This window comes from Podarcis erhardii, assembly GCF_964252035.2.
Source record: "Podarcis erhardii genome assembly, chromosome: 3".
Taxonomy (NCBI): domain Eukaryota; kingdom Metazoa; phylum Chordata; class Lepidosauria; order Squamata; family Lacertidae; genus Podarcis; species Podarcis erhardii.
In genome coordinates, this window is record NC_138507.1 from 97,233,019 (window position 1) to 97,354,991 (window position 121,973).

Genomic DNA, 121,973 nt, shown 5'->3' on the forward strand with positions numbered 1-121,973 from the left:
TCCCACAGTGTCCAGTGAGATGCTTATGGGAAGTTCCCATAGAAGTTTATACTCTTTGGCGACAATGAAGTAAGTCCTGCTTCTTGCAGAAGCCAGTCTGGCCTCCAAATACAGTGGTACCTCAGCTTAAGAACCTAATTCGTTCCGGAGGTCCATATTTAACCTGAAACTGTTCTTAACCTGAAGCACCACTTTAGCTAATGGGGCCTCCTGCTGCTGCCGCGCCGCAGCACGATTTCTGTTCTCATCCTGAAGCAAAGTTCTTAACCTGAAGCACTATTTCTGGGTTAGCGGAGTCTGTAACCTGAAGCATATGTAACCCGAGGTACCACTGTACAATGGAACCTAAATCAGAGGCAGATTTATGCAAACGTGACCAGGAATGCTGAAACTATTACGTAGAATGGAAGGTGAGAGCGGGGGGAGGGGATTTTGAGGTCCTAAAGTCCACCACGGCCTAAGTCAGGACCTCAACTGATTTCATACTGTAGGGAAATTCTTATGGGAGCATTTGCTCCCACAGATATCCACTGGCCAGAGCATTTAGGGTGTTTAAAAATGGATACCACAGACAGCATGTATGAGTTGCACAGGCAACAGTATATGTGATGCAATGGTGGATGTATTTTTGCCCTCAACTCATCTCATACTAAGCAACAGTTACATCCCCAATGTTTTCCGATCTGTAAAATTCCTGAATAGAGTTGACATGGGCTTGAAAGTTTTCAATGTGGTGTATCTGAGATGCTTGTAGCAGATCCTTCAAATGTCCCTGTTTTCCAGGGATGTCCCTGATTTAGAGAAGACGCCCAGGTTTCTGATTTGATCCTAGAATGTCCCACTTTTCCTTAGGATGTCCTTAGTTTCATTGGGAAAATGTTGGAGGGTATGATGCTGTTATAGCAAATTGAAGGCAGATTGGTTTTGTCTAGATACTCTACAAACCACTTCATCTGCCAATGTCTTATATTCTCTTATTGTGCTTAAAGTCTCCTCACTAGATTCTCTGTATTCCAGTATTTCCAGCAATCCTCTATATATTCTTTCATGTCCATCACATCTAACCTCACAGACTGCAGAGTTTGGGAGACTGGCTCATTAATCAAAGAATATTTGATCACAAGACAAGCAATAAAAGCTGAAGGCAGTTGTTCAATGCCAGAAGTATCCACTGTTCCAACTTCTAAGACTGAGAATCTCATGGAAGCCTTAGCCTTCCCAACAACATATTCCCTCAAAATTTGGTTGCACAGCCTTGTTAACCCATTGGGCACTCTTAAATATGCATGCTTAGCATTTCCTGCCTGTGTCATTTTTTAAAAAATAATACAAAATTCATCCCCTGCCTCAAATAAAAGGTCTTCCTACGATACTGGTCTCACCACGAAGATCAAGGTCATGTGACCCACAATGCAAAATAGTTGATATTGTAGGGTACAGTTTCTGTTAATTTTCCTCCATAGCTCTTGTATATGACCTATTAAGTTGCTGTTGACACACTTTACCAATATGATAGGTCTCAGAGCTCACTCTAAAACTCTTGCTGACTAGATGGATGTGTGTGTCTGTGACTGTGTGCATCAAAATAGATATATTTAGGATTGGGGTGCAAACATCCCACTTCCCGCCACCACCCCTGCTCCATGGAACCCCATGCTCTTCAGGCAATTAGATCAGGACCTGAGAATTCCATTTTCACCTAGTCCCAAATTAATTTGAAGCCTGATTCTGCTTTGGAACCAGGGCTCAGCTTTGAAACATGCAGAGCACATTTTTCTCAAGAAAGAAAAGATGAGTACGTAAGTGAAAATGAGATTCTCTCTTCCTTCAGCTTAGACTGGTGTTACTCCTTTAGGAAAACCTGAGTTTTCCTGGAAATACCTGTGTGTTAAATTAATGCAGATCTATTGTTTCTGTTGAGATTCCCTGCAATGGAGGTACAGAAGTTTACCAACCTTTCAGCTAAAAAGATAGTTGCACTGCAACTTGCAGAAAATTCCTGCTAATCCAGTTCAAACACAGCAATTAACAGGATGAATCAGTTTCAGCCACATAAGATCAAAGAAACCTCCCATCCGCTGACTAGTGAAAATGATTCCAGAAAGAAGCCACTTAATCCCTAGCAATAAAGTAGACAGTCTCTTGATTCCAACAGGGTTACATGAATTCTTAATTTTCTTGTCAAAAATATCTGCTGCCCCTATTGAAATGTTTGATTTTTCGTTATGCATGACATACCTTCCTTTAGATAAAAACTTTTCAGTGATGGCTCAAGTGATTCCTTGAGGTGATCACGACCAAAACAGATAATCTATATTTTATTTATTTTACAAAATTATTGAGAATTATAATTATTTACATGGATTAAACAGGAAAAAACCCAATGAACAAATAAATTTCTGGGCCAGAGAAAAGGTATCACAATTATAATGGCCCAACAGCTGAGCTAATTTAATATTATTTCTCATAATGGGTCTAATATAGAAGAAAATAATCATATTCGTCAGAGTGACTTAAGACATTATAAACAACATTAACAGATGCTAATTCCCCAGAAACTTGAATCCTTAATGATTTTTTCAAAATTGTCACATAATGGGCTGAAAATGTTATTAGTGTTATTTGTATGAAAAATAAATGTACTCCATTCTGCTAAAAAGGCATCCTGTTTTGTTTGTCTCTTGATGACATGGTTTTAATGCGTAAGCTTCCCTGCAATGGCAAATTTCCAAAGCGTACTGTACTAGAAATCCATGGCAAGAGTCCTATTGTTCTTCTACACTTGTGTTATCGTAAGTCTGGCAGCAACTAACATGAATCTAATAAAATCCTTATTACGACCCACCACTGAGTCAAACAGTGAACGTAGCATTTATTTTGTTTGGTGTTTTAGCAATTCTTTACCCAAAAAATATGCCAAAATTTGGCACACGCCCCCCCCCCCATCCCTCTTGCCTTCCATTCTACTCAGTTCAGTACATCATAGTTGTGATTCCTTAAATCTGCCTCTGTTCTGGGGGGCATAGAAACTGACAGCAGTTGTTTAACTTTCCAGATGCTATCCCACTGACAAAGAGGGTTTTCTTCCCCTGTATGTCTGTACTAAACTCCCCACGGCCTTTTCTGTAAGCCAGTGTGGTGTAGTGGTTAAGAGCGGTAGACTTGTAATCTGGTGAACCGGGTTCGTGCCTCCGCTCCTCCACATGCAGCTGCTGGGTGACCTTGGGCCAGTCACACTTCTCTGAAGTCTCTCAGCCCCACTCACCTCACAGAGTGTTTGTTGTGGGGGAGGAAAGGAAAGGAGAATGTTAGCCGCTTTGAGACTCCTCAGGGTAGTGATAAAGCGGGATATCAAATCCAAACTCTTCTTCTTCATCATCTTCTATTATAATGCAGAAGAGTTTGAAACCAGGCTCTTTGATTCTTCTGTCACACCCAAACCAAGCTCTCAATAGGTACAAAACTCCTGGTAGTTTCCTCCTGAATCTTGCTGCTGGGAATAAAATAACCAATTGGTTGGCTTGACTTGGATATCTGCCTCTCAGTTGTACAAGCCAGCACAGTCCCTTCCCTTCCCAAACTCTTGAGTTGTGTCTCTCTGTCCACACTGTAGGAGGATGGATAATTTAATATGAGAGGCCCAGTATACCTGAAGGAACATCTCCACCCCGATCGTTCAGCCCGGACCATAGCTGTCAACTTTTCCCTTTTCTTGCGAGGAATCCTATTTGGAATAAGGGAATTTCCCTTTAAAAAAGGGAAACGTTGACAGCTATGGCCCGGACACTGAGGTCCAGCACTGAGGGCCTTCTGGTGGTTCCCTCACTGTGAGAAGTGAGGTCACAGGGAACCAGGCAGAGGGCTTTCTCAGTGGTGGCGCCCACCCTGTGGAATGTCCTCCCATCAGATGTCAAGGAAATAAACAACTATCTGACTTTTAGAAGACATCTGAAGGCAGCCCAGTTCAGCGAAGTTTTTAATGTTTGATGCTTTATTCTGTTCAATATTCAGTTGGGAGCCGCCCAGAGTGGCTGGGGAAAGCCAGCCAGATGGGCTGGGTATAAATATTATTATTATTATTATTATTATTATTATTATTGGTTGTCAAATTTTGCAGAGCAAAAAAGAGGACACATTTGCCGACTTCTGCTTTTAATTATGGATTGCTATGACAACTCTCATTTCACCGTACCCATGTAAAAGAGGACATGTCCTGGAAAAAGAGGACATATGGCAACCCATGGGGAGAAAGACAGGGATGCAGAGAGCTGAGTTCGGGCTTTGTAAGCCCCTTACAGTGCTGGCTGCCTCCCTAGAGATCCAGTGTGGAAGAACCAAATTTGGGCCTATCTGTTAAAGAGTATTTAAGCTGTTCACCTCCATCTATGATCAACCTGTACATTTGTAAAGAAATGCAAATATTGCAAAATGCCAATAAGCCACCAAATGTGAGTAGGCACTGCACCCCCGGAACTTCTCACGGCTTGGAAAACTGGAGTACATGTAACAGTATGAGTCACTGAGTTAAAGAAGTAACAACAGAGAGCCTTAAAGCGTACTGGTAATATTTTTAAGAGCTCTCCTACTGACATTCCGCCGAGGAAGTGTATATTTCCAATAAACCCATCCCTCTTCATTCTTGCATTTGGTTAATGCTACAGTGCTTTTGGAGTAAAGAAAAGCAGTAACTGCACAGCAACATTAGAAAGAGACACTACATAAATTCTCTTCTTGGCTGCCATCTGTTGCTGTAGCTGCCATTTGTTTAAATGGCATTGCAGAAGTGCAATCGGTTTGCTCCATTAGCTTTTGTGATTTAACCTTCACTATTTGGTTTTGGTCTAGTAGCCTATAGCAAGAGACAAAATTAAATTGTAAAGTAAGGGGAGATACGAAACGCTAGGCTGATGTAGCAATTATATGAAATGTCCTTGCCTAGCAAATGCATTCATTAATGAGTTTATTTATAGGTTGCCAACTTTCCAACACATGAATAAGAAATATCAAGAACTGCTGTTTTTAGTCAAGAGTATTACATTATTCAATTATGAAGCAATTCATAAATGCAATTAATTAACTGAAGATTCACATTCCCAAACTTTCCATATATGGTTATATATCCTATAACACATTGATTGATATCTGTATGATTTATAGATGTTCCAGCAAATATCCAAAGTCTGATAAATGTCAGCACTCATGTGAATCACAGACTTTTTGTAGGCCTGAAGAATTCATTGATACGTCATTATATCAGTGTTTTTCAACCTTTTTTGGGCAATGGCACACTTGTTTCATGAAAAAAATCACGAGGCACACCACCATTAGAAAATGTTAAAAAAATTAACTCTGTGCCTATATTGACTATATATAAAGTAATTCTCTTGAATAGGAATCAAATAAACACAAAGAAAGTATTTTATAATTACTTTATTATGAAATAGTAAGTAAACAGAAATATGAAAAATTATAAAATACTTTATTTTTAAATCTTTCAAATTTTTCAATTTTTCCCACGGCACACCAGGCAACATCTCGCGGCACACTAGTGTGCCGCGGAACAGTGGTTGAAAAACACTGCATTATATATTAAGAGTCAACTAAATGTGATTGGAAAATACAGAAGTGAATATTCTTTCTTTTCTTTTTTTATTAAAGATTTTCTTGTTTTACAGCAGTAAGTGTAATGTCTCGTATTTTTTCCGTGTAACATTTTTATAAATCTGTTTCATTTGTTGAGACATTAGGGGGAGAAGAAAAAAAGGGGGTGGAGGAAGGGAAGATGGGTGGGGTTGGGGTTGGGTGGCGATGTTTCTATTATGCTTAATGTATGTAGGGTTTGGTGTCAGCGTTGCTTGTGCTGTTTACTTGTGTTCCTTTGGTGGTGAGAGAGGTTGGGTTTGGCCTAGGGTGTGGTTGTTTGTTTGTGACTGGCTGTGGTGATCTTTGTTTTCATGTGTGAGTGGGGTGGGTGTTTTGGATCAGGTTAGCCATATTGATTTGTATGCTGTTGGTGGATTATTGTCGTTGTCTTGTGTATGTGATAAAGGGGAGCCATACTGGGGTGAAGGCGTCTTCCTCTATTTGTCCCCACACCAGTTTCAGTTCATTGGTTAATTTTTCTAGTAAGGCTGTTTCCCATACTATTTGGTACCATTGGTCCATGCTTACTCCTGACAGGTCTCTCCGGTGTCTGGTTATGGTGTTTCTGGCTGCTGAAAGTAGGTGGGTTATGAGTTCTTTGTGGTGTAAATGGGCATTGTTGTCTTGGAAGATGTTTAGTAGGGCCAATTCTGGGGTGATGTCTAATACTTGCTTAGTTATTTTACATATTTCTCGTATGGCTGTTGTCCAGAATAGTTGGATTTTGGGACACTGCCACCACATGTTCCTGGGCGTATTAGTGCTAGTTTTCTTGGTGTTAGGTACCACCTGTAGGTGAGTTTCAGAGTGAGTTCTTTTCTTTTCGCTGATATGGATTTAAAGGGGGGGTTTAGACCACATTCTGGTCCATTGAGTGGGGTTAATCTCATAGCCTATGTCATTCTCCCATTGTTTTTTGATACAGAAGTGAATATTGACAAAGGGTGGAGAAATACATGTTTATTTTCAGACAATCAGCTAAACTCTTCAGGAAGATCAGCATTTGCACATGAATGTCAACAGAAACATTCGCCACAATGTGGATGTTCACTTTAATATTGCTAGGTGTAACAGAACTATGAAGTGCATTTATTTTTAAATGAGATTCTTCTCTTCGATTTTCAGCTGTGGTATTGTACCTTTCAGATACTGTCTTCTTTGCTTAAAACTCCTGTTTGGTTTTCTCAAAAGCTGTGATGCTCAATCTCTGCAATGCTTTTCCCAAGCAGATGCTCTTATGTGCACCTGACATTTTCCCCCAGGCTTTTAAAAAAAAATCTGTTAGAAAGATCTGATTTTGGGTACTCTTGTTGTTGACTGCTTTAATGTTATATCTGCTGCTATAATGTTATGCTGTTATATAATGTTATATATGCTGTTATTTCTCTTTTAATTTCTGGGGAACACCTAGATGACATTGTTTGCAGACAGTATCTAAATGACAATAATAGAATAGAATAAAATATACCAGTATGCACAGCTCAACACAGGAGACTTACTTCAAAGTAAATATGCACAGGACTGTGCTGCAAGGGTCATTATGAACAGTTTTCAGGTAACGTGAAAAAGACTTGCAGAGCTTCTTGCTGTTATCATCCTGGCTGCATGCCAGACACCTGACTGCCCTCTCTGAGGGAGAAGCAAGGCTATGTTTTTCAGCATGAAAACCTGACTTTTCAGATATTGTAAATTAAGGTAAATGTGCCCTGGTATGCACTGTGCCATCTGGCAGGGTTGTTTAAAAGGTTTGTTTTTATGATTGCTTGGCTTGGCTTTGTATGCTATGATTATATTCCCCGTTTCTTTCCCCGTTTTGTTTTGTTTTTTAGGTTTTAATTCATTTTGCCTTGGGATACTTACCTCTTAGGACTGCTTTGCCTAATGGTCTTCATTAATTAAATGCAGAAAATGCTTTTCAATACTTCATTTTTTTGTGTCTGTCTCGGGAGACAATGAAGGAGTGCGCCTTCGGGGGTGAAGTCAAACCATTGGAGAGTTACATTGCCTGCTTTGGCTGTAGAAACCAATATGGGAGAGACATGCTTTGCTGCAGCTGGGGCAGATGAAGGCGTCCAATTGTGCTGCTGCAGAAGTATCGTGGCGTTTCTTTTTACTGTGCTGCTCCCAGCGGTTATTCCTCCTCTGGTCACTGTTGTGAATACACAACCTGACTGAGTGTCTCCAGGTGTTGCAATCATCTGCAAGACATTCCCACACAAAGGGGTTGATTTTGCCAGCCTTCATGCCATGTTGCAGACATCTTTGTAACACTGAGATGATATTCCAACAGTTTTGGGGGGCCTGAAGCTAGCTCCTCATAGAGCTCGTCCTTGGGGATCCTGCCATCTTCCTTTCTGTGGACATGACTGTGGTGATCACACAGGGTCCCTGGACGTTTGACGGTCTATTGATCCCTGTGCCACCACTGTGCTCGCTTCCCCGCTGCCACCAACCCATTTCTCTCGGGTACACACAGAGTCCAGACAGTTGTTAACATTAAATCAAATAAGCAAGTTTATTTTATAAGCATTAACAAGGTTATGGTTTCAGATAATTTTTCTTGTCAGTTTCTTAATCTTAGTTTCTTTACCGGCCTATACCTTCCTAATAACTTCTAACTGATTATCCCAACTGTCTATCTGACTCCTCCTAACTGTTTCTCTCACTCTCTCACATCAAAACTAGACCAACCCACAGACTTATCCTCCATCTTCCTTCTCCAACTCCCAACTGACTTCCCAACAACTCCAACTCTAACTCTAACTCCTCCCCTTGGGTTCCCACTGGCCAATCACTTCACACTCATTTAACCCTTTCCTTATGACCCAAACGCCACAATGACCAAGCCAGTGTAGACGTCGTTTAGACAGAAGTGTGAACGTGCTGGGAATGTGAGCTTGGGAGAGCACATATTTGTTTGAGACCGTGTCCTGCCATGTGATGACTCAAATCTTCCTGACGCAGCGCATGTGGAAGGTGTCGAAGTGTTGCTCCTGGCAGTGGTTAGTTGCCCGCAACTCACTACCATAAAACAGCATGCTCAACCGCAAGCCTGGCAGACCTTCATGTTGGTATTGGTCGCTAACATCTCATTCTGCCATACCCTTTTGAAGAGGCGAGCCATTGCCGAAGCAGCCTTGCCAATACACTTGTCCAGCTCAGCATTGATGGAGCGGTTGTGGGTTGGTTTTATTGCTATTTTAAAAGAATATTTTATAACATCTTGCATAAACCCCTCAGAGATTGATTGATTGATTGATTGATTAAGTGGCATACAGATTTTGCTAAATAAATACCGTTAGGTTGATGGGCAGAGCAAATCTAACTTTCTCCAGCGGACTGAAGAGGCAGAACCGCCATGGCTGTGGGTTTTGCTGCACCAGGTCCAGATCAGACTCTTTTCTAGGAACTGGCTTGACTTAGGATCCAGCAGGTCCTTCAGCTCTGCCTCTGGCCCACTCTCCAGACACCAGTGGGGTAGCATTGCAAGTGTATACAAGCAATATTCATGAAATTGCTGGGGACTTCTTGTTTATGTATAATTAACAAACACTGATTTTTCTACTCAGAAATACTGTGCAACATATTCAGTTGATCAAGCTTCTTTCCTCTGGAATAAAAAACACAACCCAATGAGATGGTGCCTTATTCCTCTGGAATGTCATGATTTTGATTTTCATGGTGCAACATATGTTTAGTCAAAATGGTTTCCCTTGCAATCCTATAAGAATTAAGGGCCCAGCTATTTGACCAACCATCAAGCTACTTTCCTAATCCTACTCCCATGAAAGTAATTTAAATAATGGACTATAGGAGACCATTTGCCTTAAGAATTTTTCCCAATTGTGTTTAAAAAGAGCACCAGACAGAACAGCTGAGGTTCTCCCAATGGAAACAAATTACAGTGGTACCTCAGGTTACATACGCTTCAGGTGACATACGCTTCAGTTTACAGACTCCGCTAACCCAGAAACAGTGCTTCAGGTTAAGAACTTTGCTTCAGGATGAGAACAGAAATCGTGCTCTGGCGGCGCAGCAGCAGCAGGAGACCCCATTAGCTAAAGTGGTGCTTCAGGTTAAGAACAGTTTTAGGTTAAGAACGGACCTCCAGAATGAATTAAGTACTTAACCCAAGGTACCACTGTATGGCAATGGAGATATAGAACAGTTATTCTGAGTGTTAGTACATGGTAGGCAGGCAGAAAGGAAAGAATAGTTTATTAGGCGGGAGGAATAATATGAGCTAGTTGATCCTTATCTTTCCCCTAAAAAACTATGGGCCAGAACACAGTGCATTCTAGATTGATTAGTGTGTTTTTAAAATTTTCAATTCAGCAGTTTTGCTTGCCTCTTCCCTTTGTTCACCACAAAGGTTTGGAGGTGGGAGAATCAAGAGCTGATATAACAGCTTTGCTGCTTTAAGCAAAATTTTGAGAATCTGATGGTATCCAACAGAGGAGCAAATGATCAAAATATTAAAGGATCTCTAGTCAAAATTTTAGAATGCTCTCTGTATTTAATAGAAAAATCCCCTTTCCCCCACTGTCCTCTCCCTGTCTTGAAGCAGATGAGAATTCCTGTCAGTTATTTTGAACATGCACTGCCAATTCTCTGCAGCATCTTGGGTCTTACAACTTGTCTGTGGACCTGAACCTCCATCTCTCAGCCTAACCTACGAGGGGTGTTCATTAAAGATTTCCCCCGATGTGCTTCCCGTGGACTGAGACAAATGAAACTGGGCACAGTTATTAGTCCTTCTCTACATAGCTACCAGCAAGAGTCAAACATTTCTCCCATTGCTTTATGCAGCTGTGGAGACCTTGTCTGTAGAAGTCGGCAGGTTGCGTCAGAAGCCACGACTTGTCAGACATCAGCATTTCATCGTCTGGAAAAAGCTTGCCCTTCAAAAATAACTTCGTGGTTGGAAAGAGGTGAAAGTCCAATGGTGCAAGGTCAGGAGAATAAGGGGGGTGAGGAAGGATTTCATAGCCACAGGACTGTGCTTCCGTCTGAGTAACATGCAAGTTGTGAATCGAGGCGTTATCCTGCAGGAGGCAGATACCTTTGGTCAGTATACCATGCTTCTCAATTTTGATGGCTTTCCGCAATTTCTGCAGCAGTGAAGCGTAGTATGTCCTGGTAATTGTTCCTTTGCCAGGAAATCCACCAGCACTACTCCGCGCTGGTCCCAAAAGACCACGAGCTTGACCTTGTCCACTGACGGTTGGACACGGACCTACTTTGGAGGTTGTGAGGCAGAGTGCTTCCATTGTTTGGAGTGTGATTTAGTTTCTGAGTCATAATGATGGACCCATGTTTTGTCCTGAGTAATTAGTCTGGCGAAGAGGTCATCATGGTTTTTGTGACACATGGCCAAAAGAGCCCATGAACATGTGACTCATTCCTGCTTCTGGAAAGGTGTCAGCAGCCAGGAAACCCACGGTGCGGACACCTTTCTCATGTGCAAATGGTCATGGATGATTTTTTTCTACAGAGCCCACCCTGATCTTGACATCTGCATCTAGTTGGCAAACGGTTATGCGGCGATCCTCCAAAATGGCGGACATGCCACATGGTGTCTTCATCAATAGTGGACTGTGGTCACCCAGGAATGGGAGCCTTTCCACCAAAGTCCGACCACACTTGAACTGACGATGCCAGTGCTTGACTACGTCATACGATGGGGCATCCTCTCCATAGTCCCTTTCATCTCATTGAACGTTTCCCATGGTGTGCGCCCTTTCAAGTATAGGAACCTGATGACCGCTCTGGATTCAACTGGTTCCATTATCAGACGTTACTCCATGTTAGCACCCGTAACAGAGAAACCATTAGGAACTCAGAGCTACAAATTACCACGTTACCTATGGAGAGAGGTATCATTATACATGTGCAATTTTGCCCTCCTACAATAACCAGAAGTGGGTCAGGGGAAATCTTTAATGAATAACCCTTATAACTCACAGGCTTGTTGCGAGGGGAACAAATGGGAAATTGGGGAGCCATGTACACCACCTCAATCTCTTTGAATAACAACAAAAACCAATTTATGTGTTTATACAGGCAGCACCAGCCCACCCCCAAAAATCCATATTCCCCTCCCATGGGTTGAAAAGCAACTAATAAACCCTTCCTGCATATTGCTGCTACAATCAGTTACCCACTGGTCCATCCCATTGGCCTAGAGAAAACACACACATACCAAGAGATTGGATAGCAACACAATGAACATTTTTCTCAATTCCACTATCCCCTGCTCTACTGTAAAAACAACAGCAACAAAACTTTTGGACAACTTGATATATATGAAAGAGTAGCATCTGTTACTGTATAATCTGTAATACAGCATAGGCCAAAAAAAGAGATGAATAGAGACTAGAAATAAAAAGCTCACAAAACCAGGAAAGAAGACAACTTCCCACCTTCCATGCTTGGATTGCTACACTCCAAGTTAGGGCAGCTTTGCCAACAACTATCCATATTAATCTCTGAGCTATAAAACCCATTTACTAGTAAAGGAAACATTAGTGCATAAGCATCAGATCAAGCGTTAACCTTTTGTTTGCAACGACAGGATCATGGAAGGGAGTCTGCATTTAACAATTATGATGAAATGCTTTTTCCAAAACAGGAAATGAATGGTTCTCGTCTTTTTCATGGCTCTTCTTGAGAGGCTTTTCACATACAGTATTTCCAATAAAATCTTTTCAACAAAACCACAAACGCACACCCTTTCAGGAATGGACAGCTATGAATCTCCCAGACAAATATCAATCTCCTTTGGTAGGACTTTGATTTCTCTGTTCATCTTTTATGCTTGTTTGAGCCCAGGTGCCTTAGAAAATATATTGAGATTTATTTTTCATGGGTTGGGAAACCTCAAGTCCTTTCCCCCATTTCTTTCTGAATATATGATGGGAGTTGTACAGGCATTTGAAAAGACATGGATGGCAGAGGTGGGAACATCATGCTGGATGGGCAAGGAGAAACTAAGTTCACAGCCCTCCATGCAGGCAGCCAGTGGCTGTTGCTTCTCAGTGTCTTGTCTAGGTCCAGTATCAAATATTATTTTCATTCCATTATAGGAGCTTAGGACTAGTTGAGCATGAAAGACATACTACATTTTCAAGAGTTTTTCAGGATGTTGTTAACACAGCTTGGGCACTGCATTATTAAGGGATTTCCTTCTGCTATGTACAAGTTCCTATTAAGATCAGCTAAGTCAGGCCAGCTCCAAATTCTGGCACTGTTAGATCCTTAGGGTCTTGAGATTGGACATCTTTAGCATGGAGTTCTCTAGGCAAGGATGCTCCCTCAGCTTCCAATAGCAGCTTATAACTTTTTCTTTATTTTTTTGAAACCTCTTGTCCAAAATTGAGGGATGCATTTTAAATTACCCCTATTTGTTCTTACACCCACCCACCCACATTCAAAAGGCATGTTTTTACATTTTAGCATTTTAAAAGTGTATAGTCCAAGACACTCTTTCTCTTTCTGTGTGTGTGTGTGTGTGTGTGTGTGTGTGTGTGTGTGTGACACACACACACAGAGAGAGAGAGAGAGAGAGAGAGAGAGAGAGAATGATTTTTCTTAGGTCACATTCCATTGCTTCACTTCATTTCAGTTATGTAGTTTTGGCTGTTTGCAAAAGATGTGACCTTTATGGTTGGTCCTTTCGATTTTTTTACATTTCTACATATTTAGACAAAGATACATTCCTACTTCGGAATACAATGAAAATGAAAATAGGGCAACAGAACAGCAGGAACTTCTCCACTGTAAAAAGGGCAAGGACTAGAGACTTGGTATCGCAGTTATGACTGTATTAAGTTGCCAGATGAACAGTTCACAAAATAACTCTTTTTTGTAAATGATTATTATACTTCATTGTTTGTAGCAGGGCCGGCCCACCAATGAGGCAATGTGAGGCAACCGCCTCAGGTGGCAGGATCCAGAGGGGCAGCAGATCCCTATATAATCTTTATTCCACCCCTTGTTCCTGATGTAGATCTCCACTCACCCCTTCTTCCCTGGCAGGGAGGGGCTGCCATTTTGTGGTTTGCCTCAGGTGCCAAAATGCATTGAGCCAGCCCTGGTACATAGAAAGCAATTTTCTAGAGCTTGGAGGTGGGGAAGGGGTCTGCGGGCAACAACCCATCACTACCTAAAGCCTATTTGGGCCCCCGCAGGCTAGGCCAGAAGTTGGGCAGAGCCTTTTAACAATCTTTCCCCCTTTTTCATTTCACTATTGCGGCCTGTCCCCCCACCCCACCCCCACCCTCTGCTTCTCCCTGGTCCAACTGGTTATTGGGAGCTAAACTAAGTATGCCAGCTCCAGGTTTGGCCTAGTTGTCTCCCATTCTAGGGCCACACCACTCAGTCCAAAACCACCCCTGACACCCTCCCCAAATGCCCTATTTTCACCCCCTCACACTAATCTCAAAGCTCCAAGAATAAGCCAACAAAAATAGTGGAGCTTTCTGTGAACACAAAAGAGAGGCCTCTGCATGTGGACCACCCTGTCTGAATGTAGGGAGGAGGGTATGAACATCCTATGACCCCTAAGACCCTGAGACTGCTCCATTGTGCTCTACCTAAGAGCTGCAGAAAACTCAAGCTGAATAAAATGAAATAACAGCATAGACCACCTCCCCACTTTTTAAATGAAACTACAAATATTAGTAGAATTTATTTTCCAAAAATTCATACTGAACCTCTACCTTTCACCCAAACACAGAACTTTTGCAACATTATTTTATTCATTTTTTGGTTTATAAACCAGCTCCTAAACTCCTAACAATGGGTTACATATTAAAAACAAAATGCACCTGGGAGCAAGTTCTATTGACTCAGCGGCACTTGTTTCTGCTTAATTCATAGGACTGTACTGCAAATTTATTTTCTGTCTGAGTCTTACTTTTTCTAATATCAAGAGTGACAAATACAGTCTTCCCCCCCCCCTTTCCCTCAATCTATTTTTTCTTTTTCTTCTTCTTTCTCTTTCTGCTCTGTGTTTTTATTTAGATTAGTTTTTTTTATCCTTGGTAAAAAGTGATCCAATATTAATCTTTGTACCCCCCCAAAAAAAAAATTCAATAAAATTTATTCAACAAGAGAGAAACATAAATACAATCAAGCTAAAGCCGAGTCACCACTCACTCCTCAACCACAACCACAAATTCCAGTCATGGAACAGAATTCCATGCTTGGTGATCAGGGCCGTCTTTAGCATATGCACAAAGATCGGCCCAGCGCCCCCAAATTTAGTATAGCCGCTCCCAGTTGTTGAGCTTTTTGGGGGAAGGGAGGAAGCCAAAGTTGTTGACCTTTATTGGGGGAGGAAAATTGCTCACCTATAACAACGACACAGTGAAAATAACTGCTTTTGTTTCCTGACTCATCAGGAATATTTGGCGTTACGGAGTAACAGAGCGACGGAGGAGGGGGGTGGGGACGTTTGCTCCATTGCTTTTCACTGCTGTCAATCAAGAGGGACCGGTATACAGTAGGTATACATTTGGCGCCCCCCAGAATACATTTGCTGCCCCCCCCCAGAATTTGGCACCCAGGTGCACCGCACCCCTTGCACCCCCGGGTAAAGACGGCCCTGTTGGGGGTGGCCAGCAGCCCATTATCCCAAAACCAACACCATTCCTACCACTTCTGGTCCTGCCACTCCACATACAAGCAGGCCTTCTTGGGCTGGAGAAGGATGATGCCCTTTTTCTGGGGGGGGGGGGAGATGTCATAATACAAATTCTTAGAAGAATAATTGAAAATCAAAGAGATTCATGTACATGATTTAGTAAAATAAACAGAGCATCAGCAAGTGTGTTTGTGTATGTGTGTGTTTTGTATCCGCAGTGTCAACAATTCGAAATCTGTAGCCTGCAGCGGAGAGGTTTCTCTGCCCTGGCACAGGAACGTTCGGAATCTATCTCAAATGTTATTTTGCTCTTGTAAAAACAGTGTTGTGTAACATGCATTGCAACACTTAGTTGAACCTGGAGTTTCTCAAGTTGGGGGATAATTCGTATAATTCCCCTGTTGATAGGACTATGAGGGTAAAATTGAGGTTTACTAAAATAAGCTGCATGGCAAAAGGTTCATCCCGATTGCTTCACTACCAATCCAGGCCTTTACTCAGCTCCCACAGGACATGCATCACATAGTAAATAAGAGTGTCAAAGCAGTTGCTTCACTATCACATGTACTTTAGCCGTGACTGACTAGGACTGCGTGCTGTTGCAGCAATAATTCTTCTTGCCTTTGTATAATTCAGTGCAATGGTTTAATTACAAATGGTTCAAATTTGCTATGAATTAATTTAGATGCAAAAGTGACCTGACTATTTTTCTTCTGGGTATGGGGCATAGCAGTGCTTAGCAGAACTAGACTTTAAAGATACAGGGGTTTGCTTAGCCTTTTGTTTTGGTTTCTGTGCTAGAATGCAGGCAAAGATGAAATCAGCTGCTGGGTTGGAAATGAAGTAAGCCCTCTTGAAAGGTGAGGCCATGATCATGGTTTTGAATCTATGTCCTACGTGAAAAGATCAAAGCTGAAGAAGGAGAAAGTGTAGAGCCTAGGGATGGATTTCAGTTTCTCATTTTCACAATCTTAAATTCAGTTCTCCACATTTCCACATCGGTCTGCAATTTTTCTTTTAAAGAGTCTTCATGACCATTTATTGGCATTTTGGTGCAAATTTCTCCTAATATACACATTTTTGTATGCAATTGTCCCCGATGTACATAGTTTTGCAAAGCAATATCTCCTGATATAAAACATTTTTGTATGCTATGTTAACTAACATATACACTTTTATGCACATTTTAGTATATTAATTTTTGTACACATTACTTGGCTGGGGAATTGCATTGCAAAATTTGGGAAAGTTCGAATTCTGCATGATGGCTGTGTTTTGGATCACACATTGTTTCAAAAATTATTAATTAGGTGGGTTTGCCTTTAAATGTGAATGGAATCAAATTTCTACTCCATCTTGAACAGTGGTAAATCTAAGGATATGATCTCTATACTGGACATGCACCATGTTTGGGTGGTGCTGAACTCTCAGAAGGTGTGAAGTATTTTCAGTAGTTACAACATGCGGTTTCAGTGTCCTACATAGATCTGTATCTGTACCCTATGACTGAAAGATGCAGAATACAAAATAAACAACTCAAGACTTCTATGTTTGAATTAATTTGTATAATTTATGCAGGTTCCTGAGCTTCTATTAGCACTGAGTATTGATATTCAGCACATATGCAGCATGGGTAATTGAAAGATAATATGTGAATTATGCTAATACTGTCTTTGAATATATTGTCCAACTTGGCTTCCTCTGTCTACTTCAAGCTCACATTGATGCTCTCTGAACAATTGTCATGCTGCTAACCTTATATTTAGATATATACATTGCATAAATAACCCTTCATTTACCTGTAAGCCCAATTAACCCTCTGGTTTCTCAATCTTTTATATGCATTGGGTGAGAAGGAGACAAAATCCAGAAGCAGCTGTGGTCTGAAGACACAGATCAAGGGAGCCATTTAGCTGTCTTGCTCACTTGCAAGTGCTAGCCCTTCTTAGTACAAGCATCTCAGCTGATACCCTGGGACCCTGCAGAACTGAGATGTTTGGCTTTCTGAGCATGAAATAAGAAAATGAATCCACAGTGAAGCAGTTGCCCACATCAAGGCTATCCATGCCAGGATTTTAGGTGATGCAGTGAAGCAACAAGGGGACTTTCCCAATGTCTGCTGAATGCTTATTATAAGTAGCATACCGGGAAAAAGTAGCTCATCATGCCCAAAGGTCCTATGTGTACCATTCTCAGGAACTGCTAGGGATAGAAATAGGAAACCACAGACCTAAATTCTGCTGCCCCACCCAGTGAGTCACTCAGGGCTGTAAAGGGAAAGATTCCCAATCTCTATGAGCAGATCTGCTATATATCTAAAGCACACCTAGCACACATTTAAAGCACATGACTTTCACCCAAGAAGCCCAAGAACTGTAGTCTGTTATGGGTGCTTGTAATTGTAGCTCTGTGAAGGCAGCGGTGTCAGAAGCTGTGGCAGGACGGAGTGTGGAGGGTGAACAAAACCTGCTGTGCCAGCCCAGCTCTTGCTGTCACCGGGCAGGCACGGGGCACAGAGGGTTCATAGGGTCACGCTGTACTACCTGCCTGCCCACCCACGCAAGAGGGAGCCTGGCCGGCCAATGTGCCCCTTGGCGGGTGCACCCCCCCAACACTAGCCAGGTGGTCATTCAGCAAAGGGGCTGGGGTTGCGTCGGCAAGATCAGGCCAGGCTCTGGGGCCCAGAGACCCCCAGCAACAGACAGGGCAGTATGCAGATCCCTGGGGGGGGGGTGCCTGGTTTTCACCCCCTCAAAATTGTACTCCTGGGGCTATGGCGCCCCTGCCATCCACTCTACACCCCTGTGTGAGGGGAAAATTTAGGGGAGGTCATGTGTTTTGGATATGCAAATGCCCCTCCACATGTACCAAATTGTCAGCCCTCCCTTCAGTTCTATATATTTTTTAAAATCACATTTCTCATTAAAAAACAAAGACACTTTAAACTATCACCTTAGATTAACAGGGCTACCCCTCTCAAAAATTTCTCATTAAAACTCTGTCTTGGGTGTTTTAATGCTAAATTTTGAAAGAGGTAGCCCTGTTAGGCTACTTTCCCCTCAGGCAGTCTAGAAAACGTGAAATCATCTATTTCAAGGATTCCCTACAGGGAATTCTGTTTTTATTTCACACTATATTTTCAGAGACCTGTAGTCACTTCATTCTGTAAGGGGCAACCTGTGCCGAGATAAGGTTTGAGTATCAATAAGCTCGTCTTGAAGCACAAGCCAAATCAGATGTTTGGTTTTAAAACTGTTGAACCAGGAGAAGCACCCTCCCTTGTATTGTTTCTACTCCCAGAGATAAGCACTTTTGATAAGGAGAGTTAACAAGCTCCCCTCATTGCAAACTGCAGATTCTGCAGATGTGCTCAGGAAGATCAAACTTCAAAGTAGAAAGAACTAGTGTCAAGGCAGGGAACTCTGGTGGAGGGGAGGGGGTGGGAAATGCCAGAGTGCTATATTTTCTAAGGAAATGTACTTACTCTGTTTTGAAGGGGAAATTCATGGGTGTGATTCTGCCTTCTTTCAGTCTTCCCAAAGGCACTCATTACCGAGCCCATACTGAACAAGGAGGAGAGGTTGGTGTGACTTTACCTTCCTTCCTCTCCTGCCTGCCTGGTTCCCCCCCCCCCCCCCGATGAATAACAACAAGCTAACAGAATTCTTAGCACTGTTGACAAAATACAGCTTCCAGGATTCATTGAGAGAAGCCGCAATGCACACCATTCATTCCTGGACCCACTTACCTGACAGTAATCCCCACTGTAGGAATGTATAGGATTGCACTGTTTCTTCAAATTGGCAAGTCTCATTTGACAACAACTAGTAATTAAATCTTTAGTACAGAGCTTTCCAAACTGTGTGTCATGACATGTTAGTGTGTTGGCTGCAGTGTGTGGATGTGTCGTGTGAATGCTCCCCACGTTCCTTCCAAGGCTGGAAAGTGGTTAGTTTAACCTCCAGTTTCCTAGTAAAACTGAATTAAAGATAAAGGGACCCCTGACCATTAGGCCTAGTCGTGACCGACTCTGGGGTTGTGGCACTCATCTCGCTTTATTGGCCGAGGGAGCCGGTGTACAACTTCTGGGTCATGTGGCCAGCAGGACTAAGCCACTTCTGGCGAACCAGAGCAGCGCACGGAAACACCGTTTACCTTCCCACCAGAGTGGTACCTATTTATCTACTTGCACTTTGATATGCTTTCGAACTGCTAGGTTGGCAGGAGCTGGGACCGAGCAATGGTAGCTCACCCTGTTGTGGGGATTCGAACCGCGACCTTCTGATTGGCAAGTCCTAGGCTCTGTGGTTTAACCCACAATGCCACCTGCGTCCCTAAAGCTGAATCACTATGTTGCAAAATTATGTGTAAAAAGTGTGTCACCAACATGAAAAGTTGGAAAGTTCTGCTTTAGTCTCATCAGCCCTTTACTGTGGAATGTTCTGGCAGTAGAGATTCAGCAGGTGCCTTCTATTTCAACAGGACCAGCCCTCTGCCTGCCATGGCCTGGCTGCATGCTGAGGAATGATGGGAGGCACCATCTGGGGAACCCCCAAGAGAACCCCCAAGGGAAGAAGGCTCAGAATCAGGGTGGTGGGACAGACATCTTGGAAGCTGAAGAGCAACAGGGTTTAGTGAGCAAAAAAAGAGACTGTGGCAGAGGGCAGTCCAGAATCGGAGGCAGAAGTAGAAGCTGGAGAAGAGGGGAGCCAAGAGGCGGAGATGAGTCAGGCTGGTGAAGAAGCCAAGGGGTCTCCTGCTCCTGCTGCAACCAGCTCCCCTCCCCTCTGGGCTCCCAGAGACAGACGAGGTGTGAAGAGGGAGGAGCAAAGACAGACATGATGACTTGGAAAGGAACCCAGGGAGGAGGAGATGGGGAACTTCAGTCCCCGCAACTGCCTCATAGGGGACAAGATCTGCCAGGACGAGTTCCTGTGCTGACTAGGCCTGGCCTCCTGAGCTGACCTTGTTTCCTTTAATAAAGAGCTAACTTCATGCCGTGTGATTTACAGTTGCCCTGCTCATGACACTCCTCAATGCACCTCTTCGCCATCCTCATCCAAGGCACTACCTCTCCACCATTGTGTCATCAGGATGATTGACCAATCCACTGTTATTTGCATATGCCAATCTGGTAGTCCCACCCACCTCTTTGTTGAACTCTGCTGTGACCAAAATACAGTGACTATTTGCATATAGAAGGCAAAGATGAGATTTTTGTTTTTATTTTTTAAATTATCCTAGCCCTGAAACTGAAAAATTCTGGTTTGTATTCCGTCCTAGAACAATGACAATATTTTTAACGCAACTTGCAGTTGAACCGTTTGGTTTACTGGGATACTAAGCTTCTAACACCAGGTCAAGATTAGTTTGACCAGGTGTCCATTCTGCTACATTTGCCAAATAATCAAGGAGAAGATAAATCAGGCCGTGGAAGGGTGCCAGAACGGAACATTGCCTTCTTATTGCTTTGAGTTTCCCATACTTGCCTCACTGTTTTAATCATCTGTTTACTTTCTTTAAACAGAAATTCTTACTCCACTCTTCTGATACATCTACTTCACTCAGAGTGGTTTACAACAGTTAAAATCCTACGTTTGTGATGCATGTAGTTAGTCGTCAGTCTAGCTTAAGTTTCATCTCTTTGAATGGGCACTTATATCAAGCAATTGACCTTTAGTTGTAAGTAACTAAACACATTCCATTGTGGGCTGTGACTTCAAAGACAAAGAACGTTATAGAATCATAGAATCATAGAATCATAGAGTTGGAAGAGACCACAAGGGCCATCGAGTCCAACCCCCTGCCAAGCAGGAAACACCATCAGAGTACTCCTGACATATGGTCGTCAAGCCTCTGCTTAAAGACCTCCAAAGAAGGAGACTCCACCACACTCCTTGGCAGCAAATTCCACTGTCGAACAGCTCTCACTGTCAGGAAGTTCCTCCTAATGTTTAGGTGGAATCTTTTTTCTTGTAGTTATGTATCCCCCCAAAAAAGTTCTGATAAAATATGGGGGACAAAAAAGAAGTTGGTATGAAATGACCCTCACACAATGATATAAAATTCATTGCTATAAAGTATTTTACTGACAGGTGAGGCTGAAGGGAGTCTACAGCTGAAATCCTGTACATACTTGGTGTGCAACACAATCCTGTGCATATCTACCTGGAAGGAAGTCCCACTGAATTCAAAGGATTTACTCCCAAATAAGAGGGCATGTGATTGTATCCCTAAACACGAACAAAAATGCATTCCATATAATGAGTTTGGATTAATTAGTCTAATACATTGGCATTTACATATTATGATATCCAGAGGCTCCAAAACTTAGACATACAAATGTTTCAACTTTTAACAAATAGTGGCTGCAGTCCTAAACACATTTACTCACAAGGAAGTCCCATAGAAATCAGAAGAACTTAGCTGTGAGAAAATAGGCTTAGAAATGCATTGTATGAGGTTCAGCATCAGTTAAGGTTGCATTTTTGTCAACTGAAAATCACAATAATAGAAACATAACAAATTGAGTTGTTGGTTAAGTATTGGCTGGCACATAGGAACAATCAATGTTCAGTAGCTCCAAAGTAGGTTTTATTTATTCTAGTTCAAAATCCCAACTCTGGAGTTCAGACATTCTGAATCACCAACACATCACAATGGTTGTGATAATTGCATTTTGATTTGTAGCAAGGATACTTACAATGGAAGTGATACCGTGCTTGAAGGTTCATCATTTGGTGGTGTAATTAGAAATCAGCATGCTTTTTTCCTTCCTTGGATAAAGTAGTATTGTATTTCCTTCCCATTCCTCCAAAAAGTGATTCACTTTGAGCCATTTCCTTCAAATAGCATGTTTCATTCTTAAGTGCATGCAAATTTTGTGTGCTTGTATTTCCTTTCCTAAACAATCAAGCGATCACCCACAAGTCAATAAGCCATTAGTGGTGTTAAATCTATCACATTTACATGATGATTTACATCTTCCAGCACTTTACAAGGGATGCTTGATTTAACTGCAAAATATTCCTCATGGAGGTGCCTCTGATAAGTGTCCCTTACGACAATGGGGAAAAACACAAATAGGAAATCCTCCAGAGGAGATTAAAAGGCAAGAGCTTGTGCATGAGTTGATCAGAAAAAAATATTTATTTTTACTTCCTACCCAACCATTATTCACGCATAAGGCGTGCCTGTGCTGAATGCAATGCCACTGCTACTGTAATAGTATCCAAAGAGTTGTTAGAGACTCAGCGGGGTTTGGAGTACATAATATTTTCCATTCTTTAAAGGACAACAAGATCTACATGGCCAAAGTTTATTTTTAAGACCCCGTGGTCACTAAATGAAATCACAATGTGATGCGTGTGTCTCTGAAGAACTGCTCCTCTCCTGTTATTCCACACAAATAAAAGCATCTGGACATTTTATTTAAATAGAAATGCCTCGTTAGTTTTAAACTCCAAAACTCGCCATCAGGCACTACCTTTCCTAGACCAATCCAAACAACACAGAATGGTGGCAAACTTTCAAGGCCTCCAGAACTCATCAGGCAAGATTTTATACAACACAGGGGGAGATGGGGGAGAACAAGGAAAAACAAGAAACAAAAAAGTACAAAAACTATATTTGATGTTGTAGTCGTTGTTGGAAGTTCAACAGCTAGGATCAATTAGTTTGTAACTTAAGGGTTAATTACATTATATTAAAGTCAGCTAGCCAAGAGGGGGCTGGCTGGAAATGCAACCAGGCAGAGTGCCATGATCCTCACTGAGGTAACACATGCTCTGATTGGCTGTATAGTTCTGAAGAGTTTTCCTCTGTATGTTTGGTTGTATGTCTCCCTGTAATATACAACACCCAAACTAAGAAAGTCAAAACCTCTCCTCAAATAATACACCGGGATTATTCATTTTGTTCAACAAAGTGTTATCCAAAGTTTTCGCTCTGGTTTCCATTTATGTTAGTTATTTAAGTGAACAAAAACAGTGTGTAATCACACCTAGGATTCTGGAGTAAAGAAGCAATGGCTGTTCCCCATTTTTGAAATTTACCTGATCTGTCACTAGCATCACTGCAGCTTAGGTTAGTGTGGTGCAAACACACTGGGTGAGCCAATCCAGTGCTCTCTCAGTGTGTTTGCACCACATTGCCCTCACTGCCACCTCCACCTCCCAATAAGCTGTTGCAAGACCAGTGGTGGGAGGCCAGCTAAGCGCCCTGCCCTGCCAACCACTTCTGCCCTCTTCATGCCTGAATAGGCACCAGACTGATTTATTGCTGCTTCCATGGGTTTAGAGGATAGAAAAGAGAGGTGGGGTTGCATATCACATGCATACTAGTGATACTTCAGCCCAGAGCTCTAGATAGCAATTTATTGTCTTTTCCTAAAGAGATGAAAATGTTAAGATAATCTATTTTTTCTTTAATTGCCACCTTTGATGCAGTTCTGTAGTCTCCCCTTTTTAATCTTTGCAAATTACATTTATCCCTGTGTTGGGGGAGAGGGGAACTGCTTAAATATATTTGTCAACACTTCCAAATCCACATTTTCCCACTTTACTAAAAGAAATGCCTCCCACAAATGGTTTCTGTCCACCTCTGACTTTTCCTGTTGCCAGCCTCTAAAGAACTATATCAGCTTTGGCTTTTGACTTCGCTGAAGTAGAAATCTATTTATGCAGCTGGATCCATTTGTTTTCATTTAAAGAACAGGGAAAACCCACAGGAACTAAGAAGCATATTTTAGCCTGATTGAAGGGGGAAGAAAAGGTATAGCTTTAGGTATTGACAGGAAATCCCAATTAAGAGAGGTTGAAGAATATACATGAAATTCTAAGCCCACCGAAGTCAATGAGGAAATAAGGTGCCTGGGAGTTAAAGTGGCACCACAGGGAGTTGATTTGCAAGCATACAGATAGAAATTCTTTGTTAAGGAATCGTAGGAGCTAGGGCTTAATCCACAAAAAGTGGTCCCTTAAAGTAGACATTATGATGGGAGGCAGGGTTGCATTATTTAGTACTGTGAGATACAGTGGTACCTCAGGTTAAGAACTTAATTCGTTCTGGAGGTCTGTTCTTAACCTGAAGCACCACTTTAGCTAATGGGGCCTCCTGCTGCCGCCACGCCTCTGCTGCATGATTTCTGTTCTCATCCTGAAGCAAAGTTCTTAACCCGAGGTACTAATTCTGGGTTAGCGGAGTCTGTAACCTGAAGCGTCTGTAACCCGAGGTACCACTGTATTTGGGGGATGCCTTTAAAAAAAGTTTATGCCTCTCTAACATAACTGCCTACCTAAATAAATATGCTTGCTAAATTGTTGAACCCGCCCCCTGCCCCCGGCCCATACTCACATCATGAATTCACCCATCCATTGCCAAAATTCCAAACAGTATCAAACTACAGTGGTACCTCAGGTTAAGTACTTACCGTATTTTTTGCACCATAACACTCACTTTTTTCCTCCTAGAAAGTAAGGGGAAATGTCTGTGCGTGTTATGGAGCGAATGCCTGCAAGGGGGGGGGGATCTGCTGTAGTCGTGAGCAGAGGATCCATGGTTCCCCTTCCTTCCCTCCTCCGTGGTTACAAAGCATGGATCCACATGGATCCTCAGGATTTTTGCATTGGGCTACTCCAAACTCACTGTCAGATCACATGTCTGTGGCCACAGCATGAACCACAAAAATCATATATCCACTATTTCGTTTAGAATATTTTTTTTCTTGTTTTCCTCCTCTAAAAACTACGTGCGTGTTATGGTCTGGTGTGTGTTATAGAGTGAAAAATACGGTAATTCGTTCCGGAGGTCCGTTCTTAATGGGGCCTCCTCCTGCTGCTGCGCCACTGGAACACGATTTCTGTTGTCACCCTGAAGCAAAGTTCTTAACCCGAGGTACTATTTCTGGGTTAGCAGAATCTGTAACCTGAAGCGTATGTAACCCGAGGTACCACTGTATTGCATTCCAGAATTGTCATCGTTGCTCTCCCGCAGTTGTTGTTGTTGTTGTTTTAAAAGGCCTGGTTTGCAGAGATTTTTCTGAACTTGAATGGAATAGCAGCACATGTGGATGGGCTGAACTCTATTGATTAACCTGACTTGCATTTCTGCCATTGCACGCCCTTCACAATTACACGTCCCCATTCCATTTGCAGCCACTCTGGATTGTATGTTGTTACTACTACTACTACAACATAAGAACGGCTCTATCATTAGGCAAAGGGAAACGTCTGTCCCAGGCAGAAGATGCTGGGATGCTGGAGGACATCTACCTGAAACCTCTGAAGTGTCCTGTATTCAGTTTTTTTTAAAAGAATATTTTTTTATTAACCGACCAATCACATCAAATCAAACCAAATTACATAAATTCCAAATTACACAGCCGAATTTTAAATTTTTGTTGGGGGTACCCATATTTCAAGTTCCGAAGGGATCCAATCAATTTCTTGCTTCTTACTGCTGTTTTAATGTCCACACATCTAACCTTATGATGTTCACATTACTATCCAGTCCTTTCTTATTATTTTTCCACATCTCTTGTTGTTATTTTCATATATTTTTCCTTTCTCTTTGTGACCTCTGATAGTCTCCGCAAGCTGGTTAGAACAGTTTGTAATCCTGCGTGGATATTATTTTTTTTATCCAGTAGCCATATCCAGACGTTTTCTATATAACATCACTTCCATACATCAAAACAGTCTTAGCGTCATTAATCTTCACCAATCTGCCTCCTTTCTCAAAACCTCTGAGGAGATTCACTAGGAATGCAGTCTGAAAACAAATCCGTTCTTCCTCCCGGCTATAAATCCTTTGGCAAGATGGCGACTCCGAATTAATTGCTGCGCCATTCCCAAAAGCTCTTATTGCTTCTCGGTCTCCATAAAGCATACTTTTGGTTAAAGTTTATCTCCACACAGACCTTAATCATCCTGCTTGGGTCAGTTCAACCGACGGTTCTAATGAGGAGGGGTTCTTGTAAATCACATAGAAGGAAAGTAAAAAAGTTTCCCCCCCCCCATTCAGCCCCGTTGTCAACATACCCTGCCTTTGGTGTATCTTCATCGTAAAATATTCCTGTTTCTCCAGCCCGTCGTCTTCTTTCGCAGAGGTCACTTAAATTAGCAGACTTCACTCCCCTTCTTCACTTGAAATATGCGCATTTGCTTCTTTTGTAGGTATCTTGTCCTTTGCCTCAGGCAGCAAACTTTCCTGGGCCAGCCCTGAAGCTACTTCATTGTACAGAAGCACAGGTGCAGCAGTATTTTTGTTTAAATCATTTGGATGCTAGAAAAGGGAAAGATGGTAGGAGCTTAACCCTGCAGCTCTGAGCTATGAAGAAGCCTGCAAGCAATGAGAGGTCTTACTGCTTTCTAAGCCTCTCAGAGACCCAACATGAGTGGGGGAGATTTCCTTGTCCTTTTCCCCTCAAGAGCGCAGGAAAGGGGGGATTTCTTCAACTTACATCTTGCTGAGCTGTGGGAAGACATATTTAACTGTTCTATAAGTCTCTCTGCAGTCATACATAAGATCTGAAAGGTTGGGGAAAGGTTGGCAGATTTCCCAAGAATAAAAAATTTACATGACAATGAACTGGGAGTGCATTAAAAAAACAACAACACATCAGCACTATGAACCCCTTCCCATTTTTATACAGATCTATGGTATGACCTGTGGGTCCTAGAAGCTGTCAGCATGCAACAGTGGCCACATCCTGGGAATGTCTTCGATTGGCCATTTAAACCAGCTGAGGGCAGCCAATGGGATCTCAAACCCTTGGTGGGTTGGGGTCTTCCCTGCATGCAAAGTCAGGCTCCAACTGATTGAGCGGACAAGACTGATAGTGAGTCCTATGGTCAAGAAGATGGCTTCTGCACATGCCGTAGAGGGAGGTGAGAGGCAGATGGGCTTGTCAGCCTGGGAAGGTAGCCCATCTAGGAGAAGGAAGAAATCTGATCCTAAACATCCATTGCCTTGCAGGATATCTTCGCAAGAGGCTAAGGAGTAAGAACCCTACACAAATGCAGAGTGCAGTCCCCAAGATGGTTGCATGGTGCCTTGTACACCTCCGTCTGGCAACTCCTGCAGCTAAGCTGGTGCCAAACGTATTGTTCTGCTTTCCTTTGGGCCACATCAGCAAGGCGAGAGGGGGTCTTGTCATCTGGGCAGCCCAGGACGAAAATACACACTGCCCAGGCTTGCACCCCAGGGAATTCACTTCAGTGCTACGAATGCAGCAGTTTAACTTCACCCCCAAGGGCACATTTCATTGTCTCTTGAGACAGATGGATGCCAGAGACTAATGGTATGACCATACTTGGAATACTGTGTACAATTGTTGCTGCATCTCAAAAAGATTATTGCTATATCTTTTGGGGGGAGGCTAGTCTAGATGTCCCAGTAGTGATGTATGGAAGTGAGAGCTGGACCATAAAGAAGGCTGATCGCCGAAGAATTGATGCTTTTGAATTATGGTGCTGGAGGAGACTCTTGAGGGTCCCGTGGACTGCAAAAGGATCAAACCTCTCCATTCTTAAGGAAATCAGCCCTGAGTGCTCACTAGATGGACAGATCGTGAAGTTGAGGCTCCAAAATTTGGCCACCTCATGAGAAGAGAAGACTCCCTGGAAAAGACCCTGATGTTGGGAAAGACTGAGGGCACAAGGAGAAGGGGATGACAGAGGACAAGATGGTTGGATAGTGTTCTCGAAGCCACGAGCATGAGTTTGACCAAACTGCGGGAGGCAGTGGAAGACAGGAGTGCCTGGCATGCTCTGGTCCATGGGGTCACGAAGAGTCGGACACGACTAAACAACAAAAGTCTAGATGTCATCTTTGGGGTTGCCTCCAAACCTATGAGTGCATATCTCTATTTTCCTCAAAGAAAATAGGGCTGTTAAGTTAAGGTTCTAGTCTGCCTCTGTGAAGGAGAAGTTTTGAACTGGGCTGAGAGGAGCCTCTAAGCTGAATCCAAAGCTATGGCCCTCGGCCTCCCTGCTAAAAACCTAAGGTTATGTTTGTGTGCAGATACAAGATATGTTGGGAGTGTTAATGCTGTGTACCTTCCATGGTATGCTCAGCCTGTATATATGTGTAGATAAAACTTACAAGGAAAATGCCATCCACTTCCAGTGACCTTCATTCCAAGGGACACCTAAGATCTCTTACCACTAGGAGATAGGGGTGCACACAGCAATACTGCGCAGCTGGAAAAGAAGCAGGAGTAAGAGGCAAACCAATATGAAACAGGGTTGGAGAAAATAAGGGGTGCTACCAGGGAGATGGCGATGGCTTTCTCATGCTGCTTGCAGACTTCCTAGGGGCATCTCATTCACCAGTGTGAGAAGCAGAAGGCCCTTTGGTCTAACCCAGCAATGTTCTTCTTGTGCTTTGGGGTTCTTTATTTTCTGCTCATTGTGTGTGACTGAGTTCACGCTGAGAAAGCACTAAAAGATTGATGTATTGCTTGGAACTCCAGCAAGTGGAAAATCAAACAAATGAACTTCTCTCTCAGCAAAGATCATAATGCACTGGCTATGAGTAATAAAAGCCAGCGCAGGTCATTACCGAAGAAGCTGAGAACATGATCACTGTTTGTGGCCTGGGGCTGCAGGACAGAGTTTCAAGTCGCAACTTGAAGCAACTCTGACTTTGTACAGGTAGCTGCTTTAAAAGAAGAAGAAGAAGACAAACTACTTCCTGTTCATTGCTTTTCGGGAGACAAACAGTGTAATCCTCTACACATCTTCTCAAGTCTGTTGTAGGAACATAGGAAGGCACCTTATACCGAGTCAGACCCTTGGTCCATCTAGCACAGTATTATTTACTGGCAGCAGGGTGTCAGATGGGTGGGGGGTATGTCTCCTAGCCTCACCTGAAGATGCTGCAGATTGATTCTGGGTCCTTCTGCATTCAAAGGAGAGGTTCAGCCACTGAGCTATGGCCCACTGAGTTGAATCAAGCTTACTCCCAGGTTATGGGATTGTGGCCTAAATAATCATTAGTGACATTATTGAGGCACTCACTTCTAGATGTTTCTGATCAAATTGGGGCAGGTGATTCCAACATCAGGCAAATAAGTTCAGATTCAGTGGTACCTGGCTCACAGGTGGACTTATCAGGTATAGCAACATATACAAGGTAAGCTCAGTTTTAAAAAGAGATTGGCATGCCTAATCTGAGTGATTTCAGTGGGTTAAATCTGCATAGGTACAGTCTGCACAAGAACAGCTGGGGTGCGATGTGGGCAGTTTATTCACGTGACTACTTACACTGACTAAAATGGTTTTGCACTAATATGGTTGATATATAAGATAACTATATTCTGCATGAGGAAGACAGAAGTGCCTGGCGTGCTCTAGTCCATGGGGTCACGAAGAAGAAGAGTTTGGATTTGATATCCCACCTTTCACTCCCCTTCAGGAGTCTCAAAGCGGCTAACATTCTCCTTTCCCTTCCTCCCCCACAACAAACACTCTGTGAGGTGAGTGGGGCTGAGAGACTTCAGAGAAGTGTGACTAGCCAAGGTCACCCAGCAGCTGCATGTGGAGGAGCGGAGACGCGAACCTGGTTCCCCAGATTACGAGACTACTGCTCTTAACCACTACACCACACTGGCTCCCGAAGAGTCGGACACGACTAAACGACTAAACAACAACAACATATTCTGCATGAAAGAGTGAGAAAACGCTACAACAGGCGCACCAACTCAAGGGGGCCGATGTGTCTCCGGCCTCCTCAACGTTACTGCAGTAAAAGTATTTTGCTTTGTTCAGGACAGATGCACCAAAATGGCCAAGGAGTTTCCTTTTGATAGCACTGGGAGTGAGGACGACACAGAAGAGGAGGACTTCAAGAGGTGCAATTGGTGAATTGTTCCCTCCTGCTCATAATACGCTGGTCCTACCTTGCATTGTATTCTTCTCAGCCATCAAACCAACTTTTTACTCAAGTGACATTTTCACTGGGGTCAATGGAAGTTCTGTCTAATTATAACTTCAGGATTTGGCCCATGTGGTAGAATGTTCAACACACTTAAACTCCAGTAATGAAATTTCACACTAGGTAAAAATACGATCTGCTCTCAAGGAGAACAATAACATTTAGCACTATTTCCTGCAAGCACCATCCTTTGAAATGTTTTTTGCTAAGGCAGTTTGTGCACTATTTCCTAGGACGTTCTTCACAAGCTCACTAGAAATGTATCATGTGAGGCAGGTTCTCTGTATCCTTTATGGTAAAAGAGGACACGCTGTTGATTCACCCTGTGCTATTATATTGGGGAAGAAATTAATATATACTTTCGTGTAATCCAACTATTCCTATTTAACAGGGACAGTCTCTGCAGCTTCTGCCATCCCTGCCCATTGGCCATGCTGTCTGGGGCTCATGGGAGTTGGAATCAAACAGCACTTGGAGGCACTGGTGGTTGGTGCCCATTGAGAATGGTAGGACAGGAGGTCAAGAGTAAGGAGAGGCAGAGCCAATGAGAGGTGGAGCCCACCAAATCTAGTTTCGTCCCCATCCTCCTCTCTGCTTAGTTCTACAGTGATTGAGGAGGGATAAGCTGACTTCCAGAACCACGTACTGGACTGGTTGGATGTGAGAAAGAGGGGAGGCAGGTGGAGATTGACTGAAGGCAGACCAAGGTCTCTTTCCTTGGTGGATGTATCCCAAGCAGCCTCAAACTACATCGGGGCATTGATAATCTCTGTTCCTCCCTATGCATCACCCTGCTTGTCCTTGGAGTAAAAGGGGGAGGGAGCTTATCACAATAGACAAGGCAGACTCCTGGGATTCTCCTGCAGCCTCTGCCACACATCTCCTCTGCTTCAGCCTCTCAGTCTGTGCTGCTCCATCACAGGCTATCCTTGCTCACTTAAGCCCAGGTGCACCAACTCCTAGGGGCCGAGGCAGTTTTGGGGCCCCCAAAGTATTTTTAAGGGGGCCAAGCCCCCTCAATATTCAGGGGAAAATCAGCTCCATCCCCTGGCTCCTCACGGCATTGCACACATGAAAAGTGTTGCCCACTCCTTCTCTAATGGCAGGGCCGGCCCAGTGTTGGCCTAAGTGAAACTGTTATTGAGTCCCGAGTTTTGGAAGCTAAGAAGAGTTTGGATTTGATATCCCGCTTTATCACTACCCGAAGGAGTCTCAAAGCGGCTAACATTCTCCTTTCCCTTCCTCCCCCACAACAAACACTCTGTGAGGTGAGTGGGGCTGAGAGACTTCAAAGAAGTGTGATTGGCCCAAGGTCACCCAGCAGCTGCATGTGGAGGAGTGGAGACGCGAACCCGGTTCATCAGATTATGAGACTACCGCTCTTAACCACTACACCACACTGGCTAAGTGTTGTTTAAGCAGCCTGTACTGATTTAATGATGAAGAGGGACTGCTGGCAGGTATAACTTTTCATGCAGGGATGAGAAAAGCTGCAGGTGCAAAATTCCATCTTCTGTACCACTGCTGAAGAGATCTGCATCCTGTCTTGCTTTGCATCTGGTCACTGTGTGCTTGACATATAACAAAGCACTTAAATTAGTAAATTACTTTGCATCCTGAACTTGCCTCTGCTAGTCTTCCTAAAGTCATCAAGCCTATAGGAATAACAAAGTTGCTGCTTAATAACTTAAAAACAGCCAAGAAGCATTGAGCTTTCATGAAATTTCATCTTTCTTTCTTTCTTTTTTTTACTCTTCAGTACGCAAATAAACAACAAGCCTGGCTTAAATGCATTATTAAAGGTTACTAACAGACCAAGGATATTGAATTTGAAAGTCCCAGGGAGCAAATGATAAATGCATAAATAAGATGACAGGATTTGATGCAATTATTATGTCCTGAGATTCTAGAGAAAATGATTTTCAGTAATCATTTCCTTCTCAGAAAGCCTAACCAGGCAAATAAAGGGACAAATGATCCGGAGAACGGGAGGCAGGAACATTGTGGCTTATAACCTTTGTGGGGAAATTCTGTACCATGGTTGGCTCAAACATTCCCTGTGGTCTACTTACCCTACAGAAACAGAAGCATCTGTCTCCGAGAGATGTGCATCATGCTAATTCATAAAACACTCAAGAGTTTTGCAAAAAGAATAGAATTGCAGAACAGGAGTTTTTAATGTCTAGCATTTCCATGAGTTGGAATGCACAAAGCCTTTACCATAAATCAAATATAAGTCCATTGCAAAAACAGATCCATTTCCTGGAAACTATTACCATGATATTTTAAGAAGGGAGGGGATTCCTCTGATGGCAGATGGTGGAGAGGTGGCGGGGGGGGGGCGAGCAATGGGGAAAGCGAATTACCCTGTAGTTTGTAGAGAAGTAAAGGGCTAAAAGAAGAAGAAGAAGAAGAGAAGAAGAATTTGGATTTGATATCCCGCCTTTCACTCCCCTTCAGGAGTCTCAAAGCGGCTAACAATCTCCTTTCCCTTCCTCCCCCACAACAAACACTCTGTGAGGTGAGTGGGGCTGAGAGACTTCAAAGAAGTGTGACTGGCCCAAGGTCACCCAGCAGCTGCATGTGGAGGAGCGGAGACGCGAACCCAGTTCCCCAGATTATGTGACTACCGCTTTTAACCACTACACCACACTGGCTCTCCAGAGAATAATGAAAGAACTAGGAGTTGAAGTTGCAGTCCAAACCCCAGTTCGTTGGGAGTAAATCCCACTGAATTCATTTGGACTTCTGAGTAGACATTGCTAGGTTTGCACTGTTGGTTATTGTTCTAGGAGGGAGGGGGGTCCGTCTGGGTCCCTTCCAAACTTGTGATCCTGGGACTGTGAGGTAACATCTACAAGAGGAAACCTGGTCAGTCTAGTTCTTTTGTTGAGGTAATGGCCTTCGCTGGCCAGTTAAGTGCTCTCAGCGTCTCAAAGAGTGAGCCATGTTGCCATGGTGCTCTCTGAGGACTCGGCAATACCTCCACTCCACCCCTTACCTACCTGGGTGTAAATTCATCCTGGGATGTAGAACAATAGGCCAATGGAAACTGTGTATGTGTGAGTTTTGGCTGTTGCTGGAAGTCGGAGAGACAGAGGCATGTCTTGCTCAGCGCTGGACCCAAAGCTGAGTTTGGAGCTTCTCTGGAAAAATAAAGGAGAGGCAAGATCTATTGGAGTGTTGTTGCTGTCAGCCCTCACATTCTATGCTCAAGCTGTATGTATGTGTAAATAAAACCATGGCAATCTCCACTGCTGCTCAGAGATTCGGGTGCACACAACATTATGTAAGAAAAACCTTGATGTCCAAGAATTTAAGTAGCCTGGACTAGAGATTTGCTTGTGAATCAGATGTTGGGCTTGTTCTTCTTCAGGTTTCTCTCTTGGGAGTAGGGGACACAAGCATACCATGGTGTATTATTCAGATAATTTTCAGTTAATCTTCTATCCAAGTGTATCTTTCAATTCCAGGTTATAGCATGGTGGGCAGGGGGATTATTATTTCTTTACACTGTTTCTCAGCAAGGACTCCAGTCATTTATTGCAATCTTGTCTCAATTCCTTTGTTTCCCATTTTATTCGGCATTTCATTCAGGGAGGGGTGTGTCATGTTCCCGCACTGAGGAGTCAGTGAACCAATTTCAAACTATGATAGTGTCCAGTTATGGCTAGCCAGCCAATTACAAACCGTGGGTTTTCAATCATGCCAAACTGTATTCAAGTTTCTTTAGCCATGGCTTGACGTGATGTCTAAACTGAGGCTATAAAGAAGGCACACAAAGAGTCTGAGATTTGGCTAAAGGATTTCCACTGTAAGCAAGAAAGCTTAATTATTTGGATTGCATCTTGGTAATATCTCCTACAGCAGGGATGGGGATCCTGTAGCCTTATATGTCCAAATGCTGCTCCATTGCAAAAGCAATCCCTTACACTGTTGCTCAGACTGTTAGTTTGTTATGTGGAGAAGCTTTCTACCTTGCAAGGAGGCAGAGAAATGCTTGAAGTCAGCAGTGGTACAGCCCTGGCAGGTTTACTACTTCAGTGGCAACCAGGCCTTAGATATAGGATGGAAGGGGAAGGCACTGAACAAAATATTCCTACAGTAATCCATAAGCTACACCGATGACAGCTTGCACATTGTAAATGAGCTAATTACCCTTTCTTCGTTAATGCCATTTTCCCATAATCAAACTGCACAGCAGCGGATTAAATGCCAGGGATATAGAAAAGTATAATGTCAGCCATTTGACTTTTTAATACCAACCAATAAAGCAGATAACGATATTTCTCAAATGCACTCGTGAATATCTTGAGTACTGCGAGTAGACCTTATTGTTAAGGTTATGCTTCCACTTGTACATGAAATTATCCCTAGTTAGTATTCAGCTGCTGTCAGTTCAGGGTAATGCACTTGGATATATGAACCAAAGACTTGGCCTTGCAATTATTATTTAGGTCAGGAGAACTTTACGGAGAAGAGCAGTTCCCAGCCACTAGGGCAGGCTTCCCAACCTGGTGCCCTCCAGATGTTTTGGACTATAATTCCCTTTTACATCCTAGGGTGGCTGACCAGAAACAGATTTACTTACAGGAAGGTGGAATGCTTTAAATGGCAAGGTGGAAGGGCATTACCAGCACATAAGTTCATTCACATGTAGGTGCTGCAACCTGTGTGTGAAATGGCATTATAGGTCATCTTGCAAACATGTTTACTGACTTGCATCTTGCTATTAGGTTTGAAGCAGGCAAGGTTGAAATTTCGCAAAATCTGCTCAGGCAGGAAAATTAGCACGACTTTCATAGTAACATAGCAACTTTTCCATTACAAAATCAGTAAATTGTGTTAGGTTGCTCAGATACATGAGCCCAAGCCACATGTTGTGGGATGCAGTTATTTAGGAAATTCCTTGGATGCATATCTTAATAAATTTGGGGGTGGAATTTTGGCCACTCTTAATATTTAAAACAAGAGCTAATATATTTTGCCACTGCACTAATATGTAATTGCCTGTTTCTCATTTTGACAAAACAAAATAAACTCCCTTTGGCATAAAGAATGGACCACCAAAGAATAGGAACATGTTCCTTTTTGGATATGGAAGGTGAGGCCCTAAAAGTGCAAAAGGAGCCTGAATTAAACTGGGTTTCCCCCCTTTGCTCCAGTTAAAAAACCTGAATTACCGGTATTTTCAGATATTCTCACAGTGTACTTGCAATTGAACTTCTTATAGTTGCATTTTCTCCAAGGTTCAGATAAATAAATAAATGTCCCTATTCACCAAATGCTGATATTGAGTACCAGTGCTCCTGACACCATTTTCAAGGTAGTGACCTGAATGACAGCATTAGAATTTAGTGGAGAACTAACTCAGTGAATATTTATTTCCCCCAAAAGTTGATTCTCCTGCTGCCTTAGATTTAGAGGCACTCTTTGCACTCATGCAAAATCAATTCACACTGACAAGAATTTGAACCCCTACGAACGACGTGTGTAATTATTTAAAAGTTTGGACATTTAAGAAGGGGTCTGGGGCAATATTAATAAGCTTCCCAGTCTTAGCCTCTGTAACCTAGATGTAACTTTTGTCTGAGCGCTCCACAGTTTCAAAGCTGCAGAATGATAAAGTGCAAATGGAAAGGTCATTTTGCACCTGCCCTCTGTCAAATTACCCTCTCAGCAAATTCATCCCAAGAAGCCATTTTAAGAATGTCTTATCAAAGGTGGATCTAAGTTCAACATCAATCTCCTTTATTACAGAAATCATTGAGGTTTTTCTACTTCTTTTTAAGCCACCAAAAAAGTCCAGTGGAGGAGAACATTTAGAGAAGAGACAATGGGGGAAATTATCCTGGCCTAGCTCCACCTCCAAACCTGAGAAAAGTAACAATTTAACAGATCCACACAAAAAATGCACAAGAAAACACCCAAATCCAAAATACATTTTCAATTTTTGTTTCCCCCGATTTTGATTGAAGCTATAATCCCCAACCTGGTGCTTTGCGGTACAACTCTCATGATTTCTTCCCATTGGCCATGTTGGCTGAGGTTGATGAAACTGTCCTATAACATAGAATTCACTAACACGAGGTCAAGCAATGGACAGCTTTAAAATGAGATAAACCAAATTCATGGACAACGAGGATCTCCGTTGATGTTAACTGTGATGGCTAGACTTCCTACAGTATCAGGGACACTATGCCTCCAAATACCAGTTGCTGGGGAACATGAGTGGGGGCCCTGTTTTTTTAGCTGAGGTCCTGCTTACTGGCTTCCCATGGACATCTGGTTGGTCACTGTGGGTACAGGGTGCTGGACCAGATGTTGGACTAGTATGTGGTCTGATCTAGCAGGGCTCTTGTGTCAGGTTGAGGAAGGCTGAATGGAACAGAAGAATATCTTTATCTGTGACTCTCAATAGACAATGCTTATGGCAGGCCTTCTCCATCTTGAATAGATATGCATGACACAGAAGAGATATTCCTCACCAAGTGCATGCAGTTCTTGATGTTATTGTCATTGTAAAGTTATGCAATATAATTGGATGCTTTGACTTAGCTGGGGATGGATCGTGTAACCTGTGAAAAGTATTTAAGATTGCAAACAGCAAAGAAAAAAGCAAATTAACAAGTAATCGACTCTTCCAAATAGGATAAACCATGATGCACTAAACTGAGTCTCCAGATGAGAAGTCTCCCTCTCATCTCCAGCACCCACTTCCACTAATCTCTCATGTGGCGCTGTCTTTTATCTCTTCCGTAGAACAGGGGATGGGAAGAGAAGAGAAAGTGGACAATTGTAGGAGGGGCACAAACAAATTTAGAGGAGCAGGACCATTTCTCTGCAGTTTGAACCAAGCATATTTCAGCGTGTGACCTTATATTGCAGTTTTCTGCTTTAAAATCTGGAAGGATTGTCTTACGCACATGTCCAAGGTTTTTGTTTGATTTCACAGAATTAGGCAGTTGAGGAATTACTGGAATGAGACAACAGTTCTCTTCCTGCAAGGAAATGAGAAAGGGCCGCTTCCAAAAGTATGACACTTACTGAGCGAAACCTTGTCTCTCCATAAAACTGTCGGGTTCTGCAAAGCGGGCAGTTTCACGCTGTTGATTTGGTATGTGCTTGCTTTGATCAAGGCCACATGGTGTTGAGCCCCTGGCTGTGAGCGGCAGTTCAGCAAACGAAGTGAAGAAAGAGGCAAAATGGACACACAACACACTTTGAACTGAGATGGGAGCTCGCTTGAACCAATAAGATACCTGCTGTTCTGATCAAGGTTTCGAGCTGGATCCTATCTTTAAACTAGATTATGAAAATGTTGGATCCAATCTGGATGCCACTAAACCCAGTAGTGATGTCAGCTGAAAGCAAAATCTAGATTCTTCATGACAGGCAAACAAGTAGTCATTTTTTTGTGGAGTCGAAGTGTGCATGCACACAGAAGCTTATACCCAGAAAAAACTTAGTTGGTCTCTAAGGTACTACTCCAGTAGTGATGTGTGGAAGTGAGAGCTGGACCATAAAGAAGGCTGATCACCGAAGAATTGATGCTTTTGAATTATGGTCTGCTTCTTGGGAGAAAAGCAATGACAAACCTAGACAGCATCTTAAAAAGCAGAGACATCACCTTGCTGACAAAGGTCTGTATAGTTAAAGCTATGGTTTTCCCCTGTAGTGATGTATGGAAGTGAGAGCTGGACTGTAAAGAAGGCTGATCGCCAAAGAATTGATCCTTTTGAATTATGGTGTTGGAGAGTCCCATGGACGGCAAGAAGATCAAACCTATCCATTCTGAAGGAAATCAGCCCTGAGTGCTCACTGAAAGGACAGATCGTGAAGCTGAGGCTCCAATACTTTGGTCACCTCATGAGAAGAGAAGACTCCCTGGAAAAGACCCTGATGCTGGGAAAGATGGAGGGTACAAGGAGAAGGGGACGACAGAGGACGAGATGGTTGGACAGTGTTCTTGAAGCTACAAACATGAGTCTGACCAAACTGCGGGAGGCAGTGGAAGACTGGAGTGCCTGGCGTGCTCTGGTCCATGGGGTCACAAAGAGTCGGTCACGACTAAATGACTAAACAACAACAAGTTGCTACTGGACAATTTATTTTATTTTATTTTATTTATTTCATTTTTAATGTTTCCTGTCCTCGCTACAGGTACTTGTACCTTTCGATTAAGTAGCACCCACTGGCTTCCAGTCACATTAGTAGATTGGGTACCACAATTACTTGATTCTGGCTGCGTACACACTATACTTTTAAAGTTCATTTGAAATGCATTCTTTCCCTCAAAGAATTCTGGGCATTGTAGTTTATCCCTGACATATTCACAGTTCCCAGCAACCCTTAACAAACTACAGTGCCCAGAATTTTTTGAGGGAAGGAATGTGCTTTGAATGTGCTTTAGTGTGTGCTCAGTCTCAGCGTGGTGAGGTAGCTGAAGAATGCATATTTGGACCTTTTTTCAGATGTCACTTTATTTATGAACTGTGTGAGCAACCTGATGAAAATCATTCATATTCTTGGCCCATCATCAACAATAATGCCATATTTTGTGGAGTCGTTATGGACCTGAATAAAATTAAGCAAACAATGGTGAACATGTGCCAATACTTTTATGACGGTCAAGCAAAATGTCACAAAATCATGGCAAGCTTTCAAGTGCCCCAGAATTCTGTTACATAAAGCAGGGAACAGGGAACCTCTCCCTGACCTGAAAAGATGAAGGCATTGGTTTGTGGGTATGCATTTTGTGGGGTGGGGGGAAGGGAAACCCTGCCTCTTGCAAACACCCCCCCCCCCATTTCAGCATTTGACAGCGGTGAGTAAAACAAGAATAAATATATTCTCCATTCATACTGAGGGAAACAAGTCTGACTGGCATTGTGGCACCCATGGCAGTATCAAACAGTCTACACCATTCCTGATTGGTTTTATCATACAGCCAGAATTTTTTAAAAATTGAATTGTACCAAAGCATCTGTTCTCGATTTTAATATTTTTTTATAGCAGATCGTTGAGGGCCATGACATGATTCTCCTCACCCATCTCCCCTTCTCTATGGACCTTGGCCCCATAGTAGAATTAGTGAGGGAAAGTGGGATTATGGAACCTTGAGCAGTGAATATGTTTTCTGTTGTTGTTTGTTTGTCTGTTGTTGTTGTTGTTGTTGTTGTTGTTGTTGTTGTAGATTATTATCTGCCCTTCACCCAAAGGCCCCCAGGATGGGTAAGAACATTAAACAAGTTTAAAATAAATTATTATCAGGAATGTAGCATGCATTCTGAAAATATACACCTCACATGACAATGCCAGAATAGAGAGGTGTGCCTTCAGCATTTGACAAGAACCACACAGTGAAGGTGCTAAGTTCACCTCTGTGGGGAGGGAGTTCTACAACTTAGGGGGTGCTACAGATAATGCCCTTTTCTGGGCTAGCCCCACCCCTGTGTTTCTGGAGGCGGCGATGGCAGAACTATCAGGAGGGGCAGCTCTGCCAGTCTAAAGACCCGGAATGGTCTGTAGGGAGGGAAACAGTCTTTGTGGCCTATGTCATTCAGGGCTTTAAACACTATCATGAGAACCTTACTTTGGCTTGGAAATAAACTGGCAACCAATGGAGCTGTTTTAAAATGGGGGTTATATGAGATCTAAAGGGAACCCCAGCCAGCAATCTGGCTGGTGCATTTGGGACCAACTGAAGTTTCTGAGGCGTATTCAAGGGCAGCCCCACACAGAGCACCTTGAACTGTTATGGTCCTCTGTGATGGATTTAAATTTTCTGTGGTGTGGATTAAGAATACTGCCTTGCAGCAGAGGGTTAGATTAGACAGCCTTCTACCTAGAAACATTAATTCTGTCTATTCTGATGCAGGGGAGACTCCGCTGACACTCTCCTGCTGCAGTGTTTATAGTTCATAGGTTAACACATAATTTCCTGGGGATAGCAAGTAGAGCTGTGAAAATTGAGACAGGATGTATCCCAAGAGGGTCAGGATCACACGGTACAGGACAAATTGTACAACACGCTGGTTGATATTGTCACTGAAATTTACATTAAATATACACGGTCAAGAAGCTATTTGTGGCTTTTCTTTTCGTTCACATCCTTCCTGTTGGTCCAGGTTTCCAGATCATTACTTTAAATTGGTGATTAAAATATTAACAAATTAGACTTCCTGGCTAAAGGCCTGGCCAGTATGTTTTAGTAATTTATTGTGCGAAGAAATTGCAGAATTCCAAGAAGCATGCGGTGCTATTTATATCTGCAGGATGACAGATACAGACAGATATTTTAGATCAAGTGCCAGTCAAAGCTCTTGTTGCTCCAGTAAAAACCTGTGTATGTGTGTCAAATGCAGAAATGATATGAAAGTGAGTGGAGTTGCTTAATCACTTTCAAGTCATCGCTTTTATGCTGTCACCAGTTTATGGCCTATCACTCTGATGGGAATTGTGCGCATGCGGTGAAGGTTTACAGCAGGAATGAAAACCTGTTGGGGGCGAGGAATTTTAAAATAGAAAGTATTTTTATGTCGGGTGCTAGGCACTTCTAATCCCTGGATTCAGCAAGTGTTATAATTGAGTCAAGGTTTAGGGTGTTAAACTGAGTGTCAGACTACTCTAATTCCTGGATCTAGCAAGTGTTAGCAGCTAATTAAGCCAGGCTAGCCTCCTGGTTGTTGGGCCATTAAGGAAACAAAGGATCAAAGGGTTTGTGCTAGACAGGAAATGGTTGCCCCCACCTTAAGCAAGCTGGAGAGAGCAGGGGAGATCAACGGTGGAGATCAAAAGTTTGATGTCTGAATCTAAGGCTGCGGCTATGGGAGAAACAAGACCCTCTTGGGGTGTTAATGCTGAGAACCCCTCCATCGCTGGCTCAGGTTGTATATATGTGTAAATGAACCACGTATCATAAAGGCAACACATAAATGTGCCTCATTCCCAAAAGGGAACACGAACCCTGGGTAAGTGGCAAGTGCCAGGAACTCCTAGAATCTCGTGCTGCTCAGAGATTGGGCTGGCCTGCAACAGCATCTTTTAAAGAGGGCTTTCCATGAAGAGTGACTCAGCCATTTTTTATTGTATGTTATATGTGCTTGAGACCAGGCGCGGAGGAAGGGGGGTTAGGCTGCCCTGGGTGTCACCACTTAGGGGGGTGACAAAATGCCGGGCGGCACTCACCATTGGGCCTGGGAGAGATGCGGTGGCTCTGCACTGCCCAAACGGTCCACCTGCTGCCTCGCCCCCCCCCCCAGCTGTAGGGCGGCTGAGTGGGAGGAGGCAGGCAGACTCCTGAGGCCCTGCAGTGCGTCCCACCATCGCAGGCACCCGAGCAGCTTCCTCCGCCACTGATTGAGACTGGATTTTAGACTGTTATGTGTCGTTAACTTTAACTATGTACAGTCATACCTCAGGTTACAGACACTTCAGGTTGCGGTTTTTTGGGTTACGGACCGTCGAAACCGGAAGTACCAAAACAGGTTACTTCCGGGTTTTGGCAGTGGCACATGCGCAGAAGCACCAAATCGCAACCCGCGCATGCGCAGATGTGCCATTGCGGGTTGCGAACGCTGCGGGTTACAAACGTGCATCCCACACGGACCACGTTCGCAAAACCTGAGCATCCACTGTATGTTGCTGTTTTCAGATTTTTTGTTGTGCACCAATAATGACGATAATAGGGACAGGAATGGGAAGAGGAGCCTCTTCTCCCTAACCTTTGTGAAACCTAGGACACCCTTGATTATTTTATTAAATTCATATATCGCCCTTCGTCTGAAGATCTTGGGGCTGAAAATACAAGATAAAATATACAAGAAAATATACAAGAAAATACAAGATAAAATACAAGCTGAAAATACAAGATAAAAGCACAAATAAATGGTTAGAACCAAAACATACTCAAACAATAACCCCCACCCCTCTTTGTCCTAGTAGAAGTGACTTGTCACGTGGGACACAACCAGCATGCTAGCTCTTCCTGACAGATGGATCAATGTTTCTGACCAAAAGGGAGGAGGGGCAAGGGGGTGGGGAGATTGGCACTGTGCAAACACAGCTGCAGGAGCACTAGATTGGCTTCGCTGGTGTGTTTGCACCACACTGAGGTCACTATCTCACCCACCTTTGTGGAAGGCAGCTGAGCAGCTCTGACCCACCCTAAGTGTTTGGCCAATTCTGCCTCCTAGGTTTATGACACTTGGTGGGAGTTCTGATTGGCTTTGGAATGAACAGTACAGTGGCAGTGTTTATACATTATATTCTTCCATTTCAAATATATTTTCATTTTGGGGTGGGGGAAACTGCTGGCGTGTGTTCGCTTTTTGAAGAAATTTCTTCTCTAAGGTTGCGGGGCAGGGGTGGAGATTATCTTCTTGTTGACTCTCCTTGTGAGAATTCTCTTGAATGTGCCATGTCATCATAGCGCAGGATAACAAACACAGGCAAAACCAAAACTAATAGGTATAAGCTGTGTTCAAAGCTCTGGCTTGCTGTTCTGCTCAAAAGCATTCCTTGGTGTTGATCCTACTTGTGGTTTTAAAAATTAGAAGGGAGGAGGGGGGCAAGAGAACGAAAGCTTATTAATGTTCACCTTTTGGTTTGTTTTTATTTATGAATCACCCAGCAAAGAATTTGCACTAGCTAGTGTCCTGCAGTTCAGCCATGTTTGTACAGCCAGAGAGAGTGCTTCACAGGAAATGCCACTATAGCTAAATTTGACTAGGGACGTGTTTTGCGAAATGCTTAAGGTCTTTAATTCCAAACAGCTGATTGAAAGCATACATTACCTTCCTGAAATTGCACAGAAAATGTTCCCTTGATAAATGGGCAGGGGTGGTCCTTTTGCTTAAATGGATGGGACAGTTGCCTAGGAATCAGCTCCGTAGGGAACATAAAACAAGTCGCTTGCTGAGTTCCTCCTCCTGCAGCACCAGGTGACTCCGTTGCTGCTAGAAAGGGAGGGGTAGATAAGCACAGGATACATATGCTTATTCGAATGCACGCATCATAGCATGGGGCTGCCTGGGAGACAGGCTGAGACCTTGGCTGAGACCTTTCCAGGCAGCCAGATTTTTAAGCGTGGTCTTGGCAAAGGTTGCACACCAAAACAGAGCTTTTGCAAACTCCCCCTGCCCCTGCACTTAGCCATATTAAAATAAAAAGGCAATAATGGCCATAAATAATAGCACTGCCAAAATGTCGCTACAATTATGTTTGATGTGCAGAGCTTTTGTTTTATTTATTTGCCCTACCCTGAAAAATGACTCTTAAGTAGGGAAGGAGCAGAGAAACGGTATTGCAATGTTTGATAGCTGACATTCCACCCTGGGTATATAAATTATAAATTCAATTCAGCTAAAAGTCCTACTCAGAGTAGAGATTGAAATGAATGAACCTAAGTTAGTCAGGTCCATTAACTTCCATGTTACTCTAAGTAGAACTAACATTGACCCCCCCCCCCCCCATTCATAGTAACTAGTGGAGCACATAATGACAAATAAAGGGAGATGGGCTTTTAAAAAAATCAGTGATAGAAGCCGATTACGTACTCCAGTGTCGTCCTCAATGTGAGGGCTATTTCATATTTATGTTCGTTTCCAATCAGTATACAGCACAGTGCAACAAAACACAATATTACAGTTTTAAAGACAGTATAACAGTTAATCAAACAAGCATCCAAACAACCCCAAAATTTAGCAGATCTGTAATCAACAATAAATAGCATAGTAAATAACAGGCCACTTGAAGAAAAAGCCAGCACGTTTCCAAGCACAATTCAAAATGTTGGTGCTGACCTTTAAAACCCTAAACAGCCTTGGCTCTGTATATCTCCACTCCCATCATTCAGCCCAGACACTGAGGTCCTCCTCCAAGGGCCTTCTGGTGGTTCCATGACTGTGAGAAGTGAAGTTACAGGGAAACAGAAAAAGGGCCTTCTTGGTAATGGTGCCCACCCTGTGGAATACCCTCCCATCAGGGGTAGCAATGTATCTTTGTTTGTCATTATGGTATGTATTTTGTGTTTTCATATGGTAAACTGCCCTGTGATACTTGGGTGAAAGGTGGTATAGGAATAATAATAATAATAATAATAATAATAATAATAATAATAAGCATCAGGACACACACACCCCAATTAGGTCTGTCACAGACTTCCATAATGTGGATGGGAGACCATTGCAAAGGAAGGTATGCAAACTCCTTTGCTCCACCCCTTTGCCTCATGCCATCTCAATGCCTCCACGTATGTACTGTGATCCGTGATGTCAGAGCCCTCTTCAGACGCTGCTTTCAAGTTTTAATTCAACTCATGTCGGGGAGGGGCAGTGTTGTGTTACGTTATTGTTTTTTATATGCTGCCTTTCAGCAAAAACAAACCAAAAACCACCTCAAGGTGACTCATGGAGAGCTGCACTCGTGCAAATCCAAATGCGATGCAAACTGTAAAAATTCAAGGCAGCAAAATCTTAACATATGTATAAATGACCCAATGCAGTGATGCTCTGGGCAAAGCCCACAAAAATATATCAGAGAGAGAAGTGAATTCTTAGGTGGCAGCTTCTCCTTAAAAGGGTCCCAGGCTGGGTGGGGGTTGCAAGCCAGTTTTAAAGGCTTGCCCCTGGGGGTTCCAGCAGTCTCTCCCCTATAGCAACCTGCCCCTTGTAGTGGGCCGTACAGTCTACTCACACACGCCCCTCCATCCCTGCCCAAGTCATGAAAACTGAGGGTTCTGCTATGCATGGAGAGTCATTATGAATTCCATTAACACTTTCATCAACTGGATCAAGTGGAGAAGAGATCACACACTGACAGAAGGCCTTTTTGGGCGGGAGTGGGTATGTTCCTTCTCAAGCACAACTTGTTAATCACACATCCCAAGCGCTTTGCGTTTTCTCTCAAACCTGAAAATCCGCATTGATTTCTCCCTCTCTGCGCACACACACACACACACACACACACGGGCATACGCTTCTAATCTTTATTGCAGGAATCTTGAGACTTGGGACTAAAAATAAAAAAGTGTTTCTATAAATAGAGATAATTAAAGCAGCTTTTAAAACTCCCAAATAAACGTGACTGCTTTGAAATAAAAATGCATTTTTTATGAAGAACTCGGTGGGATTACAAAAATCACTTATTTGGAAGAGAATGTCTCCTAAACCAGAGCAAAAACTGTCTTGGGAGTGCCGCCTACAGCGCAGAAATGATGTCACTAAGGTAGTAAGGCAGTTGCTCACGGACAGCTTTACCACCTTGAGTCGGGGATATAGCAACAAATTTTGAAGTATAAAAGTTCATTGTGACAGTTCCTATAGTCATGCTCCCAAGGAGAGTGTACAAAAATGCCAGTCCAAATTTTTTTCTAGGATTGGTTTTACAGTGGTGCCCCGCAAGACGAATGCCTCGCTAAACGAAAAACCCGCAAGACGAAAGGGTTTTCCGATTTTTTAGCGGCTTCGCAAGACGAATTTCCCTATGGGCTTGCTTCGCAAGACGAAAGCCCATAGGGAAATCTCCGGGACAGCGGGGAACCCTCCTCCCACCACAAGCCCCGGGAACAGAGGAGAAGCTGCGTGCCTTCCCCTCTGTTCCCGGACCTGTCCTGAAGGCTTGCGGTGGGAGGTCCGGGAACAGAGGAGAAGGCGCACAGCTTCTCCTCTCTTCCCAGGGCTTGCGGTGGGAGGAGGGTTTTTCCTCCCCACCGCCAACATTCAGAAGGCTGTTCTGAAGGCTGGCGGTGGGAAGAAAAGCCCTTCTCCCGCCTCCAGCCTTCAGAAGAGTTCCCCGCAGGGCTCCCCAAGCTGTGAATGTCTGCCGCGCGCGAGGGGCGCTCTGCTTAAGAGCACCCCTCGTGCGGGGCAGCAGGCTGCTATCCGCAGATTGGAGAGCCCTGCGGGGAAGTCCTGCAGGGCTCCCCAAGCTGCAGATGTCTGCCCCGCGGACCGGGCAGCAGGCTGCTATTCGCAGCCTAGGCAGCCCTGCAGGAACTCTTCTGAAGGCTGGCGGCGGGAGAAGGGCTTTTCTTTCCACCGCCAGCCTTCAGAAGGCTGTTCTGAAGCCTGGCAGTGGGGAGAAAAGTCCTCCCCCCCCCCACCAGCCTTCAGAAGAGGTCCGGGGACAGACTGTCCCCGGACCTGGTCTGAAGGCAGTCTCCCTAGGAACGCATTAATTGATTTTCAATGCATTCCTATGGGAAACCGTGCTTTGCAAGACGAAAAACTCACAAGACGAAAAAACTTGCGAACGAATTAATTTCGTCTTGCGAGGCACCACTGTACTTTCTTCACCCCACCTTTTCCCAAATAATTTCAAAAAAGCCTGCATGCACACCGTACATTTAAAGCACATGTCTGCCTCCCAATAATGTTAGAAACTATAGTTTGCACCTCCCAGAACTACATTTCCCAGGACCGTCAGGATTTTTTCAGTGGGGAAGAGCCATGAGTTTTAAATGTAAAGTGTGTACGGAGCCAAAGTCTTCATTTCCTCACACGTGTGCTCTTGCTCTCCAGAAAAAAACAATTCCACATGGACTTAAAAGCATTTCAGAGCAGAAGCCGGTCTGGCCTAGAATGACCCAAGCTCTGAGGTTTCCAAGTAGAGGCTTGTTTGCCCTGAACTGTTCATTGCTCCCTGGGTGACAGGTTTGTAGTTCCTGTTGTTATGGGAATAATCTCACTGCTCACTAACACCTTCCTATAGCCTTTGCAGACTTCCTGAGAGAACGCTGAGAAACACACTCACTTTCCTTTGCGCCCAGAACGAGACGGTTTTAGCCATTTCAGCAGGGTAAGAAAGGATCTGGGCTTGTTCCTTTCTTTCTTCCCCACTTCCCTCTTTACTAGAAGTCTGTTTGTTCAGTGAGGGAGGGAGTGTGTGTGAGAGAGAATCTTGTTTTTAAAAGCTCGAATTGAAGCATATGTCTCTTCCCTCTCTGTTCTGTTTCCAGTCTTTGCAGTAGCTTTCAAAAAGAACAGGAGATCTGAGGACACCAGGAGTTGAATGGGTTTTTGTTGTTGTTGTTCATAGCACAAAATTAGCAAAATTGGTCTTGCTTCACACACCACACACCCCTTCCCATCAAATGCATTGTATTCTCTTTACATATGGGCTCCAGCCTTCCTTGCATGTCTCAACTGTTCCAGTGTGTCAGCGTGGTGTAGTGGTTAGAGTGTTGGACTAGGATAAAAAGGTAAAGGTAAAGGGACCCCTGACCATTAGGTCCAATCGTGGCCGACTCTGGGGTTGCGGCGCTCATCTCGCTTTATTGGCCTAGGGAGCCGGTGTACAGCTTCCGGGTCATGTGGCCAGCATGACTAAGCCGCTTCTGGCGAACCAGAGCAGCGCACGGAAACGCCCTTTACCTTCCCGCCAGAGCGGTACCTATTTATCTACTTGCATTTTGATGTGTTTTCGAACTGCTAGGTTGGCAGGAGCTGGGACCGAGCAATGGGAGCTCACCCCGTCGTGAGGATTTGAACCACCAACCTTCTGATCAGCAAGTCCTAGGCTCTGTGGTTTAACCCACAGCACCACCCGCGACAAAACTCAGTGGTTGACCTTGGGCCAGTCACTCACACATGTTTAATAGGCATGTAAATATTAGAAAGCACACAAGAAGGAGGTATCAGCAAGCTAGAGGGATGCCCAAGGTTTGCAAAAGTTACCCTCAAAATATTTATTAACTATTTTATGACATTTGCATGTTGTCCCATAACATACAGTTATCTAGGCAGCTGGGGGGTGGTCAGTTTAAATGGAGGGGAAGGAACCCAAGAGAGATTTAAACTATTTTAATCAATTTAAGACCCTCAGTTTACATGAGTTTTAGCTGAGTGAATTGACATAAATCTGGCTACAGCCACTTTTTCCAAAGGCAAGAACTGTATTTTGTTTGTTTTTAGCAGATGCACACATCTTAAAAGGGGCCTTCCTTCTGCATGTGGGAGGAATGAGAATACTTTTTCTTGGACGGTGCTTGTGTTCTGCAGTTTTTATAAACGTGTGCACCGCAGATCATTACAAAAATCTGCCCAATTCATTTACTGTTTTAAAAGTAAGTTAATCATGTGAAAGATCTATTATTCTAACCAATTAATCAACCACACACCCTTGGCAATGCATTGTGTCCCTCCCCAGTGCCAACGAGATCCAACCAGATCCATTCTGGGACTGTAATCATTCTATAAAATGTTATTAAGGTATGAAAAGCAAACTGTTAATGTACCCCATTTGTACTACAAATGTACCCCGTCTATACTACAAATGTACCCCGTTTCAGACGCTGCCGCAGAACAGGCTGCGCAGTGTGACTGAGTGCTGCAGAACAGCAGGCAGAGAAGAACCTTCTGTGATGTGTGATAATTGTAGAGGGAGTTTGTAGGCGGTGATACTTGGTGTCAGAATAGAGGTCTTATATGTGCTTAAGAGTGTCCCCGTTTTCGTCTGCGGAATGTTAGCAGCATATGCTAAAGAGCTCAGAGAACACTGACATGGGGTTATCAAGCAGCCTCTCGTTCCAAGATAGAAGTATATCTGACATTATACTCTGGGCCCGGTATCTCGTTCCAGGTTTGAGAATTTAAGAGTGTAAGAGTGCTCCTGGATCAGACCTAAGGCACATCTCGTCTAGCGTCCTGTTTGCAAATTGGCCAGCCAGGCGCCTCTGAGAAGCCTGCAAGCAGGAGTGCAAGAACGCTCTGCCCACTTGTGAATGCCAGCATTCAAAGGCATGCCACCTCTAGTCCTGGCAGTAATACATAGCCATCATGGCTATTAACTATTGATAACAGCATACAGTGGTACCTCAGGTTAAGTACTTAATTCGTTCTGGAGGTCCGTTCTTAACCTGAAACTGTTCTTAACCTGAAGCACCATTTTAGCTAATGGGCCTCCCGCTGCTGCCGCGCCGCGCCGCTTGCACACGATTTCCGTTCTCATCCTGAAGCAAAGTTCTTAACCTGAGGTACTATTTCTGGGTTAGTGGAGTCTGTAACCTGAAACGCATGTAACCCGAGGTACCACTGTACTGTATAACTTTTCAGTTCACCTTTGAAGTCTGTATATTGCTTTTTAAAAGGCATAACTAGAGCAAGTCAAATACATATTTGTTGTAGCTCGAAGGTTGCATTTTTTTCTTTTTAATAGTGCAAATTACCAAAGGGACCTTAACAGAGGATGAATCACCAACAGCATGGCATCCAGTTTGGCATTCTTGGCCCACCCTCTATAACATTGGCACAGCCCTACTACAGTCTTGTGTGTTTTATTTGCTATTACATTTGTATCTCACTTTACCTTCAAGGAGCTCAAGGTCCCTCTCTGCATTTTGTACTCACAACAGCCCTATAAGGTAGGTGAGGCTAAGAAACAGTGGCTTCATGTCTGAATGGGAATTTGAACCCTGATCTCCTAGCTCCTGATCCAATGTTTTAATTTCTATGCCACACTGGCAAAATGACAGACAGAATAGGATAATGGGCTACTTCAACTGGTAGGGCCTGGGAAACATCATAGCTGTGTTTCCATGAGCCATTTTGCCTGCCTGTTGATTAAAAATGCCCTGAAAAATTAAAAATTGGAATATTTGCATTCCTGATGGCCCTGCAGTCAGGGCAGGACATGGCGCGATTACAGAATCCCCAGCAGTATTAATATAGTCCCGAGAGCAAGGCTCTTGTGGACATGATCCAAAACAAATGGGGGAGAGAAAAATGAGATACAGGTTCTTTGTTGTCTCGTTATTGAACCAGCATCAGGAAGAGTTACTTCTGTTCTCTCCTCCCCTGCAACCATCTCTTTTGTGACTTCTCCTTGTACTGCACAAAAGGCGCCTTTGTTACCTTTGTAAGAGATCAGGCTCGGCACTGCTCACTGCTGGGAAGCAATGGGGATCAGATATGATTGGCTCTATCTGGAGAGGCAGCAGAGCTCCAGACAACACACACACACAACTGCCCTGCATCCGGCCACACTGGTGGATAGAACAGCTGTGATTTAGAATCTGATGGGCAGTCAATTTGTGTCAGGCCTTGACACACAGAGACTTTATTGAGCACCAGCCCATCAGGCAATAATATGCCGCTGTCTCATTGCTTAATAAAATGAGAGTTGCTCTGTAGCTCTTATTAAAAAGTGCTCACTGCTGGTGTTTGTGTGCCCAGGGCTCATTAACACAATATTGGAACGGCAGTGTTGTGATTAAAGCCCGCACCTTCATGTGCTGAAACTTACAGCGGTGGAACAATTAGTAGGAACCTCGGGTGTTAATAGTGGAGCAAATTGTGAAGCAAATATTGCTGATCCATGAAGCTAATCCTTGCTAGTTTCCGGGTTGACATACAGCAAAGGCCAGCAATTAGCAAGTCCATCGAGAGGTGTCCTCAGTCACTGGCCTCTTCCGAAAAAAGACACTCCTCTTTCCTTTTCCCCTATTGGATTCCTGGAAATAGAGCGAACATCCGCACCGAGACAACATAAAATTGTATTGCTATACAATGCAGGGAGCGGGGACACTTTAAGTATGTGAAATGGGAAGGTTGTGTTCCCAATTCTGCAAATCATTTAATGGCAGGCTGTGAAAGTAGCAGGGGCCAAGATTTGCCACTGGTTTAGTTGCTCCAACAGTCATTTTACCACAGAACATCTCTTTGTGTTGCCAAATGGCCATCAGAAGGAAAGGAGAAGAGTGGGGACCACCATGTGTAACCCCTTATATTTTAAAATGTGAGGTTTACGCAATAACTTCTCATCCAGCAGCTAGGAAGAGAGACACTCTAGATTTAGATAGACAGCATGTACCATCTGTAGGATTAATAGGGAACCAGGACATCAATTTGGGAGAGGAAAAGCATAAGGAAACTTTATTTTCCTGGATGCAAACTCTGACCTTCCTGCATCGTGCCACCTACTGGCCCTTGTGCATATGCAACTAACACCACAACATTCACCTAGTCATTTCTTTCTTTCCCTTCTTTTTATAACTATCCCTGTTAATGCCAATACATTGGTAACAGAACAAACTGATTGTTTGGCGGTAACAGGGCTGTTTTTCCAGAGATGAATGCTGTATTATCATTCATTCTTCTTTGGGGGGTTCATTTTAAATAAATTATATTTTTATGGTTTTAAACTCAATATTATATGTTGGAAGCTGCTGTGGGATGGGTTAGCCCCTAAAAGGAGGCCAACAAATAAATACATTTCAGCATTGTATCAAAGAGACCCATGCCTGCAATATACATGGCAGATCCTCCAAGTGTCCCTATTTAGAGAAGCCATCCCAGTTTCTGATTTGATCCCGGAATGTCCCACTCTTCTTTGGGACATCCCCATTTTCATTGGAGAAGTGTTAGGGGTATGGCATGTTGGTATATACTCCCATTCAATAAATTGGGAGTAAGGTAAAGGTAAAGGGACCCCTGACCATTAGGTCCAGTCGTGGCCGACTCTGGGGTTGCGGCGCTCATCTCACTTCATTGGCCGAGGGAGCCGGCGTACAGCTTCTTTGTCATGTGGCCAGCATGACTAAGCCGCTTCTGGTGAACCAGAGCAGCACACGGAAACACCGTTTACCTTCCCGCCAGAGCGGTACCTATTTATCTACTTGCACTTTGATGTGCTTTCAAACTGCTAGGTTGGCAGGAGAAGGGACCGAGCAACGGGAGCTCACTCCGTCGCGGGGATTCAAACCGCGACCTTCTGATCGGCAAGCCCTAGGCTCTGTGGTTTAACCCACAGCGCCACCCACGTCCCTAAAATGGGAGTACCCCCATGCAATAGCAATTGCTGGTGCAGGGACTCCAAATCAGGACCGTAACACTAGGAGACAAAGAGCTAAAACCCTCCTACAGGTTTTCCCAGCCCTCAGCCAGGGTGTGAATCCAGATCGGGTGTTCGCATTGGCTGTTTCTGCCAGGAACATCCTGCAATCAAAGCCTGGTCAGTGTATTGTGTTGTCTGGCGAAAGATCCAGTTTTGCCCATGTAATCATCTGATGCAGCAATAGCTTTTAAATTGAACTTATCTCCAGGACAGAAGACACAGCGAAATTAAGCGGTTAAAAAACCCCATGAAAAATAAAAGTTGTAGCTTCAGATTAGCACAGGTTAAAAAGCAGTAAGATGCAAAATTTAGAAATTCATTCTTTTACTGTCCATCACAGAATTAGCAGTTGTGGGTCAATTACATCAGGATGAAGCAAAAGAGACAATATTTAAGAGAGAACCTACTGAACAAACTTATCACAATTGGAACAGTGAAAGGATAGTCTGTATACGTTTGCATTTTAGTGTGTGAAGTCTTAACCATGTGTTTTAACTGAAGGTTGGTCTTTTTGTTTTGCTTTTTGCCACTGAATCTGTGTGCTGCTAATGGCAGAAGAATAGCCACTTGGCTTTGATTAATTGCTGCTCTATTTTTAAGCTCTAATCAATCCATTAATCGGTTAATCAACTCTATTTACCGGTAAGTGTTTGTAGCTTTTAAAGCAGCAATTGCATCTAAGTACCAGCAAACCCTGAATCTCAACATGAGGTTTGATTGAGAATGCATTAAGATACCTTTTTAGAAAGGGAATAGATAACTGAAGGGAAACAACTGCCTCTATCTTTCCAAAAAGGTCAAGCAACAGTAGTAATATCTGGCAATGAAATTCAAAATTTCCATAAGGCAAATTGTGCTAGCAGATGGCTTAACACCAGGAGCAAATTCTGAATAGCATTGGAAATGTTGGCTTTTAGATTAGTGCTGGGCCAAATTTCTTACTTGAGAACATTCAGCTGGATTTTGGGAGGGTTCACATGTGAAACCATTCAGTTTGCATTTCAAGGTGAGTTTGCCTAATTCGCACTTACTAAACCAGTAAGTGAACTGAATTGTAGCCATTCCTTGAAATTTGAACTTCCCTGAATTTTGCAATGCAATTCTCTAGCCAAGTAACATGCTAGATATTCTAGGGTAAAAATATGCATAAAGCTGTACATATTATTAGTGACGATAACATACAAAGGGAAAACAGCTTTTCAAAAATTTCATTTCGCATTTCATTTTTCATTCACTTTTTAGAGTAAAATGTCTCAAAGAAACCTGGCAAAATTAAAATGCATTGTATTTAAAAACCAGAAAAAAATTAAGACACTAATACAAGATGCATAAAATGCTCATGCAGCAATAATTTAGTAAGGACCAAGTACTACTCACCCCACCAAAAGCTGAGCAGCACTATAGGAGGCAACATTAATTAACCAAAGACCTGGGTAATCAGAAAAGTCTTAGTCCAACACCTAAAAACTGACTAGAGAGAGCACCAGGCTTGTCTTCCTGGCAAGAGTTTTCCATAGATGGGGGGCCACCACTGAGAAGGCTTGTGTCCACCCTCTGCACTTCCCTCAGAAGCATCTGATTGGCCAGTGTGAGAACAGGATGCTGATTGGCCTGATCCAGCAGGCTCTTCTTATGCCCTCCTGAAGCGACGTGTCTTTAACCATGCTTCACCCATGATTTTGGCAGGTGTCTTGCTAGTCATTTTACTAATATTGCATTGATAAGATATTCTACTCTCATTCATAGTGCATGCCTGCCCATCCACGCCTTCCTATCTCGCCCTTATCTGCACCAGAGACAAGAATCGTATCCCCCCTCCCCCTTGCTAATGGAAACTAGCAGAAGTGTTTTGCTTCCACAAAGCTTTGGCTCCGTTGGGTTAAAAATGTCTTTTGCCATCACTGGGAAAGGTGTTTAATTCCGCTCCTCTGCGACATCTGTAATGAGCCCCACAGCATGGCTGCTAGTCTGAGAGGTGCTTTAACTGTAATAGAAAGCAATCAGGTTCTCCGGTCCTTCCCCCATGTGGAGGTCAAATGCTGATGAATGGACTGCCTGGTGTGTCCTCCTCTGCTGAAAGCCTGTGTGCTGCTGGTGGGGCCAACAGAAGTGTAAATTTTATTATGCCAAAAAGTTATAAAATGCAATCCCTATTCAGACAGAAAGAAGGAAAAGAGCTGCAAGATAAGAGGGGACACATAACTAGCCCCTTGATCACCAAAGAAGCACAGGACCATTGTGACATTAGATCTTTTGTGCACCAAAGGTCAGGTTCTGTCCCTGACATTTTAATTTAAAAGATTCAAAGGGGAAAGACCTCCCACTGTCAAAGGCTGTATGCTTCTGAGCACCAGTTGCTGGAAACTGCAGAAGGGGACAGTCCTCTTGCGCCAACAGGCTTCCCATAGGCATCTGATTGGCCACTGTGAGAACAGGATTCTGGGAAAGACAAACCATTGGCCTGATCCGACAGGTTCTTCTTATGTTCCCTGCCAGACTGATAAGGCAAGACTAGGTTAGATGGACACACAGTGGCTGGGCTCTGACATAATGTAAAACTATGGTTTGCGCCAACCATAGTTAAGAACTTGGTGAAAATTAAGACTTCATAAAAAATCACTGCAAAAACCCCTCCCCCACATGACGTGGGTTGCTGTGCATAGGAGAAACCTGGTAGACAAGGAAGAGGCAAGAGCAGGTCCAGCTGCTGTGTCCAACCATGTCTCTGTCATACATGCCAGGTCAATTCCCCCATCCATGATCAAATCATGGGTGGCACTGGTCTTATTAGTCATTGACCTGGCATTACACAGCACCACTTTGAGGTCATATGGGATGCCCCTGTTGATACCTGCATTCCTCTGGCCAAGGCCAGACCTGAAGGCAGGCATAGTCTTCAGACAGTGACTATACCCGCCTTCTCGGTAATGACATGATCTGGCCCTCAAGCAACTCCTCCTCCTGCCCATCATCACTGAGGTTGGGTGTCCTATTGCACCCACCCTAGTGGTACCTGCCCCAGCCATTATATTGGCTAAGACCCACTCCCGAGGCAGCCTTGACCCTCTGCCCTTAAAAGCAAACTAACTTATATGTAACTAAACTAATAAAAAGTTTACACGTAACAATTTCACAATTTAAAACATCCCCACCTCCATTAACACCATTGTGGATACTATTTGCCTGTTCCTGAGGAAGCATTGTTTCATGTGTCTCAAAGCTCAAGAGGCATGAGAGTTCGAACACACCCCTGTCCCATCCAAACATATATACAAGAACCAGGCTCCGGATGAGAAGATAACAGGAAGATTAACCAGATGTCTCCATAGATGGAACCGGTTCTAAGAGAACCCATGATGCAACTTATATTATTTATCAAGCACAGTAGGGTCAAGCCTGCTCTTACAGAAGATCTTTCGAAAGTACAAGACCTTCTGTATTTGATAAATATCAGAACTTGCTTTGCGATGCTTCCAGAACTGGTGCCGTCCCAATTTCACACCACTTTAGTTTCATAATGTTGAGCTGAAAGAACGAAACCATAGTAGCTGCAACGCAGCTTAGACTTACTTTAGAGGATTTGCTAGTCATCATTTCCTCATCCCTCACAATGCCCATAAACATTGTATCAATGACGGCCAGCATTTTGGGCAACCCTACCACAATTCTAAAAATAAGAGAAAGTCACTAGTGCGATACACACAATCTCCCTGGGCTGTTTTGCCTCTACCTCACTTAGGCAGTGAAATATACTTGGAGTCAAGAGTGGATTTTATGCTCTTTATTCAGCTCATAGTGGTGAGGAGGAATGGAAGTTCCCCCACAATATCTGCTTTATATACATTATTTACACAATGGGCCCAACGTGATTGGCTAATTCCGGGATACTCCTGTAGGCCAATTAGGTTGTGGATTCACTTTCACCTGGAGCTGGATTGGGTGGCTCCTGCGGACCAATCATACTGCTGCATTGTTCTAGGACCAATCAGACTGCTGCATTCAGAATCCTATTGTTCTAGGACCAATCACACTGCTGCATTTTGGATCCTATTCAACTCAGTACATAACAGGCAGGAAGCTAAAGGCTGCACATTTTAGGTGCAGAAAGCAGAACAATACCTACAGTATAACACTCTGCTGTAGCCAAGTCTGTGCCCCACTGAAGCCACAACTCTTTCCCCTTTTCATTAGCTCTTGTGTCTTTAACAGCAATGTGTTGTAGAAGTTAGGAGTTGATGGTGTTTTAACTTTGTGCCATGCAAAGTTTCACCTGCTGATTGCTGTGGACCAGGCTGCCTAAGGCACAAATGTGTGCCAGGCTGTGTCCTACTCACACTGCAACCCCACCACTGGTATCACCCTGGTCATCTCTGCATGGCATAGATGCTTCAGGCAGCTAGCTAAGTTGCTGCTGGTGGTGCTGGTTTTCCTGTAGTGAGAAATAAGAACAGTGCATTAAATTATAAATGGGACGATATTTAAGTATGCACCTAAAACATGAAGGAAAGCGGACTTCCCAGGAGGAAGATGGTAGACTAGAAGGAAAGCTATTTTTGCACCCAAACCCCAGGGTCTTGTTTTAGAGAATGTAGGAACTGATAGAATCTAAGCCAGGGGTCAGCAAACTTTTTCAGCAGGGGCCCAGTCCAATGTCCCTCAGACCTTGTGGGGGGCCAGACTATATTTGGGGGGGGGAATGAATGAATTCCTATGCCCCACAAATAACCCAGAGATGCATTTTAAATAAAAGGGAACATTATATTCATGTAAAACCATGCTGATTCCCAGACCGTTCATGGGCTGGATTTAGAAGGCGATTGGGCCACATCCGGCCCCTGGGCCTTAGTTTGCCTACCCATGATTTAAGCAAGTAGAAAAAAGCACAGAACAAACAAAATGAAAAGGCTTGTGAATTTGAACAGCTTACTAGAGCCTCTCTTCCATTCAACGACTGTATTTTCAAATCAAGCTCCTTGCTTGCTTCACAATTTATTGCTACTTGTTGAAGGTAAAATCATAGAGCCCTGGCAGGGAGCTAATTAATTTTCTTGGGTCCCCATGGTGGTGTCTTCTCTCTCTTTTCTGTTTTCAATCTTACTTTACTCAGGGCAATAGCTCACCGAACTCTTCAGCTGCAGCTTTGACAGAATAAGCTCCAAAACAAGGACTTTTGGATACAGCAGAACCACATAAATTAACAATGGATCTCTCATTCCCCATACTTTTTTTTTGGGGGGGGTGTATATAATAGCCTTTCTGGATTTATACATGAATAGATCATCCAGGATCATCATGTGAAGTATAGCATAATCATGAAAGGGTCCTGTATCCTCTCTGTCTGCCACCTAATAATATGCCGGACTGGAACTCATGTGTTATGAAATCTGATTTGTGAGGATTTGTCTGTTGCTCCCAAAGCCCTTAAGATGGCTACACACATCCCATTCTCCAAGCGCTAAGAGGTTTTGGGGGGCCCAACACAAACCTTGGGTCTGGTTTTCTTGGAATGAAGACAGATGGAGATTGGTGGTGTTTTCTTTGATATAAGGTTTATGCACACAGATGTACTGGCTGCGCATGAGATGGAAGGCTTGTAGCACTAACACTCCTTCTCCTCCTAATGGATTACAGCGGTCCTCACCATAGCATTGGTTTCCTTCATGTATCAGTCCCAGTTCCAAACTGCCTGACAATTCTCACTCGCAGACACCTGAATGACATTACCTCCAGCCAGGAGTAGGGAAATAGAAAGACACATCCAGGAAAAGAAGGGTTTCCTGCTATTTGGTTTCTTTAGCCACACGTCACCTATACTTGGCCTACTCTTTATTTATGCGAAGAATCGTTCTCCAAAGGGCATCTAGCAGGATAAGCTTGCTCACCCAATTTCATCTCTTTAGCAGTGTCTTTTTTCTTTAGAGCACAGTCTTTGTTGTTGTTGTTTAGTCGTTTAGTCATGTCTGACTCTTCATGACCCCATGGACCAGAGCACACCAGGCACTCCTGTCTTCCACGGCCTCCCGCAGTTTGGTCAGACTCATGTCTGAGAACACTGTCCAACCATCTCGTCCTCTGCCATCCCCTTCTCCTTGTGCCCTCCATCTTTCCCAACATCAGGGTCTTTTCCAGGGAGTCTTCTCTTCTCATGAGGTGGCCAAAGTATTGGAGCCTCAGCTTCACGATCTGTCCTTCTAGTGAGCACTCAGGGTTGATTTCCATGAGAATGGATAGGTTTGATCTTCTTGCCGTCCATGGGACTCTCCAGAGTCTCCTCCAGCACCATAATTCAACAGCATCAATTCTTCAATACAGGAATAGAGGAGACTCCAAAAACCCATTAAGCCTAGCCCCAATCTTATTACAATATTGGGGTGGGGGGATTTCTTACCAAACCTGAGAGGTGGTGCGCTCCATCCTAACTACTCAATATATGTCTGCAGATCCACAGGTGTTTCTTAAAGGATCCCCTCATTTTGTAGCAGAGCTGTCAAATGTCCTGTTTAAATATTCTGCCTGTTTTCCAAATCTCTGGATAAAGCTGGGAAAGATCCTTGTCTGAAACTCTGGACAGCAACTAGCTATCAGTGTAAACAATAGCAAGCCACTGCAACAATGGTTTCTGATTCAGTATGAGGCATCTTATATGCCTAAATATTTAGAAGTCCCACTTGCTGCGCATACATTCAGGATCTACCAGACTTGTGCGGTCTTTTCAGTAGTGGCCCAATAGACCTGAAAGTCTCTCCTGAAATAAATATATGTGGTTTCAACTTCCATAGTATTAAAGTACTGTGAATTGGGTTTAACTCTTCAGTTTTACTGGTATTTCAAATATTGTTTTGTGGTTTTGATTATTTTTTTTAAGCTGGCTTTGGAGGCAGTATCTGAATCCTTCTGATAAATAACCAAAGCAACATAAGCAAACAAACAAACAAACTGAGTTGTCCTGTTTTTTTAACTCACATCCACTGTATGATGACAAACGATAAAAATTGTCATTCTAAGTATTTATTACTTATGCCCACTTTTTCCCTCTCTCCTCAAGGGTCCCAGATAGCCATGATCCCAAAGTATTCCTTGATGGGACCTTTCAGAGGACACATGAGTATCAAAAGTAGCTGTAAGTACTAAAGCATTCTTAGCAAAAACAAGTGCTACAGTCTTATTTCAAAAACACCTTAGTGCTCATTCCCATGTTATTTGCTTCCAGAAAAAAACTGTTTGCAAATAATGTGGAAATGAGTGTTATACTTGAACTGTATTCCGTTATAGTTGCAGAAGTGGCTTTTACATCATGTGAATGCTCAAATATAATGTGGAAACTACTCCATTTTCATGACCTTTTACTCCTGTGTGAATGCAGCCAAAGTGGGGAGTATTTACAGGAGACCCAGGACACTTGCAATTTTGGGGGTGGGGTTCAATCACATACTGGCAAATTTAGTTTCAGCAGTTAGAGGGCCTTCTCAGTGGCTGCTCCCAGACTCTGAATCTCCCTTCCTGGAGAGGCTAGACTGGTTCCTCCTTTGTTGTCCTTCCACCAGCAGGTGAAGATTGTTTTACTTTTGGAGGAAGGAAAGGGCTTTTAAATAATGTTTTTTGAGGAAAGGGCTTTTAAATAATGCTGTGCAGTTTTTACTATCTTTGATTCAATAGATTTATTTTTATATTGTTTTAATTCTATTATAGTTCAATTACTTTTTAACTGTTATTATTATTATTAATATACCACCCTATACCCACAGGTTTCCAGGCAGTTCACAAGACAAAATTACAATATAAAAACAAAAAATACGTAATCAAAATATAAAGAGCCAAATAACCCCAAAAAACACATAAAAATGTTTTAAAACAATTAAAAATAATTTATTTATTTATATATTAAAAAAAAACAATTAAAAAGCAGTTTAAAAGAAAGTAAACAGTACACTCTGCTGGGCAACAGCAGTCTGTCAGGCCCTGCCCTGGGCCTGGTGGAGAGAGGCAGGAGCAGGACCCTCAGACTTTTAACAGGTGTATTACCCTTTATATGTTTTTAGCCCTTTTGTCTTATATTTGTGCGGTTTTCATTTGCGTAAGCCGCCTTGAGTCCTTGTCTGGGATATTAACAACAGCAGCAGCAGCAACAACCTCAGTATTATCCAAGCTGACTGGCATCACTTCTCCAGAGTTTTCAACACCTACCTTTCCCCTGGAGATGTGAAGGATTGAACCTGAGACCTTCTGCATACAAAGCATGAGTTTTACTGCGCTATGGCCTTTCCCAAATGAAACACGAGCCAAAGTGACTCATCCCATAATCCAGCTCCAAGCTTCCAGAAATGCCACTCGTTTCCTGCTTTCCTGTATATGTTACTCATCCGTTCCAACCAGCAGGGCTGGACTGCTGTGGCCACAAGTGTCGGTGCAAATGGGGAATGCATTCAGGAAAATTACTTTAATGGTACCACTTTAACTTCAAGTTGCCGGAAAGGGTTACTGTGACCCACACTGCCCATCACATATGGACACCCACTTCAGATTGCTTTTATCCCTGCCTTCCTACCAAGTAAAAATCCTGGAGCCTAACACTGACAATTAACATTGCCCCTTGGCAGCGCAAAACATTCAACAGTTAATCACTTTTACGGCTCCAGCTGCCAACGCAGACTTGAACTGACGTAGTGAAGTATCTGTGGGTGAGAGCCAGCATTGCACCAGCAGACATGACAGGCCTTGCCTTCCCCTTGCAGGCCCCCCATGCACCAAATTCTCTTCAGGAGGGAGTCACCCAGCTTTCTGGAACAGATTGGGGGCACATGTGGGGGGTGCAGGGGGGGGGATAAGAAAGTCCTGTTGGCATGAACAGAAGTCCATGAATCAAATGGACCCACACAGTTGGATATCACTCCATCTTACTTACTTACTTACTTACTTACTTACTTAAGTAGAGCGTTTGTAATATGGTTACCAGATTTTTTTCAATGAATCCAGGGACACCTCTTCTTCTTCTTCTTCTTCTTCTTCTTCTTCTTCTTCTTCTTCTTCAAGCTGAGTAGCAACAGGGTGTCAGTAGTGGGGATGGTGAGGCAAAAGACCCTGGGCCCAAGCAAACAATGCATATTGTATAAAGGAGCAAAGCCCTTCTTTCACACCCTGTGAAGCTCTGAGTTTTTAAAAAACTGGTCAAAAACTGTTTTAATGGCCGCGGGTGGGCGGCCATTGCCCAGGTTTTTTTTAAAGAGCCAGTGTGGTGTAGTGGTTAAGAGTGGTAGTCACATAATCTGGGGAACCGGGTTCGCGTCTCCGCTCCTCCACATGCAGCTGCTGGGTGACCTTGGGCCAGTCACGCTTCTCTGAAGTCTCTCAGCCCCACTCACCTCACAGAGTGTTTGCTGTGGGGGAGGAAGGGAAAGGAGATTGTTAGCCCTTTGAGACTCCTGAGGGGAGTGAAAGGCGGGATATCAAATCCAAACTCTTCTTCTTCTTCTTCTTCTTCTTCTTCTTCTTCTTCTTCTTCTTCTTAAAAAAAACTCTGCGCATTTATGTTTCACAGGGTGCGAAAGAAGGGCTTTGCACCTTGCCTGGCAGAGAAATTACCCTAATTTGTAACCTACTCTTTAGGCAAAAAGATTGGCTTACATACAATTAAAATAAGACCATCCCTGCCCATAGGCTTGTCAGTATATGAGAACATCAGAGCTGCAAACAGCCAGATTGTTGACATCACATGATGTGCCTATCTGTGGGAAAGAAGAATTTCCCAGGAAGTTCACAGGCTGGAAAAGTCTCTGTGAAGAGTGTAATTTGAAACCTTCCGTTTGCGCATGCTCAAGAAGTTTGTCTGACTTGCTAGAAGAACTGAACTGAAAGGACGTGTTTTTCTGTAGTGCTGTAATGTCAGAAATAAAAGAATGTAAATAGATTTCTGACTTATTTTCTTTCCCCTGCGGAAGCAGGAGGAGGGGGTGTGCATTTTACCCACGCTTGGGAAAATGTCGCCTATCAAAATCTCCCTGGTCTGTCTCGATATCAGCCAGAGGAGGTTACCGGTATGCAAGCTCCGAGGACAGTGAGAGGGGCCAGCCTCTGTGGAGGGGGGCTTGCAAACCAAATCTAAACACACACACACACAGCACCCAAGGAAGAAGGGACAGAGAGGGAAGACGAATAGATCTAATTTGGGCACCAACTATTAAACAGTTGTTCTTATAATATCCAGTCAGGGACCTGACCTGGACCTCAGAGGAGGGCATAAGGTTAAAGCCTGCCCTCCAAATATGGATCATGCCCCTGCAGCTGCTATTTGCATTTTAGGGAGTGGGGGAGAAGCTCTTACTGTATGAAGATCCACAATTCTCCAAGGTATATAAAACAAAACCTGAAGGAGGAAAAGAATATTGTCACTTGTTTTTATGCAACTGGCCCCAAAGCAACCCTCAGCTACAGTTTGATTTAGTTTAGCTAGTGACCCTGTTTACAGGATTACAGTTACAGTTACATGATGACATCAGATGTGATGAATATTTTAGAGTGGCAGCTTTGGAAAGCAGAAGTAATGGAAGAAGGTATTCAGATTTCCCGAACTTTTATATGTTTCTCACTTACTCATTTAATCTAAAAAACAAAGTCCTGGCTGCATATTTGTAGTGCAGTGAAAAGAGGCATGCATTCATTTCTTTCTGCTTTTCCGCCTCCATCCCTTTTAAATCTTTCCAAATGAAGATGATATTGAAGATTAAACAACAGCAAGCACCATTTTCTCAGGAGAGCTTCAATGGCAGATGATACATAAAAATTGTGATTTAATAAGAATACAGAGAGAGAACTCATACATTATTTATTGTAAACTATACTGACTGAGTAATCAAACAGGAGTGGAGAAGCTATGCTGAATTATCACTTATTTTGCTTCAGATTTCTCATACAGTGTATTTTTGTGTGTAAGAATTCAGATACTTCTTAAACCCATTGACTGAAAAAACTTTTTGTTTTTTGTTTTCTTAGCATTTTCTCCCAGTTCTTCATGCAAGTTGTCAAGCCAGTACATCATTCAAGATCACATGTCTACACATTACAGAAAATTGCTATCTGCCAAAGGTATTTGGACTGTCAAATAATAAGTGTGCCCATCAAGCTGATAGCTACAATCACATAACGGGACTTGTTTCTTTGGCGGTTGACTAGCATCTTAGCAACTGGCAGAACAACTTAGGCCTAAGAGAGTATTTCTCAAATGCAAAACCAGAGTGTGAGAGTAATTTCTAAGGGATCACATTTCCAAATGTTATGTCTAAAAATCTTAAATACATATTGAGATTTGAGTTTTAATTCCCTGTTTTGTCTAGCAAGTGAGGTAGTCACTACTTAGAACAGGGATGGGGAAACTGTGGTCCTCCAGGTGTTGTTGGGCTTCATCAACCCCAGCCAGCATGGTTAGAGATGGTAAAGGTAAAGGACCCCTGGTCAGTTAAGTCCAGTCAAATTTGATTTTGGGGTGCAGCGCTTTCTCCACTTTCTTCACTTTCAGGCCAAGGGAGCCAGTGTTTGTCCACAGACAGTTTTCTGGGTCATGTGGCCAGCATGATTAAACCGCTTCTGGTGCAAGAGAACACTGTGACGGAAGCCAGAGAGCATGGAAACGCTGTTTACCTTCCCGCCACAGCGGTACCTATTTATCTACTCGTACTGGTATGCTTTCACACTACTAGGTTGGCAGGAGCTGGGACAGAGCAACGGGAGCTCGTCCTGTTGCGCAGATTTGAACTGCCCACCTTCCGATTGGCAAGTCCAAGATGCTTGGTGGTTTAGACCACAGTGCCATCTGTGTTCCTTGGTAGGGATGATGGTAGTTGGAGTCCAACAACTTCTGGGGGAGTCACAGGTTCCCCAATCCTTAATTTAGGGGGGGGAAACATGTGACCATGAGCATAATCTGTGTTGCAGTCCCACCTACATGAATGAGAGATGAAGGTGATGATGATGATGATATATTATGATGATATATTATGTCATGGCATCTTTAATGCCTGTGCAAAGTTATTTCCTGGGCCTGTGGGTGGGCTGATTCCTGGTTCATTCCAGTTCTGTTCCTTAAGGCAATTCCATCATGCTTCCTACTTAGCACAGTCTGGTCTTGTATGTTAAATACGCTTTGAGGTTCCAAGACCAGAGTCTATCTTGCATGATGCGGTGAGATCTTGGGCCTACAGTTCTTCTGCTGAAATCCTGCAACTGGTGTATATCACAAATATTGGAGGGTCCAGGGAGGTTGGTCCTACTTTTGTGTAAGAGTGCCCTTCCAGATAGCAATAATGCAGTAACATTTGGGAAGTACAGTGGTACCTCAGGTTAAGTACTTAATTCATTCTGGAGGTCCATACTTAACCTGAAACTGTTCTTAACTTGAAGCACCACTTTAGCTAATGGGACCGCCGGAGCACGATTTCTGTTCTCACCCTGAAACAAAGTTCTTAACCTGAAGCACTATTTTTGGGTTAGCGGAGTCTGTAACCTGAAGCGTATGTAACCTGAAGCATCTGTAACCCGAGGTACCACTGTATTGAAGAACTAATAAAGAAGAATGATTTGTGGACGGTCCTGTATAAATCCACTATTATTGCATCAGTTACATGTTACAGAATATACCTACCAAAAATACCGCAGGTGTGTTTGTGTGTTTTCTCTTTTAATATGCCATAATACATAAGTACCCCTGCCCATATTCTGTCTGTAGTAACATTTGTCCACCTTTGCCCCCCAATGCATTTAAATCACACAGAGAAGAAAAAGCTAGGATTATTGCAGGCAAAGTACCCAAACTTTCACCATTGGAAATCTCATGCTCATAAATGTTCAGAAGCATCTCAACTACGTGAGGGGAGGCATCCATAATTCACACCTGCTAAGTGAGAGATTTTACTTTCTTGGGCTCCGTGATCACTGCAGATGGTGAAATTAAAAGACGTCTGCTTCTTGGGAGAAAAGCAATGACAAACCTAGACAGTATCTTAAAAAGCAGAGACATCACCTTGCTGACAAAGGTCTGTATAGTTAAAGCTATGGTTTTCCCCTGTAGTGATGTATGGAAGTGAGAGCTGGACTGTAAAGAAGGCTGATTGCCGAAGAATTGATGCTTTTGAATTATGGTGTTGGAGGAGACCCTGTAGAGTCCCATGGATGGCAAGAAGATCAAACCTATCCATTCTTAAGGAAATCAGCCCTGAGTGCTCCCTGGAAGGACAGATCCTGAAGCTGAGGCTCCAATATTTTGGCCACCTCATGAGAAGAGAAGACTCCCTGGAAAAGACCCTGATGTTGGGAAAGATGGAGGGCACAAGGAGAAGGGGATGACAGAGGACGAGATGGTTGGACAGTGTTCTCGAAGCTACCAACATGAGTTTGACCAAACTGTGGGAGGCAGTGGAAGACAGGAGTGCCTGGCGTGCTCTGGTCCATGGGGTCACGAAGAGTTGGACACGACTAAACGACTAAACAACAACAAAGTTGAGCGGCACCTTATCTCTGCTTTCTGCCCCCACATTGTGAAGATGGAAAGAAGAGGTTCCCAACATGAAGGAACTATTTCAAGGACTTGCATGGCCTTCAGCCAATTCTTTCAGTCCATTACATTCCTTGAAGCCGAAGCCAAAATTTATAGGGACGAATTCTTCAGGACCTCGGATGGAAGATCTCATTTGTCCAAATCAACTTCAAGTCTTACTTTCTCTCCCACGTTGAAACTGCTTACTGGAACAAACTCTAGCATGCTCTTTTTAAGTTGCAAACCTTTTTACATAGAGTGGCAACTCGCAGCTACATCTGACCCAGGTTTTATGCATTCAGAAGAAATCTCTCTCAAAGCTCAGTTCTGAGCATTTAAACTCTGCACAGAGTCATTGGAAAGAATCAAAGCACAAAATTAAAACCTGTAAAGGATTTCTTTTCATGCAGTGCAAATCTTTTCCACCAGTTCCCTACTGGGCTAAACAGGGGAAATAGAGAAAAATGGCAGGCATGCTTAAATAAAAGCTCTGCGTGTGAAAATCTAAGTAGTGCACTGCTTATGACCCCCCCGCATGCCATTGTATCCCTCAGGTGCGGGTATTGAAATAGCAAAACTAACATCCATTGTTCCCTTAGGTATTCTGGTTTTAGTATGAGTTGTATCATGCCTAAGAACAGAAAACATTCATCTTGAATGGAAAGGTTTTGCTTTCACTCCCAGGCTCATTTACTGACATATTTTGGATTAGGGAGGCATTTTCCTTCCAGTCAGGTTGTCTTATTTCGATCCTGGGGATTTTACATTATGTTGTAGTTTGGCTCCAAGAGCCCACCTGGTGTGCCTTAGTAAACAGATAGCTTGTTATATATGTGTGTAACTCAGGAGATGCAAAGCTAATTTGAAACAATTTTCTAAATTATAAATATATATAACAGATTCCATGCATCCACATAATCTGACCCTACCAAAGAACCGTAATTCTGAGGTGGGCTTGAGCAACACCTGGTGACTTCTGACAAGGATAAAGTGGCTGTTGCTGGAGCAGCTGAGGAGGACTCCCATCCATGGATGTGTTTCCACGTTTGCTTGGGACCCATTTGTCTAAACAGGTCTGCAGAATAAGCCCTTCTGTACAGTACCCTTGATTTCTCAGGGCTCTTAGCAGCCAATTTGTAGGCAGAACAGCGAGGCTTTGATTAGAATGGAAGCAGAGGAAGGTTGGGATTTTGTTATCTCAGGAGGTTCCATACTAGCTGAATATCAAAACAAACAAAAAGTTTGCCGACTCTGAAAAAGTAAGAAGCTAGCAATAATCTAAGTATGTGCGGTTTCAAAACTTTAGTGTCTAAAACTACCATCCCACAGCCTACCCTACAGGACTGTTGTGAAGATAAAAGTGGGGAAGGGGAAGACAACTGTTATGTACTGAGTTGAATAGGATCCAAAATGCAGCAGTCTGATTGGTCCTAGAACAATAGGATTCAGAATGCAGCAGTCTGATTGGTTCTAGAACAATAGGGTCCAGAATGCAGCAGTCTGATTGGTCCACAGGAGCCACCCAATCCAGCTCCAGGTGGAAGTGAATCCGCAACCTGATTGGCCTACAGGAGAATCCCAGAATTAGCCAATCACGTGGGGCCCATTGTGTAAATAATGTATATAAAGCAGACATTCTGGGGAAACTTCCATTCCTCCTCACCACTATTAGCTGAATAAAGAGTATGAAATCCACTCTCAACTCTGAGTATATTTCAACAATGCAGCCTTGAGCTCCTGGAAGGAAAATCAAGATGCAAATATACAACAATGAACAACAAGTATGTGCAGTTTCACGACACTCAGCAAAACATATGTACACACAAAACATTCTCCCTATATGTGTGTGTGTTCATATGTGTATGTTAAAATTCTTATAGGCTGTACGAAATGCGGTATATCCTTGTGTAGAGCCTATAAGAATTTTAACTTATAAGGTGTTTAATTATTTTATGGTTGTATTTGCTGATTCATTGTGGAATGCTCTCCCCAGGATGCTCTCCTGTATTTTTTAATTTCATAAAATCTATTCACCGCTTGATTGGAAAAAAACAAAAACCCTCAAAGATAAAATAGTATATGCAAGAAAAAATAAAAACTCTGTATTAAGGGAGTTACTTCTGGGTAAAACATCCCCAAACGAGCCAGTTGTGTTTTATTCTACAAAAGCTGGAACACTTGGGGAGTGATTGAAATAGTGTGGACACAAGGAAAGTGCTTTAACTAACATACCCCAATATAATCTACCATATTCACCTACATTCCCCACTGCTGTAAGGTGGCCCCCTTCTGTGTCCCAGATGGCGGTGGTCAACACTTTTTCCATTGTCTGCCTAGCAACAGTGATTAAGTATCCTTAGCAGTGGTGCTGCCTACCAAGTGCCAAAGCATCAGAGTTGCTTCCACATGTTCTAACTTTCTTCAGAAATATTTGGCTGACATACTTAAAAAAACACACACACCTAAAAATGAAGAGTCTGGGGTCCCTGCTCTACCCCCTGTATGCAGCCCTGGACACATTTAATTGAGAGCAAACCCCTCTGGTGTTCGCTTGACCTTACATTCAAGTGAGTATGCACAGACTGTACAACAAAATTATCGGCTGGTGTAAATCACAAGCCCAGTGACTCCAGGGAGCTGAAAGTCTTCTGCTCTTTAAGCTGGCTAAGGCATACCACTGCTGTTGTTTGCTCATAGGAATAGAGTAAAGATATCAGAATACCTTGCATTGCCCAAACTCAGGAAGTATTCTGCTTGCAGTCAGTGAGCTGTTAAACACACCCAAAGGAAGAAAGCCATTCAAAATATAAGGGATTTAACCCTTTGGCTTCCTGATGTGTTGAATACACTTTCTGTATGCTCTAGCCAAGTTGTGCTGAAGTTATTAATTTGGATGTTTGGTCCTATATTAAAAATAATATATTGAGGGTCTTCCCCTCCCTCCACTTTATGGAATAAAGAACAATTTTTGGAGGCAATTAACCATTGTTAATTACCTTGGATCTTTTACCTTGGCGTAGTACAGACCCGCAAAATGTCCAGCTTGCTTAATGCATGATATACTATTTACTCAGTTAATTACTAAGGTAACAGCTGGAGGTTTTTTTTTTAATGTATTTTTTATTAAAGATTTCTTACAAAAGTATGTGCAATGTCTCTTTTTCAAGTTACGTTTTCTACAGATCAGTTTCATTTGTTGAGACATTAGTGTTACATTAGGGAAAAAAGGGGGGAAGAGGTGGAGGGGGGCATGGTGGGTGGGGGTGGGATCGGGCAGCAATGTTTCTATTTTACTTAATGTATGCATGGGGTTTTGCATCGGCGTCGCTTGTGCAGGTTCTCTTTGCTATTTGCTTGTGTTCCTTTGGTGGTGAGAGAAGTTGGGGTTGGCCTAGGGAGTGGTTGTTTGTGATTGGCTGTGGTGATCTTTGTTTTCAAGTGTGAGTGGGGTGGGTGGGTGTTTTGGATGAGGTTAGCCATATTGATTTGTATGTTGTTGATGGATTTTTGTCATTGTCTTGTTGGGCTGTGTATTTGATAAAGGGGAGCCAAACGGGGGTGAAGGCGTCTTCCTCTATTTGTCCCCGCACCAGTTTCAGTTCATTGGTTAATTTTTCTAGTAAGGCTGTTTCCCATACTATTTGGTACCATTGGTCCATGCTTACTCCTGACAGGTCTCTCCAGTGTCTGGTTTTGATGTTTCTGGCTGCTGTGAGTAGGTGGGTTATGAGCTCTTTGTGATGGGAGTGGGCATTATTGTCTTGGAAGAAGGTAACAGCTGAGTTGAGATGTTGAAAGATAACCTTATCACATCAATGTCACATGCAATGCTTAATCTTTTAAAATGCAGGGCTCCAGCAGTTGTTCATGGTAATGAGATGGAGCCATGCAAACATCTTAACTGTGAGCACACTATCTCTGTTTCAATCATTAAACCAAACCTGTGAGTGTAGTGGTTAAGAGCAGTGGACTCGTAATCTGGGGAACCGGGTTCGCGTCTCCGCTCCTCCACATGCAGCTGCTGGGTGACCTTGGGCCAGTCACACTTCTCTGAAGTCTCTCAGCCCCAATCACCTCACAGAGTGTTTGTTGTGGGGAAGGAAGGGAAAGGAGAATGTTAGCCGCTTTGAGACTCCTTCGGGTAGTGATAAAGCGGGATATCAAATCCTTCTTCTTCCTGTGTAGGGTACATGATGCTATGCACCCCAGGTCACATTCGTTCTTCCATATGCAGCCTTAACCACCAAATTTTTAAGCTACAGCTGAGGATTTGGCCTCATAATCAACAAAGAAGAAATAGAAACCTACCACAAATAATTTCCTCTTTTATATATCCCATATTGTGGTTAGATTTCTAAATAAAAGGTTTAGAGAAGGAGGTTACTTAAGAGCACGCTTTTAATTGAATCCAGACTTTCAACAACCCTATCGCTTAGAAGCAGGTCATTCATTACTCTTTCCTGTAATTTGAAAGCAAAATACTGAAAACATAGATAAACAACTTTTTGTTTTGTTTTGTTAATTCAGCTGCTGTTGATTCATCTGCTCCAAAGAGTTTGAACACGAGCATTAAATGTAAGTATAACTTGTTTTGCTTTCAAAATAACGTCTGGCTTCACCTTGTTTGGTCTGGAAATATTTGCTTTGGATGATCCCTCTCGTTCTCTCCTAAAACCTTCATGCCATTTCCCCCAAACCACAATACTTTCAGCATCCCATATAGCACTGACTTGTTGGCAAAGAAAAATAGCACTGTCTGTTACTTTAGTATTGTCTGTGTTGCATGGGAAGGGTGCTGTTACATCTGAATTATTTGTATTTTATCCTGCTAACATGTATTTTAATCTGATTCTCACAAGAGTGGTAAAATCCAAAAGTCTAAGCACAAAGTGATTTTTTTCAAGTTTAAGGCTGCAATCCATTATAAGACATTTATTTATAAGCACAGGTTCATTCCTTCGCATCCTATAGGCAGGAAGTGATACGTTTAGATACACTGAACCTCCCTGTTGAAAAAAAAATAAATCATAGATTATACAAAAGATAATGGGGTGAATGAGATAAATCCATACTTAAAAGCATTTGACCACGTTTTAAAAGAGGGGCAGGGACCCTTTTTCAGAGCACCTGAAATTTCCAGGGGGCGCATTCCAGTGGTGGTGGGTGGGGGCACAGGGGAAGGTTGCAATGGATATGGCTTTGACCTTTGTACGTTATATTTCAATAGCACAAAATTCAGAAAGGGTTACACTCCCACCTCTCCATCCTCCATTCAGGCAAGTGAGAGGTTCAAGGACACATTCCAGCCAGGCCAAAACATCCAGGGGCATGTCCTGAGGAGAAGGAACATGGCCTAGGGAGAGTCCCACAGGTCAGCACAATCCTATGCATGTCTATTTAAGATTCAGTGGCACTGCAGCCGTCTTCAGGCAGTCGCCCTCCCACAATAGGGTGTAACCTGCCCCAGGTGTGCATAGGCTCCCTCTGTGATTTAGAATCTTAATCAGGCAGGGTTCTAACCAGAGGACAGGGAGCCTACCCACTGAGAACAGAATCTACTGTCCAGGCCATCCCTCCAATGTGTGGATGATGAGGGGGAAGGGCTCCCTCACTGCCCCCCTCACATGGTTGTTAATCCCGTGAGGGCAAACACCTGAAAGGGGCTTGGGTTCAAGGGGATTTATTCTTATCTAAGTGTGTGTGTGTTAACTACGCATCCACATATCAACTTCCCTGTGGTCTTTGTGTCACCTGTCTGACTAGTTAGATAATGGCGCTGCCACCAATGCATTTGGCCCCATGATGGGGCAAAACCTCATTCATGAAACTCCCTTCATAGGGAGGTGTGCCAGTTCCCTATACATTGGTGGCGTTTGGACACCAACTGTGAAAATTTCCATTCACCCAGGCTTTTGAGAAAATCAACGTTGACTAAAATTTTGGCAGCTCGTATTCCATTGCACGTTTTTGTTGTTTGTTGTTTTAGAAATATATTTTATTGCATAGATTGTGGTTTTATGCCGTTCACTGCCCTGAGCTCCCACGGGAGGAAAGCTGGTAGAGAAATGAAATGAATAAATTTTTTAATTTTTTTTTTTGTTATTTCCATAAAGAGCTTGCAGAAAGATGTGCAGATTGTAAGCAATAAATAAGAAATGGATGAAAATTTTTTTGCACGAAAAAGGATGGTGTGTGGAAGGGCCCCTGGGAGTACAGTGGTACCTTGGGTTAAGTACTTAATTCGTTCCAGAGGTCCGTTCTTAACCTGAAACTGTTCTTAACCTGAAGCACCACTTTAGCTAATGGGGCCTCCTGCTGCTGCTGTGCCACCAGAGCACGATTTCTGTTCTTATCCTGAATCAAAGTTCTTAACCTGAAGCACTATTTCTGGGTTAGCGGAGTCTGTAACCTGAAGCGTATGTAACCTGAAGCGTATGTAACCTGAGATACCACTGTATGATCCTAATTCGGGGGGGGGGGGAGAGAAGAAGCCATTTCATAATTCTACAGCCCTCTAGATTTTCTGGTTTGAATAAACTCCAAATGTCACAATGGGTCCCATGCAAGCAGACCTCCCCCACCCCACTCCACACACAGAGCTGCTACTGAATTCTGGGTTGGCTTCTGGACTTTATTAGCTACCCCTCGTATTACCTTCCAGATTCATTCTCATTACTGGGCAGATTATCTGCTGAGCAAGCATTCCTCCCAAAACAGCATTCCTTGCAGAAGTGCCTTAGAATGATTAAAGAAGCGCGGTCCTCCTTCTTATGAGAGAAACAGCAGGACTTGCATCGCATAGCGAAAAGGTGGCCGAGAAGAGAGGGAGAAGATTGTACGACATAGCAAAAGTGTTGCTACCTCTGCCCTTAATCTGGAACAGATAGGTAGCCGTGTTGGTCTGCCATAGTCAACACAAAATAAAAAAATTCCTTCCAGTAGCACCTTAAAGACCAACTAAGTTAGTTCTAGGTATGAGCTTTCGTGTGCATGCACACTTCTTCAGATACACTGAAACAGAAGTCACCAGACCCTTCAACAGGTTGTCAACAGGCTCATCACAGCTATCTGCCAATCACCCATTCCTACCACCCTTCTGAGTAATACCCCTCCCCACCTTCTCACTATATAGGAATTTCAGAAATAGACTGGAAAGAGAAGCTGCTGAATTGCAATTTATCACCAAACTTAAAACCACGGAGAGACCTGGTCTGAACAAAGACATTGGATTCTTATCTCATTATACATGACAAAGCCGTTTTCACCTTCTCACCCCTTGCTTTTTCCTGTAAGACCTATTGCAGTCGTTAAGAGTCGACAACAGGCTCATCACAGCTATCTGCCAATCACCCATTCCCACCACCCTTCTGAGTAATACCCCTCCCCACCTTCTCACTATATAGAAGGGTCTGGAAACTTCTGTTTCAGTGTATCTGAAGAAGTGTGCATGCACACGAAAGCTCATACCTAGAACTAACTTAGTTGGTCTTTAAGGTGCTACTGGAAGGAATTTTTTTATTTTGCTTAATCTGGAAGTTAGTCTTAGCTCATTAAGTAGCTTGTTTGTCAATGGCATTGAATCTGCTCCTCTGCCTCTCCGCTGTTTGTGGCAGAACATGGGTTGCTTGACTCTTGTTGTGTCTCTATGGGAAAGCAAGTTAATTGGGGGAAATATTATGGGTTTGTCTTATCTGCTGTCATTGCACCCATTGCAAGCCAAATCTATGGATATAGATTATGCAGGAGAAAATGGAGCATGTTCTTGGGCTGGATCTACACTGACCCTTTTATCGTTATTAGAACGATGTTAGATACATCATTCTGAAACACCACAGGGCATACTGGTAAAAAAATGTTCCTTACCTTGTTGTGTCCATAACAATGCAGTTTCCTATTGCGGGTTCCTGGTTGCTCTGTTACAAGCAGAATGCAATGTGTCCATCTATGTTATGAAAATCATTCCTTAACCCTTCCTTAATGTTATAAAACATTAATGTAGATCCACCCTATGTCCACCTCTTACCAATGGATACATCTAACTTTTCTCATTATACCTAAGAAGAGCAGTTCTGCTGGCCCACGTTAATGTTTTACACAGCAATCCAAGCAAGAGGAAGCCAGAGTGATTTATGCCAAGGTAAATTGTGCCGGTGGAGCTTCCTTGTTCCCAACTCCTTTGAGAAGCAGGGCTAATGCTGGCTGAGGTGGCCTGAACTTGGCAGAGGGGAAGCAAGACTTTCAAACAGAGTTTGAATTGCACCACTCTTTTTGTTGAATGGTCACTGTAAAATGTGAAGGTTCATTATTGTTTCACAAGTTGTGTATGTCTTTAAGGGCCAGAGCCAGGGCAAATAACGAGACCCAGTCTTACAGCTGTGAAACATAGCAGGTGCTCCTAGGTTGTATTAATTAAGCTGTGTCAGCATTTGGGCATAGTATATAAGGAGCAGCACCTAGCTCTCTCATTACCCTGGGGGTGTTGGGATTCGCAGGATACTAAGTAAGTCTGCAGGCTTCAACAGGCTGATGCAATACTCTGTGAAGTGCTGGGTCAGAGTGACTCAGCAGGAATATGATTGGCTATCACCTGTTTTAAAAGGAAAGCGTGTTCAACAGTAACTGTGGTGGTTGTGCTGTGGTGGAGAGTATTCGTTTGCCTTAAGGAGCGGGTACTCTGTATGGACTGTTTTTGTAAATACCTGTATATAGCTCACATTAAAAAGACTGCACTGGAAAAACCTGGGACTCTGAGCATTTCGCTAAAAAGCGCCGCGAGGAATTCGCGACAGGGGGATGGGTTGGTGGTTGGGTCATGTTTGTTATTGTTATCTTTAGTGTAAACGGAGTTTTTGTTTTGTTATTAAAACCTTGTTAAAGTTATTTTTGAGTTCCTTGTTATGCATGGTTTCCCCAGCAAGCTCTCTGCAGCGCTACTAAACTGCAGATAGCCAACCTTTTGGCTACTAAACTGCAAACTTTTTGCCAAGTTAACTACTGTGGAGTTGCCGGGTCATGTGACCAAGCTGAAAGGAGACTGGAATGGGATAGGTCTCCCCTGCCCGGCCCCAGAACACCCCTCTTTTGAGACTTCAGCTCAGCCCTGGTTCATCTGTGATGGAGGTCCTACACTGGTATACAGTGTCTCTGGCTTTAGCTGGTTTAGCTCAGCCAGAGATATGCCTATTCCAAACCCCCCCTCCTCCCAGCACATCTTGGGTTTTGATTTGATCCCTTACCCTCTAAGATCCTAGGTGGCAGATTTCCATAGTTCCTTTCAAGTATAGGTGCTATCCTTGTATTCATTTGAGATTTTGAATAGGTGTCTCCCATTCTTCTACTCAGTAAGTTAGATCAGTGGTTCTCAAACTTTTTTTAATCTGGGCCACACTTTCAAAATAAAAATTTGCTTGCCGCACACCGATTTTTTAATTGGTAAGAAATACAGTGGTACCTCGGGTTACATACACTTCAGGTTACAGACTCTGCTAACCCAGAAATATTACTTCGGGTTAAAAACTTTGCTTCAGGATGAGAACAGAAATCATGTGGCGGCAGCGGGAGGCCCCATTAGCTAAAATGGTGCTTCAGGTTAAGAACAGTTTCAGGTTAAGAACGGACCTCTGGAATGAATTAAGTACGTAACCAGAGGTACCACTGTACCTTGGAAAACAAAAAGAAGTAACTCCTAGCAGTGCTGGATTTTTAACATAGAACACTACTTTATAATATGATCATGGGACAGCCAGAAAGTATAAAACAATGCAGCTACATAAGAACATGACTCATTTGCAAAATAATTTGCCATCCTCTCCTGCCACACCCATGTGGTGTGCCCACATTCTTTGAGAATCACTGGATTACATGATGCACAAATGTGTTTCCTGGTTCATTCTTTGAGGCCATATTGAGTATTTTACTTCATGGGCCTATTACTGAACAGGTGGCAAGATATCTGAATGTTGTCACATCGCTAAGATTCACTATGATTGTTAATTCCTAGCATGTCAACGCTAGTGATTAATAACTTGTTCTGCTGAGGTTATGCATTTGTACTTTATATTTTGTACTCTGTTTATTGGTTGGCCAACCGTAACGAACACTTGATTGACTGAAGTAATGTCAAGAGAGTTTTTAGGCTAAAGAAAATCAGTGCTGTGAGATACAGAAGATGCTATCAAGTATAAAGCCAAGATCTGGGAGGGGGGGTGTAACAATGACTGGATTAACCGCTTAGAATCGTTTTGAACATAATGTTCTTTGTCTCAGCATGCATTGGGCTGTGTCAGCTAAACTCACATCCAATCCACGCTTTCATGTAAATCAATCTTCAATTTATTCATTTATACATCATGCTTATATCCCACATTTCCTCCAGAAGGAGCCTAGAGCAACAAATATCTTCGACAAAATTAAAATTAAAAAATCAGACATATTTTTAAAATGGTTCAAATACAGTAAAATGTGTAACCAAATCTTGTGTCTCAAGAGGCCCAACAAAGCAGAAATGTTTTTAGCAGGCGTCTGAAAGAATACAGGGATGCTGACTAATATCAAGTGGCAGAGAGTTCCAAAGTACAAGGAATAACTTTTTACAAGTGAAGAGCAGGCATTGCATGCCACTTGTAAACAGGCAAGTTCTGCAGATCCAAGCAACTGAGTGGGCATATATGGGGTAAAGTGATCCCTTAACTAAACTAGTCCCACAACATTAAGGGTTTCAATACCAATAGTAACACCTTGAACTTGGCAGCCAGTGAGAAATTCTGTCAGAAATCATGCTGCAGGATAGTTTATAATAATTTAGCAGTAACTTGAGCACAACCTGTACAGCAAATAATCTGCAGATTATAGAAGAAGCTGTAGAAGAAGGAATAATTGATGTAGAAGAAGGTATTCCTAGCTGTAGAAGAAGGAATAATGGATGGCTGAACCTGACTTGAGATAAAAGAGATGGTGGAGATGGGGTGAAAGGTCAATGCAAGGCCAGCTGCAAATCAGTTTTCTTCTTCTGACCTAAACAGGATTAAATTGCTACCTAGGGACAACCTAAGGTGCAATCAGTTGCTAATGGATTTACAGAGGGGAAATTAAAGCAGTTCTAAATACAGAGACAAAGGGGGAAATAAAACAAACAGCACAATGAGGCAGAACATCTACTAGCTCAGGGAGAGAAAATGTTCTCAGTTTCCAAAACATACAGAACAAATGTCAAGGAAGGATAACTTTAATGTCTCAGTAGTTACCTGTTGGAGTTTGGATTTCCTCCTCCAAACTATTTTTGTTACTGGACTAGATAATTCCCAGTGTTATTAAAACCTTACTTACAGTTCTGTAAAAGTAAAGGTGGATCTACACACAGAAAAGCCCCCCACTATAAAGAAGTCAGAAATTAAATCATTACAAAAGAAAAAAAAACGCAATGGAAAATTGCATAGAATTTTTTTTTTTTTGCTCTCCAGCGCTATCTGGTGTTGCATGTTTACAATGCATTCAAAATGCTGTTTTTTGACTAATATAGCTGAGTCTTAACTTCCACTTTTGCGTTCATGGTTGTTGTTGTTTCCTTTAAAAAAAGAAAGAAAAAAGACTGTACTGATTTACCAAAATGCTCAGTTCACTACCACAGGTAAGTCAGATCTGAGGTGGCTCTTGTGACCTAATGAACTCATTTTATTTATCTAAGGCAGCAATTCTCTAACTACTTACCTGGGAGTAAGCCCCGCTGAATTCAGTGGGACTTATATCCATTTGGACATTACAGGACTCTACTGTAACATTTCAAATAAGGCATCCACTCAAAATAAATACTGTAAGGTGCTCACTCAATGTAAGCTCTAGGCGCAGAGTTAATAGGCCTATTGAGCAAACTATTCTTTAGACATAAAATGACTTAATATCTACCAGAAGAAGGTCCTGATTAGTATTTGCATTTGTAAAGCTACTGGGTAAACAAGGAGTATGTCAGAGTGATGTGGGGACATTGTCAATTTTCTGTTGTGTTAGGCATGCAGTTACTTCTTTCATACATTTTAAAACAATAATGGAGAAGACTTGTCCCTGATTAATGACATTACCACCGAACAAATATGGAGCCATTTTTTAAAAAACCCGTGAAGGTTACAAAAAATGGCAAGTGCCGTGATAAACAAGGGCCTTAACATAATCACCCGTCATACTGAGTGGCATCAGATTTTTATCCTTAATCCATGAAAGCTCATAAAGATGCATTCACTCTTTGAAAGCATAGCATGTACGTCACCTGTCCCACAGATGGAAAACAATAAATTCAGGTAATAACAAAGGATAAATGTATAAATTGTTCGATGGTAGCTGACAGGGTTTTTTCCCCAGCTGGAACTCAGTTCTGGCAGCTCTCAGATGGGTGCCATTTTATAAGAGAACAAAGGAGGCATTCATGGAGAGTTCTGGCCAGTGGCGTAGTGTGGGGGGTGCAGGGGGGCCGGCCGCACCAGGTGCAACATCTGGGGGTTAGGGTTAGGGGGCGCAAATCCACGGGTTAGGGGGCGCAAATTACTTGCCTTGCTCTGGGTGCTGACAACCCACGCTACGCCACTGGTTCTGGCACCCCTTTTTGTAGAAAAATAGCAGTCATTGTTGATGACTTACAATAGGGGACTTACAATTGCCCCTCCCCCCCGGTAATTAGCTTGGGGTGGGTGTGGGAGAACCCCCAGAAAAATACACAGGGAGGGGGATTGTTCCATCTGGCAAGTTCATGTGCTTGTGCAGATGGAGCATTTATAACAGCACCATGTTGAATTCCACCCAATGTGTCCTCAAAGTGCAGTTGGACTACAGCTTTGTTGAACTATAACTTCCATCATCCTTGATCCATGATGGCTGTGTACAACCTCCAGGATCCACCTAGGATGCCTCTGTAATACCAACACCTGGCTGGCAACTTTGAGAACAGGGTGCTGGACCAGATGGGCCTTTGGCTTGCTCTAGCGAGGCTCTTATGTTTTCATTGGTCATGTTGGCTAGGACTGGTGGGATTCCAACAACATCTGGAGTTCATTGTGTTGGCTGTCCTTCACATACAGCAACTAAATTCAGATTCAGGGTAGATGATGATGATAATAATAATAATAATAATAATAATAATAATAATAATAATAATAAACAACAACAACAACAACAACTTTTATTTGTATCCCGCCCTCCCCGCCCGAATCTGGGCCTCAGGGCGGCTAGGATAACAACAAATAGGGAACATTATCTATTTAACAATAACCAAGATGCCTGAAAAAATGTAATGCAAATGGGTCTGGGACCATTTTTCCATCTTGAGGTGCTGGTAAATTCCAAGGTATCTAGGGGTAATAACATATCCAAAACACATTTTTAATGTATTTTTGAACAAAGAACTGTACAGTGGTACCTCTGCCCAGGAGGACTCCCCTGAGTGAGTGCTGGAGGGTCCTGCTCTTGCCACTTACCATCTGGCCTGGGGCGGGGCCTGAAGCCTCATAAGGACTGCTTGGTGCTTGCTGCCTGCTGCCCAGGAGGACTCCCCTGAGTGAGTGCCGGAGGGTCCTGCTCTTGCCACTTACCATCTGGCCTGGGGCGGGGCCTGAAGCCTCATAAGGACTGCTTGGTGCTTGCTGCCTGCTGCCCAGGAGGACTCCCCTGAGTGAGTGCTGGAGGGTCCTGCTCTTGCCACTTACCATCTGGCCTGGGGCGGGGCCTGAAGCCTCATAAGGACTGCTTGGTGCTTGCTGCCTGCTGCCCAGGAGGACTCCCCTGAGTGAGTGCTGGAGGGTCCTGCTCTTGCCACTTACCATCTGGCCTGGGGCGGGGCCTGACAGGCCTCATAAGGACTGCTTGGTGCTTGCTGCCTGCTGCCCAGGAGGACTCCCCTGAGTGAGTGCTGGAGGGTCCTGCTCTTGCCACTTACCATCTGGCCTGGGGCGGGGCCTGAAGCCTCATAAGGACTGCTTGGTGCTTGCTGCCTGCTGCCCAGGAGGACTCCCCTGAGTGAGTGCTGGAGGGTCCTGCTCTTGCCACTTACCATCTGGCCTGGGGCGGGGCCTGAAGCCTCATAAGGACTGCTTGGTGCTTGCTGCCTGCTGCCCAGGAGGACTCCCCTGAGTGAGTGCTGGAGGGTCCTGCTCTTGCCACTTACCATCTGGCCTGGGGCGGGGCCTGACAGGCCTCATAAGGACTGCTTGGTGCTTGCTGCCTGCTGCCCAGGAGGACTCCCCTGAGTGAGTGCTGGAGGGTCCTGCTCTTGCCACTTACCATCTGGCCTGGGGCGGGGCCTGAAGCCTCACAAGGACTGCGTGCTGCTTGCTGCCTGCTGCCCAGGAGGACTCCCCTGAGTGAGTGCTGGAGGGTCCTGCTCTTGCCACTTACCATCTGGCCTGGGGCGGGGCCTGAAGCCTCATAAGGACTGCTTGGTGCTTGCTGCCTGCTGCCCAGGAGGACTCCCCTGAGTGAGTGCTGGAGGGTCCTGCTCTTGCCACTTACCATCTGGCCTGGGGCGGGGCCTGACAGGCCTCATAAGGACTGCTTGGTGCTTGCTGCCTGCTGCCCAGGAGGACTCCCCTGAGTGAGTGCTGGAGGGTCCTGCTCTTGCCACTTACCATCTGGCCTGGGGCGGGGCCTGAAGCCTCACAAGGACTGCGTGCTGCTTGCTGCCTGCTGCCCAGGAGGACTCCCCTGAGTGAGTGCTGGAGGGTCCTGCTCTTGCCACTTACCATCTGGCCTGGGGCGGGGCCTGAAGCCTCATAAGGACTGCTTGGTGCTTGCTGCCTGCTGCCCAGGAGGACTCCCCTGAGTGAGTGCTGGAGGGTCCTGCTCTTGCCACTTACCATCTGGCCTGGGGCGGGGCCTGACAGGCCTCATAAGGACTGCTTGGTGCTTGCTGCCTGCTGCCCAGGAGGACTCCCCTGAGTGAGTGCTTGAGGGCCCTGCTCCTTCCTGCCACTTACCATCTGGCCCAGGGCGGGGCCTGACAGGCCTCACTAGGACAGTGTTACTGCAGGAGGGGCACAGAGTGTTTTTAAAATGTTTTTAAAAAAATTTCTTTTGGATTTTTTGTATGTGGGGGGTGGGGGTGGGATGGATGTTTGGTTGGGTTTGGGGAATTTTTTTTTTTTTTTATGATCTTGTAATTTTTACATTTTTTGTTTGTATTGTTTTATTAGTTTTGTTTGTTTGTATAAGTTGTTATTTTGTTCTTAGGGGGAGGGGTCAGGGCTGCCGGGGAGTGGGCCCCAGCCCACAAAATGGCTGGGGCATGTTCCACAGGGGGGAATGCACTGGGACAACCGATCTCAGTGATCACGGGTAGGAGGAGGAGTTACGCTAAGACCAGACCATGTCATTACAGAGGAGGCAGGTTTAGTCGTTGTCTGAGGACTATTCCTGCCTCCGGGTCTGGTCCTGACCGGATGGATACTAGAATCAGCAAGGGATACCCACATGACCTGAAAGTGTTGCTGTGCAATGCCAGGTCAATGATTCATAAGACCACTGCCATCCATGACTTGATCATGGATGGAGGATTTGATCTGGCATGTGTAACAGAGACTTGGTTGGATGAAGCAGATGGGCCTGCCCTTGCCGCTGCTTGCCCACCGGGTTTCTCTTACGCACAGCAACCCAGGTCATGTGGGCGGGGAGGGGGGGTTGCAGTGATTTTTAGGAAGTCATTAGTCTGCACCAGGCGTCCTATTGGGAAGACCCAGTTTTCTGAGTGCATGTTCTGGAAGTTGGGCAATAGGGGCAGTACAGGATTCCTACTGGTGTACCGACCTCCCCGCTGCACCAAGGATTCCCTGCCCGAGCTGCTTCAGGTCGTGGCGGATATGCTCCTGGAGACACCTAGCCTGGTTGTCCTGGGGGATTTTAACATCCATGCCGACACGACCTTACAAGGGGCCGCTCGGGACTTCGTGGAAAGCATGGCCTCCATGGGGCTGTCCCTGAATAAGTCTGGCCCAACTCATAGCCACGGACATGCCTTAGACTTGGTGTTTACCTCTACGGATGCTGGTGATCTGACATTAACTAAAAGTGAAACAAAAGAAGTGCCATGGTCAGATCACTTCCTGGTGCAACTGGACTTCTCCGCAACCCTTCCCCTCCGCAGGGAGGTGGGACCGATTCGGATGGTCCGCCCCTGCCACTTAATGGATCCAATTGGCTTCCAGAGAGTGGTAGGGGATGCTCTATCCCAAGTTGATGGCCTTTCAGCTGATTCCCTGGTGGCCCGCTGGAATGCGGAGTTAACCAGGGCTATTGACTGTCTGGCTCCGAAGCGCCCTCTCCGATTGCATGGAGCCCGGACAGCCCCGTGGTTTTCCCCGGAGCTGAGGGTGATGAAACAATCGTTGAGACGGCTAGAGCGCCGGTGGCGGAAAACTCATTCTGAATCAGACCGGACACGGGTTAGAGCTCAACGTCGAGCCTACCAAGTGGCAATGGCGACGGCGAAGAGGGCCTTCTTCACCGCCTCCATTGCATCTGCAGAAAACAGCAGCAGGAGACTTTTTCAGGTGGTTCGCAATCTATCAGAACCACCTGTACCAACGGGGCCTGGTAGGGACCCCAAGATCTCCTGCAATGCTTTTGCAAAGTTTTTTGCAGATAAAATCGCTCAGATTCAGAAGGAGGTAGACTCCACCGTGGGAGCAGGGCCAGGGCGGGAGAGTGCTAGAGTTCTGTCTGGTCCTGTTACATGGGATCAATTCCAATCTGTTACCTCCGAGGATGTGGACAGGCTGCTTGGACGAGTGAAACCGACCACCTGTCTCCTTGATCCTTGCCCATCCTGGCTGATAAAAGCGAGCCGGGAAGGGCTGGGCGATGGGCTTTGCGGGGTGGTGAACGCTTCCCTCCATGAGGGAGCCTTCCCAGACCCGCTGAAAGAGGCGGTCATTAAACCGCTTCTTAAAAAAACATCTTTAGACCCGGCCAATTTGGCCAACTATCGCCCAGTCTCAAATCTGCCATTCTTGGGCAAGGTGATTGAGCGGGTGGTTGCTGAACAACTCCAAGCACGCCTGGAGGAAACGGACCATTTGGATCCCTTCCAATCGGGATTCAGGCCTCACCATGGGACTGAAACTGCCTTGGTCGCGCTGGTTGATGATCTCCGGCGGGCTAGGGACAAAGGTGAGAGCTGTTTCCTAGTTCTGCTGGATCTCTCAGCGGCCTTTGACACCATCGACCATAACATCCTTCTGGACCGTCTAGAGGGGCTGGGAGCTGGGGGCACTGTTATACAGTGGTTCCGCTCCTTCCTCCTGGGCCGTGTCCAGAAGGTGGTGGTGGGGGATGAATGTTCAGACCCCTGGGCTCTCACTTGTGGGGTGCCTCAGGGTTCTGTCCTCTCCCCCATGTTTTTTAATATCTATATGAAGCCGCTGGGAGAGATCATCAGGGGGTTTGGACTGGGTGTTCATCAGTATGCAGATGACACCCAGCTCTACCTCTCCTTTAAATCAGAACCAGTGAAGGCGGTGAAGGTCCTGTGTGAGTGCCTGGAGGCGGTTGGAGGTTGGATGGCGGCTAACAGATTGAGGTTGAATCCTGACAAGACAGAAGTACTGTTTTTGGGGGACAGGAGGCGGGCAGGTGTGGAGGATTCCCTGGTCCTGAATGGGGTAACTGTGCCCCTGAAGGACCAGGTGCGCAGCCTGGGAGTCATTTTGGACTCACAGCTGTCCATGGAGGCGCAGATTAACTCTGTGTCCAGGGCAGCTGTCTACCAGCTCCACCTGGTACGCAGGCTAAGACCCTACCTCCCCGCGGACTGTCTCGCCAGAGTGGTGCATGCTCTAGTTATCTCACGCTTGGACTACTGCAATGCGCTCTACGTGGGGCTACCTTTGAAGGTGACCCGGAAACTGCAGTTATTCCAGAATGCGGCAGCTAGACTGGTGACTGGGAGTGGCCGCCGGGACCACATAACACCGGTTCTGAGAGATCTGCATTGGCTCCCAGTACGTTTCCGAGCACAATTCAAAGTGTTGGTGCTGACCTTTAAAGCCCTAAACGGCCTCGGTCCTGTATACCTGAAGGAGCGTCTCCACCCCCATCGTTCAGCCCGGACACTGAGATCCAGCGCCGAGGGCCTTCTGGCGGTTCCCTCATTGCGAGAAGTGAGGTTACAGGGAACCAGACAGAGGGCCTTCTCGGTAGTGGCGCCCGCCCTGTGGAACGCCCTCCCATCAGATGTCAAAGAGATAAAGAATTACCTGACGTTCAGAAGACATCTTAAGGCAGCCCTGTTCAGGGATGTTTTTAATATGTAATGCTGTATTGTTTTTAATACTGATTGGGAGCCGCCCAGAGTGGCTGGGGAAACTCAGCCAGATGGGCGGGGTATAAATAATAAATTATTATTATTATTATTATTATTACCTCGGGTTACATACGCTTCAGGTTACATAGGCTTCAGGTTACAGACTCTGCTAACCCATAAATAGTGCTTTAGGTTAAGAACTTTGCTTCAGGATAAGAACAGAAATCGTGCTCCAGCGGCGTGGCGGCAGCAGGAGGCCCCATTAGCTAAAGTGGTGCTTCAGGTTAAGAACAGTTTCAGGTTAAGAACAGACCTCTGGGACAAATTAAGTACTTAACCCGAGTTACCGCTGTACTGCGGGAGGCAATGGAAGACAGGAGTGCCTGGCGTGCTGTGGTCCATGGGGTCACGAAGCGTTGGACATGACTAAACGATTAAACAACAACAACAACAACAACACCTCTGTACTGCAAAATGCATAAATGTGCAGAATCCAATGGATAATTACATTCTGTTCCACATCTTAGTTCAGGACTTGACTTACATCAGAATTTTAGAAATTCCTGTGGACCATTCAGGATCTCACAAGAGTTCTAAGGGGATGGGTTAGCCAAGATGGGTTAGCCTTTATAAATCCCACAGTCGCCCAATAATAGTCTTTGCCTCTTCAGGTAAACTGAATTCTGTTTTTAAAAGCTGCTTTGGAGATAAGATGAGTCCTTTAGGCTCTTTGATCGTCAGCCTGACAAACTGCAAGCAATGCTTACATCCAGTCCAGGGAACAGCTATTAGCTTCATCTTATTTGTTCCCCTTGTAGAACTTAGCAGGGAGGAAGATGGGGACAAAATTAGAATTGGTTGGCTCTGCCTGTTGTTGGCTCTGGCGCCACCTAGAGTTGGCCTCCTTGCTTTGTGCCAAATGGGCAGCAGCCTCCACTGAGTTCTACTAATTGATATAAAGCAAGTACAGATGAGACAAAAATGTCCATGCAGCTTCTTCTGTACTAATAGACAGTTGTTCATTCATTATTATGATGATGATTATTGTTGTTGCAATTGTGGAGATCTGAATGAAATGGCACTTGGGTCATCATTAGCATTACACTCAGCTTGTGGATACTGGCAGAATTAATGAAACATAACATGCTGTGTTTGTTTATAGCAGATAAAGATGGTCACTGGCTAAAAATAATACTTGCAACGCATAAAATTAATAAGCTTGGGTCAGCCAGAACACAAAAGCAAAGTTTAGTCCTTTATAGGATAATTTATACTCCCAGGATGCCACAAGCCATGATGGGCAAATTGGTCAGTTTCAGTTCGGTCAATTTTAAGTTCAGTTCCCCCCTTTTCCTCACCTTTTTTTTTTTAAATGATCTCAAGAAAATTCATTACTATTTTAGGGCAAACTTCTAATACACACATTTTTGTATGCAATTTTGCAAAGCCATTCCTCTTAATATAATGCATATTGTATCTGTTTTCACTAATGTTCATTCATACACAGACTTTTCCCTAGTATATGCATTTCTGCCCATGTTACTTAGCTGGAGAAGTGCATTGCAAAATTCAGAGAAATGCGAGTTTTAAAGGGATCAGCTGTGTTTCTGTTGGCATTTCAGAAAGTGCAAAATATGTACGTCCGCCTTCAAATGTGAACTGAATTGAAATTCCCAGTGGCTACTAAGCATGCTTAGCTCTCACTGGCCTGTTTTGGGTTGTTTCTTCTATTAGGGATTTTAATAAGGTTTGGGGGTTTTTTTTGGTACTTTGCAAACCATGGACTTCCCCCAAGTCCATTGATTTATCCCACTTCTGTATGTATGATTCCAGTTTGACTACATAGGGATCACCACTCATAGTATGTAGGATTTTTTTTCCTTAAAAAAAATACTCATACCTAAAGGGAAACATATTTATGCCAGTGTATATCTATATCTAGAAGCTGCACAGTAGGTCTGATCATCTGCTATAGATAAATATGAGTTATCAGCCTGCTTAGGTTATATATAGAACTATTTTGTGAAGCCAATATTTCTGGAAAGGGGGGGAAATTACCTAGTGTAGCAGATTGTTTTTCTGTCAGCCTAGCAGTTTAGCTTATAGCTCATAGCATGCTGAGACCTTGCTTATTATTATCTGCTATTTCACTGCAGTAATCTCTGTGGGGCAAATATTAGTCAATTAAATTAGTTTAGAATAGCACACTGCCTTTTTTTATTAAGTTTGTAAATTGTTTGGGAGCTCAGTGCTGATTTAAGACTGCAGAATTTCAGAGCAATGTTTCTATGTGGATTTCTGGGCATTTGGGTACAAGCCAGTCCAAGTTAAGCACTCATTAGTCCTCAGTAGTGGGCAGTGTAGTAGGGCATTATCACTCACTTGACCTCCTGGTCACTTGCATAATTTCTGTGTACTAGGAAGTAGAGGGACAAGGGGCAAGGCTGCGGGGTCAGTGTGGTGCAAACAAGGCAGCGGAGCCAATCTGGCACTCCTGCTAGTTTGTTTGCACCGCAACAACTTCCCCCCTGTCTCTCGCCTTGCCTTCTACCTTCCAGTAAGTGGCAGCAATACACATGGCCAGAGGTCAGGTAGTGGCATCACCCCATCATGCCACCCACTACTGGATTGAAATGGGAGAGCTTATGCGTGAACTTATCTCTCCCGCTGAATTCAAAGCACACTGAATTTTAACTGGATTCTGCCCTTTATTTATTTGCTACTTCATTGTAGAAATGTACAAACAAATGAGAAATTGCCACAAGAGAAATCCAGCCTATATGAATGATCTCCATTGCTCAAGCAAGTCAGCAAGGCTCTTTTCCATGTAGGATTATTACTCCCTATTATTCAAAACTAATGAAATTGTATAGCATCTCGGAAGAATCAACTTGTTCAGTCGCTCAAATAACTATTCAGGGGATGGCTTCTCTTTCTCCATCTCCATGCTGCTGCTGTTGCTAGTTGCCTTCTGGCAATTATACATGATGTGAGGAAACCGATGCAAAAGATTGTTCTTCCTCTCTCATAATAGTAGAACCTTGGGTCATCGGAGGAAGATGTTCAATGAGACAGACAGACAAAAGGAAACGTTCCTTCGCAACACTCATAGTTCGCCTATTCTCTCTCTCTTATGAACGGAAAGGGGTCTAATATTTGAATTTGAAACATAAAATTGTATCCTAAGCATGAATTTTAAATTTCATTTCAATATCTTTCACTATTCAAGAGAAATATAATGTTGAAAACAAAGAGAGAATGCCAAATAGGCCAGTAAACCTCAGGGTCTTTCCTTGCCAGGGTGGCTGCTAGGGTTGCTATATTTCAAAAAGTGAAAATCTGGACACAAAAGTTGTTGAGCCTTTTTTTTGGCAAAGTTGTTGAGCTTTTCTTGCTCTCACTCTCACTCTCACTCTCTTTTTCTTTTTTGGCCTAGGTTCCAGGTTGCCAGACATCCAGATTTTCCTGGACATTTAAGCAATTTTCGACATAGTTTTCGACAACCAAATCCCAACTGTGTCTGGCGAATTCCGGACATATGGCAACCCTGGTGGCCGCAATCCATCAAAAAAGAGCTGTCCTGGGATCTCCCCCCCTCCTTTTCTCCCAGAATCATTTTAGTCAGCAGGATCCCTGATTGGCTAGAATTAGCTCCTGTGATTTAATATAGGAAGCACTGCCCTCATTTTAAATTGGCTTCATTTGCCCTTAGTGACGTCAGCTCAATGGCTGCGTAGCACTATGATGCCATCACTTTGAGAATGTGACCCTTTATTGATTGAAATTGCTCCATGACAAATGAAGCAGTAACAACAAAGAGGGAAACAGCGGCTGTGGGCAGTTGTGAAAAGTGACAGAAAAATTTCGGATTCAAGTGTTTTCAGGTGGGGTTTCAGCTTCCCCAAATTGCTACTTTCAAGGTGAAAAGCAACCATAACTCATCCCTAATAATACTAATAATACTTATAAATCTGAAATCTCAAGTGTTCAGCCTAAGGTCATGTCCTAATGTTAGTCAAATTCTACCTGCTCAAGTGGCTAGACTTTTTAACCATACTACCTTTCTGCCTCTCCCAGTATTGATGTGTGATACACTTTTCTGGTTAGTTCCTGCCTCCAAATGGTTAATTTGATCATGGGGATGCACATCTGATTAAAAAACTATACAAGACTGTTTCAAAGGAGTTTCAGATGCTAACCGTTTTCCTGTTTTGATGTTTGGGCATGATTTGCTTAGCAGAGATTTATTTTTATTTTTTTAAGCATAAGGTTTTGGCTCTGGGTAGATTAGGAGGAAAGGCGTAGCTATGAAGACCAATTGACATACATTTATTCTAAGGTTAAGTGATCAGAATTACAAGTGTGTACAGATGAGCGGTTTGCAGCAGGTGCCTAGTGGAAACAGCATGTTGACACAGTACTAAATGCTACTCAGATAGCAAAAGGATTATACAGCCAATTGGGAAAACCAATCACTCAGCTTGTTCCATAGCAATCTTCCGCTCTGTATCAATCTTTCGCAGTTTAATAGCCTGCCTGTTTTCACACACTGCCACCCTCTGTATTGCTATGGGCCTTGTCTTTCTGAAGTAACAGTACTGCAAACCATGCTGCATTTGAGTTTCCTCAAGTCAAGTACCACTCATTGTTTATTGAAGCGTAAGCAAATAGCTATTTGGAAAAGCGACCCCATTTATGATTTTATCTACATACACATGCCATAAACACTCTATAGCACCCATAAATGCAACAGATAAACTAATCGGGTGAAGTGCCTTTGAAAGGCACTGCGTTTTTTTCCTTTTCTGTAAGTCTCTTACCCACTTATAACTTTTTGTGGTTAACAATGTGTCCTCCTGTGAGGTAGTGAAGCCACAAGCAGTGTGTCCATATAACACAGGCATAGGCAAACTCCAGCCCTCCAAATGTTTGGGACTACAATTCCCATCATCCCTGACCACTGGTCCTGTTAGCTAGGGATGGTGAGTATTGTAGTCTCAAACATCTGGAGGGCCGGAGTTTGCCTATGCCTGATATAACGCATTCAAGCAGTAGTGTAATCCCTGCAACGGCATAATCACATAATTTTTCTGTGTCCCAGCAATGTAGCTGCTGCCTTTTCCTTGTAGGAGGAGCGAATGGTGACTCTTCATTCTGTGGAAGGATTTAAAAGGGTGAACTCAAGGACGGTGTTAGGGTTAAACCTGTGCCCCTGGCGTCTCATCGACCCCAGTCATTCATAATCAAGCATGCTCAGATTTGCTAGCCCCATCTTGGGTTGATGTTGCCTTCCTTGGCCATGCTGGACTATGGCAGAATGTCAGGAAGTGGCTTTTATAGAAGCTGTGGGCATTCATTTCCTCAAGTCTCTGGGAAAATGTCATGTTCCTATGGCATTTTTCGCAGGGAGAAAGACAAACATGGCAGAGAGGGGCATGTTTGCCTCTGCTGCAGAGCATATGTTGCCACTTTGAGCTATCCCAGCAATAGGGATGGATGAATCTCAAAATTTTTGTTCCTTCTCATTTTTAGTAATCTTAAATTCAGTTTGCAAACTCTTATTTTAAAAGTCCTCCTGAAGATTCATCAGCATTTTACTGTGCTTTCCCGCTATCGCACACATTCTGTATGTAATTTTGACTAATATACAGATTTCTGCAAACAATTTCCCCTAATATAATGGATCTTTGCATTCTTTTACATAATATATGCATTTTTTAATATTATTGCCTGCCACCCTAATCTCTGAGCAGTGCAAGATTCCTGGGGTTCCAGGTTCTTTCCCAGTGTTTATGTTTTCTTTTGGGAACGAGGCACAGTGGAAACTGTGGTGTCTTCATGATATATGCTTTCTTTACACATACGTACAACCTGAGCCTACAGTGGAGGAGCTCCCATAGTCATAGCTATGGATTGTGGCAGAAATCTCACTCTCCAACTTCTGCCTACTTCTCACCCAGCTCTCTCCCCCCCCCCAACCACACACTCTTTTGTCTTTCTCACTATCAGCCAGGTGAGGGAGGGGGTCCACCCATTTGCCCTGTGGCATAAAGCAACTTCTTTGCTCATAGGACCCATACTGAAGGACCATTAGGTCCTTGCCCATAATTCAACAATGGGATCCTCCATTAGCGTTTAACCCTTTCTGGATCCAGGAATTAGAAGGGACTCTGGTATCATACAGCCTAATTGTTCCCTCAATTCACAAGAAAATATTTTTTATTTGGAGAACTGCATTGCAAAATTGGGGGTTTTGAAGAATGGTTGCCCCGTGATGTGTGTACTGTTTCAAGAAGTGCAAATTAGCTAGCTTTGCATTAAAACTGTGAAGCCAACTGAATTTCTCCTTCATCTCTAGCCAGCAAAAATCTAGTATTAACACTCACCCATAAGACTGGGCTAGTACTTGTCTGAGTGGGCTGGATGTCAAGTTTTGTTTCTGAAGCTTTCTTGTTGTTTGTTGTTGTTTAGTCATTTATTCGTGTCCTACTCTTCGTGACCCCCTGAACCAGAGCACGGCAGGCCCTCCTGTCTTCCACTGCCTCCCGCAGTTTGGTCAAACTCATGCTGGTAGCTTCGAGAACACCGTCCAACCATCTCGTCCTCTGTCATCCCCTTCTCCTTGTGCCTCAGTCTTTCCCAACATCAGGGTCTTTTCCAGGGAGTCTTCTCTTCTCATGAGGTGACCAAAGTATTGGAGCCTCAGCTTCAGGATCTGTCCTTCCAGTGAGCACTCAGGGCTGATTTCCTTCAGAATGGATAGGTTTGATCTTCTTGTCATCCATGGGACTCTCCAGAGTCTCCTCCAGCACCATAATTCAAAAGCATCAATTCTTCGGCGATCAGCCTTCTTTATGGTCCAGCTTTCACTTCCATACATCACTACTGGGGAAACCATAGCTTTAACTATACGGACCTTTGTCGGCAAGGTGATGTCTCTGCTTTTTAAGATGTTGTCTAGGTTTGTCATCGCTTTTCTCCCAAGAAGCAGGCGTCTTTTAATTTTTTGATTATTGTCACCATCTGCAGTGATCATGGAGCCCAAGAAAGTAAAGTATCTCACTGCCTCCATTTCTTCCCCTTGTATTTGCCAGGAGATGATGGGACTAGGGGCCATGATCTTAGTTTTTTTATGTTGAGCTTCAGACCATATTTTGCGCTCTCCTCTTTGAAGAAGAGAAGAAGAGTTTGGATTTGATATCCTGCTTTATCACTACCCGAAGGAGTCTCAAAGTGGCTAACATTCTCCTTTCCCTTCCTCCCCCACAACAAACACTCTGTGAGGTGAGTGGGGCTGAGAGATTTCAAAGAAGTGTGACTAGCCCAAGGTCACCCAGCAGCTGCATGTGGAGGAGCGGAGACGCGAACCCGGTTCACCAGCTTACGAGTCCACCGCTCTTAACCACTACACCACACTGGCCCTCTTTCAAACTCATTGAGAGGTTCTTTAATTCCTCCTCACTTTCTGCCATCAAGGTTGTGTCATCTGTATATCTGAGGTTGTTGATATTTCTTCCGGCAATCATAATTCCGGCTTGGGATTCATCCAGTCCAGCCTTTCACATGATGAATTCTGCATATAAGTTAAATAAGCAGGGAGACAGAATACAGCCTTGTCGTACTCCTTTCCCAATTTTGAACCAATCAGTTGTACCATATCCAACTTTCGAGCTTTCTAGCACAGAGTAAATTGTTTTATCACATTGTTTGTACTGAGTTCGACAAATTGGTTATACAGTGCCCTGGATATGTTCCCAAAGGAGTAATGGTGACTGAGAAGACAGCTGTCACTTATAGCCATGCCAACAGGAGCAAGGAAAACAGGGTGGTGATGATGGGCAATCAATTCTCTTAAGTCAACGGTGCCAGACACGACTTCTCCTGAATGTGAATGTGTGCCAGATACTAATGCACACAGCCGATTACCATGACCAGAAGAAAATGCTAATGAAAATATTGCGAAAAGTAATTGTTTGTGGATGGAAAAATAGATGAGTGCATTCCTTTCTGTAAACAATTGCTTTTTCTTGGCTTATGCCATGTAGCATTTCCCTGCTAATACACAAAACACTGCTAGTCATGTTGAAGGTAATATAGGAAGATGCTTTTTCCAAGATTCCTTACTCGGAGCAGAGGCTGGTGGGTGTTAGATGATGTGCTTTTAGAGCAATACTTTTTGCATTGACCTCTAACATCTCAAAGTTGTAGGCACCACCATGTCCTTCAAATCGTTCTGAGGAGATAGTGTTACAAGGCACACTGAGACTAATTGTCTTCAACCTTTTTAGACCCAACTTTAAGTCGGCCGATATCGTAGGACCCACTTTTAATTTTTTTTTTTATTGTATGATGTCCACCTCCCTCTTTCTTCCCTCCCTTCCGTTTCCCTCTTAGATTCTCTTAATACTCCTCTGTTTTTCCTGCCTACAGCCTACTGTTGGAGAGGCAGTGTGGTGTAGTGGTTAAGAGCGGTAGTCTCGTAATCTGGGGAACCGGGTTCGCGTCTCCGCTCCTCCACATGCAGCTGCTGGGTGACCTTGGGCTAGTCACACTTCTCTGAAGTCTCTCAGCCCCACTCACCACCTCACAGCATGTTTGTTGTGGGGGAGGAAGGGAAAGGAGAATGTTAGCTGCTTTGAGACTCCTTAAAGGGAGTGAAAGGCGGGATATCAAATCCAAAATACTACTACTACTACTACTACTACTACTACTACTCTTCTTCTTCTTCTTCTTCTTCTTCTTCTTCTTCTTCTTCTTCTTCTTTTTCTGTTCTTCCTTTCCCTTTCTCCTTCACTTGTCTTAAAAGCATTTGAAAGAATCATGGTGCCACCGCTGCAACCTAATTGTTCTTCGCAAGCTGCAGGGAATTGTCATAGCTCCATGGTAGAGAATCTGCTTTTGCAGTTCCAGGTTCAATCCCTGGCCTCTCCAGATAGGTCTAGGAAGGTCCCTCGCCTGAAACCCTGGATAGCTGTCAGTGCCAACAGTGCTGAGCTGCATGGACCAATGGTCTGACTCAGTGTAAGGCAACTTACTACATTCCTAAGCTGAAGACCAGTGACTGACCCTGATCTTAGAGGCTGAGAAGAGTGCTGTTTCGGTGCTCCTTACAGCTGCAACCCAAAGATTATTTGTTTACTTATTCAATTTGTATACCGCCCAAAAGTGAGATGGCAAGAATAAATATTGACATCCTGGGCATCAGTGAACTAAAATGGACGGGAATGGGCGAATTCAGTTCGGATGACCATCACATCTACTACTGTGGGCAGGAATCCCGTAAAAGAAATGGAGTGGCCCTCATAGTCAACAAAAGAGTGTCAAAAGCTGTACTGGGATGCAATCTCAAAAATGATAGAATGATCTCGATACGAATCCAAGGCAGACCTTTTAACATCACAGTAATCCAAGTTTGTGCACCAACTACTGGTGCTGAAGAAACTGAAATTGACCAATTCTATGAAGACTTACAACACCTTATAGAAATGACACGAAAGAAGGATGTTTTTCTCATTATAGGGGATGGGAATGCTAAAGTAGGGAGTCAAGAGATAAAAGGAACAACTGGCAAATTTGGCCTTGGAGTTCAAAACGAAGCAGGGCAAAGGCTAATAGAGTTCTGCCAAGAGAACAAGCTGGTCATCACAAACACTCTTTTCCAACAACACAAGAGACGACTCTACACATGGACATCACCAGATGGGCAGCATCAAAATCAGATTGATTATATTCTCTGCAACCAAAGATGGAGAAGCTCTATACAGTCAGCAAAAACAAGACCTGGAGCTGACTGTGGCTCAGATCATCAGCTTCTTATAGCAAAATTCAAGCTTAAACTGAAGAAAGTAGGAAAAACCACTGGGCCGGTAAGATACAATCTAAACCAAATCCCTTATGAATACACAGTGGAAGTGAGGAACAGGTTTAAGGATTTAGACTTGGTGGACAGAGTGCCTGAAGAACTATGGATGGAGGCTCGTAACATTATACAGGAGGCAGCAACTAAAACCATCCCAATGAAAAGGAAATGCAAGAAAGCAAAGTGGCTGTCCAACGAGGCCTTACAAATAGTGGGGGAGAGAAGGCAAGCAAAATGCGAGGGAGATAGTGAAAGATACAGGAAATTGAATGCAGATTTCCAAAAATAGCAAGGAGAGACAAGAAGGCCTTCTTAAAAGAGCAATGCAAAGAAATAGAGGAAAACAATAGAATGGGAAAAACCAGAGATCTGTTCAAGAAAATTGGAGATATGAAAGGAACATTTCATACAAAGATTTCCATAATAAAAGACAAAAGTGGAAAGGACCTAACAGAAGCAGAAGACATCAAGAAGAGGTGGCAAGAATACACAGAGGAACTATACCAGAAAGAAATGGATGTCTTGTATTCCCCAGGTAGTGTGGTTGCCGACCTTGAGCCAGACATCCTGGAGAGTGAAGTCAAATGGGCCTTAGAAAGCACTGCTAATAACAAGGCCAGTGGAAGTGATGCTACACTCAATATGCCAGCAAATTTGGAAAACTCAGCAGTGACCAGAGGATTGGAGAAGATCAGTCTACATTCCCAATCCCAAAGAAGGGAAGTGCCAAAGAATGCTCCAACTACCGCACAATTGCACTCATTTCACACGCTAGCAAGGTTATGCTTAAAATTCTACAAGGCAGGCTTAAACAGTATGTGGACCGAGAACTCCCAGAAGTGCAAGATGGATTTCGAAGGGGCAGGGGAACCAGAGACCAAATTGCAAACATGTGCTGGATTATGGAGAAAGCTAGAGAGTTCTAGAAAGACATATACTTCTGCTTCATTGACTATGCAAAAGCCTTTGACTGTGTCGACCACAGCAAACTATGGCAAGTTCTTAAAGAAATGGGAGTGCCTGATCACCTCATCTGTCTCCTGAGAAATCTCTATGCGGGACAAGAAGCTACAGTTAGAACTGGATACGGAACAACTGATTGGTTCAAAATTGGGAAAGGAGTACGACAAAGCTGTATATTGTCTCCCTGCTTATTTAACTTATATGCAGAATTCATCATGTGAAAGGCTGGGCTGGATGAATCCCAAACCGGAATTAAGATTGCCGGAAGAAATATCAACAACCTCAGATATGCAGATGACACAACCTTGATGGCAGAAAGTGAGAAGGAATTAAAGAACCTTTTAATGAGGGTGAAAGAGGAGAGCGCAAAATATGGTCTGAAGCTCAACATCAAAAAAACGAATCTATTTGCCCATCACCTCCTGGCAAATAGAAGGGGAAGAAATGGAGGCAGTGAGAGATTTTACTTTCTTGGGCTCCATGATCTCTGCAGATGGTGACAGCAGTCACGAAATTAAAAGACGCCAGCTCCTTGGGAGAAAGGCGATGGCAAACCTAGACAACATCTTAAAAAGCAGAGACATCACCTTGCCAACAAAGGACCGTATAGTAAAAGCCATGGTTTTCCCAGTAGTGATGTATGGAAGTGAGAGCTGGACCATAAAGAAGGCTGATCGCCGAAGAATTGATACTTTTGAACTGTGGTGCTGGAGGAGACTCTTGAGAGTCCCATGGACTGCAAGAAGATCAAACGCATCCATTCTGAAGGAAATCAGCCCTGAGTGCTCACTGGAAGGACAGATCGTGAAGCTGAGGAGCCAATACTTTGGCCACCTCATGAGAAGAGAAGACTCCCTGGAAAAGACCCTGATGTTGGGAAAGATGGAGGGCACAAGGAAAAGGCAACGACAGAGGATGAGATGGTTGGACAGTGTTCTCGAAGCTACCAGCATGAGTTTGACCAAACTGCGGGAGGCAGTGGAAGACAGGAGTGCCTGGCGTGCTCTGGTCCATGAGATCACAAAGAGTCGGACACGACTAAACGACTAAACAACAAATAAAGCTAAACTCCTTTTAAATCCATACGTGTTGGTGACCATCCCTGCTTCTTTTTTTCTTTCTCTTTTTTGAAATAATTTTTATTTGATTTTACAAATATAGAATTATAACAATACAAAATACATCTCTATTTAGAGATTTCTCCGACCCACCTTTCCGTCCATGGGTCCTATTGTCAGCCTTTTCAACTGCATATTATTTCATAATCCATCTTTTATGTCTTTCCATTTTGTCCATAATATTTGCTACATTACAAATATTAGTACAATCCTGCTAATGCTTTCATCTGCCTACAGTGGTCTCCAAGATTTTTTTTTTTTAAATTCCCCATTCTTTATTGAAGTTTTGGTCTTCTTGGTTCTTGAGCCTTCCACTCACTTTTGCCATTTTGGCATAATCCAACAGCTTAGTTTGCCATTCCAGTCTGGTAGGGACTTTGTGTTCTTTCCATCTCTGGGCTAGTAATATCCGTGTGGTTGTTGTCACATACATAAAAAGTCTTTTCTTCTCCTTTGGAATATCGGTACCTACAATTCCTAATAAAAATGCTTCTTTTTTTTAACAAAAGCTATTTTAAACATTTTCCCCCCAATTCATTATATATCATTTCCCATAATGCCTTTGTTACCTTACATGTCCACCACATGTGGTAGAAGGTGGTGGCCATTACTGCTTCTTTTGTGAGGGAACCAATTTTCTCGTTTAGCAATGTGCTGGATGAAGAAGTGACCTGGACAAGAAATAGACTTGAGACATCTATTCCCAACTAGGTGAAGGTCTACATGTAATTGCAGGAGCACTCCTTGTCCAGCTTCTATCCATGCCATTGTACTTATTTATTGTACTCCAAGAAGCTGAAATGCCATTTAATTTGTGCTTACAAACCCTTCTTGTTTTCCTGTATGCAGACCAGGACCAGCAGAAAAGAGAGGCGCTCATTAAAGCAGTTGAGAAATACAAGAAAGAAATGTCCCGGATCCCTTCTGGACCTCCATGTCATCCCAGGAGTGTTTCCACAGAGAATTGTAAAGTATGCGGAGGATACTGATTGTACAATCTGTTTGTGACTTATTTCTGAAGGCACTGAAACATTAGCTGCCTTCCTGGTTTGCTCCCAAGGGACAACGCCCCAAGCTAGCTCAACCTATGGCTGGCACTTTCCGCTCCTATTAAGAATTCTGACAATCTCAGCTTTCCATTTTTTCCTCCTTTAAAAAAGTAAAGCAAGCCTGAAGACTTCCAGGTTGTCCATAAATGCTTGAATATAAGCTGGCAGCTGGAAAGAAAATAAGAACTCAGTCATGCCATCAGGGTGGGATTTGGTGGGACAGCAGAGGTCCATGGCCCCACTCAGCAGAATGAGAAGCCCAGCAAGGTTGGCTTACCCCATTTTAAACTTATTATATATTATTTAATTTATGAATTACATGAAGTAGCACACTCTACCATCTAAAAGAAGTCCTCCCCATTTTAGACCAGTAAGCCCAGAGTCTAAGTTACCTAACTGTACCATTGAAAGAATTATATTGTTTTAAAATTTCAAGGTTCTCCAGACATAGTTTCATATGATAGTCTGGTGATGACCATGGGGGGGAATCAGGATAATCTTGCATTTGGAAAGAATCATAGAATTGTAGAAGGGACCATACATTTAACACACATTTAAACCATGTTACTTCCCCTAAAGTATCATAGGAATTGTAGTTTTCACCTCACAGTTGCCAGCAACCTAAACAAACTAAAATTACCAAGATTTTTCAAATGTGCTTTAAATCTGCTTTCTTCCAGGTTGGAGAACCTGTGTGCTGAACAACTCCTTTGGGTTGGTGGCTGCTCAGCGGCACCCCTGGCTTCCCCCTTACTCAACGTAGCTTGTTTTTGTTTTAATTAAACTTCTTATTACTATTACATTAGCATTAAGCCAGGCATTGCACAGTCAGTATTTAATTTAAACTGTTTTCCCCAGCACCATTTGTTTCGCCCACTCTGCAACTGAAACTAATTGGCACATGCCCCATGTTATCTGGCATGTTCCTGTGAGTCGGAGACATTTGCCATAAACATTGACACGATGACCTAAGCTGTGCTCAGTGCCACCTTCTGCTCAGTATCCCAGTCACTCACTTCATCCTGTTGTTTTTGCCTCACCTGAACAAGAAACAGTGATGCCATCGTGACAAACCTGCTCCCACCTAAAAAACCCCCACAGCTTTTGGGGACTTCTAAGTCAGACCCTTACTTAGGGACACGGGTGGCACTGTGGGTTAAACCACAGAGCCTAGGGCTTGCCAATCAGAAGGTTGGTGGTTCGAAACCCTGCGACGGGCTGAGCTCCCGTTGCTCAATCCCTGCTCCTACCAACCTAGCAGTTTGAAAGCACATCAAAGTGCAAGTAGATAAATAGGTACAGCTCCGGCAGGAAGGTAAACGGCGTTTCCGTGTGCTGCTCTGGTTCACCAGAAGTGGCTTAGTCATGCTTGCCACATGACCGGGAAGCTGTATGCCGGCTCCCTCAGCCAGTAAAGCAAGATGAGTGCCGCAACCCCAGAGTCAGCCACGACGGCCTAATGATCAGGAGCCCCTTTACCTTTACCTTTATGTAAGACCCTAGCAAGGGCAAATTTTATGTGCAACCAAGTCCTCAACTGTAAACATGCCACACAATAACAGGGTAAGAATTCTGAAGTGATCAAGTTGTCCCACTGCAGACTTTGGGTAAGCAGGGTTTTGCATGTTTCTCATGCATTTAAAAAAAGGAAAGGAAATCCTTGCTGTTAGAAAATACTCCCTTGCATTAAAAAGAATCCATGGAACTAGAAACCTAGCTGGGTAAAGAGCTGGCTGGGCTGAAAACAATAGTTGCTATAGTTCAAGAGTGTCCCTTTAGATGTCAATATTGCAGTAACATTGGGGGAAACATCACTGAGCAGCTAATTATGTGTGGATGGTTCAGTATAAATCTACCACTAATGCTTCATTATTGCAACAATGTCATGTTGCAGAATATAAAGGTAAAGGTAAAGGTACCCCTGCCCATACGGGCCAGTCGTGTCCGACTCTGGGGTTGCGTGCTCATCTCGCTCTAGAGGCCGTGAGCCGGCGCCGTCCGAAGACACTTCTAGGTCATGTGGCCAGCGTGACGAAGCTGCTCTGGTGAACCGGCACCAGCGCAGCACACGGAAATGCCATTTACCTTCCCGCTATAAAGCGGTACCTATTTATCTACTTGCACTTAAGAGTGCTTTCGAACTGCTAGGTGGGCAGGAGCTGGGACCGAACGACAGGAGCTCACCCCGCCGCGAGGATTTGAACCGCCGACCATAGGTTTTACCCACAGTGCCACCCGTGTCCCTGTTGCAGAATATACTTGCTCCCAAAACCCATCACCTGCCTGTCTGAAGACGCCTACTTTCTCTCTGGACTTATAAGCAGGAAGTCATGTAACATCTAACCAAATACAATTTAGAGATTGATGCAGAGGTGAAGTACTGTGGTAACTTCTATGTTGTGAAGAAATTGTTTTTGTCAGGTCTACGCAACTGATGGGCCACTAGTGATGTTTTGTAGGTGCAAACCTGCAAACCGCAGTCACAATATAACACCATGTAGCATTAACTGTGGTTTACTGTGACCCGTGAACTGAGCCAGTCCTGAACAAAAACCACACATACATAATTATTTATGCCGCCTTTCCATAGTTCAAACCATGCTGAAGATGGCTTGCAACATGAAAAAAAAATACCTTCTCTACAATGTAACAAAAGTAGTCAGGAAATGTTTTTTCTCCCCTCTGCAGTGGCTACAGAACAGCCCGACTTACACTTCCAGTGGACGAATGCGATCCTTGAAAAAAACAGAGCAACACTCTCCTCCGTGTTTCAGGAAGATGCTTTCAAGTAGTCATTCCCCAGTTTTGAGAGCAGAGGAGGCCATCCATGATATTGTCCAGTGGTCTTTATCTCAGACTCAAAACAGTGGCAGAAGTATATTCCCGCAATGTCCTCTTTCTTCCACCAAGTCTCGCCTGCCAGTTCTGAGCCATGCCAGAAAGAAGAAGCTTCAAATCCGTCAGAAGAATTTTTTTGCTGCTGATCTCCTGGACAGACATGCACAGTGGTTCACTGAAACAGTGCAGCCTTTTACTCCCAGAGTTTTGAAAACAGCAAGCAAGCCATACCTTTCAAAATACAGGTATTATAATGGCCCACATGGAAAGAAAAGTCCCTCGCTTCATCAAGAATCGTTCAAAAGACCAAATAGGTTTAACAGGTAGGCCACTCATCAGCTTAGTTTGCATGTAGTGGGCTAAACCCAGCCATGGCCTGTCAGTGTTATTCAACATTTCATTTTTCATTTTTCAGGTCTTCGGAAGATGAATGTCTAAGATCTTATGCAGATTACTCTCTGAGGCATCCAGTCAAGGTTGTTGTTCCCTGTTTGGGTGCTGAATGAAATTACACGAGCAGAAATATTCAGAAATATAAGCAATTCTGGTTTTGAGCATAGTGTGATTTTAAAAAGCAATTACAAACATGATAGAAATGCATCAGGAATGACTAAACTTTTTTTAAAAAAAAACAGTGAATAATGTTAACTCAAACCGGTATGAAAGTAATTGAAAATTGTACTTGGGAAATCTAGTATTTCAAGGGGGGTGATAAGAGTGGCCCTTTCTGATCTAAAACAGACCTAGCCTTAAAAATAAAGAGTAGAATCATAGAATCCATTTGCCCAACATGGGGCTTGAACCCACACCCCTGAGATTAAGTCTCATGCTCTACTGCCTGAGCTGTCCCTAAAGCATATGACAATATGTGTTTAAAAGCATTACTGCTGAATCACCCAACAATAATTGCTGAATCACCCAACCCAGTATTCTCCCTGCAAAAAAAGAGACCATAAAACCACAAATAATGTGTTCAATTAAAGTAATGTAGTTAGAGATCTTGAGGACACAATATCCTTTCACTTTGCCATATTTTACCCTTTAAGAAAATGGCAAAGAAAAATGTCTGAACGTAAAGTTTCTCCTTTTTCTTTTCTTTTTGGATATTCCTGATTAATGAAAAATTTAAAAAATGGAAAATAAGAGCCGTTTCAGAATGCAGGGAAGGACTGTAGCTCAGTGTTAGAGCATCTGCTTTGAATGCAGAAGGGAGTCAAACCCTGATATTTCCAAGTAAGGCTGGGAGAGACGCCTTGCCTGAAACCCTTGGGATCCAGGGCTCATCAGTGTAGACAATACTGAGTTGTTGTTGTTTAGTCATTTAGTTGTGTCCGACTCTTCGTGACCCCATGGACCAGAGCACGCCAGGCACTCCTGTCTTCCACTGCCTCCCGCAGTTTGGTCAGACTCATGTTTGTAGCTTCGAGAACACTGTCCAACCATCTCGTCCTCTGTCGTCCCCTTCTCCTTGTGCCCTCCATCTTTCCCAACATCGGGGTCTTTTCCAGGGAGTCTTCTCTTCTCATGAGGTGACCAAAGTATTAGAGCCTCAGCTTCACGAACTGTCCTTCCAGTGAGCACTCAGGGCTGATTTCCTTCAGAATGGATACGTTTGATCTTCTTTCAGTCCATGGGACTCTCAAGAGTCTCCTCCAGCACCATAATTCAAATACTGAGTTAGATGGGCCCAATTGTGGGCTCATTTTAAGGCAGCTTCCTATGTTCCTAAGGTATCACAAAAGCACATGTATAATCAAAAGTGCCTTCCTGAGCTTCAAAACACAAACGCTGGTATAAAAATGGTGTGGTTAGCCTACCCCTTCCTAAGCAAAAATTTCCAGACCTGTTTTGCACCTTTCAAAGCAAGGCTCAACAATGAACATCATAGTTTTGCCTCTTTGGTAAAACAACGGGCAATAGGGCACCATTGGGAGACTAATTTGCCTGGGTTTTCACTTATTTTTCACCAGATCAGAAACAGCGCAGTTGTAACCCTTATGCTGTCAGAAGGTCCTTGATCCAGTGAAGTCTTCTTTCAGCAGAACAGGGATGAAGGCAATTTTTGCTGATTCTTTTTCTGTCCCACAGCCCCACCTCACCTCCAGTGAAGTTCTGAAGGGTCCCTCAACCCTTTGGAGTAGACTGTGGGGTGGGTCAAGCAACTGCAGTAGGAGGGGGAATCAGCAGAAATCCCTTCCCTCCCTGTTCCACTGCTGAAAGACTCCACTGGCTCAAAAAAACTTTCCAACAGCATGAAGGACGCCATCCACCTCCCTCATGAACCTATTGTGAAATTTGATCAGGGCCTCACAGATTTTAAACTCTGAAGCTTATACAGGCAAACCCCGACTTGCAAAAGGGTTGCATAAGCCTACCCTTCCCCTGTTATGCCCTGTCCTCTTCCGGGTCAGAAATTGGCATGCACATGCTTTGAATGGTCACAAAATGGGAGCTGCCTGTACCTGAGCATTTGCCCTATTTTATTTAAAATAATAAGTATTTTTTGTTATCTACATTCAAGCAGAAAGCAGGCTCAAATTTGATATGTAGTGCACTTCTTTTGTAAACAATATTGACATGTAAAACAAACAAACAAACAAATAAATAAATGCAAAGAGTGTGTGTGTGTGTGTGTGTGTGTGTGTGTTGTTTATATTGTAAGAACTGTACCTGAGAGAGTTATGGTCAATTCTCAAGTACGTTTCCTCATACTGATTCCCCGGACATCTTCTCTGTGCATGCGTACACACTGTGTACCTTATGAGCTTCCCTATTAAAAGAGGGTACTTTTCTAGAAAGCAAACAGTGGTTAGACCACTGTTGGTTCACATAATGCATCTAGCAGGAAGCTAGCTATTGTAGAATTACAAAATACAAGATTAAGCGATACTAGAATATAAAGCAATTGCTTGTTTTCTTTTTGTCCATTGTAGAAACACCCACATAACTCAATTTCTCTTCACTCACTGCTTCTTGCAAAGTAAGTATATTGTACATTATTTAATAATAATCATAATAATAACAGCAACACACCCATTCCTATGTAATGCAATACTAAAAACCTAATGCTTATAAAAGATTCAGACAACCTGGAATATGAAGATAACTGAGTTATAAGAACTTCAGAAGAGGCCTGCTGGGTCACACCAAAAGCCAAATAGTTATGTAGTCCAGCATCCTGTTTGCAGGACAAATCCTCTCTCTGTCTTTGTAACTTTTATCTTGTCAGTGATCAGTACAATATAGGCGTACAAGGAAAAAGAAGGAGGATGTGTCTGGTTCATAGACTGCAGTACAGTCAAAGTTGGATAAGTGCTTTTAAAAGAGTTTACTATTAATGAAGAGTCTGGACTTATGTAAAACTGAATTCTTTATTTCTTCAAAATAAATATCATTTCTGCTGCTGTGCTTCTCTCCTGCTCTAACTCCTTACTCTCTGCATTGATTTCCTTGCTGGTTGAAGGTGTGTTCCCTTCAAACTATGTTTTTCTTTTGTGTCACTGACTTTCTCCTCCTGCCTTATTTCCTGATTCTCTCACTTAGTTCCCATATTGATGTGACATTTTGTTCCTCAGGGACAGAGCAGACTTAGCCTGCAACTAGTTCTATCTTGTTCTATCACTGGCAATTAAAGGATTTTAGTGCAGTAACTACATGAGGCTGTGAAGTAGCCTGTAAGTTGGCTGAAGGGACCAATAGCCCTAGGCCCCATCTGCACTATACATCTAAAACAGTCCTGTACCACTTTAAACAGCCATGGCTCCCCGCACAGAATCCTGGGAACTTAGTTTGTTAAGGGTACTGAGTTGTATTCCATTCATCCTACATAACTACAATTCCCAGGGCTCCCTGGGAAGAGGGATTGACTGTTAAACCACTCTGTCAATTGTAGCTCTGTGAGGGAACTAGGGGGAGGGTCTCCTAAAAACTCTCAACACCATTAACAAACTACAGTTCCCAGGATTCTTTGGGAGAAGCCATGACTATTTAAAGTGGTATGATACTGCTTTAAATGTATATTGCAAATGGGGACCTTTTTAGTAAGTTCAAGTTAGGCACATCTAATAGGGGTGTGTGTTGGATTCAGATGACTCCTGAGTCCCACAGCAAAGTGGGGAGTCTCAGATAGATTTTTGGAATTCCAGAGGTGAAATGGGATTTCCATGACATGGCATGAATTGAAGCCAGGGCCTCTGAAATGCTTCATGGTATCTGAAGCAATCACAACTTTAAAAATAAATAAATGCAAGAGTAACACCTATTAGCTTTATTGTTGCATTCAAATCAGTGGGTCTACAAAATGCTTAAATTTGACAGGTCATGCCCATTGATCTGCCTTTCATCTAATGCACTTGAAGTTGCTAGCAAAATTGGTAACACATAAAAAGCAGTATTTCTTTAATTTACTTATCTTGGTATTCTGTTTCATGCTTATGAAGAGAAGAAGAGTTGAAGTACCTTCAGTTTCTGCAGGAACTTGCAAGTGACATTTTGAGGAGAAGCTGTTTCCGTAAGGAGTGAGTACTCAGTTTTTTCTAATCGTTAATTAATTCAAGGATGGCTAATCTGTGAACTTCTGAATATTGTTGGACTACAGTCCCAGTCAATCATGGGTTTTCAGAATTGTACCTTTCAGATATGTCTGTTGCAGTATAAAAATTCAAAACCCACTAACAACACAGCAGTAATAATAAAACATTGGCAGACAATGCACTAGAAAAGTGCAGTATTAAAAAGAAATGTTGCGAGTTAAGTGCCTAAAAATTAACAGCGTACATATGTTGTCTGGTACCCGGTGAAATGATGAAGAGTTAGACAGAAAAGAAGCTTTACCTTACTGTTGACCTTTTCTTGCCTTTGCTTCTGTAAAGTCATTGATTATGTTCTCAAACGCTAGGCTGCACAGAAGACTTGTTTCTGTACTCATCAGCACCAAAGTGTTTAGTCTTGCATTCAGCATGCTTGCCCTTACTTCATTTTTTCTTTGTGCCATTTTTGAAAACTACCTCTCGGCACTGAAGTTGGTGATGGGCAACCACAAGTAAATTCAGAGGGCAACATCTACATTTAGAAAAGCGCTCTCCATTTTGTTATCTCATATAATGTTTAGGGAAGGCAGTGGCAAACATGACGGTTTCACAAGACACTTAAACTGGGGGGGGGAATGCTTAAGGAAATGATTTAACAAGGTCTTTGGGGTAACATTCTTGTAAATTTGTAGCAGCATTGAAGATGTTTTCACTTGACATCTCACTCAAATTGCTGAAGAATCAAAACTTGCTGAGTGCAACTTTGTAGACACTAATATGTGAATTTCATGCAAGTGAGTAATCTATTAATAATTGGATAAAATGATTCTGCACTGAACTTTTGAGAGCCTTCCAAAACAACTTTATTCGCTCATGCTTCATCAGACATGGGCTTGTGGAAGTGTTTAGGGTTTTTTTTGCTGTTGAAGACATGATTTCTACTCATGACATTACTAAGGTCAAGTACTTGTCCCTCAAAACTTTGAAAACTTTCACACAAAGTAGCAATGTAGGTGGTAAAATACTCCAGCAAATGGGCTCAAGCACAAATATTTAGCATTTCTTCTTGTAGGCTGACACTTCCAACATGGAATCTTTCAAGGATGGGTTCCCACAAGATAGCCATAAAGGCGACCTCTAGTTTTTCCATATTTTTCACCATTTTGTGTTGCTCGTTTTTTCTTTTTGTTATCCATAATGCTTTTAAGTCATGCATATAGATCTCTACAAAACACTAACAAAGCCTATGAAACACACTTCGATCTCAACATCAGAAGTTAACGTAGCACAAGATGTAAATCAACTTGTCAAAGTGTGATACGTCAGGAAAAGAGTCAATAACTATAGAGGAGCACTTGGCAGTAATTATTTCCATGCACAAAGCACCAAGAATTATCCCCTGCCCCATTTAATAAATAAAATGTTTAGGTTCAAAGCTCTAAATGTGCTGTCTTTGCGATCCTATACACACTTACTCAGGAGTAAACTCCACTGAAGTGAAAGGGACTTGCTTCTGAACTGAGATGCGTAGGACTGCTCTGTAGACCTTCTTATGTATTACACAAACATAATATGTGAAGAAAACCTTAAAGTTGTTTCTATGGAGGTGGCTCTTACTTTTTTTTTATAACATTAAAGTGGAAATCCTAAGGAAGAACCAGGATTTCTCTTTACTGCTTTGAAAAATAGGCCAGCATCTATTTTTCTTGTTGCTGTTTTCATTGCTTTATTTTGGCTCTCTTTCATGTCTCTGCTGATGTACATTTTTCATTCTCTTTCTAAGGGCAGTGAGCCATGTATTTCAGATGCACACTAGAAAGAGAAGGTATGACCTTGATGAGGTGAGCATACACACACACACACACACACACACACACACACACACACACACATTTGTGTCTCCCTGTGTGTGTAATTAAACGTGCTGTTACCAGCAGTGCAGTAGCCCTGCATCTACGTAGATCGAATAACAATATATACCATTTGGGCTGCTACCCTTTTTAATTAAAAAGAGAATACAATTAGGTGCCTAATGAATGAATTAACAGCTTCAGAGTGGATTATATGTGATGCAGGCAAAAAAAACAACCAACCTCAATCCTTCCCTCCCCTTGGTGATAAACCGATAATGTAACTTAGCATTTGATGATGTATGCAGCTGTCCAGGTCCTCCTTTAAGTGAAGGAAGGCCCTTATTGCAAAGCAATCCTGCCACTATGCATTTCTCCTGTTTGAAGCAACAGATAAAGCCAGTGAGGATTTGTAATCCTCCAGTTTTAGAAACGAGTCAGTTAGATGCATGAGCTGAACTACAAAGCCTTGCCACCAACTTTGAAGTCCACTTGGCTTCAAAGGGCCTTCCTCGAAGCCTGCTTTGATGGTGCAAAGTGCATGTTAAGAGGAACCAGGCAAATACAAGGCAGCACCAGGCATGGCTGCATCTTCAAATAAAAATACAAAATGTTATGGGGGGGATTAGGGAGGGACTCTTGTAATCCAAAATGAAAACTTCATAGCACTGTTTGCCATAATGCAAATCTCAGTTAATGATGCATTCGTTGGTCCAGTTCACACATCACCAGTGGTTTGATGTGAATGAGCAGTGTGATGGTGCACGCCTCCCACCCAAGTGCTTGTGGTGCTCCTCCCCTGCTCCTGGCTGCATGGCAAACAAAGCAATCCAGAGTCCAGCTTCTTTGTTTCCTGAAACAATCTTCAAATACTAGGTTTATTCGTTTGAAGAGAAACAAACTGCAAACCCAGATCTGGATGGTGGAAGAAGTCCAACTCTTGCTTGTTCTGTCCATGGTGCAGCAACAGAAGAAACGGGGGATAGGGCTGCCATATGACTGGATTTTCCCGGACATTACCGGAATTTGAAAGGCGGAAGTGACGTCTGGGGGGAATTTTCGGGAGGTGGTGGTTTGTCCTGGATCTTTGGCAAAGAAAATTTGTGTGTGTGTGTGTGTGTGTGTGTTTGCGTTTGCAAAAAAGAAAAGTTCAACAACTTTCGGGGTGTCCTGGTTTTTACTTTTTGAAATGTTGCAACCCTAGCAGGGGAGGAACACTGCAGGAACTTTTGAGCAGCATGGAGTAGCGGCTGGTTTGGTGGGGCAGAACTGCAAAGTGTCCCTCCTAAGACAGGTGACACTACAGTTTACTGACATGGTGTTGAGCAGGGCGGCTCACTCATGAAAATCTTCTGTATCTCTGCCCCCAAAACCCTCTGCTCACAAATGTTTGCAGTTGTTGCCCTCCTGTTTATGCTTATCTAACATAAACTGATTTCCTGTATAGTCATTATTGCTTTAAAATGATTCCACAATTATGGGACACTGGGTCATGACTATTTTCTCAGCTTCTGGAGAACATCAGACGAGGCCTGCTGAGTTCAGACCAAAAACTTATCTAGTCCAATTTTCTGTTCTCATAGTGACTAACCACATGCTTTCAGGAAGCCCACAAGGATCTTATTAGGGCTGATAGAAAATTCCCTACCCCAATCAAATACCCCAATTCAACTCATAGAGGGTGAGTTGAAAATGGCATTTTGCCTCCAGGAAGATGAGGTAATTCTGAGAGGAGGGAAGACTGTGAATTTGCCTTTGGTATGTATGTAGTTCTGACCAAACTGCGGGAGGCAGTGGAAGACAGGAGTGCCTGGCGTGCTCTGGTCCATGGGGTCACGAAGAGTCGGACATGACTAAACGACTAAACAACAACAAAATGTATGTAGTATGGTGGAGCAGTGGATTCCTTGATTCCTTGTCTCAGGGGGCAGGGGGAGAATAATGGAGATTAGGGAGCTGGCCAGCCAGAATGAAAGCTCTGCTGAGGAAGCACTGATGAGTTCCCTGCACCAAAAAGATGCACTGTGTAGGTTTCCACTATGACGTTCTACATAGAACTTATTTCTGGAGGTGGGAAATCATGGCCACTGGCTGCCCATCAGAAACCACTTGTCAGCAGAACTCTTGCAAGTGGCTGGCCAGCTAATTGTCCTCCCATAGTGGACATAGAACAAAAAGGGGGGGAGGGAAGACACCACATGTGTAAACTAAATCTGCAGCCTTCCACTTCCCCTTGAACGATCTTGTAGATTTTCTTTGTGCCAGCCCCAAAATCACATTCCCATTTCAGGTTTGCCATCACTCAGCACCAGAACTCCAAATTGCCAAAACAAACTGGGATTGTGTGGGTGGGGTTTGTTTGTTTGTTTGTTGTTGTTGTTTGGTGGTTTTTTGTTTTGTTTTTTTGTTGTTGTTTTTTGCAAACCAGGAAAACAGCTGCAAATTGCACTAGATATCCTAAAACCACAAGGCTGTTTCATCTTGTTGTTAAGCGCTAGAGTTCTTCGACAGTGTTCCCTGAAACAAGAGGTTATGTGGGAGTTAACTATGTTCACTATAAAGGACGATTAAGAGGTAATCTAGATAATTGCAAAGTAATTAGGTTGTAGAGAGGCTTCATGTCATTCTAAGTGGAATGGGTAGTTTTGGTGATGGTAGTGTTCAGACATTAGTGTGAGTAACAGTTAGTGGGCTGTGCAAAATCTGTTAAAGCACAATCAGGAAGAATTTTAGGTTATTTTTCTTTTTAGATACAGTAACGGCACTTCGCAAAATGGTTCATCAAAATGAATGGATTTATATTGTCACTGGCTACGCAGTTCTGAATTCACCCCTCTTGAAGTCAAATCCTGCACGGTATGAAGACATTTTGATATGATCGCACTGAAAAATCTGATATTTGAACATGTTGACCTTTAAGTAATACACACAAATATACACAAACAAACACACACACAAACAGGACCGGCAGAGTGAAGCAGCTGCCTCAGGTGGAAAATTCTGAGGGGCGGAAATTGGCTAGAAATGCGTGCCATGTGGTCTGCCCTGCATCTTCTAAGCTAGCTTGCGGTGGATGACTTTGTTTTATCACCATTGCTGAAGTAAGATCCAACTACCAGTTTAATCAGATTTTGGGCACAGAATGGGGAATGCACCATCCCTGCAAATTCACCTCAGGCAGCAAAATGGCTTGGGCTGCTCCTGGTGAACAGTAAACTAAATTCTGTCAATCTTTACCATTGCAGCCAAAACTTCGTAAGCTGCCATTGCAAATCCTCTGCCCCCAGGGCACCCAAGAATGACTCCTATCCTTTGAGCTGTGTCGCAGCAGGATCCTGTCTTTGAATGCAAGCATCTTTGATCCCAGTGAAACCTATTTCTGACTAAACATGCATGAGTTTGGGACTCTGTGATTCCTTGAGGCACCTCCTGTTTTGCGTTCTCCAGGGTTCACGCTGTTTCTTAAAAGAACAGGGTCCTATTTCCTCTTTTCCCCTTGTTCCTGATGTAGATCTTCACTCACTTCTTCCCTGGCGGAGGAGGCGCCATTTTGTGATTCACCTCAGGTGCCAAATGCCTTGGGTCGGTCCTACACACAAATACAATTCTTTGACAATATACTATGAAACTTGGGTGGGTCTTCTTTCTTTGTTGTACCAAAGTTGTATATTTGTTAGTGGAAGGACCGTAGCTCAGTGATACAACATCTGCTTTGCAAATGATCCCAGCTGGGTTCAATCCCTGGCAGCTCTGGGTAGGGCTGGTGGAGAGCCCTGCCTGAAATGCAAAAAAGCTGCTGCCAGTCAGTGTAGACAGTACTGAGCTAGCTGGACCAACAGTGTGACTTGGTATAAGGAAGCTTCCTATGTTTCTATGTATATACAATGGTACCTCTGTTTTAAAACTTCTTTGTTGATGAACGTTTCGGAACTCGGAACGCCGTAAATGTTTCCATTTTTGAATGCGCCTCGGAAGTCGAAATTTCAAGGCGGCTTCCGTATCGAGTTTTCTGTTTTGAGTTTTCTGTTTTGAGACTTCCATATTGAGTTTTTGGTTTTCAAACGTTTCAGAACTTGAACGGTCTTCCGGAACGGATTACGTTCGAAAATTGAGGTACCACTGTACATTATTGAAATATACTCTGAGTCGAGAGTGGATTTCATGCTCTTTATTCAGCTCATAGTGGTGAGGAAGAATGGAAGTTCCCCCCATAATGTCTGCTTTATATACATTATTTACACAATGGGCCCCACGTGATTGGCTAATTCCGGGATTCACCTGTAGGCCAATCAGGTTGCGGATTCACTTCCACCTGGAGCTGGATTGGGTGGCTCCTGTGGACCAATCAGACTGCTGCATTCTGGACCCTATTGTTCTAGGACCAATCAGACTGCTGCATTCTGAATCCTATTCAACTCAGGTGTATACCCCTTTGTGTCTCTGTGTGTTTGTAGCTACATCTATTGCGGAAACACACAAAAGGTGAACATTCTTGAAACGTTCCTTTTTTCCTAGAGAGTATTCTGCCCGCCCCACAAAAAACTACTTTAAATCCAGACACCAGAACATTTGGTGCACTTATAAGTTCTTTTTATGACAGGATTTTAAGCACTTCCTTAGAACTTAATCCAATTAATGGGTAGTTTAAAAAGATGGTGATGATTTAGGATACTTCTACTTCCTTCACAAGCCATGAATGTTCCCTTCCATATGTTCTTGTGTTTTACATCTTCAGTTGTCAATATTCATCAATAAATCCACACGTTTTTGTCTAACATCCTCTTATTTGGTTGCACTCCCCTATTGTATGTTGTATATTGACAGTGCAACCCTATGCATGCTTACTCAGAAGTAAGTCCAGCTGTATTCAATAGGCCTTATTCCTGGTTAAGTGTGTTTAGGGTTACAATCTAAGTTGCTCTGCTTGGACGCTGATATATGTTGAAGTCTACTTTTCATTGCCCTCATAAAGAGTCACTTGCAGAGCAGAATAATGAGCCATTAAAGAACATTTATCACCTGCAGCCTTAGGATCTATGACTTGAACACGTTTCAGCAGAAGAGGCCATAATATGTCTGTGATAAATATTTCTGAGAACTTTACTGAGCCTACCTGGGTAAGAAACGCCAACAATCCAGCAAAGCAGAAAGAGCTCTTTCCCCCTTTCTTTTTTAAAAATTAGCCAGCAAGATGTATCTGTAAAGTGCACACTACTTTGTGCAATGGATGGTAATAAGCTCAGGAGCTGCAATCCTGGTTTGTTTTCTGTGAGGTGTCTTTTTCAGTAAATTCTTTCTGGGAAAGCTGTGGAGTTAAATGAGAGGGTTGCCTCATATTGCTGCTATTTGTGTAATGGCTTTAAACATACAGCATCTCAAAAGTCCTCCCTCACTCAAAACTGCACAAAAATTATATATAACTGAGTAAGGTGAGGGCACGGCAGTTATTTTACAGCTTCTGTGGTCTGATCTAGTAGCTCAGCATTTCTCTCTACAAGAAACAAGGGGACAAGGAGTCCCACATTTATTCACTGTAAAGAAATCCCACTAATGGATATTCTGCATTGGCTCAGGGTTGGATTTGACGACCTTTGAGGAATCTTCAAATTCTGGCATCATCATTTTTTTCTGCTGTTTTCTTTTTGAGATTTTAGTTTGATGTATTGGATTTGTTTTTAACTCATTATTATATTGATCACCTTGAATAGCTGGGTAGAACAGAAAGGTAGGGTGGCTGTATTTTAAACGAGTCCCTAAAATATTTCAAGTGTTCAGGAAGAGAGATGTCTTCACCCTAAGTAGCCATGCCTTTCCTCCCATTGTTCCCAGTCAGCTGCCTCCCTATTTCCAAATGTGCCACATTGCTAAGGAAAAGAAAAAAGGGGGGGGGGACAAGAAAGCATAAAAATTGGATCATCAATAGCCCAACTAGCTTTGAAACTACAATTAATCCAGAATGCAGCAGCTAGACTGGTGACTGGGAGTGGCCGCCTAGACCATATAACACTGGTCCTGAAAGACCTACATTAGCTCCCAGTACGTTTCCGAGCACAATTCAAAGTGTTGGTGCTGACCTTTAAAGCCCTAAACGGCCTCGGCCCAGTATACCTGAAGGAGCGTCTCCATCCCCGTCATTGAGCCCAGATAATGAGGTCCAGCTCCAAGGGCCTTCTGGTGGTTCCCTCCCTGTGAAAAGTGAGGTTGCAGGGAACCAGGCCTTCTTGGTAGTGGCGCCCGCCCTGTGGAATGCACTTCCATTAGTTGTCAAGGAAATAAACAACTATCTGACTTTTAGAAGACATCTGAAGGCAGCCCTTTTTAGGGAAGTTTTAAATGTTTGATGTTTATCGTGTTTTTAATATTCTGTTGGGAGGCGCCCAGAGTGGCTGGGGTATAAATAATAAATTATTGTTATTAACAATTTAGTGTACTGCCTATGAAAATAGAGGATGTACTTTTGTTATTATGACTTTGTAGTCATTTCTGTACTGCTCTTCCATGTATTTTAACCAATTGCCTATATATACTATTATATTAGTAAGCGTCGTCATCGCAACATCCTAGGAATCCACAGATTAATTATGTGAAGAAGTACTCACAGCAACCCTGTGGAAGGGACTATTAAAGTCCCTAAATGAACCTAGGGTTTCCACAGCAACCAAAGCAAAGTATCCATTTAAATCCCAAAATAAACCCATTTCCCCCCCCCCCCGTCAGACAGTCCAGGCATACTAATCTAGCCTAAATGCGGTCCTGAAAGAGAATAATATTTCTGCAGTGCCAGTGAAAAAGAAATAGCTATTTTTTTTTGTTCATTGTGCATAAATATTATTTTATTTTATTTTATATACACACATAGAATGGATTAGCTCAGCTGGACACAGCTTAACTTCTGAGTCGGCAATGATAGTTACAGCTGAGATTGTCGGTTTTATGTAATGAGTATCTGTCGAACATTGCAAGTGTTTTACAATTCACACAGGGACAATATAGCATTGTTTGTTTCTCTGGACAGGAAGCAGTAAAGTTAGGCTTGCCATATGTCCGGAAAATTCCAGACATGTACAGTGGTACCTCAGGTTACAGACGCTTCAGGTTACAGACTCTGCTAACCCAGAAATAGTACCTCGGGTTAAGAACTTTGCTTCAGGATGAGAACAGAAATCGCACGACGGCGGTGGGAGGCCCCATTAGCTAAAGTGGTGCTTCAGGTTAAGAACAGCTTCAGGTTAAGAACAGACCTCCGGAACAAAGTAAGTTCTTAACCCGAGGTACCACTGTACAGACATCGGACACCTAAAATAGTATCCAGGGAAATTTGTTGAATGTTAAGAAATCTCCGGAATTTCCCGAATGTATGGCAACCTGTCCCTCCCCCTCGTTTTTGTTTTTTAATTTCCTGGGGAGGCAGCTAGAAGGGGTCTGCAGCTGGGCACTCGGGAGCTGCTGGCACAGCCACCTCGCCTGAGGGGGTTGAGGTGGCAGTGTTGGTTCGTCTCACCCATCAGGCACATGGCGGCAAGCACATCCTCTTGTTGCCAGGGTGGGCTGCTGTCATTCATAGCCCCCGTCCACTTCCAGCTGCAGCACCGTCAAGGCGGAGATGGGGGCCGGGCAGGGAAGAGTGTGTGCATGTGTGCAGGAAAGAGTTGAAACGAGACCTGGATAGGCCTGGATACTGAGGGCAGCAAACTGTGAGGAAGGGGGACATAACCAGCTGTGGTAAGTTCAAGGTGGGGGGGGGGGAGAGAGAGAGAGGTTGCAGTGCCTCACTACACATTTCTGAGGGCTGTTGGGGGGGGGCTAAGCAGCTGGGTGGGGTGTAGTAGAGAGGAAAGTAAGGTGGGGGCCGTGTTGAAGAAAGGGGTGCAATGGGGCCTGAACATTTTCATTTGGGTGGGTATCCCGGTTTTTTTTCACGCTTTAAAATAATAATTTTTGGGGGGCGGGGGGAATCCCTTCTTTCCCTGCTCTAATAAGAAGAATCGGCTCTTGGAGATGCTGGGGCTCAACAACTTTGGGGTGTCAGGAATTTTACATTTTTTAAAATATGGCAATCCTCGTAAAGTAGAACTCCGTGAAGTGTGAAACTAGGCCGATGAACAGCCCATAATTATTGTGCATAATTGTGAGGGTCGGAAATGTAATGTGTTAACCATCACTGTTAGAGTAAGGCTACTTTGATGTGTGCTGACCTGCTTGTTTTCAAATACAGTGGTACCTCGCAAGACGAATGCATCGTAAGACGAAAAACTCGCAAGACGAAAGAGTTTTTCGTTTTTTGAGTTGCTTCGCAAGACAGATTTCCCTATGGGCTTGCTTCGCAAGACGGAAACGTCTTGCAAGTTTGTTTCCTTTGTCTTGCAAGTTTGTTTCCTTTTTCTTGAAACCGTGCATTCAGGGGGTGCAGTTGCGACTTGACAACTCATAGCACGCGGTGTGGTAGCCTTTTGTGAGGTTTTTGAAGACTTTGGTATTTTTGAAGCTTTTCCAAAATCCGTGCTTCGCAAGACGAAAAAACTCGCAGAACGAATTAATTTCGTCTTGCGAGGTACCACTGTAGATCAATTGTGTTAACTAATTTTAATATTGATTGTATTTTTTATATTCTCAGTCTCCCATACAAAAAATACACCTTCATGCAGCTCATTTCCCTCCCACGATGATGGCCACCAACCTGGATGGCTATAAGAGAGGATTAGGCAAGTTCGTGGAGGACAAAGCTATCAGTGGCCAGAAACCATGGTGGCTATGTTCTTCCTCTGCTTCTGAATACTAGTTGCTGGAAACTGCAGGAGGGGAGACTCCTTGTGCGCTCAGCTCCTCCTTCCAGGCTTTCCACAGGCATCCGATTGGTCAATGAGAACAGGATGCTGGACTAGATGGGCCACTAGTCTGATCCAGTGGGGCTTTTCTTATGCATGCCTTCTCCCCCGCCCTGCTCCACCGAAAGGTTCTTTACTTTTTATTTTTGCTGCTGCTGCAAGCGACAACAGCTGCCACCGTGTTGGCAGCCTAGCTATCATTCTGTATCATTCATACTGTACTGAGTCTAGTGTCATTCCAGGATGAAGGGTGAGGGGTTTGTGTTTGTCTCCTGCCAGAAAACAATAGTGAATAATATTCAGAGAAGGTCCTGAAAGATTCTCTTCTCCAGAAGAAGAGTGAGAGAGGAAAACCTCAGAATATTTCTCATGGGGTTAAAAAGTCTTCTGAGAAATTTCAGCTCAGCTCGTTGCTTCCAGGATCGCACCTGAATTGCCTCACATATGACAATCAACACAAGCGACCTCCATTTAGGGAGATTCTTTGGCCATCTGAATTTGAGCAATTGTTTCTGTGACATTAATAAATTTCAGGCCTCCAAAAGTACATAATGGAAACACTTGCAAATGAGGAAACAACCACAATTGTGACAAAAGATGGATTTCTTGTTTTTTTGTTTCTTCCCCATAAATTGTTTCTAAGGGTATTGGGTAAAAATTTAGATTGCTGCGTACTGCTCTTGATATTAAATTCAAGAGCCAAGGCTGAGAAAGGACAAGGAAGGACAGGTATTTGCATTATGATTCTTGAATAGCACATTAAGTCAGATATTAAACAACAAAAATGGATCTATAAAATGCAGGGAAATGTGGTGAGGGGGCAGGTGAACTTTCTGGGAGTCGTGCTGGCAAGACATAGGTCTGTCTATGCCAACCTGATGCCCTCCAGATGTTTTGTTCATTTATTCAAAAGCATTTCTAAAAATCTTTTAAGTATTTAAACGTTTAAAAATATTTTGAATATTTAAAAGCAGTATACAAAACTAACACGAATACAATAAAACAATATCATAAAACAGCATTATAAAAACATGTAAAAACAATAATTCAGAAATAGCAGGATCCAATCTTATGGATTGTAGAAAGTCTGGACAAAAAGATACGTAATCACAAGACGTCTAAATCAAGGAACAGATGATTCATATGTGGCAGGGAGAAGGATATTCAGTGTTACCAGTTTGTTAAGGGAGGGGATTGTCTCTGTTGCCTTGAATGAGATGGTGGTACCACCACTCTTAAAGAAGCTGTCTCTGGACCTATTGGTCTGGACCAATTACTGACCACTCACAAATACTGCCTTTTTAGGAAAGGGGTTGGAGTGGGCCATGATGGGGCAGCTACAGGAATTCATGGATGACATGGATTCTCTAGAACCATTTCAATACGTGTTCAAATCAGCCTTGGTCATTTGGATAGATGATAGTGTAGGTGTTGGCATACGTACCTGCTCCAAAATATCTAGAGGCACTGTTTGACAACTGAAAGCTCTTTGAAATTGCAATGAGGCCCATACAGAATACATTCCTGTTGACCCGCATTGTTCAGTTACAGGAATGTAACTACAGTACATATGTGTGTGCAACACTTTTATAGCCCTGACAAACTTTCTCTTCACCCCCCCCTTTTTTTGTTTTAATTAGGTAAAAATGCAAAGAATTTTTCAAGCCCTGAAGGATGATTTGAACATCTGCCCTCATCTGCCAGATTCTCCTGTCTGTTACACTTGCTTGAAGCACAGGAGAAGCTGTCTCAACACAGCCACCACTTTTTAAGTCACAAATGGTCTTCTGAAGCATCGGACTCAAACAAACATAACAGACTTTATAATAAGAGAGGAAGGAAATTTACAATGTAAAGAGCCATTCAGAGTACTGTAAACATTAATGAAACTTAACTTGAATCATTGTACTATCTGAAGAGAATTGCGGTTGAATCCTAGATTTCTCCATGCAAACATTTTTTATATTCTATTTCCTAATAGTTAACTCATTCTGACTGTTGGTAACAGCATCATCCTTACACAAAAGGGAGTGGTCAGTGGGCTTGGGGGAACTCTAAAACACCCTGAGGCCACTGGTCAGCGACTATCCGAACAGCCTCCTTCCAAGGATCAACTTGCCAGATGCAGCATTGCTATTTTCTAGATGAAAGCAAAAACAATTCTGATCCAGTCTTTGTGCTAATTTTTCCTGGAATGAATAATGTAGGAACTCATCACTGGCTACTTCCAGACACAGTGAATACATCATTCCTTCCTTCTCATCACTGAGTATAATTTTATGTTCTGAAAGAAGTTGGTTTGAGCAGAATCATGTGAATGAGCTAACAAGGACATAAATTGAAGGACCAGGAGGCACAAGGAGAAGCTGAAAATGAACTGGCTGCATTTTAAAAGTTCATTAGGAGAACTGTACAAAAGGAAAAGAAGGATGCAACTGTTTCAGTCAACTGTGGTTAAAACTCAAGCTAAGTATAATGAAATGGTCATTATCATTAAAATGATTTTATTCTCTCTGTCTCTGTCTCTCTCTTTGGGTGGCCACCGTGAGAACAGAACACTGGTCTAGATAGGCCATTGGCTTTCTTTTTCTAGGGTACCATACAGTCCAAAGTCTAAAGTCGGGCTGCAATGCTATGTCCACTTGCTTCTAAATAGACATGGATAAAGGTAAAGGGACCCCTGACCATTAGGTCCAGTCGTGGCTGACTCTGGGGTTGCGGCGCTCATCTCACTTTATTGGCCGAGGGAGCCAGTGTACATCTTCCGGGTCATGTGGCCAGCATGACTAAGCTGCTTCTGGCGAACCAGAGCAGCGCACAGAAACGCCGTTTACCTTCCCACCAGAGCGGTACCTATTTATCTACTTGCACTTTGACGTGCTTTCGAACTGCTAGGTGGGCAGGAGCAGGGACCAAGCAATGGGAGCTCACCCCGTCGCGGGGATTCGAACCGCTGACCTTCTGATCGGCAAGTCCTAGGCTCTGTGGTTTAACCCACAGCGCCACCATTGTACTAAAAGTATCTCATCCAGCTTCCGACCCCTCTTCTGAAGATGCAGTATCAATTTCCATCCAAATGCACTGACTACTAGAAGCAGGTGAAAAATCGAAGTTTGGACTTTGAGTAACATGAGTGAATCAGCGTTCGACACTCCTAGGTGCATTTTGCGATAGGGAATTTCATTGGCTCGAGCAGTTTCTGAGCTCTGGGTACAGTACAGCTCCTGAGAATTCAGATTAAAACTACAGAATGGAAGGAAAGGAGGACCTTTTTCTGCCTCCTCACTTCCAGCTATTCTTTGAAGGCTGGAGAAGAGACCCTCTTAAGAATATTAGGGGGGTGGGCAGGGGAAGGACTAGACCATGTGAAAACGAACGTAAGATTTTAGCTGCAGTTCATTCATTTTCAGCTTTGTATTTTCATTATAAAAAAATGTACCTAGACATTCCACTGTTGCGCTCATAACCTAGGTACAAGGTGCACTTTAGCCTGACCTAGGGAGCCTTGTCAGCAGAAGGCTCACACAAAAACTTCTGCTTATGTCATGGGGCTTTCCCTCTCTCCTCCCCCCCACCACATGCCCGCCAAAACTGGCTCAGGGGCGTCAGAGGAAACCCCAGAACAGCACAAGGGAGAGGATCATTCCACCTGACAGGCTGAAATGCTTCTGCAGACAGAACGTTTCTAAGAGTGTGACATTGGATTCCACCTGGAATATTTAATTATTGCAAAACTTCTGTAAATGTGTTTTAGACTGATGAACACTGTGAGGTTGGAACAAAGCTGTTACTACACACACACACACACACACACACACACACACACACAATGCACAGTTGCAAAAAGACATAAGAGAAGCACATTTAGGCGCTGAAGGCTAAAAAGAAGCTTACCGTAAATGTTTATGGCAAGAGTCAGATTTACCCCAGTTCTTTCTGCCTTTCCTGACTTAATGAGCCATTGGCCTCAAGGCCCAAGATCTGTTCAGACAGACTATTTAATGTTTATCATTAAGTTCAGCATTCTGCTGTGCTTAACTGTGCTTCTCTTATATTTAGGATCTGTTTACTAGCATATTTAGAATCAGTATAAATAGGATGGTATATCCCTTGGAGTTAAAATGTATAATGTGCCTTTCTTGAACCTTTCCCATTTAGATGCACATATAATATTACTGACCTACTGCTATCTGCTGCCCCCAGCTGTCCTGAGTTGATTTAGGAAGATTTAGGAAGATCCATCTGGTGCATATGGAACGCTCGTGTGGATGATCCTGGTGCTGACTGAAAAGATGCGTGGGGTTTTTTTCTTTAGTGGAGAGATGGTTGGTTCCAAGTGTGGTGGATTGCCATCATACTCTGAGGGACAACCCCCCCCCCCCAAAAAAAATAAAGAAACCAGACATATTTCTGGAAAGCATAGCTAGTATACTAGTATACAGCATAACTAGTATACAGTACTAACTTGTAGCAACAATTTGGTGTCAGGTAAGTTCCCGTTGCTCGGTCCCTGCTCCTGCCAACCTAGCAGTTCAAAAGCACGTCAAAGTGCAAGTAGATAAATAGGTACCGCTCTGGCGGGAAGGTAAACGGCGTTTCCGTGAGCTGCTCTGGTTTGCCAGAAGCGGCTTAGTCATGCTGGCCACATGACCCGGAAGCTGTCTGCGGACAAACGCCGGCTCCCTCGGCCAATAAAGCGAGATGAGTGCCGCAACCCCAGAGTCGGTCACGACTGGACCTAATGGTCAGGGGTCACTTTACCTTTTTTTATCTCAAAAAGAGTGTAGTAGAGTGACCATATCATTTGGCATTTTTCTGCAACTAATTCTAAAACAGGGTGATAAAATCAGGGTTGCCCTGAAAGTTGGTCAAGACTGAAACTTTCCTTGTTGGGCCGAATTGCTGCTATAAAAATGAATGTATTGCCAAGGATGCTGTTTCTTTTCCAGACTTTACAGATTGTGGATAAAATGGAGTGTTTCGGGAGGTGGCAAAGAGATATCTCTAAATTTGTCTGGCAGGGCAAAAAGCCCAGAATTAAGTTTAAAATATTAACTGATGCTAAAGAAAGAGGGGGGTTTGCCCTGCCAGACTTAAGGTTGTATTATGAATCAGCAGCTTTTTGCTGGCTGAAAGATTGGCTGCTTCTTGAAAACACTGATGTTTTAGATTTGGAAGGATTTAACAATGCTTTTGGATGGCATGCATATTTGTGGTATGACAAGGTTAAGATTCACAAGAATTTCAAGAACCATATTGTAAGGAAAGCAGTGTTTAATGTCTGGACAAAATATAAAGACTTATTAGAAAATAAGACCCCAAGGTGGTTATCACCTATGGAAGCTAAGGCTGTGAAAAGACCCAATATGGAGGTCGAATGGCCGAAATTTTGGGAAATATTAGAAAGAGATGGAGACAATTGGAGATTGCAGAGTTTGGAGAAACTAAAAGATAAAGTGCGAGATTGGCTACATTATGCTCAGATTAAAGAGGCTTTTAAATTGGATAAAAAGTTAGGATTCCAGGTGGAAAAATCGAAATTGGAAACAGAACTGTTAGAACCTAAGACTAAATTACTTTCAAGAATGTATAACTTGCTGCTGAGGTGGAATACACAGGATGAAACGGTTAAATCAGCTATGATAAAGTGGGCACAGGATATTGGGTATAACATTATGTTTGCTGACTGGGAAAAGTTATGGACCACCAGTATGAAGTTTACGGCATGTAATGCCTTGAAAGAAAACATTATGAAAATGATATATAGGTGGTACATGACCCCAGTCAAGCTAGCAAAAATATATCACCTGTCAGATAATAAGTGCTGGAAATGTAAGGAAACTGAAGGAACGTTCTTTCACCTCTGGTGGACTTGCCCCAGGGTTAAGGCCTTCTGGGAAATGATATATAATGAGCTGAAAAAGGTATTTAAGTATACCTTCCCTAAGAAACCAGAGGCCCTCCTTTTGGGCATTGTTGGCCAGAGGGTGTTAAAGAATGATCGAACATTATTTATGTATGCAACAACAGCAGCAAGGATACTTGTCGCCAAATATTGGAAAACTCAAGATTTGCCCACGCTGGAAGAATGGCAGATGCAACTGATGGACTACATGGAGCTAGCAGAAATGACTGGCAGAATCCGAGACCTGGGAGAGGAAGCAGTGGAGGAGGATTGGAAGAAATTCAAGGACTATCTACAAAAACACTGTAAATTATTCCTTCCAGTAGCACCTTAAAGACCAACTAAGTCAGTTCTTGGTATGAGCTTTCGTGTGCATGCACACTTCTTCAGATACTTCAGTGTGCATGCACACGAAAGCTCATACCAAGAACTGACTTAGTTGGTCTTTAAGGTGCTACTGGAAGGAATTTGTTTTGTTTTGACTATGGCAGACCAACACGGCTACCTATCTGTAACTGTAAATTATATGAGTGTTAAGAAGGATGAGAGATTTGAAAATAACAGGGCACCATAAAGTTAGTTGAAAAGATTATGAGAATGAGTGAATTTTATGAGAAAAATAAATTTTGAATAAATATCATGTCAAAATTAGGTATTTAAGACCTAGATAAAAGTATTCAAAGTTAGGGACAAAATATTGGAAATGTGTACAATAAGAATGGAAACAAGGTGATAAGTTGCTGGCTAAAGTTTTATAAATTTGGAACGCAGGAGCGAGAGATGTGAGGAAGTCCAAAAATGAAGAAAAGATGATTATCACAAGATGTCAAATTTTATGTTTGTTTCTTTTTTGTCTGTTTTCTGTGTATTCTGTTTCTTTTCTTTACTGTATTAACAAAACTCTTAATAAAAATTTTTGTTTAAAAAAAGATAAAATCAGGGTTGCCCTGCCCATGAAGCCTGGTGAGGTGGCAGAAGCCCAAGAGGTGCCCCCCACCACTTGCAATATCTTACTGAGATCTCGCGGGATTTCATCAAGCTCACACACTGCTGCCACTTAGTGACTGCCGCAGTACAACCCATGTAAGAGAGGAACAAAAGGGCTGTTCTGGAAAGTGTCCTGTGTCTGGGCTCACGAAGAAGAAGAAGAAGAAGAAGAAGAAGAAGAAGAAGAAGAGGAG

At 43.3% G+C, this 121,973-nt stretch overlaps 2 protein-coding genes across 11 annotated transcripts in view; one reads left to right on the top strand and one right to left on the bottom strand.

Annotated features, from left to right (window-relative positions):
* The window catches only part of KCNK2 (potassium two pore domain channel subfamily K member 2), a 118,538-nt gene extending 96,445 nt beyond the window's left edge, over positions 1–22,093 (bottom strand). Inside the window, exon 1 of the mRNA XM_081855980.1 lies at positions 21,993–22,093. Within this exon, the coding sequence (XP_081712106.1) occupies positions 21,993–22,026 (34 nt within the window). The 5' untranslated portion in view covers positions 22,027–22,093. The remainder of the gene's footprint in view (positions 1–21,992) is intronic.
* Positions 22,094–46,956: 24,863 nt separating this feature from the next.
* LOC309337907 (spermatogenesis-associated protein 7 homolog) lies at positions 46,957–117,403 on the top strand. Of its 10 annotated transcripts, none has more exons than XM_081854906.1 (12): positions 46,964–47,026; positions 47,187–47,239; positions 59,106–59,180; positions 63,047–63,139; positions 70,110–70,157; positions 96,646–96,767; positions 99,534–100,006; positions 100,099–100,159; positions 102,617–102,663; positions 104,123–104,200; positions 105,996–106,053; positions 116,528–117,403. In XM_081854906.1, the coding sequence occupies exons 3-12, from the start codon at positions 59,120–59,122 to the stop codon at positions 116,657–116,659; spliced, it is 1,173 nt and encodes a 390-aa protein (XP_081711032.1). In that variant the 5' UTR covers positions 46,964–47,026; positions 47,187–47,239; positions 59,106–59,119; the 3' UTR covers positions 116,660–117,403. The 10 variants fall into 10 exon arrangements, with proteins under 10 accessions (XP_081711030.1, XP_081711037.1, XP_081711038.1 ...); XM_081854908.1 differs by lacking the exon at positions 47,187–47,239 and adding an exon at positions 69,433–69,485 and having other exon boundaries at positions 46,971–47,026; XM_081854909.1 differs by lacking the exon at positions 46,964–47,026 and adding an exon at positions 69,433–69,485 and having other exon boundaries at positions 47,188–47,239.
* Positions 117,404–121,973: the final 4,570 nt, after the last annotated feature.

Coding starts and splice junctions, on each gene's coding strand:
- LOC309337907 (XM_081854904.1), top strand. CDS start 59,120: ATGATCCCAAAGTATTCCTTGATGGGACCTTTCAGAGGACACATGAGT. Junction 63,140..70,109: donor AAAATTGCTATCTGCCAAAG/GTATTTGGACTG, acceptor TTGTTAATTCAG/CTGCTGTTGATTCATCTGCT. Junction 106,054..116,527: donor GAAGGTATGACCTTGATGAG/GTGAGCATACAC, acceptor TGTTTTAATTAG/GTAAAAATGCAAAGAATTTT.